Below are 117,056 nucleotides of genomic sequence, written 5' to 3'. Positions count from 1 at the left end.
GGCAGGAATACAATGTATTTTTATTGTAAATTGTGTGTGTGTGTGTGTGTGTGTGTGTGTGTGTGTGTGTGTGTGTGTGTGTGTGTGTGTGTGTGTGTGTGTGTGTGTGTGTGTGTGTGTGTGTGTGTGTGTGTGTGTGTGTGTGTGTGTGTGTGTGTGTATGTGTGTGTGTGTGTGTGTGTGTGTGTGTGTGTGTGTGAAAAAAGAGCCCTCCTCTCGGACAGCACACCAAATACACATAATCTGATTACATGTAAGTGTGAACTCATGTAATCTAATCGGTAAACTGATGCCATCGTGTTCACCTTGAATGCCCAATGCATTGAAGTTTACCTCAGTTTGTGATGTTATTTCAGGATGTAGGATCAGCAAATTTTACACAGACTCTTAAATTTGTAATCCCATAGAGGGGAGGTTAACATTTTTGATTACAGATTATAAGGGAATATAAATGTAAAATAAAAATAATAATAATAATAATAATAATGTGGATGGATGATAAATAATTCATAATAAACACTGCAACATTCTGTAAAAAAATAAGATTTTAATTTCATGGTGACTTTAGCACACTTGTCGTACTCGCTGAATTACGATTAGCATATTAGCATACTATTGCTATAGCTGCCATAAAACGCATTGAATGTTTAGAACAACAGCACTCTTTCTCTTGTGATGATGATTATTTTTATTTTTACTATCATAATAAAGTCAGTACAACAAATAACCACCATGATGTCCTTGTAATATATTGTTTTTGCATAAAGAAAATGTATACTACTTTCAGGACCATTAAGATTTTTGTTACAGTGATGTTAAATAAAAAAATAAAAATGGCAAAGTATTAATTTTTGTGATATTCTGCCAAATACATTAATCACAAATGATATTTTCAATCCTCTAACTCTATGTTCCAGTCAGTTGTCAGTGGACTGTCATCAGTCCGGCTCAGAAGTTCCTGTCCAGTTCACATCAGTCATCTGGACCACCTGGTGCTCACTGTTCGGGACCTGAACAAAACCACTCATTTTTACTCCAAGGTTTTGGGAATGGAGGTCGTCACTTTTAAGGTAGAACTTCACACAAAAACCACACAGCGAACAATACCACATGGTGGCAGCAAAGTATAGGAATTCCCACGAATCACTTCAAGACTGTCTGTGTTCCAGGGTGACCGTAAAGCTTTGAGCTTTGGAGAGCAGAAAATCAACCTGCATCAGGCCGGGAATGAGTTTGAGCCGAAAGCCAAAAGCCCAACACCAGGATCTGCTGACCTGTGCCTGATCACCAAGACCCCTCTGACAACTGTTTCTGCCCATCTCAAGGTATCAGTTGCAATTAAACTGACTAATAAAATCATTAGTCCAACACTAGTTTTGCTAAATAAATAAATAAATAAATAAATAAAACAATGACTATTAATTTGTACTTTTTATTCATATTCATTCATTTTGTCATACACAGAACGTCTGAGAATGAGGAGTTCTTCCACCATGCTTCATAATTAAGCAATACCACAGAGTGCTGTTGTTTTTAATATTAATTATAGGCATGGTCAAATTAATTACAACAACATGATTGTGAGTGTGATATTGCTTTTATACAGCAGTTCTATAAACAAGAAGTTACTACTGAATAACTTACATTTTAATTTAATAATATCATCCTATTTTTACGGACAAAACATTTTTCCAGACGAAGCCAAAGCAAAATCTCTGAGCAACACACCAGTGTTTATTTCCTGAATTAACTTTTCTTGTTTTAAAACTCAATCAGATTCAAGAGCCAAAACAAACTGTTCAATAAAGCGAACGTTAATGATTAATACATATTACATATATAATACATATTTCTATAATAGACATTTGAAACATTAATAATGTCAACCAACTGTTTCTAAAACACCCCCCCCCATCTTTGAGTCTTTCATGCTGAAAAAATAAAAAAATAAAACTACTCATACAGTATAAACTTGCTAGAATTTAATTCTTCTATAATTTTACATCCTTTAATTCAAATGTTAATTCTGCATTCTGTTTCCTACTTCAACTCAATTTCAATAATTGAACTGAAATTTAAAAGGCCTTCTAAACTCAGCTCTAAATGGTGCTCATCCCTGGTTTTAGAGGACAAAACACTGAAGTATAGCCGATTGTTTTATCATAGAATGATATATTCTCTGATTTTCTGATGTTGTGTTTCCAGGAGTGTGGCGTGACAATAGAGGAGGGCCCAGTTGACAGGACTGGCGCTGTGGGTCCCATCAGTTCCCTCTATTTTCGTGACCCTGACAACAACTTGATTGAAGTCTCCAATTACCAACAATAGACAGTTGTATCATTGCCTAAGGATGAATAGAAATCGCTCCATAAATGGATTGCTATTTAAAAGCAATAAAAACTCCCATCAAGGTTTTAAAAAGAAGGAAATATTTGCTCAGCCGAAACCACATTAGCTAATTGCTTTCATGGTGTTTTCAGCTGAGCTAATATTTCCTTCTTTTTAAAACTTCCTTATGTTTTAACCTCAAAACTAAACCATTTTGGGCCAAGCTCGAATCCTCACGTACTGAGACACTGAACATGATTTTAAATTGTAATTATGATATGATATGAAGCCATTAAGTTTTGTAAGATTCTGACTATATTCACTTAATCCTTAACCATTTTACTCATTCTATCTTCCTCTGTTCTTTGAAAATTTTTAAATAATATTAATTTAAAATGGTAATATGTCATGATATTATTGGTCTATTGCTATACATTAGTGATGATGATGATTTTTATTATTTCTATCATAATAAAGGCAGTACAACAAATAACAACCATGATGTCCTTTTTCTTATTTAAACTATTTTCAGGATCATTAAGATTCTTGTTACAGTAATGCTAAATAAATAAAAAATACAAAAAGTTGCAAAGTATTCATCTTTGTGATATTCTGCCAAACACATTCATCACAAATAATAATTTCAATATGTTTGTTTAAATGATTCTTGGCTTCACATCCAGTCAGTTGTCAGTGGACTGTCATCAGTCCGGTTCAAAAGTTCCTGTTCAGTTCACATCAGTCATCTGGACCACCTGGTGCTCACTGTTCGGGACCTGAACAAAACCACTCATTTTTACTCCAAGGTTTTGGGAATGGAGGTCGTCACTTTTTTGCTCCCCTACAACTTACTAAACGCACCTGTCTAACAATTGATGACTGCTCTGTCAAGTCTTTGTCATCAGTTAGGAACCTGGGTGTGCTCTTTGTCACCGAGCCATATCTGTAAAACCACATTTTTCCATCTTAAAAATATATCTAAATTACGACATATGCTCTCAATGACAAATGCAGAACAATTAGTTCATGCGTTCATGACCTCAAGGCTAGATTATTGTAATGCTCTACTGGGTGGTTGCCCTGCACGCTTAATAAACAAACTACAGCTGGTCCAAAACGCAGCAGCTCGAGTTCTTACCAGAACCAGGAAGTATGACCGTATTAGCCCAGTTCTGTCAACACTGCACTGGCTCCCTATTAAACACTGTATACATTTTAAAATATTGCTGATTACTTACAAAGCATTAAATGGTTTAGCTCCACAGTACTTGAGCGAGCTCTTAACGCATTATAGTCCTCACATCTACTACGATCTCAAAATTCCAGCAAGTTGATAATACCTAGAATATCAAAATCGACTGCTGGCGGTAGATCCTTCTCCTATTTAGCACCAAAACTCTGGAACAGTCTTCCTAACACTGTCCGGGAAGCAGACACACTCAGGAACAATCTACATTGTTAAAAGCGCTATATAAATGAAGGTGACTTGACTTGACTAAGGAAAGCCTCTCTGCAGAACCTCTGAAGTAGAAGAAAAGCATTGTCCATCTACACACGCACCATATCTGTATACAAGAGTTTCATCAGTTTCTGGGCTGTTTGTGGACATAGCCACGCATCAAAGGTTTGCTGTTAAAAAGTAAGAAGACTCATCATGTTTACAAGAACAATACCAGTTTTGGTGCTCCAGTCTGAACATGTGAAAACAACAACAACAACACACAAATAAATGAATGTTGTCTCATGATGCCATTTATAACACTATAACACTTTATTTTACAGTGTCCTTGTTACACGTTACATGTATTAACGGTAGTAATGACAGTACTCAACTTTAATTGTCCTGTAAAGCCCAAACTAAAACATAGAATGGTTATTTCTCTTCTCATTCTTCCGTCCCAGTCATGAATGATAAAATCATTTTCATGAGCACACTGACTGATTTCCTTTTCGCACGTTTTTGCTGGGCAAGAAGGGCAATGATGTGTCACTGATCAGTAGGCCTATTGTTTCCACAAACCACTTATGTAATATAGAATTCTTGTCAGGAAGCTATTTCCTTGTTCCATCACATGAACAGTTTCAGTGGAAAGTTTTCGTTTGTTTGTTTGTTTTATGTTTCACGAGTTCACACTTACATACAATTTGAGGGGGTAAAGTTTAATGCGTATTTGGCGTGCTGTCCGGAGGGAGTTCGGCCCGAACCCAGAGTACTCCCCCCGCATGTAAGTGTTTAGGACTAGAAGTGTGGAGAAGGGGTGGTGGGGGGATGCTGCAAAACTGTCAATGGATTGAGGTGAGACTGCTGAGTGTATATATACCTCTTACCATTGATTGCTGAGTGCTCTCCACTCATGTTAATTATCTGAACGTGCTCCTCCCGAACTTTGTTAATAAAACCTCATTTGTCGCCGATCATCCTCATACTGAAGATGACACTGACATTGCGCCATCACAAAGGACATGGGTTTGACAACAGCTTCCTCAAATGAAACTAATTTGATGAATTAAACTTACGTTTTTGCTATTCTTACTAAAGTAAATGAAGTTTCTGTTATATTGTAAACCATATCAATGAAGTGGTTCTGATTACACATTACTCGGTAACACTTTACAGTAAGGTTCATTAGTTAACATTAGTTAACTAACATGAACTAACAATGAGCAACATATTTGTTACAGTATTTAATACTCTTTGTTAATGTTAGTTAATAAAAATACAGCTGTTCATTGTTTGTTTTTTTCATGTTAGTTCACAGTGCATTGACCTATGTTAACAAATACAACCTTTGATTTTAATAATGTATTAGTAAATTTTGAAATGAATATGACCTAAAATTAATAAATGCTGTAGAAGTATTGTTCATTCTTAGTTTATGTTAACTATGGTAGTTAACTAATGAACCTTATTGTAAAGTGTTACCAATTACACAACACATTATGTATTGGAATCATAAGATAATTGGAGTTATGATTCCTAAACTTGAGTCACTTAGCTATGTCTTTGACTTCAAAATCCATCAAGTAAAGATTTTAACCAGTCGTCCAGATCCGTTCCTGGAGAGCCACTTGAACTTTCCTGCAAAGTTTATCTCCAACTCTAATCAAACACACCAGAACCAGCTAATCAAGCTCGTCTACTAGAAACTTCTGGGCAAGTGTGTTCCAGGCTGGAGCTGAACTCTGCAGGACACTGGCCCTCCTGGAGCAGGATTGGACTTCCCTAACTTTAGCCATTAATAACTCAAAATGATCAAGTAAAATACTGGGGCTGTGGAAAATACCCATAAGTCAAGTCAAGTCAAGTCAAGTTTATTTATATAGCGCTTTTCACAACATAGGTTGTATCAAAGCAGCTTCACAGTAATAAATTAAAACAATACATCAATGTTTGTTTCAAGTGGAACGTCCACGTTTGGTAATGCTGATCAATGGTATCGTTGATTGATTAATTCAATTAAATATCCCCAAATATCCCCAACTGAGCAAGCCAAAGGCAACAGTGGCAAGGAACCGAAAAACTCCATCAGGTGACCTAATGGAGAAAAAAAAACCTTGGGAGAACCCGGGCTCAGTCGGGGGCCAGTTCTCCTCTGGCGTTTATGAACTAAAGACCGGATTTAACTGTAAGATTAAAAGTATTATATAAATGCCTGGCTGAAGAGATGCGTCTTTAATCTAGTTTTAAACTGGGAGAGCGAGTCTGAGCAACGAACAGTATCCGGAAGACTATTCCAGAGTTTTGGTGCTAAATGTGAAAATGCTCTCCCTCCTTTGGTGGATCATAAGCCCTTGCAGTTGTACTGCGTGTGTATACACTCAAAAGTATTGAGCTGAATCAAGAGTGTTCAATCACTGACCCAGAGTCAGAATTCATCTTTTAGGGTCTATACATGTTATACTATTTTAAAATGTGTTCTATTTAAATTTGCCTCTATTTGCCACTGCTGACCTTTATTTAAAATTCACTATTTGAAGGGGAACACTTTATTTTACTGCCTTGTTCTCCGTGTAATTACTGTAAGTACATATAGAATGTACAACAACTTGGTAATAACCTGGTACACTAACCCAGAACTTAACCCTAAAGTATCCCGATATTCAAGCGGAAGGAACTGGATGAAATATTCTGAATAGTATCAATCCACAAATCTGATAGTAATAGTGTTAATGGGCAGGAATAAATATCGGAGCAACTTTGACTTATGGCATTGTACTCTGTACGTACGGGGCTTTGCAGCTGCAGACCCATGAAAGTGCCAATGATGACCCCTGTCCACTGTCGAAAGCTCCTGCAATGGGCACGCGAGTGTCAGAACTGGACTTTGGAGAAGTGTAAGGTCACGAGTCCCGTTTTCTTTCACATCACGCAGACGGCCGTGTACGAGTGCATCGTTTACCTGGGGAAGGGATGGTGCCAGGATTCGGGTGGAGAGAGTGTGATGCTCTGGACAATGTTCTGCTGGGCAACTCTGGGTCCGGCCATTCATGTGGACGTAAATTTGACACGTGCCAACTACCTAAACATTGATGTAGTGTCAGACCAGGTACACCCTTCATGACAATGTGTTGCCTGGTGGAAGTCTGCAGGATAATGCACTCTGACACACTGCACACATTGATCAGGAATGGTTTGAGGAACATGATGATGAGTTCTAGGTGTTGCCCTGGCCTCCAAATTGCCCAGATCTCAGTCCATTTGAGCGTCAGTGGGATGTGCTGGCTCATGTGACGGCTCCACCTCGCAACTTACAGGACCTGAAGGATCTGCTGCAAACGTCTTGGTGCCAGAAACTACAGGACATCTTCTGGGGTCTTGTAGAGTCCAGGCATCTGCGGGTCGGTGCTGTTTTGGCAGCACACGAAGGACCAACAGCATATTAGGAAGATGGTCATAATGCTTTGGATCATCGGTGTGTGTCATGAAGAGAACAGCAGCTGTTTCGAGGGAGAGGTGTAGGAAACTCAGAAGCAAAGACCAGGAGACTCTGATGTATCTTCAGCAGGATCTTCTTTATTGAGAACGTGCTGTTGGTTGATGCAGTCATCAAGTCTGACAAAGGCAGATATACAATGTATTTTTATTGTATTTTTTTTTTGTTTGTGTGTGTGTGTGAAAAAAGAGCCCTCCTCTCGGACAGCACGCCAAATACACATAATCTGATTACATGTAAGTTTGAACTCGTGAAATCTAATCGGTAAACTGATGCCATCGTGTTCACCTTGAATGCCCAATGCATTGAAGTTTACCTCAGTTTTTCATGTGATGTTATGTCAGGATGTAGGATCAGCAAATTTTAAACAGACTCTTAAATTTGTAATCCCATAGAGGGGAAGTTAACATTTGAGGGAATATAAATGTAAAATAAAATAATAATAATAATAATGTGGACGGATGATAAATCATTCATAATAAACACTGCAACATTCTGTAAAAAAATAAGATTTTAATTTCATGGTGACTTTAGCACACTTGTCGTACTCGCTGAATTACGATTAGCATATTAGCATACTATTGCTATAGCTGCCATAAAACGCATTGAATGTTTAGAACAACAGCACTCTTTCTCTTGTGATGATGATTATTTTTATTTTTACTATCATAATAAAGTCAGTACAACAAATAACCACCATGATGTCCTTGTTATATATTATGTTTTTGCATAAAGAAAATGTATACTACTTTCAGGACCATTAAGATTTTTGTTACAGTGATGTTAAATAAAAAAATAAAAATGGCAAAGTATTAATTTTTGTGATATTCTGCCAAATACATTAATCACAAATGATATTTTCAATCCTCTAACTCTATGTTCCAGTCAGTTGTCAGTGGACTGTCATCAGTCCGGTTCAGAAGTTCCTGTCCAGTTCACATCAGTCATCTGGACCACCTGGTGCTCACTGTTCGGGACCTGAACAAAACCACTCATTTTTACTCCAAGGTTTTGGGAATGGAGGTCGTCACTTTTAAGGTAGAACTTCACACAAAAACCACACAGCGAACAATACCACATGGTGGCAGCAAAGTATAGGAATTCCCACGAATCACTTCAAGACTGTCTGTGTTCCAGGGTGACCGTAAAGCTTTGAGCTTTGGAGAGCAGAAAATCAACCTGCATCAGGCCGGGAATGAGTTTGAGCCGAAAGCCAAAAGCCCAACACCAGGATCTGCTGACCTGTGCCTGATCACCAAGACCCCTCTGACAACTGTTTCTGCCCATCTCAAGGTATCAGTTGCAATTAAACTGACTAATAAAATCATTAGTCCAACACTAGTTTTGCTAAATAAATAAATAAATAAAACAATGACTATTAATTTGGACTTTTTATTCATATTCATTCATTTTGTCATACACAGAACGTCTGAGAATGAGGAGTTCTTCCACCATGCTTCATAATTAAGCAATACCACAGAGTGCTGTTGTTTTTAATATTAATTATAGGCATGGTCAAATTAATCACAACAACATGATTGTGAGTGTGATATTGCTTTTATACAGCAGTTCTATAAACAAGAAGTTACTACTGAATAACTTACATTTTAGACACAATATTGAAAAAATTACTCTAACATTATTCAATTTAATAATATCGTCCTATTTTTACGGACAAAACATTTTTCCAAACGAAGCCAAAGCAAAATCTCTGAGCAACACACCAGTGTTTATTTCCTGAATTAACTTTTCTTGTTTTAAAACTCAATCAGATTCAAGAGCCAAAACAAACTGTCCAATAAAGTGAACGTTAATGATTAATACATATTACATATATAATACATATTTCTATAATTGACATTTGAAACATTAATAATGTCAACCAACTGTTTCTAAAACACCCCCCCCCCATCTTTGAGTCTTTCATGCTGAAAAAATAAAAAAATAAAACTACTCATACAGTATAAACTTGCTAGAATTTAATTCTTCTATAATTTTACATTCTTTAATTCAAATGTTAATTCTGCATTCTGTTTCCTACTTCAACTCAATTTCAATAATTGAACTGAAATTTAAAAGGCCTTCTAAACTCAGCTCTAAATGGTGCTCATCCCTGGTTTTAGAGGACAAAACACTGAAGTATAGCCGATTGTTTTATCATAGAATGATATATTCTCTGATTTTCTGATGTTGTGTTTCCAGGAGTGTGGCGTGACAATAGAGGAGGGCCCAGTTGACAGGACTGGCGCTGTGGGTCCCATCAGTTCCCTCTATTTTCGTGACCCTGACAACAACTTGATTGAAGTCTCCAATTACCAACAATAGACAGTTGTGTCATTGCCTAAGGATGAATAGAAATCGCTCCATAAATGGATTGCTATTTAAAAGCAATAAAAACTCCCATCAAGGTTTTAAAAAGAAGGAAATATTTGCTCAGCCGAAACCACATTAGCTAATTGCTTTCATGGTGTTTTCAGGTAAACTAATATTTCTTTCTTTTTAAAACTTCCTTATGTTGTAACCTCAAAACTAAACCATTTTGGGCCAAGCTCGAATCCTCACGTACTGAGACACTGAACATGATTTTAAATTGTAATTATGATTTGAAGCCATTAAGTTTTGTAAGATTCTGACTATATTCACTTAATCCTAAACCATTTTACTCATTCTATCTTCCTCTGTTCTTTGAATTTTTTTAAATAATATTAATTTAAAATGGTAATATGTCATGATATTATTGGTCTATTGCTATACATTAGTGATGATGATGATTTTTATTATTTCTATCATAATAAAGGCAGTACAACAAATAACAACCATGATGTCCTTTTTCTTATTTAAACTATTTTCAGGACCATTACGATTCTTGTTACAGTAATGCTAAATAAATAAAAAATACCAAAAAATGCAAAGTATTCATCTTTGTGATATTCTGCCAAATACATTCATCACAAATAATAATTTCAATTTGTTTGTTTAAATGATTCTTGGCTTCACATCCAGTCAGTTGTCAGTGGACTGTCATCAGTCCGGTTCAAAAGTTCCTGTTCAGTTCACATCAGTCATCTGGACCACCTGGTGCTCACTGTTCGGGACCTGAACAAAACCACTCATTTTTACTCCAAGGTTTTGGGAATGGAGGTCATCACATTTTTGCTCCCCTACAACTTACTAAACGCACCTGTCTAACAATTGATGACTGCTCTGTCAAGTCTTCGTCATCAGTTAGGAACCTGGGTGTGCTCTTTGTCACGAGTCATATTCCTAGCATCTGTAAAACCACATTTTTCCATCTTAAACATATATCTAAATTACGAAATATGCTCTCAATGACAAATGCAGAACAATTAGTTGATGCATTCATGACCTCAAGGCTAGATTATTGTAATGCTCTACTGGGTGGTTGCCCTGCACGCTTAATAAACAAACTACAGCTGGTTCAAAACGCAGCAGCTCGAGTTCTTACCAGAACCAGGAAGTATGACCATATTAGCCCGGTTCTGTCAAAACTGCATTGGCTCCCTATTAAACATCGTCTAAAAATATTGCTGATTACTTACAAAGCATTAAATGGTTTAGCTCCACAGTACTTGAGCGAGCTCTTAACGCATTATAGTCCTCACATCTACTACGATCTCAAAATTCCAGCAAGTTGATAATACCTAGAATATCAAAATCGACTGCTGGCGGTAGATCCTTCTCCTATTTAGCACCAAAACTCTGGAACAGTCTTCCTAACACTGTCCGGGAAGCAGACACACTCAGGAACAATCTACATTGTTAAAAGCGCTATATAAATGAAGGTCACTTGACTTGACTAAGGAAAGCCTCTCTGCAGAACCTCTGAAGTAGAAGAAAAGCATTGTCCATCTACACACGCACCATATCTGTATATAAGAGTTTCATCAGTTTCTGGGCTGTTTGTGGACATAGCCACGCATCAAAGGTTTGCTGTTAAAAAGTAAGAAGACTCATCATGTTTACTAGAACAATACCAGTTTTGATGCTCCAGTCTGAACACGTGAAAACAACAACAACACACAAATAAATGAATGTTGTCTCATGATGCCATTTATAACACTATAACACTTTATTTTACAGTGTCCTTGTTACACGTTACATGTATTAACGGTCGTAATGACAGTACTCAACTTTAATTGTCCTGTAAAGCCCAAACTAAAACATAGAATGGTTATTTCTCTTCTCATTCTTCCGTCCCAGTCATGAATGATAAAATCATTTTCATGAGCACACTGACTGATTTCCTTTTCGCACGTTTTTGCTGGGCAAGAAGGGCAATGATGTGTCACTGATCAGTAGGCCTATTGTTTCCACAAACCACTTATGTAATATAGAATTCTTGTCAGGAAGCTATTTCCTTGTTCCATCACATGAACAGTTTCAGTGGAAAGTTTTCGTTTGTTTGTTTGTTTTATGTTTCACGAGTTCACACTTACATACAATTTGAGGGGGTAAAGTTTAATGCGTATTTGGCGTGCTGTCCGGAGGGAGTTCGGCCCGAACCCAGAGTACTCCCCCCGCATGTAAGTGTTTAGGACTAGAAGTGTGGAGAAGGGGTGGTGGGGGGATGCTGCAAAACTGTCAATGGATTGAGGTGAGACTGCTGAGTGTATATATACCTCTTACCATTGATTGCTGAGTGCTCTCCACTCATGTTAATTATCTGAACGTGCTCCTCCCGAACTTTGTTAATAAAACCTCATTTGTCGCCGATCATCCTCATACTGAAGATGACACTGACATTGCGCCATCACAAAGGACATGGGTTTGACAACAGCTTCCTCAAATGAAACTAATTTGATGAATTAAACTTACGTTTTTGCTATTCTTACTAAAGTAAATTAAGTTACTGTTATATTGTAAACCATATCAATGAAGTGGTTCTGATTACACATTACTCGGTAACACTTTACAGTAAGGTTCATTAGTTAACTAACATGAACTAACAATGAGCAACATATTTGTTACAGTATTTAAAGGTGCATTATGCAACTTTTCATGTTAAAAATACCTGTTTTTCTAACCCATACATGCTTAAACAATTGCCTGATGGGCTGAATGAGCCCTTCTCTGATCACTGCGATTGCCTCTATAATCCTGTACAGTAAAATAAATAAGAGGGATTCGGGCCGAATTTGAGACTGGGCGTGACGTCATGCGCGTTCAGTTGCAGTGTTGCAGTTTCATTTGTCGCCAGAGGGGGGCATAGTTCTGCAAAAACTCAGAGACTTGCGTTATGCACCTTTAATACTCTTTGTTAATGTTAGTTAATAAAAATACAGCAGTTCATTGTTTTTTTTTTCATGTTAGTTCACAGTGCATTGATTTATGTTAACAAATACAACCTTTGATTTTAATAATGTATTAGTAAATGTTGAAATTAATATGATCTAAGATTAATAAATGCTGTAGAAGTATTGTTCATTCTTAGTCCATGTTATGGTAGTTAACTAATGAATCTTATTGTGAAGTGTTACCAATTACTCAACACATTATGTTTTGGAATCATAAGATTATTGGAGTTATGATTCCTAAACTTGAGTCACTTAGCTATGTCTTTGACTTCAAAATCCATCAAGTAAATATTTTAACCAGGCGTCCAGACCCGTTCCTGGAGAGCCACTTGAACTTTTCTGCAAAGTTTATCTCCAACTCTGATCAAACACACCAGAACCAGCTAATCAAGCTCGTCTACTAGAAACTTCTGGGCAAGTGTGTTCCAGGCTGGAGCTGAACTCTGCAGGACACTGGCCCTCCTGGAGCAGGATTGGACTTCCCTAACTTTAGCCATTAATAACTCAAAATGATCAAGTAAAATACTGAGGCTGTGGAAAATACCCATAAGCCCTTGCAGTTGTACTGCGTATATATACACTCAAAAGTATTGAGCTGAATTAAGAGTGTTCAATCACTGACCCAGAGTCAGAATTTATCTTTTAGGGCCTATACATGTTATAATATTTTTAAAAATGTGTTCTATTTAAATTTGCTTCTATTTGCCACTGCTGACCTTTATTTAAAATTCACTCTTTGAAGGGACACACTTTATTTTACTGCCTTGTTCTCCGTGTACAGCGGGGGAAATAAGTATTGAGCACGTCATCATTTTTCTCAGTAAATATATTTCCAAAGGTGCTATTGAAATGAAATTTTCACCAGATGTTGGTAACAACCCAAGTAAGCCATACATACAAAGAAACAAACAAAAATAAGTTCAGAATTTAAGTTATGTGTAATAATGTGTTAATAACTCTTCTGATTATTCTTTTCACTCCTCTATCAGAAATCTTGCGAGGAGCACTGGTCGAGGCAAATTTATGGTGAAATTATTGTCTTTCCACTTCCGTATTATGGCCCCAAAAGTGCTCACTGGACCATTCAGAAGCTTAGAATGGCGCCTATAACCAATGCCATCATTATGTTTTGCAACAGTTAGGTTGCGAAGGTCATGAGACAGCTCTTTGCTTTTACCCATCATGAGATGTGTCTTGTGTGACACCTTGGCAATGAGACCTTTTTGTAGGCCATCATTTGGGACTGAACCAGCTGTTATTAATTTCCACTGACAGGGGGCTGGATTGCTTTTTAATTACTGTAAGTTTTCAGCAGTTGTCTTGGTTTTCCATGCCTTTTTGCGCCTCCCTTTCTTCATGTGTTCAATACTTTTTCCCTGTGTCATTTCACATTATTACACATAACTTAATTTCTGAACTTATTTTTGTTTGTTTCTTTGTATGTATGGCTTACTTGGGTTGTTACCAACATCTGGTGAAAATTTCATGTCAATAGCACCTTTGGAAATATACACTGCTCAAAAAATAAAGGGAACACTTGTTAATCAGAGAATAGCATCCAGTCAGTTAAACTCCTGGGATATTGATCTGGTCAGTTAAGTAACAGAGGGGGTTGGTAATCAGTTTCAGCTGCTTTAGTGTTAATGAAATTAACAGCAGGTGCACTAGATGGGCAACAGTAAGACAACCCCCAAAACAGGAATGGTTTTACAGGTGGAGGCCACTGACATTTTTTCCCTACTCATCTTTTCGGACTGTTTTTCACCAGTTTTGCATTTGGCTAGCGTCAGTGTCACTACTGGTAGCATGAGGCGATACCTGGACGCTACAGAGGTTGCGCAGGCAGTCCAGCTCCTTCAGGATGGCTCATCAATACGTGCCATTGCCAGAAGGTTTGCGGTGTCTCCCAGCACAGTCTCAAGAGCATGGAGGAGATTCCAGGAAGACAAACAGCTACTCTAGGAGAGCTGGACAGGGCCGTAGAAGGTCCTTAACCCATCAGCAGGACCGGTATCTGCTCCTTTGTGCGAGGAGGAACATGATCAGCACTGCCAGAGCCCTACAAAATGACCTTCAGCAGGCCACTGGTGTGAATGTCTCTGACCAAACAATCAGAAACAGACTTCATGAGGGTGGCCTGAGGGCCCGACGTCCTCTAGTGGGCCCTGTGCTCACTGCCCAGCACCAGGGAGCTCGATTGGCATTTCCCATTGAACACCAGAATTGACTGGTGCCCTGTGGTTTTCACAAATGAGAGCAGGTTCACCCTGAGCATGTGACAGACATGAAAGGGTCTGGAGAAGCCGTGGAGAATGTTATGCTGCCTGTAACATCGTTCAGCATGACCGGTTTGGTGGTGGGTCAGTGATGGTCAGGGGAGGCATATCCATGGAGGGACGCACAGACCTCTGCAGGCTAGACAATGGCACCCTGACTGCCATTAGGTATCGGGATGAAATCCTTGGATCCATTGTCAGACCCTATGCTGGTGCAGTGGGTCCTGGGTTCCTCCTGGTGCACAACAATGCCCGGCCTCATGTGGCGAGAGCATGCAGGCAGTTCCTGGAGGGTGAAGGAATGATACCATTGAAGGGCCACCACGCTCACCTGATCTACATCCAATAGAACACCTCTGGGACATTGTGTTTCGGTCCATCTGACATCACCTGGTTGCACCTCAGACTGTCCAGGAGCTCAGTGATGCGCTGGTCCAGATCTGGGAGGAAATACCCCAGGACACCATCCGTCGTCTCATTAGGAGCATGCCCCAACGTTGTTAGGCATGCATACAAGCACGTTGGGGCCATACAAACTACTAAGTACCATTTTGATTTGCTGCAATGAAATTTCAGCAAAATTGACAAGCCTGATGCATCATTTTTTCACTTAGATTTCTGGGGTGTTTTTGAATTCAGTCCTCTGTAGGTTGATCATTTTCATTTCCATCAAACGATGTGGCATCCTTTCGTTCATAACACATTACCCAGTCCATATTAGTATAGATATCCAGCATGATATTTTTCCCCATTGAGATCTGATGTGTTTTCAAAGTGTTCCTTTAATTTTTTTGAGCAGTGTATTTACTGAGAAAAATTATGACGTGTTCAATACTTATTTCCCCCGCTGTATATAGAATGTACAACAACTTGGTAATAACCTGGTACACTAACCCAGAACCTAACCCTAAAGTATCTCGATATTCAAGCGGAAGGAACTGGATGAAATATTCTGAATAGTATCAGTCCACAAATCTGACTTGTGCTGCTGTTCATGGGCAGGAATAAATATCGGAGCAACTTTGACTTATGGCATTGTACTCTGTTACGTATGGGGCTTTGCAGCTGCAGACCCATCAAAGTGCCAATGATGTCCACTGTCGAAAGCTCCTGTAATGGGCATGCGAGTGTCAGAACTGGACTTTGGAGAAGTGTAAGGTCACGAGTCCCGTTTTCTTTCACATCACGCGGACGGCCGTGTACGAGTGTGTCGTTTACCTGGGGAAGGGATGGTGTCAGGATTCGGTGGAGAGAGTGTGATGCTCTGGACAATGTTCTGCTGGGAAACCCTGGGTCCGGCCATTCATGTGGACGTAAATTTGACACGTGCCAACTACCTAAACATTGATGCAGACTCAGACCAGGTACACCCTTCATGACAATGTGTTGCCTGGTGGAAGTCTGCAGGATAATGCACTCTGACACACTGCACACATTGATCAGGAATGGTTTGAGGAACATGATGATGAGCTCTAGGTGTTGCCCTGGCCTCTAAATTCCCCAGATCTCAGTCCAGTTGAGCGTCTTTGGGATGTGCTGGACCAACAAGTTCGATTCACGGCTCCACCTCGCAACTTACAGGACTTGAAGGATCTGCTGCAAACGTCTTGAAGAGAACAGCAGCTGTTTCGAGGGAGAGGTGTAGGAAACTCAGAAGCAAAGACCAGGAGACTCTGATGTATCTTCAGCAGGATCTTCTTTATTGAGAACGTGCTGTTGGTTGATGCAGTCATCAAGTCTGACTAAGGCAGACATACAATGTATTTTTATTGTATATTTTCTTTTGTGTGTGAAAAAAGAGCCCTCCTCTCGGACAGCACGCCAAATACACATAATCTGATTACATGTAAGTGTGAACTCGTGTAATCTAATCGGTAAACTGATGCCATGGTGTTCACCTTGAATGCCCAATGCATTGAAGTTTACCTCAGTTTTTCATGTGATGTTATGTCAGGATGTAGGATCGGCAAATTTTACACAGACTCTTAAATTTGTAATCCCATAGAGAGGAGGTTAACATTTGAGGGAATATAAATGTAAAATAATAATAATAATAATGTGGACGGATGATAAATCATTCATAATAAACACTGCAACATTCTGTAAAAAAATAAGATTTTAATTTCATGGTGACTTTAGGACACTTGTCGTACTCGCTGTATTACGATTAGCATATTAGCATACTATTGCTATAGCTGCCATAAAACGCATTGATTGTTTAGAACAACAGCACTCTTTCTCTTGTGATGATGATTATTTTTATTTTTACTATCATAATAAAGTCAGTACAACAAATAACCACCATGATGTCCTTGTTATATATTATGTTTTTTTTTGCATAAAGAAAATGTATACTACTTTCAGGACCATTAAGATTCTTGTTACAATAATGTTAAAAAACAAAACAAAAACAAAAACAAAAAAACTTGCAAAGTATTAATTTTTGTGATATTCTGCCAAATACATTAATCACAAATGATATTTTCAATCCTCTAACTCTATGTTCCAGTCAGTTGTCAGTGGACTGTCATCAGTCCGGTTCAGAAGTTCCTGTCCAGTTCACATCAGTCATCTGGACCACCTGGTGCTCACTGTTCGGGACCTGAACAAAACCACTCATTTTTACTCCAAGGTTTTGGGAATGGAGGTCGTCACTTTTAAGGTAGAACTTCACACAAAAACCACACAGCGAACAATACCACATGGTGGCAGCAAAGTATAGGAATTCCCACGAATCACTTCAAGACTGTCTGTGTTCCAGGGTGACCGTAAAGCTTTGAGCTTTGGAGAGCAGAAAATCAACCTGCATCAGGCCGGGAATGAGTTTGAGCCGAAAGCCAAAAGCCCAACACCAGGATCTGCTGACCTGTGCCTGATCACCAAGACCCCTCTGACAACTGTTTCTGCCCATCTCAAGGTATCAGTTGCAATTAAACTGACTAATAAAATCATTAGTCCAACACTAGTTTTGCTAAATAAATAAAACAATGACTATTAATTTGGACTTTTTATTCATATTCATTCATTTTGTCATACACAGAACGTCTGAGAATGAGGAGTTCTTCCACCATGCTTCATAATTAAGCAATACCACAGAGTGCTGTTGTTTTTAATACTAATTATAGGCATGGTCAAATTAATTACAACAACATGATTGTGAGTGTGATATTGCTTTTATACAGCAGTTCTATAAACAAGAAGTTACTTCTGAATAACTTACATTTTAGACACAATATTGAAAAAATGACTCTAACATTATTCAGTTTAATAATATCGTTCTATTTTTACGGACAAAACATTTTTCCAAACGAAGCCAAAGCAAAATCTCTGAGCAACACACCAGTGTTTATTTCCTGAATTAACTTTTCTTGTTTTAAAACTCAATCAGATTCAAGAGCCAAAACAAACTGTTCAATAAAGTGAACGTTAATGATTAATACATATTACATATATAATACATATTTCTATAATTGACATTTGAAACATTAATAATGTCAACCAACTGTTTCTAAAACACCCCCCCCCCCATCTTTGAGTCTTTCATGCTGAATATGGCTTTTTGGAAAATATGGAATATGAATATGGCAATTTCCGTTGCGACGGAAGCGAATCAATCAAAACTAACTTTAGCTGGAATATAACTTTATTAAAGAACCGCTATAAAGCCAAAACAATCTCTGTTACCATAAATTATGCGTTTATCTCTGTAAAGCTGCTTTGAAACAATCTACATTGTTAAAAGCGCTATATAAATGAAGATGACTTGACTTGACTTGGCTGAAAAAAAATAAAACTACTCATACATTATAAACTTGCTAGAATTTAATTCTACTATAATTTTACATACTTTAATTCAGACGTTAATTCTGCATTCTGTTTCCTAATTCAACTCAATTTCAATAACTGAACTGAAATTTAAAAGGCCTTCTAAACTCAGCTCTAAATGGTGCTCATCCCTGGTTTTAGAGGACAAAACACTGAAGTATAGCCGATTGTTTTATCATAGAATGATATATTCTCTGATTTTCTGATGTTGTGTTTCCAGGAGTGTGGCGTGACAATAGAGGAGGGCCCAGTTGACAGGACTGGCGCTGTGGGTCCCATCAGTTCCCTCTATTTTCGTGATCCTGACAACAACTTGATTGAAGTCTCCAATTACCAACAATAGACAGTTGTATCATTGCCTAAGGATGAATAGAAATCGCTCCATAAATGGATTGCTATTTAAAAGCAATAAAAACTCCCATCAAGGTTTTAAAAAGAAGGAAATATTTGCTCAGCCGAAACCACATTAGCTAATTGCTTTCATGGTGTTTTCAGCTGAGCTAATATTTCTTTCTTTTTAAAACTTCCTTATGTTTTAACCTCAAAATTAATCCATTTTGGGCCAAGCTCGAATCCTCACGTACTGAGACACTGAACATGATTTTAAATTGTAATTATGATTTGAAGCCATTAAGTTTTGTAAGATTCTGACTATATTCACTTAATCCTAAACCATTTTACTCATTCTATCTTCCTCTGTTCTTTGGATAATGTTAAAAAGAATTCATTTAAATGATACTGATAATACTTTTAATATTAACAATATTAATTTAAAATGGGAATATGTCATGATATTATTGGTCTATTGCTATACATTAGTGATGATGATGATTATTTTTGTTGTTACTATCATAATAAAGGCAATACAACAAATAACAACCATGATGTCCTTGTTATGTTATGTTTTTGCATAAAAAAAAACTACTTTTAGGATCATTAAGATTCTTGTAACATCTAAATAAATAAAAAAATACCCAAAACTGCAAAGTATTCATCTTTGTGATATTCTGCCAAACACATTCATCACAAATAATAATTTCAATATGTTTGTTTAAATGATTCTTGGCTTCACATCCAGTCAGTTGTCAGTGGACTGTCATTAGTCCAGTTCAAAAGTTCCTGTCCAGTTCACATCAGTCATCTGGACCACCTGGTGCTCACTGTTCGGGACCTGAACAAAACCACTCATTTTTACTCCAAGGTTTTGGGAATGGAGGTCGTCACTTTTTTGCTCCCCTACAGCTTACTAAACAGCAAATGTCAGTGGCATCAAAAAAAAAAAAAAAAAAAAAAAAAAAATGTGTTAGTTTGTTGCACACATTTATGCTGAACTTTTATAGTAGACTATAGTCTCAGGGCTCACGGTGTCCTGGACAGTTTAATAATTTAGAAAAGACAAATCACTGTCTGGCCAACTGAGATTTAGGTATGAAGACAAAGGTTAGGATCATTAGGAAGTGTATTTTTGCAACATTTATCATTTGCTTTTATGATCTGATGGAGACACGTGATGTCAGACTTAGCAAACGAAAATGACTTATGAAATGAAACCATTGGAAATTCTCTGTAAATGAAACCTGAAGGGATTCTCGTGGAGATAAGAGTTTAATTGTTCCACAGAACAATCACATTCACATTTGGGGTGTAAGAATGCAAACCTGGGTGTGCTCTTTGATACCTTTCATGTGAAACTTTACTGAATGCATAGCTGATATAAACAATTGGATGATTAGTAATGGGTAACACTTTATAATAACTGCACACTATTAATCATTAGTTAAGCATTAGTAAACAGTTAATTCATCATTTATAAAGCATTAATAGACATTAATAAGCAGTTTATAAATACAGTTATAAATGCTGTATTCTTGATTTAAAAGCATATCTATAATGTGTTTAACAATTGTATTTTCATACTTTATTAATGATCAATTTATCATTTCTAAATGAAGTATTGCATTATTTACAAACCAGTTATTTAGGTTTTGTCAGTGGTTCATAAGATCAATTGGAAAGTGTAAGTAAATGATTAATAAACTATTTAAATGTACATTCATACATCTTTTTATTCAGACATAGAGTAATAGTTACTTAGTGTGTTAATAAATGCTTTATTAACATGTATTTCTACTGTAATTCATGGTTAATTCAGGGAGTTATAAAGCATTTAGTAGTGGTCAGTTAACTATTTTTGTGAGCTCATCTAAAGTGAGGACTATTTATGATTTGTAAAGCATTTACAAAGGAGATTTAAAGGCTGTTAAATATTTTTATGTTCTGTATCACTGTGTTGTGTTTCTTTCCTTTTTCTGTTTAGAAGATCAGTGAGCCTTTAAATCTCCTTTGTAAACGCTTTACAAAGCATAACTAGTCCTCACTTTAGATGAGCTCACACACATAGTGAACTGATCATTAATAAATGCTTTATAACTACCTGGATTTACTACATTTACTTACACTTTCTAAGTGATCTTATGAATCAATGACAACACCTAAATAACCAGTTTGTAAATAATGCAATACTTAATTTAAAAATGATAAAGTGATCATTAATAAATTATGAAAATACAATTATTAAACACATTATAGATATGCTTATAAATCAAGATTAAAGAATTTATAGCCGTATTTATAAACTGCTAATTAATGTCTATTAATGCTTTATAAATGATGAATGAACTGTTAACTAATGCTTAACTATTGATTAATAGTGTGCAGTTATTATAAAGTGTTACCGTAATTTCCTATTACTTAATACTGAAAAAAACAAAACAGAGATTCTAATTATTAGACCAAAACCCCCCCGCACGTAATAACCATTGATGAACGCACCTGTCTAACAATTGATGACTGCTCTGTCAAGTCTTCGTCATCAGTTAGGAACCTGGGTGTGCTCTTTGTCACCGAGTCATATTCCTAGCATCTGTAAAACTGCATTTTTCCATCTTAAACATATATCTAAATTACGCCATATGCTCTCAATGACAAATGCAGAACAATTAGTTCCTGCGTTCATGACCTCAAGGCTAGATTATTGTAATGCTCTACTGGGTGGTTGCCCTGCACGCTTAATAAACAAACTACAGCTGGTCCAAAACGCAGCAGCTCGAGTTCTTACCAGAACCAGGAAGTATGACCATATTAGCCCAGTTCTGTCAACACTGCATTGGCTCCCTATTAAACACTGTATACATTTTAAAATATTGCTGATTACTTACAAAGCACTAAATGGTTTAGCTCCGCACTACTTGAGCGAGCTCTTAACGCATTATAGTCCTTCACGTCTACTGCGATCTGAACATTCCGGCCAGTTGATAATACCTAGAATATCAAAATCGACTGCTGGCGGTAAATCCTTCTCCTATTTAGCACCAAAACTTTGGAACAGTCTTCCTACCATTGTCCAGGGAAGCAGACACACTCTGTCAGTTCAAATCTAGACTAAAAACACATCTCTTTGACCTAGCATACACATAACACATTATAGGCTTCTGTAATTCAATGTTAGGCTGTGTAGATTAGGTCAGATTCCAGTTCACATGGCTACGCGGAAACGATAAATTATTCTGTATTATAATTTCGTAAGGCCAGACAAGAAATTTGTTGAGGTCAATTTGTAAAGAAAGTCTACACGCCTGCGCACATATATATTCAAACGCTCATACCTATGGACTAAACACTTAATACGCATGTGCACACCATCAGCGTTTTCACAGGTATGCGTTTTTTAAGTTTGGCTTGCACCTTGGAACCTATTTCAAGGCTTGCGTTCTCGAGCCGCCAGGCACTGTTGTTGTGCGGATGAGCAGACTGGAGCGTGTTAGGGGTTTTCTGTTAGAGCGGGGTTGTGTAAGCGGCCCCTAAGTTAATAACTAATGATCGTTGCGATGGAAGTGAATCAATCAACACTAACTTTAGCTGGAAAATAACTTTATTTTAGAGTAGCTGTAAAGCCAAACAATCTATGTTACTTTAATTTCCTATTATCTCTGTAAAGCTGCTTTGGAACAATCTACATTGTTAAAAGCGCTATATAAATGAAGGTGACTTGACTTGACTAAGGAAAGCCTCTCTGCAGAACCTCTAAAGTAGAAGAAAGGCATTGTCCATCTACACACGCACCATATCTGTATATAAGAGTTTCATCAGTTTCTGGGCTGTTTGTGGACATAGCCACGCATCAAAGGTTTGCTGTTAAAAAGTAAGAAGACTCATCATGTTTACTAGAACAATACCAGTTTTGATGCTCCAGTCTGAACACGTGAAAACAACAACAACAACACACAAATAAATGAATGTTGTCTCATGATGCTATTTATAACACTATAACACTTTATTTTACAGTGTCCTTGTTACACGTTACATGTATTAACGGTAGTAATGACAGTACTCAACTTTAATTGTCCTGTGAAGCCCAAACTAAAACATAGAATGGTTATTTCTCTTCTCATTCTTCCGTCCCAGTCATGAATGATAAAATCATTTTCATGAGCACACTGACTGATTTCCTTTTCGCACGTTTTTGCTGGGCAAGAATGGCAGTGATGTGTCACTGATCACTATTGTTTCCTCAAACCACTTATGTAATATAGAATTCTTGTCAGGAAGCTATTTCCTTGTTCCATCACATGAACAGTTTCAGTGGAAAGTTTTCGTTTGTTTGTTTTATGTTTGTCGCCGATCATCCTCATACTGAAGATGACACTGACATTGCACCATCACAAAGGACATGGGTTTTACAACAGCTTCCTCAAATAAAACTAATTTTGTTTCTTGCTTACTGTTCTTACTAGAGTAAATGAAGTTACTGTTATATTGTAAACCATATCAATGAAGTGGTTCTGATAACAAATTACTCAGTAACACTTTACAGTAAGGTTCATTAGTTAACATTAGTTAACTAACATGAACTAACAATGAGCAATATATTTGTTACAGTATTTAATAATCTTTGTTAATGTTAGTTAATAAAAATACAGCTGTTCATTGTTTGTTTTTTTCATGTTAGTTCACAGTGCATTGACTTATGTTAACAAATACAACCTTTGATTTTAATAATGTATTAGTAAATGTTGAAATTAATATGATCTAAGATTAATAAATGCTGTAGAAGTATTGTTCATTCTTAGTTCATGTTAACTATGGTATTTAACTAATGAACCTTATTGTAAAGTGTTACCAATTACTCAACACATTATGTTTTGGAAATATAAGATTATTGGAGTTATGATTCCTAAACTTGAGTCACTTAGCTATGTCTTTGACTTCATAACCTAACGAGTAAAGATTTTAACCAGGCGTCCAGACCCGTTCCTAGAGAGCCACTTGAACTCTCCTGCAAAGTTTATCTCCAACTCTAATCAAACACAGCAGAACCAGCTAATCAAGCTCGTCTACTAGAAACTTCTGGGCAAGTGTGTTCCAGGCTGGAGCTGAACTCTGCAGGACACTGGCCCTCCTGGAGCAGGATTGGACTTCCCTAACTTTAGCCATTAATAACTCAAAATGATCAAGTAAAATACTGAGGCTGTGGAAAATACCCATATTGTAGTTGTACTGCGTGTGTATACACTATACTATTGAGCTGAATCAAGAGTGTTCAATCACTGACCCAGAGTCAGAATTTATCTTTTATCTTTTTAAAATGTGTTCTATTTAAATTTGCCTCTTTTTGCCACTGACCTTTATTTAAAATTCACTCTTTGAAGGGACACACAGAGGGAAATTCCAAGGGTAGCACTTTATTTTACTGCCTTGTTCTCCGTGTAATTACTGTAAGTACATATAGAATGTACAACAACTTGGTAATAACTTGGTACACTAACCCAGAACCTAACCCTAAAGATAAGGCCATGTAGACCCCTTTTATTACTCAGCTTTCTTGAGTACACCGTAGATAATGTGCAACCAAAGCCAAGTCCATTTTACTTGAACCAAGTAAGTTTACTTTGATTTTTTAAGACCAGTGGTTGGAATGCTCTTGTTTTGATAATTCCTTTGGCAACACTTTGCCATGACGTTTTAAAGACGTAATGATAAAATGTATACCTTGAATGTAATGAAAATAAGTGATTATAGGTCCATATGAATATGTATCTCCCCAGCCTTTTTACATCCTCAATGGTTTTACTGAAATTCCACATGATAACTGAACACTCACCCGGATTGCTTATGTTCATCTGATTGATCATTATGTTTCCATATTCCCAGCACTATTTCATCTTGTTTTATTATCTAACTGACAGCTTAGTGACTCCATCAGTTCTTTAAGAGTCTTATTATGTGAGGTTTGATCGATAGTAATTTGTTATTTGCTTTTTTTTTTTTTTTTATAAATGGAAAATACTGATGTCCACCTGCCTGACTTACAGTAGTACCAAGCAGTGTTCAAAGATTTCCTCGTGATAAAACAAAGACAGTAAAGCCCTTGCGATCAAAACAGATTAGAATACTATGGGTACTGAGTTCCTGTAAAGCCCAGGTTTTAAAAGTTAAATCTTTCTCTTCCTTCTTCTTGAAATAACAATGAATCATATGTGTTTAAGATATCGGAGCCTCTACTCCTCTAATCAGAGTTTCTTCTATTCATGCATAACTGTAAACTCTTTCGCAATCTTTTCAGTATTTGTTTTTACGATTTGTCCTTAATAAAAAGCAGTCACGAAGGCCCCTGCAGTGCTCCATCAGGCTTTGAAGAAACTGTAAAGCTTCAGTTTGTTGGACTCCCTTCCCACAAATGAATGAACTTCCTTCTTTTATTGTGTTTGTTCAATCTTAACGATTCAATTTCTCAAGTTATTTTCAAATGGTTTGCCAAAGATTATTTATTTAGTAACTACTCTTAAACCACTCTCGGTTGACACTGGATTGATGTTTTGTTTATAGACTATATTTTTTTCAAGATAATCTATTAAGTGCTTCCAGCTTCCTTATTCAGGAATCAGTGACATTCTCAGAAATTCCTACTGACTGTGTCACTTTCTCTCGGGTGACACTGTTATTGTGTGCATATTAAAAATAGTCCAGTAAAATGTAAATCATTAATCAAACTTTTGACAGCATTCGGAAATCACCTACTGTATATGTAGGTGTCTGTATATGACCAAAACACAGTTTTTCCCCCAGATCTTTTGTTTGGTCTACGAATGTAAGAAAAAGTCTCCTGATAATTAATCAGTAAAACAGACAAAGATATGATGTGACACATGACACAATGAAACCAAAAATATTTTCTATTTTTAGCGCAATTTTCCACCGGACAAAATTGCGATTGTTAACTCATGATTTCTGTTCTGTCTGTGCGCACCAATCTTGCACTTCTATCTACTCCTCAACCAGACCACCTAGAGACTTCGGGTTTTCGGCATTATGTTAATTATGTTATGTCTAATCTCGGGAACGCACAAAAAAAATCCAGGAAAAGATTTACTATCTCTTAGTGTTGTGATCCCATGACATGAGAAAATTGCGCTAAAACACTCACTGAGTTTTTATTACTTGTTTTGGTTTAATTTCAAGGAAGTTTTAAAATACAAAATCTTTCTTTCAATTCATAGTTAACAATTTGTATACATCAATAGACTATTGTAGGTGTCACATAACTGGAAGTATCTCTCACATAGCAATTGACATTGACGACACTCCTCACAATAGATGATGCATTGAACACAGATGCTGAAACCAATAAACAAATGCCATTTGTGGTGTAAGATGAGAACAATCATCTTATATTTCTTAATGAAAGCATACAAAAAGAAAAATGATCGCTATCATCTCACGGGACAGGAAAAACTAAACTGGTGAGTGTCCCTGGGGAGGACACTATTGCGTGTTCAACACTGTACAATACATGAATCACCAGGAACAATGTTGGAAATTCTGCAAGGTTCCAGATTATTTTTAGCTCTTCTGTCTTCACAACATGACATGTCATTGAGGGCGAGAAGTTTCTTCTACGTTCTGTGGCACAGTAATACACTGACTGGCAGGAAAGACACCTTTTGATCAGCTAACCTATATCCTGAACCACTTTGCTGGAAAGTAGTCATTTAGCGGACACTTGTAATAGTGTCCAAAGTACATTTATTACAGGAACAATATCCCTATAAAACAATAAACAATAAACCTGCCATTAAGTGGCTTAATTCTTCAAAGGCTCATGACTCCTTTCAAGGAATTAACCACAACAATGAACTTCAAACTCACCACACCTTTTATATTTATTTTAATGGCTGCAACACACTCCAAAAAAGTTGGGACAAAGGCCAAATAAAAGTGAAACAATTATATGATATCCAAGTTAAACTGTTTTTAAACAGTCCACAATGAGCAGGTGAATTGGTAATAGATGAGGGAATCGTGTTTGGGTGTGAAAGAGCTTCTCTGTCTTTGCGAGCAAAGATGGGTCATGGCTCACCAATCTGTGCCAAATATCATGAGAGAATTGTCAAACAATTAAAAAATCAAATCAAATCCGTCCTTCGGATGAGACGTTAAACCGAGGTCCTGACTCTCTGTGGTCATTAAAAATCCCAGGATGCCCTTCGAAAAAGAGTAGGGGTGTAACCCCGGCATCCTGGCCAAATTTGCCCCTTGGCCTCTATCCATCATGGCCTCCTAATCATCCCCATATACTGATTGGCTTCATCACTGTCTCCTTTCCACCAGTAAGCTGGTGTGTGGTGGGCGTTCTGGCGCAATATGGCTGCCGTCGCATCATCCAGGTGGATGCTGCACATCGGTGGTGGTTGAGGAGATTCCCCCCTTCTATGTAAAGCGCTTTGAGGTCTCAGATAAAGCGCTATATAAATGTAACGAATTATTATTATTTATTATTATTACATTTCTCAATGCAAGATTGCAAAGAATTGAGGTTTTTCACCATCTACCATAATACTGTGAAAAGATTCAGGGAATCCAGAGAAATCTCAGTCTGCGTAGGGCAAGGCAGGAGACCAACTGGAATCTCTGTTTACGCAAGGAGAAAGTATATTCAAAACACAGATTCCACCGAGTTCTCTGGGACCGAGCTCCCCAGACAGCAACATAGTGTCAGCCCAGATCCGGCACACACCATGTTGCTGTCTGGGTCATCTCAGATGGTCTAAAACACAGTGGAAATGTGTGCTGTGGTCAGATGAGTCCATGTTTCAGCTTGTTTTTGGAAAAAAATGGACAGTGAGTTCTCAGGCCCAAAAATGAAAGGGACCATCAGTTCTTTAAGAGTCTTATTATGTGTGGTTTGATCGATAGTAATTTGTAATTTTTTTTTGTTTTTGTTTTTTTATAAATGGAAAATACTGATGTCCACCTGCCTGACTTACAGTAGTACCAAGCAGTGTTCAAAGATTTCCTCATGATAAAACAAAGACAGTAAAGCCCTTGCGATCAAAACAGATTAGAATAATTATGGGTACTGAGTTCCTGTAAAGCCCAGGTTATAAAAGTTAAATCTTTCTCTTCCTTCTTCTTGATATAACAATGAATCAGATGTGTTTAAGATATCTGAGCCTCTAATCGAAGTTTCTTTTATTCATGCATTACTGCAAACTTTTTTTTTTCATCCAGATTTTCATCAGCGACAGGTGCAAAGGCAAACAATTATTATGGTATCATTCGTGCAAACAGTATGGGTTACTTGCAAATGTGTGAAGGTACCTTTGACATGGAGGCATATATTTGGATTATAAAGACACAAAAGCTGCCATCAAGATGACATCTTTCCTGAGAAGCAAGTCAATGCCAGGCTCATTCTGCACATGCTAAAACTGAGAGGTTTCTTAAACACTCTACACCATACAATGGATGTGCCTGACTGTCTGTCTACAGTACAGATCTGTCTCTTATTGAAAATGTTGAGAGAGCAGATGTATTTTATCTTTCTTGTTATCATCTCTTATATGTCTTTCTACTAGCAAAATGGCAATATTTAGTATCCTCGATTCCCCAAAAATTAAAAAGTGTAAAAAAATAAAATAAAATCCGATCCACATCTGGCACGTGTGGAATCCATATGTAGCAGATGTGGGCCGGATCAGGGGCGACACTATGTTGCTGTCTGGGAAACATGCCTCTGTCCCAACTTTTTTAGTTATCAAAATCAAAATTTGTTTATATTTACAAAATACAACAAAGTTGTTCAGTGAAAACATTGTAAATGTTTTCTTTGTACATTTGTCATTTAAATAAAGTTTAAGAGAATTAACAAATCACAGATTCTTGATCTTATTTCATTTTACAAAATGTCCCAACTTCTCTGGAAATGGGGTTTGTAATTTCAATGTCACTATATCACAAGTGGTGTTGTCGTTACATATAAGGCAATATACAGCATTATTATCACATATATACATCCTCAGGATATATGAAGATATAAGTTTATACCATATATGAAATATCCATAACTAAATTAGAATAACATATATGTAAAAAAAAAATTAATTATTTGATTATATTTACCTCATATTAGTGTGCAATGCAAATTCATTTTATTTTTAAATAGTTATGTTTCATTTGCCATACAAGCTCTTACCATGTCCCAAATCATTACATTTTGATGGGCCCCATAGACCTACATTTTTACTTTTACTGGAAAAACCTTTAATCTTTCTGGGAAAATGCTAAATTTGGCCCTCAATTTCTGTTCAATCCCATTACGCTGTGATATTCAAACATTATACTTGATATCATCATGTATTTTTTTACCTTAAATCCTGTGCAATTTTGCCCTAAATCATATTTCAATGTAAGTAGAAGAAATCTAATAGCTCAAACCTGCATGATCTCAGATGGACAAGATCCAACTAGCGGTCTATCTGGTTTGGACTTGCCAGAAATAACAAAGACCTGAAGTCGTGCCAGTACCTACTTTCAGTTTGTAGCCAAACATGTTTGATTGTTGTAATTCATCCCGTTGAGGTATAACATTGCAGCCCCACTACATTTACCATAAACATACAGTAATGTAGACTCCCAGACTATTTAAATTTTATGTGTGTTTATATGACAAAATGTACGGTGGACAAGAAATCATGTATAGTAATACATTTTGAAGTTTATTGAGTTTCATTCTAAACAAGATTTTACAAAAAGCAGAAGTCATCAAGAAGATTCTATTATATGATATTTATAAAGAGCTTTTAAATAGTAATTTTAAATAGTGTAAATAAATATTGTAAAAACATGAAAACAGACATCCACAGTAGGAAAATAAGAAGGTTTGTACTGCTAGTCTACGGTATGTACATCAAGAAAGAGTATAACATGTTTGAGTAGTACTTCTATTAAATAAATACAAGTAGCTGTTTCTCAAAAATTCTAAATTCATATTACACTACTGGTGTCATTTCGTAATAAAAGCACCAAGCTGTTTACTGCAGTTGAGTCAGCAGTGGTTTACAGTCATCTAGATGCTCCAGGCCTTCGACAGCTGCGATCAGCCTCTCCACCCTCTCATTGGACAGAACTGTGCCTGCATTGTTACAGAACTTATTCTGAAGGCTTTCTTGGCTTAGTGGGTTCCTCCAATGGCCGTAGAAGGTGTCACATCGCCCTTTTAGGACATCTCCAGTTACCAAAGTAACCTCCACCTCACCGTACATTATGTTGAAATTGGCCGGGTTGTCGTGGGGGTGCTCCAAACGGACACGGGAGAGGAGCGCATGAAGTTCGGGCCGTTGGATGGCTTCTGGGTGGAAGGACTGCACTGTGACTTCTCCATCCAACAGGGCAGTGCAGGCATTAAACTGGAAGGAGTGTCGCGCCTGGTGCTCTGTCTCCGGGAATGGACGGTTGATGTACTTGGAGAGTGGCACCCTAAGCAGGATATCCTGCACCAGGTTTGGAGAAACGCTGCCTCCTCTCAGGCCAACCAGGTTCTTGTGCACAACAGCGGCAGCATCAGCGATCCAGTGCATCCCAAGGTGTGCGGGAAAGCGCTTGAAAGCGATGTCTTGTTTCTCTAAGAGGAAGCTGTGCTCATCCCTCTCAGGGGACGGGATGGGGTGCGGGGCGTAGTCTTCATAGAAAGCGCTGAAGCCAGCTACGCCAGGCACTGCATCCAGGACCAGAGGACTTGCTTCCAACCCACGAGATGCCAGCAGGGCTGCTTCGAGCCCGAGGCGCGAGGCGTTTCCGATGTGAAGAGGTTTGGATTGTGTGGCGGCGTTAGCCATTGGCGCACCTGCCAAAGATGCAGCGATGGCCAGGGCATTACTGCACTGATTGAGGTCCAGAGAGAGTAGGCGAGCACAGGCAGCAGCACTACCCAGAGTTCCCACCACACTGGGAGGATGAAACCTAGCAGAGAAGACAGAGAAAGAGCACAGTCGTTAAGCTACACTTAAGGGGAAGTTCATGGCATCGGCGAGTGACTTTCCGGCAAGTTTTTATGGTGAGCCAGGAGTGCTTGGGCTCCTTGCCAATGGCATCAGTGCTTTCCTGGTCCTACTGCAGAACTTCCATGGGGCCAGGACTGGCATTCCTGCAGAGGGAGTGGAGAACATATTAGCAGGTCATTGTTTTGACATTGTTTTGAAAAATAATGCATTTTTTGCATTTTAGTTTGTGCAATACACCAGACAGCTTACTTCCTTGAACATCATGCATCCCTTTCTTTGCATCTTATGTCAATTTATACAGGTGTTCATCTCATTCTGATTGGTGGAGTGTGTCAGCTTGTGGCAGGTTTGCTGTCTTTCCGAAAATATGACCATCTGAGTGGAACGTCATTTGTAGGATACGCAGCTCTGTGGGGGAGCTATGGGGCCACAAGAATTTTTCTAGGTGCCAACCAACAAAGTCCAATGACTCAGTCTAATCAATCAACAATGATAAACAGCACAATTCAAAATCTGCTCACAAACACTAGTGTCAATAACACCGACATTCCAATGTACATCAAGGAGTCTGCCATAGCTGGGCTGGTACCTTACATCCTGCTCTCCTTTCTACTAGCCTTCTGTTCAGCAACAGTAAACTACATCATGCCCTTTGTGTTTGGGGCCATCACCCTCACACTGATATTTGAGGCTGTGGGTCTGGTAGGAGGGTGGGCTTTAGTGGTCTCTGGGATTCTGGAGCTCCTAATCCTGCTCTTTGCCATATATGGCTCATCAGCACTGCTAATCAAGGGATTGGCCCAACGCTACGTGCTGAAGGGTTTTGGAAACCCTCTCTTCAATGTGCTGCTCCTAGGAACCACCAATGCTAGCAGCTCCCAAAGCTTGGGCCAAGAGAAGAAGAAGAACACAAAATATGCCGAACCTATGGCCTTGGGATTCTTCTGCGACACAGTCTCACCATTTATATTCGCATTCTATGCCTTTGGCTACTTCCCCTCGATCCCAGTAGCTGCCATCTGGATAAGCATTAATTCTGCTGCTCAGCTTCTATCAAGCTATTATGCATATCTGCGTCAAGATTGCTACCACACAACCAAGTTTGGCCTGCACTGTGTGTTTTGGTTGGTGAAGACCTGGGAAGAGTATGTGGTTACAGAAACCATTGGCCGGACTGAAGCTGGTGAAGTAAGGCATGCCATGGTTGGCAACTGGTTCTTCCTGTCTGCTGCTTTGGTTTTCTGCGTTGCAAGTCTAAACAAAGACACTCTTGAGCTAGTTCACAATTCATTTTTTGTCCTGGTGACCATATCAACCATCTCCCAGATTCCCATCGACAGGTACTACATCTTTTTTGGAGTGACCTGCTCCCTATTCACTCTCTTATCCTTCTATGGCACTTTTGCACGCCTCATCAACACTATTGCTGAGAAGTCCTTGATTCCAGTTGGACCCCAGCCTGTCTCCACTGAATCCCTGCAGAAATATCTCAGTTACCTGAAGAGATCTAAACTGGATGAGCCTGAAGATAAAGGTGCACAGCTCCCCGATGCTTTATTCTACCTTTGCAATGGAGTGGCTGCACTCTCAGCCATTCACAGCAGTCAGTCCGGGCTGGCGTTTTTCGACCTAACTGTTCCCTGGGTACTCATCCCAGGAGCTATTATCCAGGCCTACGTCAGTCGACTACAAGTACTAGGTGGCCAGAGATTTGGCTCTGTCATTCCCTCGTTCTATGTGGCTATTTGGGCAACTTGGAGCTGGTTTAGGTTTGCAGGTATGAAAATGTAAGATAAAAAAAAAAAAAATACTTGGCTAAAAATTTGGGTAGAATTCTAAGATTCATATTTTTTCCTTCAGGACATCGCTTGCAAATATCCACAGAGTCAGCAAACGGATTTGCAGCTGGGGCAATCGCATTCCTGGTCATTAATGCTTTCTTGATTCTAGTTGGTAGGTTTGTTTACTAATACATTACATACATCCTCACTTCTGACTTTTGAAGGATTGTGAATTGGACCTTTTTTTTTTTACAGCAACCTATGGCAATCTAGTTCTCTTGGCATTGACCACTGTCATGGAGGTCATCATAGTTTGTTTTCTCCTCTCTACATTTAGAAGACTGCCCTATCAGTTAGAAGGTACAGAAATACATTTTGTTAAGAAAAGGATTGTAAAGAAATGAAACAATGTGTACAAGTTACCTCACATTTTCTTGAAACTCTTTCTTTAGTTGCTATGCTAGCAATTTTCGCCATAATATGTTTGTATGGCATGCTAGCATCCCTTGTGAACGCCATCTTCTCCAAGACTCTGATACCAGTTGGACCTTCCCTGATCAAGGTATTATATTTTAATAATGATGACAAAGTGCTTGTGAAGTTTAATTATGTTATTATGTACATTCATGGTTAGACAAAAAACTCCAACTGATTAGCATCTGCTTTTTTCGAAGGACAAGAAAAAGAAGGAATCTGAGACCACATATCCATGTTTCATTGCCAAGTCTCGGGAAACCAGCGGACTCCTCAAGATTGCAAAATTGTTGGAAAACAATGGAGTGTGTGGTATCCCTACAGATACAGTCTATGCATTGGCTGCTTCATGCAAGAACCCCAGTGCAATTGAGAAGATCTACAGTATCAAAGTACACGCCAACACAAACGCTTTGAAACATAATATTATTTTACAAATGATCAGCTGCCTGTGCGCTTTGTCAGCTGACCCACTGACCCATAAACCTTTCTCTTCTGTAGGACCGTCCTGCAGAAAAGCCAATTTGTATCTGTATCTCAAGTGTGGAGCAACTTGTGGCAGCCAAACCTCCCTTCAGTCCTTTGCTGTGGGAGTTCATGAGAAACGTCTACCCGGGAGGCATTAGTTGCATTGTCCCGAAAGGCGATTGGCTCCTCAAACTCGGTAAGGGTATAAACAGGCATTAACATTTTGTAATTACACCTAACCTAACCCCAACTCTAACTCTAATCAATCTTGTGAAAATCAACAAACCAAATTAAAACTTTACTGAGAGAACGTTTTCAGGAATCTGTGATGATTTTCTATTATCTCCAATCATTTTCAATGGTCCTATTGTTCACAGGTGTGGGTCCTGCATATGACCGTGTGGGGACCAGAGAAAGCATTATGATAAGAGTTCCTGACCACACTGCTACTGCTCACCTGTGTGAATTCACCGGTCCATTGGCCATTACATCAGCCAATCCCAGTGGAGAAGCTGACAGTACACATCATGACATGGTCATCAAGTAAGTTTAAAAAGCCCCAACAATAGTTAGAGGCTACTGTAAAGGAATACAAACTCCACAAATCAAATGCATTGTACACGGAATTGTATTAAATTAATAAATAATGTAGCCTATAAGGGAATATTATAGGGTTTTAAGGTTTGAGATTTTACATAATTCAGGCTGTTACCTTGAAACAACAAATCACAATACTCTAATGTTAGGCACGATTAGCAGTGTGTTCTACGATCAAAGGTTTACCTCTTATATTAAAGCATGCCTCTTCAGAAGCCAACTTTATTATTAGGAAGGATGTATTCACTGGTCATGACATTTTATATTAAAACAATAATTGCAATAGAAACACATGTTAGAATTGGCAGTGTTGCCTGATTGCTGGTCTCAAGGGTTAATTGGAACATTGTTTTCTTTTGTCCTGAAACAGACGACTTGGCCACAAGATTGAAGGAGTCCTGTGTGACGGAGACTCTAATGAGGTGGTGGCGTCAACTGTAGTGAACTGCCTCAAAATTGATGAAGGTAAACTGATATCCCAAAGAGTTTATATCATGTCCTAATATATATATATATATATTCCATTATTAATATTAACATGCATTTTGTTAATTTCCAGGAACTATCAGCATTCTCCGTGAAGGTTGTGTACCTGCTTTGAAAGTGAGGCAGATTTTTGATCGGGTAAAAAGCAACATGCTATAGGATTTCTACTAAAATCAGCTTCAACCTCTAATTATTGTCTTTAACATGAAGGATGTTTCATTTTGCACATGAAGAGAAAACTTTGACACATGTAAACAAGTCAATTTTGATGTCACTTGCTCAAATGCATTATCAGTTATTCTGAGCAAGAATCACCATTAATACATTACGTGAGCAATGTTACAGCTCATATTAAGTAAGCGTTATAGCTACATAAACCTGTTACTGTAGTGCTGTGTGAATTTACTGTATGTTTGCCAATGGCTTTGAAGGTTTAAATGTGTTGTAATACTGAACTGTTCTTTTAATTTATTGCTATTTATATATTCTTTCTATGTATCATTCCTTTGTTGATTAAGAGTAAACATCAACGAGCAATTCAACCAGAGTGAGTGAAAATGCATTTAAATATTATCTTTGTAAAGAATGCTTTGAGTATAGTGCGAAATGAGAAACTGTATGCATGAGATTACTGTTTAATAAAATATTGGTATATGAAGATTTGTTTTGTCAAGTTTTCATGCTGTTTGCAGTAGAACCAAACAAAATCAGTGAAGACAATAAAAACAGAACACACAAAACAAATGGAACAATATACAAAATACAAAGTAAAATGTAACACTTCAGAATACTGTCCCGTATAATATAATATTAACATTATAGTAACTACTATTAACTAACAATAAACTCTGATTAAGGAATTAGTAAGTAATAGTGCTTAGTCGAATGTGGTAGTTCATCATTAGATAATCAATAACAACTGTTTTTTCACACCTATAAGGTATACTATATAGGTTCATGATTAATAATGCATAATGTATAATTCATTCTAAAGTGAAGGTAATGGTAACCCACTAGTAACATCACGGTTGCTGTGTTGAACACTCTCGAAGATGAAGGAGTACAAATCCAAGAGTGTTTATTTTAAATCCAACAACTTAAATCCAAGAAATTGCAAGGGAAAACAATACCACACAACTAAAATATGACTAACGCCAGACAAAGAAACAAACCGAAACTGAGGGTATAAATAGAGAGCAAACACAAGGGCTAAAAAACAAGGAACACCTGAACTGAATGAATCAAACAATGTGTAACTATGTGAACAAACAGTCAGAGAACAGAAAGAACAGAACTACCGAATTGTTCCGAATATAAGATGTGCGAAATTAGATTAGTGCGCTGCTTGCCCTCCGACTTCAGGAAGAAACTGCTGTCTTTTCTGTGCTGTGTGATCCGCCTAAGGAAAAAACTTTCATATCCCCCCTGGACCAGTAATGCCGATCAAACACCAATGTCTTTGACATGCCAGCATCTGTCACTACATAAAAAAGGTGAGAAATCAGTCATGGTGAAATCTACTAAATGAGAGCTGCAGGCTATTTTATGGTAGCTATGCCATAAAGTGTTTATTTCCGAATGTGATTGTTGTTGATAACATTTTTCCAGTATTTCAAATACTTGTTTAAATACAAAAATAAAACATTTAAATACATATAAAAAATGCAATATGAAAATTATTTTCAAATAAAGAATTTTCTTTAAAAGAAAAGATTTTGACTTAAAAAGGCCTTCAAGGTACATCTTGAAAGAAGGGTTGTCTTATATTCTGAACAATTACCATACTAGAAAACTACGAAACTCAGGCATGAATGGAATAGAAGACATGGCAAAAACAAACTCATAATGTGGCAATAATGACTCAAGTATTACCAAATCCTTCAGAAAGAATGACTAATTATTTGGATCAGTATTCTAAAGTGAAAATCATGACAAATCCCTGGTAATGACTCATCATTGTCATTGTAAGTAATTGTAAGGTTTTGGATTGTAATTCCTTCTAATATTATTTGGTAACACTTGAGTCATTACTGGTGGGTTCCCATGATATTCACTTTAGAATTAATAACACATTATGCATTATTTACATTAATGTTGAACCTGATCCAAATAATTAGTAATTCCTTTAGAATTATCTAGAAACACTTGAGTCATTACTATCCAAATCCTTACAAAAAACTCAGAAGCTTACAATGACTTCAGTCAGTATTAGGGAGTTACCATGCTTTTCACTTTAGAATAACAATCCAAATAATTAGTAATTCCTTCTGAAGGATTTGGTAATATTTGATTCATTACAAGTGGATTACCATGATCTTCACTTTAGAATTAAATACACATCATGCATTATTTACATTAATGTTGAACCTGTATAGTAGTTCTTAGTAGTCCTCTGGAAGGTATGATAATATGATTGTTTTTTTAGAATTAAGTAATAGGAAACAGAGATTCTAATTATTAGACCAAACCCCCCCCCCCCCCCCCGCACGTAATAAGCTGTCTAACGACTTATGGCTGCTCTGTCAAGTCTTCTGTCAAGTCTTCGACACATTCCTATCATCTGTAAAAACACATTCTTTCATCTTAAATATATATCTAAATTATGACATATGCTCTCAATGACAAATGAGGAAATGTTAGTTCATGCGTTCATGACCTCAAGGCTAGATTATTGTAATGCTCTACTGGGTGGTTGCCCTGCACGCTTAATAAACAAACTACAGCGGGTCCAAAACGCAGCAGCTCGAGTTCAGCAGAGTGTGTGCATGTGACATATTAGTTATTAGTTAATAGTAATTACTAGAATGTTAATATTGCGTTACTCATTTGTTCCTGTGTAGTTATTCATTAATAACTGCAGATAACAGGTCTTTGTGGTTTCTCAAAAAAGCTGAAAATATGGTTAATGTTGAATCAGAATTGTGAACTTTTATAGATATTCTGGTATGGTGTTTTTTTTATTATTATTATTCTTGTGTTGTGTTTTGTATGTCCTTAACATCAACCTGCAAAAGGGACAACGGATGAAAATTAGCCAGTGTTGGCTAAATCTGGCGCATTTAATAAATTGTTATGTACTATTAATGTGTACTGTCCCCGATTAAATATATATAAATAAATAAATAAATAAAAATAAAATATAATGACAGAACAGTATTCTAAAGTTTTACCGGAAAAAATATATAACAATTGAAAACATTCATTGCACTACATAGTAAATACTGTATACAGTACATAAAAGTAATGTGTTCAGAAAACAATATACAAATTTTGAAGATGATATATGTGCAAATATGTATAATTCATATACTGTATATACAAAAAGTCTACACACCCCTGTTTTTTTGTGATGTAAAAATGAAACAAGGATGAATCATATCAGACCTTTTGCACATTTATGTAAAAATGACAACCTATGCAATGCCATTTAAAACCAAAATGACACATTTCAGAGAACAAATATAAAAATAAAAAACTTGGAATAACTAACTGCGTAAGTGTGCACAGCTTTGAACAAATATTTATTTGAAACACTTTGATTTTATTACAGCACTCAGTCTGTTTGGACATAAGTCTATCTGTTTGGCACATCTTGACTTGTTTTCCTATTCTGGCTGGGCCATTCCAAAACATTCATCTTGCTTTGCTGAAGCCTTTCTTTTGTTAAATTCAATTGTGTGTTTTGGAAATTTGCTGAAAGCTGTAGGTTCTCTTCATTCAGCTTTGTAGCAGATTCAAGGGATCTCATTTATAAAATGTGCGTACGTCCCATTTTTGATCTTACGATCATCTCTCAAAAGTGAGTATATGTCATTCAGAAAACAAAATCACAAAAATGTGCATATGCCACTCTTCCTGATGTGGTTGAATGGTTTCACATCTCTGCCTTTTAAACGCCACCTATTTAATGTCATTAACAAAAAAAAAAAACACCAGTCAACATCCAAATGCTTTACTTGAGAATGGCGAGTGGCAAGAATTGCTTAGATTTCCAAATACCTGCAGTTCTCTGACTCTCTGCCACAAGGAAAAGTGTGTACATCTGCTCAGACCCTGACGTGGGACTAAGCACTTTTCCATGTCAAAGACCGTTTTTATAAATATGAACGTTGGTGTGGTTTTAGTTTACAAACATGTTTTTGCACCCAACATACCTGACCAAAAGCTTCAATTTTGCTCTCAGACCGTAATACATATTTTTCACATGGTTTATGGAGACTTGATATATGTTTTTGCAAAGATTAGCCGGGCTTGGGTGTTTTTTTAGTCAGAAAAGGCTTGCATCTCAAAGTCCAGACCGATGAAGAATACAGGATAGTTTTCACATAGGGAGCAACCAGTTCTTGCTGGAAGGAGCTGTAACTCTTCTAATGTTGCTGTAGGCCTCTTGACAACCTGCCATGACCAGTTCACTCTTTGTCTTCTTATCAATTTTGGAGGGACGCCATGTTCTTAATAATGTCACTGTTTGCCATACTTCCTCCAATTGTTGATGAATATGTTCACTGCGTTCCTTGTAGCCTACATCTAATGACTTTTTTTGTAGGCCTTATCTGTGAAACATTTGAACAATAATATCCCCTTGAGGCTTCAAAAGCTCTTTATGGCCCAGCGCACTTGTAGTAGCATCCAACCAAGAAGATGTCAGAAAAATCTTTCAATCTTACTGCCACGAACTGCTCCGATACACGAAGGTTGAGATCCAAATGCAGCTTTAATTAAGGGGCAATCCAGACACGTAATCCAATATACAAGCAATAGGTCAAAACACAGGTAGGCCATCCAAACAAGCAAACAAACAAACAAACAAACAAACAAACAAACAAAACAGGCAGGGGTCAGAGGCAAAAGAATAATCCACAGAACAGACAAGAAATCCAAAAATCAAGAGACATGAAACCAGGGAAAACGCTCGGAAATGCAGTGCAACAACATACAAAACTTCGCCGTGAGTGAATGAGTGAACATGGTATAAATAGGCTGAGACTAACAGGGTAATGAGACACAGGTGAATGCAATCAGTGATGATGAGTCTGGGCAGTGAGTTATGGGAAATGTAGTTTGTGTGAGGGAGTGATAATAGTCCGGTGTGGAGTGCCCTCTGGTGGCTCTCAAGGGCACTCCAGCTGTTGACCGTTACACTTACTGAGATTTAAAGGTCCCATGACATGAAATTTTTTCATGAGGTTTTTTAACATTAATATGAGTTCCCCTAGCCTGTATATGGCCCCTAAGTTTCTAGAAATTTCAATCAATGTAAATCGAGCTTTTGCTATCTTTCTCTGCCTTTGAGAAAATGGAGGCTCAATCGGGCTGATCTTGAATCTCCTCTTTATGACGTCATAAGGAGGAAATGTTACCTCCCCTTTCTCTGCTTTGCCCGCCCAGAGAATATTTCCCGCCCATGAGAAAATGAGCTAGGAAGTAGGAACGCGCGCGCGCGATTTTAGTTTGTCCACGAGAGATATCATGGCTTTTGAGCGAGCAAAGCATAATAATTGCTCAATAATTGGATGTACAAATGAACACCGAAGCCTTTTTTTAGTTCCTTCATCCAAGCCCCAGAAAAACCAGTGGATTCATTTCATTTTCTCTGGAAATGCGCCGACACAACTTCCCAATGTTTTGCATGTCTGCGGCAAACATTTCACCGACGACTGTTTCCTTAAAGGAGAACTCCGGTCAATTTTAACATTGAGCTCATTTTTTTTGTACATTTGGAGTGCTGTCAATACAGAGAACAACGAAAAAAATCGGTGTTGCCTACACCGAGTTATTCTATTTTTAAAATTTGCACCCTGTTGACTTCAATGGGGCAAGTACTAAACCTGCTTTTAGCCTCTTAACATCCTTGATGTCTCATTACAAGTGCACAGGTCATGTGAGTGATTCCTTCTGAGTGAACACGAGTGGATCTGACTGCAGTAGATGTGAAATATATGTATAAAAATGATGTTATTTAAGCCAGCGCAAATACCTCTGTTTACATCCTGTTTTCGGTTGAAGTCCAAAGTAGTCGATTGCCGAGTTCACGCGCATAGGTTTAGTTACCTATGATCACGCGCGTGAACTCGGCAATTGATTACTTTTGACTTCAACCGAAAACAGGATGTAAACACAGGTATTTGCGCTGACTTAAATAACATCATTTTTATACATATCTTTCACATCTACTGCAGTCAGATTCACTTGTGTTCACTCAGAAGGAATCACTCACATTTTCTGTGTACTTGTAATGACACATCAAGGATGTTAAGAGGCTAAAAGCAGGTTTAGTACTTGCCCCATTGAAGTCAACAGGGTGCACATTTTAAAAATAGAATAACTCGGTGTAGGCAACACCGATTTTTGTCGTTGTTCTCTGTATTGACAGCACTCCAAATGTACAAAAAAATGAACTCAATGTTAAAATTGACCGGAGTTCTCCTTTAACTTGGGTTAATACAGAGCTTGGCTTGCTGAACGTCTGAAACTAAAGTCTGGATCAGTACCAACTCTCTTTGGCTCAGCTACACACCTCGGACAAGTAACGCTAAGTCAACTAATGATATATAAGTGTGTTGCTTTACTGTTTATGGTTACCTAGCTTGTTACACATAGAATGTGGCTGTAACATTAGCTATACAGCTACAGCATATACAGCATCAAGTATGTGTGTGAATACACACACTGTAACGCGAGTGTTGTACACTTCTTTGTTATTTGGATAACCGTTTTCCTGTTGGTTATATGGCGCGCGCGATATCCGCATTTCAAGATTGCAGAGCTTGATGTAATTGTAATAAGATAAATTACAGACGTTATAGATCTCTTGTGTACTAGAACATCTAGGCACAAAAAACGTTTTCGGATCGGATTCTGGTTCAAACTGAAATGCTTGAATGACTGCGTGTCTTCGTGCCATTGCAATAAATCCAATGTAAACATGTATGGTACCATTGCTGCAAGCTGGTCAAGGCCACACCCACCCTCCACCTTGCGTCGCCTTTCTCCTCCTCATTAGCATTTAAAGCTACAGACAGCTTTAAATGCGAAAACCGAAACGGCCCGTCTGAAGGAAGCTCATTCTGGGACTGGCTTGTAGTGGCTATAATTCTGCACCGAGGCTGAATTTTTGGAAAGAGATTTCAGAGACAGTACTAGGGACCACTAAGGCCTATATTAAAACCTACAAAAAGTAGCATTTCATGGGACCTTTAATTGGCGTTAATCAGAGTCACTTTTTTTTTTTTTTTAGCTTTTTGACATTTGCAGGGTTTAAACATTGTTGACACATCCCAGCTAATACAAATTGCCCAGGTACAAATATTCAAAATATACATTAACATAGATTATTACCAAATACATCATTACAGAATTTCATAAAAAAATAAAATAATAATAATGATAAATAAATAAATAAATAAATAAATAAATAAATAAATAAATAAATAAATTGCAGAGGTTGGAGAGTTTTGGGTTTACTTTATGTCTTTGGGCAGGGGTCACATGCAGATGATGAACAATTTTAAACTGCATTTCATCTCACATATTTTCACATATTTTGAATTGTTCAAAGGTCATTAACTGTTTATTCTCCATCAAATCTCCGATGACATGTATTTCTTTGTCTCTCAAATGTATTAGGCCGTCATTCATCCCCGGGGGGAAATCTGGGTTGTTATGTAAGGGTGTGAGAAGTGAAAGGTGGGAGTCAAGCTCTTCTATTTTGCGGACTAATCTCCATATTTTAATCATATTCTTGAGAATAAAATTATCTTTAATTAAATTCGCTGGTTTTTGGGGCGAAAGATATAGTAAGTTCGGTAGAGGAACTGGCCCGAGAGTTATTTCTAATTTTCTGCCAGCTGCTTTTTTTTTCTGGTTGGATACATAGGAGATAATTAATCCCCTAATTTAAGATTTAGCAGTGTCCCAAAGAAAATTGGGAGACACGTCTGGGGTTTTATTGTCCATAAGAAATAGTTTAACTTGCTCTTTAAGGAAAGATTCAAAATTTGGGTCATGAATGAGCCATAGAAACTGGATAAAATATTTGGTTGGATAGGCCTAACCTAAGAAACACAGGAGCGTGATCTGAGATTACAATGTTCCAAATATTGCAATCTATTACATTTTGAAGTGAGGTTTTGGGAGAAAAAAAATTGTCTATTCTGCTTCCAGTTTTATGGACTCCAGAAAAAAAATGTGTATTCTCTGTCTCTCGGATGAAGAGCACGCCAAACATCTACCAGGCCAATTTCTTCACATGTCTCATACAGAGCTCTTGCTCTATTGGAAGGCCTATCATTAGATGGTAAAGATTTATCTAACTTTGGTAGCAGTGTACAGTTAAAATCCCCAGCGATTATACTATGTTCACGTTGCCATTCAGCGAACTTAGAAAAAGTGTAATTAATTAATTCGATTGAATAGTGGGGATATAAACATTCATAAGGGAAATGGGTTGTCCCGCTAGTGTAGCTTTAAGCAGGATAAATCATCCAGGTTTGTCGGAGTATGTAGTAATATCTGATAGTGGTCTATTACAGTATGTATGCACCGGTTTCAGACATTCCTAAGGAGATAATTAGTCATTTTTGGCGAACAGGTGAAAATATGAGAAAGCAAGACTGCAGTATGCATTCGAGGGCTATATCCACGACATAATATGCAAACGATTAGAGAATAATTTCATCAAAATTTAAGCTAAAGCCTATAACGTTAGGTCCCAGCGCAAGCAGTAGCCGCCTCGTACACTGATCATTCAAATGGGAAACACACAAATTGAGGAACAGCTTTGTGCATGCACAGCAGCGTAAGTGAAATTTGAAAATATTCTAATATTTATAAATCAAACAGCTTATCCATAAGTATTGTGAAATAAACACAAGACATTAGCCTGACCACTTTGCAATGATAACATTCTCCTGCTTATATTTTTAGTGCACCACGCTACCGTCCACACGTTGTGGGTCACATAAGTGACTAACTTACTGTTATGAACTGATTAAGTTTGCATACCAACCTTTTCCTTCTCAGATCTCCGGCAAAGCCCCCTGATGTTCCCTCCTTTTACTAACTACCTTTTACTTTTACTAGACACCGGGAGAGTCGCGATCGGATTGGGGTAACGTTACTAGTTTGGCCGTTGATTAACAAAATGCTGAAATATATTTTTAAGTAACGTTAAATTATGTCTGTGAGCCTCCGTCTTGCCTTTAATCACACTGCTTGATCCACGAGCTGGACAATAACTTTATTCTAGAGCTGCTATAAAGCCAAAACACTTTACTTTAATTTCCTATTATCAAAGCTTCTTTGGAACAATCTACATTGTTAAAAGCGCTATATTTATAATGAAGATGACGCCCGGCATTTCTCCCCTTGGGTTTTAAGTTTCGGGAAGGGAACAAAATCCACCACCCCGTCCAAACTTTTATGATACCGGGTATCTGATTTGCACAATCCATACGCACAATGCTTCGGCATGTTTCCCTCGCTCGAAAGCTTGCCAGACCTCCCGTGCCTAGTTACGGTTGCTAAGCCACGATTGGCCTGTGGCGGTTTTCGGGCGTGGCTTAGCGAAGGGTCAATTGCATATGTTTAGTATTGATTTATTCATTGACTTACATTTGACTGACATTAGTCCGTTTAGATCTTGATATACATGAAAGGTATTCCCATATAAGATGAATGAACGGTGATGTCAAGTATAGCATTGAGAAAAAAAAAAAAAAAAAAGGTGTTGTCCTGCATGTCAAACAGAAAAACAGAACTATTTACAATTAACATCTTATGAACATATTTGAGAATAGGCAAGGGGAATAGGCAAAGTCTGACGCTGGTCAGTTTCACATTTGAGATCCACTCTGTCTCATTGGAAACATTACATGAAGCTTCGATACAATAATCAAAAAAAGCACAGTTTTCAAAAAGAGCACCACAAGGTCCGAAAGCTTTGATTTGATTCTCGGCACACTGCTGCGGCAACAGCCCTCTATACATTAACGTTATGATGGTTCACTCTTTAAGTCATACCATCGTTATATTCTCCTTACTACGTTTTCCCTTTAATTGTCTACCCCCTCAGACTCTGAACAATAACATTGCTTAGTTGTTGTGACCCAATAATTAAATCATTGAAATCCTTGAGATATGAATGAAGCATCAGTAGAAATATGTCACAAAAAACATGTGCAGTCTGTTACAATGTCCTTCAGTCTCTCCAGGGCAGTTTGCACCTGACGAAGTGGAGGTTGCTGGTTCGGGCAGCCTGTCCAGAAAAGGCTCCGCCTCTGCCGGTTGTTTGAAGAATTTTTCACCGCCGTTGTAAGTACACTGTAAGTGTTAGTGACAGTACAACTGATATAAGCTACATAAATGTAACCAGGCAAATAGGTGAGGGCCTAGCAGCAAATCACAGTGAAAATGATATCATCACAGGGGTCTTGAGCATCATTAAGCCAGGAAACTTTAAGGACATGTTAGTGAACAAGGAGTGGCGCTGACAATGCCAGAGTTAAAGAGTTTCCTTCAGTTGCATCTGAATGAGAGAGGTAACTCTGAGCTCTTCCAGGAGTTAATGTGTGGTAAACAGAATGGCATTGAGACTCCCAAATAATTACTCTATAGACTGACTGGACTGAAACAGAAACACATTTTTTTCTGTCCAAACAAGCAGTCACAGACCTGGAGTATAATGAACAAACGATTCAAAAAGTACAAGCAGTTTCACGTTGAAATCCCTGCTTATGAACTGGCTGGTGATCGATGAGGCACTCCTGTGCTAAGTAACCCAGATGGCCAGTAACGAGAGTGAAGCAACGTTGGTTGGGACAAGCTTCACGCCAGAGAGTGTTGAATGGCCTCAGTGCCCAGTGTGAGTCCAGCCAAGGTAAGGACGCAGATTGCAATTGACAAAATGACCAGACTGAGATTGTTCATCGGTTGAGTGCACAAAATGAAGCTCATATAAATACAGTTGAATCAATTGCAAAGGTGAGTACAACAGAAGGTCAGCGCATAGTCACCGATTCCCAGCTGCAGCTAAAGCAATGTAAATTAATGTGTCCCAAACGTAGTAGCAAGGATGTTATCTCTTGCAGTCATTGCTTTGCCGATTTGCAGAAGTCCCTGTGACCAAGTAGCCCAGCTCATTGAAAAGAAAGCTATCCTCAAGTGCCACATTCATAGTTTAGCATTAACCACTCTACTGGACACTGGAGCACAAGTTGTTATAATCAACTATAACTGGAAGAGTATGTACTGACAAGCTCTGAGACCACTGTAAGAGATAGTCGATGGGTGTGACTTTAATGTCTCAGCTGTTAATGGAGAACCCCTCCCATTCGAGGGATGGGTCGAATTGACAGTGATTCTGCCCAGGAATGATGATCCAAGTTTGGCTATTAAATTGCCTTTCCTTGTGGGGAAGATGGCATTAGAGCCGGCATTCCCGCCATTGCAAAAATAGGAGGATGACCACAGGGCAGACAGCTTGTAGCATCTGCCTAGTGATATAAGCCATCTGGAAGAAGAACAGCAGAAATTAGACAAAGAAATGCTTTATGAAGAATCCAAAGTGTTTGCACACGGGGAGGATGAAATTGGGTGTATCTCAAGCTTACAGATAACGATAAACCTGAATATTGATATCCCTGTTCATCGAGTATATGCCTCCATCACAAAACCCCTTTATAAAGAGGTGAAGGAATATGTCCAGGACTTACTAGCTCGGGGTTGGGTGGTTATTGCAAAGTCTCCATATGCAGCCCCAATGTTGTGCGACTGGAAGAAAGATGGCACCCTGAGACTGTTTAGACTACAGAGGTTTAAACCAGAAGGCAGTCCCAGACCGACATTCACTTTCCCGGATCCAGGACATCATCGAAGGCTACTTATGGTTTTCAATCCTAGACCAAGGAAAGGTCTAGGATTCAAGGCAGAGGGACCTCAACACCTTACTGCATTCACAACCCCTTGGGGACAATATGATTGGGTGCGCATACCCTCGAATTGGCTAATGCACCAGCTGCATAACAGGGGATACTGGACTCGCTAAGTGATGAATTATGTATACCATATCTTGACGACATACTTTGCTTTGGCAAGAGATCATGGAGTAAAGTTATGGCCAGCAAAATGTGAACTCTTCAAGAGAGAGGTCAGTTTTGAGGGAAGACTAGTTTCAGAGGATGGTGTCCGCATCGACCCAAAAGACCCAGAAGCAGTCCTCTCCCTTAAAGAGCAAATGCCTACCTCTGTTGGAGAGTTGTAACGATTGTTGATGTTCCTCAGCAACTACCGCACCTTCATTCAGGACTTTTCGTGGATCGCTGAGTCACTCTACGAGCTCCACCAGTCTCTGGGATCAGAAGCCACTAGGGAGCAGAATAAGTCTGGTAAAGCTGAAAAAACAGGGACCCAGTTACCATCCTGTGCGAAAGTAGAGTGGACTAGTGTGCACAAGGTGTGTTGGATAGACTTATTGGGGTTCTAACCACCCCCCGGTACTAGCTAACATGAACTTTGAACTTCCATTTGTGCTCAATACAGACGTGTCCACACAAGGGCTTGGGCTGTGCTGTACCAACAGCAAGAGGGCAGGCTCATAGTCATTGGCTAAAACTCCAGGACGATGACTCCAGCCGAGAGAATTTATAGACTCCACTCTGGAAAGCTGGAGGTCCTGGCGTTTAAATGGGCGGTCTGTTCTGTGATAACTCGCCCTATCCACCACACTTTACAGTCTTCACCGACAACAACCTGTTAAAGTATGTCCTCAGGATGGCCAAACTCAATGCAGTTTGACATAGAAAAAATGGAGGAGGGTGCGGTGGTATGTGCTAGAGGAGCTGCTTGCCCTCAAACTAAATCTGAGATTTTTATTTATAAAGCAGCTGATGGGAAAGTGATAGTGGAGGATATTCCCATCAAAATGAAAACACTGCCCCATGATGAAATTGTTTTGTCAGCCTTAAACTATTTTTGGATTGAGGATTCCAAGCAACTGTTGTTTGAAATGTGCATAACTACGACCTGCTTAAAGCACAAAGGCCCTCAGAAGGACATTAACAACATCAAGGACTGTCTAAAGGTGCTTAATGAGTGCAGTTAAAAACATTCCCAGGTTTGTATTGCACTACCTGGATTAACTTCCACCTGCTGCTTTTGGCAACATGGACTACTCAGCAGAGTGGAACAGCTGACCTGGGAAGTTTCTTCAACATTTTTAGTTTGTTTCATGTCACTGCTGAGTGAAATGAAGTAGCAGCCATGTATGACCCACAACTTTGACCAGCAGGGATCGTCCACCGTTATTTTGAGGCTCACAAGACCCAGAGTTAACAGTGACAGTTCGGCAGTTACAGTTTTTCTCGATTGTTTAAACACATTTCTTGAAACTATGCCTCGTATTCTCAAAATTGTAAACACAAATCCATAACGTCTCATCAAGTTCCCCAAACATCCTATTTTCAGTTAAAAGTGAAGCTCTAGACTCAAAATCATTCACTCTTGCTGAAAAAACAAACTTTGCCCTTAGACAGGACACACAAGCCCTCACAATCACACACACTACAACATAGTCTTACACACTGGTGCAATGAATTCAAAACAACATTTCCAAAACTGGTCAGTTATGTTGCTTGTGGTCCCCCCCTCACAAACCTTTTCACATGATGAACACAAAAGACACAACCAATGGATACACTGGCACATTTTATTCATTCATGTACTACACAGTACAACACACACACACATTTTTTTTCTTCCTGTTTTACTTTTTTTTTTTTTACTCTCTCCTCTAATTTTTTTTTTTATATTTACTTACAGTAAGATGTGTGTGACCATCATATGGCAGTAAAAGAGCACACACAAACCTTATTCTAATATGGAATTGTACTGGAATGGTAAAGAGTGTTGGTCGTGACAGGAGAGCCTCCACTCAAGGATAAAATATGATGGACACGTCTAAGAATGTTCCACATATGGTTGAAAATACCATCATTGGCCTAGAGAGATAACATTCTGGGAGTCAAGACTATAAAGGAGAAAGGATGCTTCACTGTCACACTCTGCAGCCACTCTGTGTGACTGTACGACTGCTGGCCTTTTCTTGCAAGAAAATAAACCTCATCAAAGACTATTGGAAATGTTTGTCTCTTATTCAGTGATATAATTTTCTTTGCCACCACACCTCCCTGAAGGTTCTCGAGGCGACGGTAAAGCGACTCAAATTTGGCCTTACTCGTAGCCCAGCCTCCCTCATAGTCATACCATTGACTAAGACATGGGCAACTAGAGTGGCTTGAATTTCATCTGAGACTGCTTGTCTTCTTGCCCTTGCCCTTCATCCTCCTCCTCCACCTTATCCCTCCTCGCTTTGTTCTAAAACTCAATAAACTGATTTGGACCCTTTTATATATCTATTGAAGGACCTGATTGATGTGTGTTAAATTTTGACTCTTAGTGTTTCCACTTGGGTAATTGTGTGCTAACCGAGCTGAAGCTGTGCTGACTTGAGTGAACAATATTGAATTCTAGTGCTTTCTAAATGACAACATGGTCTAAGCAATGAGAAATGAAGGTATTTGTCTGTAGAGTTTTTCAGTGAGTTCAACAAATCTGACTGTGTCAAAACAGGGAATAGTGTTTATAGTTTAGTAAAATGGGTGTGCTTTTTGATAAATGGCATTATGGTTTTGAAATTTTAGTTTAACTCCAAATAAATCTCAGCTGATTTTGTAACATTTTTCATACATCTTCTTGGTTGGATGCTACTACAAGAGCCATGGGCCACAAAGAACTTAGGAAGTATCAACCAGATCTCATTGTTAAAAGATTTCACACAGATAAGCACTATAAAACCATTTCCAAGGTATTAGATGTTCACGGAACACAGTCAAGATAGTCATCAACAAGTAGAGAAAGTATAGCACGTACTGATATTATCAAAAACACTATGAAATCTTTTCAGATTTCCACAGTAAAATAAACAATACTGAACATTTGACCTTAAATACACAAGGGCACAATCAAGGAAAAATAGAACAGGTGTGGTACTAATTGACAACCAGGGGAACAAACAAGAACCTAGAACACAGACTACAGCTGACATTATGCCAACCCCTTGTATATATAAGCTGTGTCCCAAAGTGAAGGCTGCGTCCTTCGAAGACCGTATTTGAAGGCCGGATGGCCGTATTTGAAGGCCGATTGGGTCACCGCGGCGCGACGAAGGACGTCCCGATTCAAAGGCTGCATCCTTGGAAGGTCGTATTTGAAGGCCGATTGCGTCACCGCGGCTCGATGAAGGCTGTCCCAATTCAATTCTCCATCCTTCGAAGGCCGCATTCGAAGGCCGGTTGCGTCATCGCGCTGCGACGAAGGCTTCCCTGATTCAAAAGCGACGCCAAATGCACCCTTCGTTTCCCCGTGAAAAGAAGGATACATAAATGGACACTTAGCGGCCTATTCTACCCCATAAGTCATTGCGCGCCGTTGACGACAGCATTTATTTATTTATTTTTAAAGGCGGCCGAGACTAGAGATCGGTGGTGGACAGCAAATTCACATTTAAATGTAAGTATTATGTTTTCATTTACTCAAATAGCTAGCAAAACCAGAGTTAAAGTTTCTTATAAACTTCTTCTTAACTCCTTCGTCACCATTGCGTGGCTACATTTATCAGGTAGTTTTAGGCAAAACTTGTGGTAATAACGTTATTAGTTTAACGACCTATTTGTAATATTTGCACTTGTGTATATCACTCACCCAATAAAGCCCAAAACAATAAGAAAAGCAGTAACGTTAGATAAGGCAATGGGGTTTCACTTTTATGTGTTTTTGTAGTGCTGTCATGCAAGCTATGTGATTTTAACCACATTTTAGTATATAGAAATATGATTTCTTAAGTATTTTGTATGCATGTCTTGATGTGTCATATTTTGCAGTGTTAACAATGCACTTAAGATTGCTCCTCTGTGTTAAGTACCCTTTTCTGCTTTTTTAGAACAATTCAGGAAAAAATGGGTCTATATAAATATATATAAAAAGAAAAGTAATAGAGCATCTTTGCTGAAATGTATTGTCCTGTTGTTGTTAACAAGCCATGGCTCATTTGCTCTGCCTTTAGGATTGCAAGTGTCCTGGGACAGGTGAGGGTGTGAGTGGGAAACCCACTGCTGAAACTTGGCCCTGGTTTGTCCTCATGGATGAGGTGTTGGGACAGAGGCATTGCACCAACCCCCCTGTCCTCATCGCCTCAATCCCTGAGGACACACCAGTACCGAGTTCAGTAGTGGGTGCCCACGGTGAGAAGGAGCCAGGGGCAGCAGCACCAGCAACACCAGTAGCAGCACCAGCACTAGCACCCACACCAGCAGAAGCACCACCACCAGCACCAGCACGAAGGCGCCGAGACAGGACTAGTTTTTGGACTTGATCAGAGAAGAAATGCAACTAGAGAGGGAGGCAGAGGCGAGGAGAGCACAGGAAAGAAGGGAGAGGATGGACAGGCTGTTTTCTCTTCTTGAGAGAATGATAGAAAAATATATTTCCTACATATTCTTGTTTAACTTTTTTCACTTTTATTTTTTAAAAGAAAAATTATGTACATTTATTTTTATGCAACTCTAATTGTGTAAATGAAAGAGAATTAATTGTTCTGGACATTGTTTATTTTTGTAATGACAGTAATACTTTCTGCATGAAACAAATTCTATACCTTTTTATTTTTTCAAATAAAATTGGTAAATGAAAATCATTTGTTCTATAGGCTACATTAAAGTACTTTTTCCAACTATTTACAAAATACGTTAAACATATCAAAATCAACATAAACATTTAATTTTACAATACATAAAATAAGAAAAAAATTATGTAGACTCTGTTGAGCTGAGCTGCTGGACTGGGATGGGCTGCCCCTGGTAAGGCCTCCTGCTGGTGGGACATCATCTGGGATGCTCTCCAGAGTGTTTGAGTGCATATTTCCACTATCCACTAAGTTGTCTACCAACAGGTTTGCAGGGCTGATTCAATCGACGGCTTTCTGAAAAAAGTACTTTTAATAACTGCTGCATTTATATTAGGCTACTACTGCATTACTGCGTAGGCTATGTTGCATTTTACTTCTGTATATTTTCAATATACAGTAATATCTTGTTGTTACATTATATACTTTTGTGTAGTGTAATGTAATCATATTGTGATGTGAGGGAAAAAAGTACTTCAGGTTACTTCACATTTGTAAGTGAATACTTAACGAAATATGCAGTTCCGAAAATTAAAGTAACAAAATGTAGGCTTATTGTCACAATATTAACAAATTGTTGCTAATTACAGCAGCATCCCATATCAAAGGGCGCATCTGACGCGCTCGGAACGGTCTAGCCTACGAAGGGTTGTTCTTGTCGCCTGGCAACCGTGACAGCTGCAGATGACGAGCGCGAGAAATACTGGACTTTTTTTATATTAAATTGGGTTTTGTATTCAAACAGGGCTAAACCGAAAATACATGATCCGGCAGCGCCGGGGCTCACCATGTCCTCCAGTAAAATATAAAACATAAAAATGACAATAGCCGATTCTGGCTCCATAGCTGTTTACTCAGTTATCAATATGAATGATCAGGATAGCAGCTGTCCTCTCGCACCGTTGCTTGATGCCAGGAGCGGTGATCGGGAACACCTGGTTGCACAATTAGGAAATCCTAGGAAGGCTACATGGTGCGTCCTTCAGAGGACGCATAGGCTGCATCCTTGAAGTCTGCTCCTTCGAAGGATGCAGCCTTCAACATTGGGACACAGCTATACAGAGCCGATCCGCCCTATACGCACACTACGCAAGCTGCGTAGGGCCCCGCAAATTACTCAAGGCCCCGCCTCCCCCTCGTGTCAAAGCGCGTCAATCAAAGTTTACAACATCGTTGAGAAATGAGAAAATGAAGCGGAACTATCCTTCTGGTCACGAAGAAAGAGGAAAAAACACCATGCGAGTGAATTGTGGGAACAGCAATCAGGTAGACTGAGTTTGCTTGTTTATAAACTGCAGCTGGGAAAAGATAACGCGTCGCACGTTAACATGATGCGTTCATATGCGCGTGCACGAAATAAAACGCGCACTTTCCAAAATAAACTACACTAGCGGGATGACAATCCTCATTATAGGCGTAGGCACACATACTTTTAAAACAAGACAATGATCATCTACTCTCCAAGTCAAGGTTAAGTTACAACTCTGCAATGCCAGATGGAAAACAATGTATTGGCTTTATAGTCTATTGCAATTAAGATGTTGATTGACTGGACATACTGGTCAATATGGATGCACATCCCTCAGTAAATAATAACCTTCAAGTATTAAGTATTGCTGTTATCATTTAAAACACAGTGACATGCTGTGGCAGTTTTAGCTAGTTTTATTCATTCACAGCACAGGATGCATTTGTGATTTCAAGAATTCAATTTGTTCTATTTGAAGTGTGAATACTTAATATTTTACTAGTAACACTGTCTATTTCTGATATCAGGAATTACCTTTATTATATTACCTTTATAATATTATTACTCAGCAAGTAAACAAAAGCTTAAATATCTACGTAATAAAATACAAATTCTGATAATTTGGGGCCAATCATGCAGTGAACCTTGATTAATTAACAAGGTTAATTCTTCACTGTTTTCCAGCTGTATATACAGTTTTATCATTGCTTTTGTTGTCAGGATTAGTAACTTGCCATTTTGTGACATTTGGAGTTCATTTTCTATCAAATGTTATTGGCATTGTGTATTGTCTACAAGTATTGAGGTCTCTGCATTCACATTATGCTTAACATCTGACATGTAGATATGGTGTCTCACAAAATATCTATAGTATAAAGTACATGGATTTCCCAAGTAAAGCACATACCATAAATGTGCGGTATGATTTAATATTATATTGTTTGAGTGAAATGTAATGCAAAGGAAATTTCAACTAAATTGATACCCAACCTTTTACAAGCCAAGTTAAAATTCTTTCACCTAACTTAGTTAAGTAACGTATACTTAATTCCATATGTGAAATTAACAATATGCGTGTGAAATAAAAAAAAAAGTAAATTTTACTTATTGTTTATTTAGTGTGAGTCAGGTAGGAGGGCCCCTTAATTTTTTTTCGCTTAGGGCCCCAGGGAGGTCAGGATCGGCTCTGCAGCTATAGTTTCCCAAAACCATGTAGAAAAAAAATAATAAAACGTGTTATGGTCTGATCAATTGAATTTTCTGACCAAAACGATATATATATATATATATATATATATAAAGAGTTCAGATGCAAAAGTCTCTAAGTGACATCTGAAATTTTCTTCTAGAATGATCATTTTTATCAAGCTTGTATATTTAAGTTCAGTAATTTCACTTAAATGACAATTCATAGGTAATTTTCATTGTCATTTAAGTGAAATTACTGAAATTAAATATATGAGCTTGATAAAAATGATCATTCTATAAGAAAATTTCAGATGGCACTTAGAGGCTTTTGCATCTGAACTCTTCATATATATTTGCTAAGATTAGTCAGGCCTGTTTTTTTTTTTTTTTTTTTTTTTTTTTTTGTCAGAAAAGGCTTTTGTCTCAAAGCCCAGACAAATGACAGCCTTCACAACCTCCCTGACCAGTTTTCTCTTTGTCTTCTCATCAATTTCAGAAGGAAACCCTGTTCTTGATAATGTTTCCAAATTTCCTCCTCTTGTTGATTACTATCTTTACTGGGTTCCATGTACATCTAATGCCTGGGAAATGTTTTTGTAGCACTTCTCTGAGTGAAATATTTGAACAATGAGATCCCATTGATAAGTCATAAGCTCTTAGTGGCCATGGCTCTTATAGTTGCATCCAACCAAAAAGATGTCAGAAAAATCTATTTTCTTTTTCCTCACTATATCACTCCAAAACTCACAGTAATAAAACATTAGCAATCCTGCTATTGTGTTGTGAAATGTGAAATATGCCCCATATACATCATTCATCCTCACTGTTTAAAAAACAACAACAACAAAACATTACACTTTCATGGTAGTCTTATTTGAAAATAAGTCGGAATTTAGCAATGTCATGATATGTAGGGTTACTATAGTTGCTAGTTTAGAACTGTATTGTTGTGCAACATAATTGATTGTCATCAATAGCTTTTGAGCTTTTTCCTGTAACTTCCGTCATTGTGGTGCAGTTTGCAGATGTTTAATTGTGAATAATTTAAAGGGCTGGAAAAAATATTTCTGTGATTAATATATGTTTTTGAATGTGTTAAAAAAAAATGTAATTAACGCACATAAAACAACATAGCTTTTTTTCACTTCCTGTAGTAGCTTTGGTGATGGGGTTTCCCCACATCCTTTAGTTGATATGGTCACGCTATCTATGTGCGGTGCGACACTGTATTGAGAGAATTGATGCTGCCATTAAAAAAAATAAAAATATTGCATTACACTTGATTTTAAGGTATCCCTGTTACACAGTGTAATTAAAAGTTGTTAGAATATTTGGTTTCACTTTATTTTAAGGTGCCACTGTTACAGTGTAATTATATATTTAAGTACTGAGTAATATTAATTGCCTACATGTACTTACTGTAGGGTTTGGGAAAGATTAGGATTTGGTTGAGAGTTAGTTGCATGTAATTATGCATAATTTACTGCTATTACCATGGTAAGTACATGCAACAAATGTAACAAGGACACTGTAAAATAAAGTGTTACCGAATATTTTTAATGTTCAGTAATTGTTAAAGAAAGATAAAAACAAATACAAAATTAAACCCTGGCTTTTGATCATAATGTAATGTCGAATGGCTATAATTACTAATTGTATCCACAGAAAAAAAAAAAAAAATGAATTTCATCAGATGCCACTAAACATATATGTCAAATTTTTTTTTTTTTTTTTTTTTACATTTGGAGAGTCGATGTGAAAATAATTTTAAGATTACAAATTTTAATGTTATGTGCTATTAATCACAATCAGTTACAGAAATTGATTAGATTACAGTTTTTCTCGATTGCTTAAACACATTTCTTGAAACTATGCCTCGTATTCTCAAAACTATAAACACAAATCCATAACGTCTCACCCAATTCTCCAAACATCCTATTTTCAGGTCAAAATGAAGCTCTACACTCAAAACCATTCACTCTTGCTGAAAAACCAAACTTTGCCCTCAGACAGGACACACAAGCCCTCACAAACACACACACTACAACATAGTCTAAGACACTGGTGCAATAAATTCAAAACAACATTTCCAAAACTGGTAAGTTATGTTGCTTGTGGTCCCCCCATCACAAACCTTTTCACATGATGATCACAAAAGACACAACCAGTGGATACATTGGCACATTTTTATTCATACACACAAAACACACACACACAATTTTTTAATACCATCATTTGCCTAGAAAGATAACATTCTGGGAGTCAAGACTATAAAGGAGAAAGGATGCCCTCCCTTCACTGTCACACTCTGCAGCCACACTGTCTGACTGTATGACTGCTGGCCTTTTCTTGCAAGAAAATAAACCTCATCAAAGACTATTGGAAATGTTTGTCTTTTATTCAGTGATAGAATTTTGTTTGCCACCACACCTCCCTGAAGGTTCTCGAGGCAACGGTAAAGTGACTCAAATTTGGCCTTACTCGTAGCCGAGCCTCCCTCATAGTCATACTATTGATAAAGACATGGGCAACTAGAGTGGCTTGAATTTCATCTGAGACTGCTTGTCTTCTTGTCCTTGCCCTTCCTCCTCCTTCTCATTCTTATCCCTCTTCCTTCATGTCTTTCTGGATCCATTGTTCCAAAACGCAATAAACTGATTTGGGCCCTTTTATATATCTATTGAAGGTTCTGATTGATGTGTGTTAAATTTTGACTCTTAGTGTTTCCACCTGGGTAATTGTGTGCTAACTGAGCTGAAGATGTGCTGACTTGAGTGAGCAATATTGAATTTTAGTGCTTTCTAAATGACAACATGGTCTAAGCAATGAGAAATGAAGGGATTTGTGTGTAGAGTTTTGCAGTGACAGTTCAACAAATATGACTCATGTGTCAAAACAGGGAATAGTGTTTATAGTTTAGTGAAATGGGTGTGCTTTTTGATAAATGGCGTTATGGTTTTGAAATTTTAGTTCAAAAGCCTGGTTATAGTGTTTAAGCAATCGAGAAAAACTGTAATTGATTAGCTTTATTATTATTATTATTATTTATCAACAGCCCTAATCATTTATGCTAGTTGATGTTGACTGTTTGTCATTTTTAGGATTATGTTAATGCTGTAGAACACAGCTCTCAAAAGCTAATACTCAAATAGACTGATTAGGGAGGACTGGTACAGTACAATTCATAAACAAATACCAGTGAGATCATATTGAAGTTTCCCATTTAGATTTTTCCATTTCATTTGACCTTACTAACAAGACAGTGCCTCCTATAATTTGAAAGAATGATGCATCAGGCTACGTGAAGTGTTAGGTATTTTTCCACAGAGGAGCGTGTGAGTGTTTTATCTTTATACTCAAATACTATACACTTTATACTTTTTGTACCATTTCCTCCTCCCAGAAAGTATTCTTCATTCAGTAATTTTAATAGAAACTTTACTTATTGTTAAAAATGTAAAAAATTTCCCTCAATCCATTCAGACTGAATAAAAGCAAGGTTTCAGTTTACATGCCGCTTTTGATGCCTCCTGTTACTATAAACACACCCTGTGCTTGTGTGGGGCTGGTTCACTCAGAACGCGTTTTTGCTGTGAAAAACACAAGATCCAGAGATGCTTTTTTTTTAAAGTTGAACTTAATTTTAACTTGAACGCCCCGATTTTAGAATGCGGTTCAAGACGTCCGTCTAGCGTGTGTTTACATAGAAAACCATTGGAAAAGTAGCGCATTGGAATGGAAACGTGTGTTCTGTGTGAACGGCTTCTTACACACCTGCCTCAGCGACTGTCAGACAGGGAAGCTTGGGTTACGTGTGCCTGCTTCTCTCAACCTTTACAACAAAAGTCATGAAGGAAATTTGTCAACTGAGAAAATGGCCATACTGTACAGCACACAATACTGAACTACAGGAATGTTCCATCCGAACTGCACTACGAAAACACTCTCAGATTCATGTGACTTTAAGCATGATGCTCTGGGATGTTTTTCCAGCTGCATCAGACATCATGACACAGTCTGAGAATTCAAGGAGCCATTATAGAATGGAGGCCATTCATAGGCAGGCAGGCTGGCAAATAAACTGACAGGGCAGGGTCATTGGCTCCGCTATCCACCCAAAAACAAACTCATCTGGCTCTGATATGCATCAGCGTCTTATTTTCGTTTCGATTTCCTGGAAAGAAACCTCTTCTTGTAAGAGATGCTGTTGGAGGTCATGCCCATAGTGACTAGTTCATGTATTAGTCCATTAGGAAACAATAAGTCTTTTAGTTGTCTTTTAAAATCCTTTTAATGTTTTACTTGAAAAAAATCCCCCTTATTGTACTTCCTTTAGGTGAAATCTGACCCAGGTTAATTTGTTCTTCCTGACAGAAAACCTTTAAATCAGAGCTAAACAAATCCCAAAACTAAAAGTCGACGAGGAAACTATTTGTTGTTACCGTTGTCTATAATTAAATTCAATGTTACTTCCTCATCTTAACTAAGCTGTTTGAGAATTATAAAAAAAGTACTAAAAAAAAATAATAAAAAAATGTTATGTACTGTAGTTTTTCTCTGATTGCCCATTGTTTCTTTGAAATATACTTGCTCTTATTTAGTAACAAGGAAGTAATTACTCAGCTCACCCAGGAAGACAATTCATGCATTCTTTCCATTGTGTGGCATGACCACATTCTTCTACAATCAAATTCATTTCTATCATATTTCTAACAGGGAAGAAAAAAAAAAAAAAAAAAAGAAAGGTAGAAATCCCAAGGAGCTGAAATAAACTACCTGCTTTGTATAACTTTAACATTATATAATGTGAAAGTAAGACGTGTCTAATGAAGCAAACCTGATCAAATATTCACTGGATTTACTTCAGTCATCACTGCCAAATTAATTCAGAGCACAGACTCTCATGATCTCTACACTGTAAAAAAATGATTACTGTGATTATTTATCACAACTTAAAATTCAACATTAGAATAAGAAATAATGTGTTGTTTCAACTTACATCAATGAAAAAGTATGTGTTTGTACTTAAAATATTAAGTGCAGTTAACTTCAGTCTAGTTGGTAACACTACTTGAAGGGGTACATAAGACTGACATGACACCTTCATAATCATGACATGACACATTTCATGAATATGAAGGAGGTTTTATGCATGTTTATGACAACTGTCATGAAGTGTCGTTCGCTCAATTATGACATTTTTTATGCAAATATGACATTGTTTGAGATATCTTTGTTATGACAGCTTGACATAAACCAATACATCAAAACCTGTCAGTGTCTTTTTCATGACAACTTGACATTACCAAGAAATATGTCATAAACATGACATGCAGATTAATCATCAAACTTAAGAAACTTGGCTTTATGGGTTAACATTACATTATATTTCTGACCACCTTTTTTTCCAGTGGTAAAAATTTTATTTGCCATTAAAATGTCATTAAGTGTTAATACTGTCAAATTATTTTATAACTAATACTGGAATACTGGGGAGAAAAAAAAAGTGGTCAGAAATATATTCATGACACAGTTATAATGGCCTCATGACAGCCAATGTCAAAACCAACCACATGACAGTTTAATGTAATGAACGTTTGTTAATTTATCTGCTATGTCATGACAAAGACACTTACAGTTTATGATGTATTGGTTTATGTCAAGTTGATTTTGTATGTCAACAAAGACATCTCAAACAATGTCATATTTGCATAAAACTGTCATAATTGAGCGAATGACTGTTGTCATAAACATGCATAAAACCTCCTTCATATTCATGACGTGTCATGTCATGATTATGAAGGTGTCATGTTGGTCTTATGCACCCCTTCAAGTAAAGTGTTACCGTTTAGGGTAATTAAATTGGATATTTCAGTTATTTCAACCAATTTTAAGTTGATATAAGTAATTGCAGCAACATTTTTTTACAGTATCAATCACTTGGGCAATTCTCAATTATTCTCAGTCACACATGGTCACGATATTATTCTTCTGTTTAAGGCATTTATAAAATCCAGAATCATTTCAGATGCTTGCATACGTTCATCAGAATAAAAGAATAACATATATGCTCAAACATTATTAGCATTCAATGACAAACATATTGTAAACATTTTTTATGGCAATACTTCAAAGGTTATGTGCAGAGGTTTTGACCAGTAAGTGACTTCTGTAAACGTTTATGGTACTCTCAGGGATGGTACTATGGTACTCTCAAGGTCAAGTTATTCATTTTAATATGCCAAAGCATGAACAAGCTACAACCTCACTTCCCGCCTGTGAAAGGATACAATTGAAAAGATACAATTAGTGGGTTTATTATTCAATAATACCATGAATTAGAAGTTCCACTTTATTTCGATAGTCCATTCTACTAACTACAAGTAACTTTGCAACTACATGTCAACTAACTCTCATTAGAGTATTAGTAGACTGTCAGTAGACTGTTAGGTTATGGTTAGGTGTTAGGGTTCGGGTTAGTAGAATAAGTTGACTTGTAGTTGTCAAGTTACTTATTGTCTTTTGGGGGAGCATCAAAATAAAATGGTTGACATGTAGTTGCAAAGTTACTTATAGTTAGTAGAATGTCTAAAGTGGACTATCGAAATAAAGTGTTACCCAATTAGATGCACTTTCAGACATCTACTCTATTCATTAAAACCTATAGGCTAACTTGAGTGAAATCATAACTTTTGAATTCATAGGGTTGCTATTATGAACAAACTTTAACCAAAATATGAGCAATTAAATATGTAAATATTCAAAATATATAAATATAATTTAGAAATATATGTAAATATGTCTGTATTGTATATAAGTCATAGAATAAATTTACAGTAAGGAAGTGTTGTATTCGGGCGTAATGTGTACGAGAAAGTGATGAGTAAACAAAATGGATGAAGTTCACTACTTCTGTCTTATGTGCTTCATTGCTTACTAACTCCGGACAGACACCGCATTTACCTTTCAGGTGAAATCTCCTTTTCTGGTACAGTATATGCTTGGTATGTCATCAGTTATTCAATTATTAAACCAAACTGTCAAAAAAACTTTGGTCACACTATATTAGGTGGCCTTACAAGACTGTTACTGTGTAACTACGGTTTTCGGAAAAATTCCCACATTTATTGCTAATGAGTTTGAGGCATGGTTGTGTTTAGGAGTAAGGGTGGGGTTCATTTCATATTTGTGACCTAAATGTTAAACAGATTTGCCAGATTAATCTTTGTGGCTGATATTGACTCATTGCCTCCAGTGCTTGACCCTAATTCTGTATTTACAAGAAGTTTTCAGAAGAATCCCACCTCATGCCTGCACTGCTCAAACACAGCCTAATACATTTACATCTAGTATATATCAGCTGGTCCTCATTGGTCTTTTACTGTTCTCTGCATTATTAGGGCCCAAGCCCTGAAAGGGCGGAGGCCCTATTGTTTTCGTAAGGATTATTATTTATTTATTATTTTTATTTTTTTTTTCCCTTTTTTTTTTTTTTTTTTGCCTTTTTGCCACTTTTGGGGCCCTTAACATGCTCAAAAACTCTTGAAACTTTGCACACAGGTCAGAACCCGCGGCCATCAGGGACAGGGACATCTCGACAGCGCCCCCTAGAATGGGGTCCGAAATCTTGGTCCATATATCAAACACGCTTGCATGTAATAATATGAAACTCAGTACACATATAGATCTCATCGGGCCGCGCAACTTTCGTGCTCTAAGTTTTACAAAAGCCCAACAGGAAGTCGGTTATTATACGTTGTTTGGAAAACGCATACAATGGAATGTGAAATACTCCTCCTAGGGAATTAATCCGATCGCCGCCAAACTCGGTGTGAATGAAGTCAAGACATTGAGGATGAATTCTTGCGAACAGATTTTTGATATCTCGAACGGTTTGGCCGTGGCGAGGAAACGAATTTATGGCGAATAATGGGACACAGGAAGTGTGTTATAACTTCTGCATACATTAACTGATCTTGATGAAACTTCAGCAGTGTGTTCGTGGTAAGAGGCCGATCAGATGGATGTAACTATTGTGAGTCAAAGTTATAGCGCCACCAACTGGCATATATATATATATATATATATATATATATATATATATATAAATATAGCTGCGGGCAGCGATGGAGGGCCCAAGCCGGTGACACCGCCACCCCGGTGGCTTTAGTGTAACTAAAGGCACCGGGGTGGCGGTGCCACCGGCTTGGGCCCGCAATCGCTGCTTGCAGCTATATTTGTGAATGTTTTTAGTCAGTTAGGACTCCATATTTACTCATGAAAATATGCGGTAAGATTATTTTTTTATACAATATATTGCAGAAATAAAACATCACATTGACAATGAATAAAATATACAATTTTACATTTTGGTATTTAGTACAAATAATAAATAAATTAATACCTTACAATACATTAAAGTTATCTACTTACAATAATGAGGCCTATTACTATCTATTTTATTAATCAATATAATTACCATAATTCTAAATATAATCCTTATGTAATGTCATTGTTTCCTGACCCATTTGTCCGAAGCATCTGATGTCATCACACTAAAAGGTTGTCCTGTACAACAATTCACACATTCAACAATTAAAATCCGTATCTATAGAGACTCGTCCTCTTCCTCCTCCCCCTCCTCCTGATGGTCATGTTGGCTGAGGTCCAGAGAGCTCTGTGAGTTGGCAGGGGTCACATGACCAAACCCAGAGTCTGTTTTAGTCTCTGACAAGTCTGTCTGAGAGACTGTGAGATCTCTGTGGAGGTCTGCGATATCCGTCTCGAAAGCTGCATTCAGTTCACCATGCACATGCTTCTTCTGAATCCCCTCAAAGATCTGAAGAACCTTCAGAAAATCACAACACACAGATTTTCTGTTAACTCCACACAGCTGCATAAGTCTGTGAACAGTAGGACATGAGTGCCGGAATGATCACTAGTTACCTTAGATTTAGGAATAAGACCGACACGGAAAAATCCAATCTGGCCACTCTCGATTTTGGTGCAGTCTACCACGGTGGAGGCGATATTCTCTGGTGACGGTCCATCGCACAGCACCCCATCTACCTGCAGGATTTGGGCCAATTACATTTTAGTCTCCTGATGGGTATATTTATGATTCTAAAAAAAAGAAAAAGAAAACCACCTTTGTACCTTGTCACCAAGTTTTGCATAAACTTGGTTATGATGTGTAGTATCTGCCTCACCAGTAGGATTAGCAGATGTGACCGCAATGGGACCCACCTAGTCAAATAGGAATGCACGGTTTATACTATGATAAAGTCCAACATTTCCATGAGAAAACAATTACAACACATACCGCATTTATGAGGTGTGTAGCAACAGCACAGTCTGGGTTTCTAATGGCTATGCTCTGTGGTGTACCAATATATTTTGATGATTCGCCCAATCCAAAGAACTCCATCCACGGAGCTAAGATTAAATGGTGAAGTTTGGATTTAATGTTACATCATTTGGTACACATGTCAGGTCCATTGCTAATATCACATCACCCACCTCTAGCTATAACCAGGCTAATGGAAGATGGCCAAGCAGCTTCCATAAAGTCCCAGAGAATAGGGCTGATCTGTTGTTTGACTGGCTCCAGCTGCTTTATGGATGAAATCCATAAGGACATGGGACGTTCTTTAGCCTGTTTCTTTACACTATAGAGGTGTGATTACATGGTTAGAGACACTAATGGAGCAACAGAAACCAGAAGTGGTTATTCTTACATTTAGGCTTACCTATATGCCTTTTCAACAGCCTGCGGGCGATTGCAAGCTGCCACAAGTACATAGACCGTGTCTGTGGGCATTCCACATATGCCCCCGTTCTTCATGATCTCTGTCATAAAAGAAAGGAAAGTCTTGGACACATACAAACTCATGTAAATGCAAACAGATTGGCCAATAGACTTTAGTCAGGGTAGTGCCATATTTAATTTTTGACAAGAATGAAAACGAGGCTGTGAGGGATAGAAGTAGAGTGTGTTCAATGGAGTGTACTGTTGTCAAACAACATACTGATTGTTAAGCTGATGAAACATCTTTGCCAAAGACTTTCTACAAACAAAAACTCCATAAAACAGTTTTGAAAATTAAATGTGATCTATATACTGTATGACGTTAAGAACAAGTATGGTAATCCACACTCATAATTTTTCCTCCGCATTTAGCCCATCCAGGTTAGTGAACACACATTAGGAGCAGTGAGTAGTGAACATATGTGTAGCAAACCGTGGACACACACACCCAGAGCAGTGGGGCGCCCGGGGAGCGATTGGGGGTTCGGTGCCTTACTCAAGGGCACCTCAGTCATTTCCTGCCGGTATTGAAAATCGAACCCACAACCTTCGGGTTACCAGTCTGACTCTCTAACCATTAGGCCACAACTGCTTGATTAGATGGCATGACATTGTAAAGAGTCTATCCCTCACAGATTTTCATTTGTGTACAATATGACATCTTCCCTGACTAAGGATATACATAGAAATGTTCTCACTTTTTCGATAGTGGCTCACCTGCAATCTGCTGAACAGATGTGGACCTCCTGGCTGTAAGATGAGGGCAACTGTCTTTGCCTCCCCCAAAGCCACTCAACTTGATGAACGGATCACCGAATGGCAGTTGTGGACTTTTAAAGGTGGAGTTGAAAATGCTGGCCAGGAAAATGTAGAAGCTGACCAGCCCAACAATGATGGTCACACCGATATCGTAGCCGTAGGGCAGCACGCCAACTGCATCCAGTAAGAAGCTAATGAGGATGAGTTGGAAGGTGAAGGTATAGATGAACCAAGCCTTGTTGAGAAACAGAGCCCCAGCAGTCACTAATACATTGAAGATCATGAAACTGATGATTCCCACAGCTAGGTGTAGGCCACGCACATCTCCATAGAGGCCGCCGAAGCGTGTCAGTCCCCACACGGTCCACATGATGCCATAAAGGATGAAAGTCGTACTCTCTAGAGTCTTTCCTCTAGCAAAGGCAACGAAACCACATATTAGGTGTAGCACACCACCTGAAACCACTGCCCAAGGTAGGATGAGAATGGCCAAGGGGTTTCCACTTGAAAGTGAGGCTGTAATTGAAAAGGCAGCCAGGACACTGCAACCATGGCCTAACACCTCAGCGTCTGCATACTTAGAGTAGCCCAGATAGGGAGCATGTAGATCTTTGTCATGGGTTTGTAAAACAAATGCATTACTGCGGCTCAACAGGTTCTTAAGGAACCCGGCACCTGTGGGTATCTTGTTTAAGGAAACCATGTTATAAAGGGTTATAAAGAGCACAAAAGCAGACGTAACAAAGATGGCAGCCTGTACACCTTGTGTTCCTCTCTGAAAGAAGCTCTGGGGTTCGGCTGCAATTGCTATACAGTATGCCACAAACAACAGTTGGTAGATCGTGTTCACAAATCCTCCCTGCAAGCTAAACAAAGCCAGGATGAAAAACAACACAGAGAATACAGCTGGAAAAGGCACTGGGGAATAGGGCACCTGGTTTGTTAAGTGCACAACTAGTGCAGTGTACCCTTCAGTGAAGCGTAGAATCGATGTGAAGCCATAGAAAGTGGCCGCCAGGGTGTCCATAGATCTATAGCTCTTAACACACACACCCAGCTGAAAGACACCAGCGGTCCACAGCCATGGCACATGGCCAGAGAAAAGCTTAGGCACAACACCAAGCAGAGGACAAGCTAGCACGCTAGCTGACAGCAGGTTCATGATTATACCAATGGTCACGACATCATTAGCTTCTTGATTCTGTAACAGTTTCAAGCTCTCTTTCTTAACTGTTCCGGGTAGCTGAATCTTTCTTTGTGTAATGTAAGACAACAAACGGCCACTGCCAAAGTAAGCGCCCACTACACAGACCATGAGGTAGCAGACAGCAGTGGCTGTCTGTCCGAAAGCTAAATCTGCCAAACCAGCAATCTGGTGGGCACACGCTAAACATATGGTCAGGGCAATGAATGAGAGGACAACCTCATGACATATAACAGCTACAATGCAAATAACGAGCAGTGCCAGAGTGAAAGCTGCAAGACCTGGCACCATAGCATCTCTCAGCTCATTTCTGCCATTTATTATCTTTTCACCTGAAAGTATGTGCACTAAACCTGAACCACTCCATAGGGCGGACACTGTCAAGCACAAACTACCAAAAATTGCATTGTGGGACCGGTTGCGCCGTACACCTATATAAAAGGACAGTGAGATGGGGAGAGAGAGAGAGAGAGAGAGAGAGAGAGAGAGAGAGAGAGAGAGAGAGAGAGAGAGAGAGAGAGAGAGAGAGAGAGAGAGAGATTTACATGGGCTCATGAAAAAATTTGATTTCCACAAAATGTATGTACACTCAAAAAATGTAAGCCTTTTTTTAAGATTTATGAATTTCAGTTGTATAGTAAAATTCCATCAATTTGAATGGTATACTCCTTACTTATTCTTATTACAAATCAACAACTTTAAAATTAGTAAAATAAATAAATAATTAGAGCTCAATAAAACATTTTGTATAAATTTTAATGGAACAAGGGAATGGACAATTTAGTTTATGTGATTATGTTTAGTTTATATTGTTCTTGATTCTGCTTTGTCTGTCATCGGTTATTCAATTATTCAACTAAATTGGCAACCTAAAATGTTAGGTTTACAAGGCATCTAATACGGTAAGATGTCATATGGGCATCTTACCCCTCTTTTTAAAGTTTACATTTTGTATATTTTGTGCTATTACAACTACATTAGCGAATTTATTAATTTCCTATAATAACACATTGGCTGGATACATCATCATCCTGCACATGTTAAACATCTAAATATTTGTCAAATAGAGACATTTGTAGTCCAGTTCTTAACTTTTGTTACTTAAAACATAAGCAATATATATATATATATATATATATATATATATATATATATATATATATATATATATATATATGTTGCTTATGTTTTAAGTAACAAAAGTTAAGAACTGCATTACAAATGTCTCCATTTGACAAAATAAAAGACAATAAACTAAGATGTGATTAACTTGCAGTTTGTAAGTAATTAGCTAAAGAAAAATGTCAATGTGATTTACATTTCTGTGAACAATAAATTACCTGAATAAGCCAGCAGAGCCGCAATCAAGAGGAGCAGAACTCCTAAAGCTGTGTCTGGGATCAGAGGTCTGTCTGGAGAACTCGCATAGTTGTTTACCAGAAGCAACAAAGAACCTGTTAATAAGACACTATTATTATTGGCATCACTATCATTTCAAGTCTAAAAAAAAAAAAGATTACCGTCAAGTGTTTCCATCAGCGTGTGGTTAACTAATTGCACAGCAGCCTACACTCGTTAGTTATGCCCTCTACTGGCGTTTTTTTAAACATAATAAAACAGCCTACAAATCATGAGGATATATATTGCTTATCATAAAACATTTAAAAATATTAAAAATGCAATTACATCGCAAATAAATGTTTAAATTCGAAATACATTTCTTTATCAGTTTATTTGATTAATAATAATAATTAAAAAAAATATCGTTCGAGATTAAAAACAGCGATACAAATCATTTAAATTCCTCGCTAATAAATCATTTGTAAGATCTAAAAGCTCACAAAACGTTTTTCTATTTTCTGCACATACCTCCAGATACTCCCAGAACTCCGATGGATAAGTGCAGCGATTCAGACTCCGCCATCCTTCTTCACAGTTCAAACACACACCCTCTCACACTCACTGAGCTTTATATACACACACCCGCGACGACGTACACGATGATGTCAGAAAAGCACTCGCACAAAAGGTTTATTTCCTTCTTTCCTGGAGTTTCCTCAACCTCATATAACACTGATGGGAATATAAAACAAAAGAATGCGTTTCAATTGTTTAACTTTTATTTAAGCCAGGCCTAGCCAAGGCTACTAATTATAAACTATAGCTATAAATACACTTGAATGTAGGCTACGTTTTTTGTCAAATGTGGATGTAGATAGAAAATATGCATTTATTTTAAAGAAAAATAGCACAAACACACATTTTTAGATTTCAAATGAATCATTCATTTCAAATGATTAGATATAGAGCTAATAATGAAGAAAAGCATTACGAAAAGGTAATGGAACATATTTGCATAATTAATGTGAAATACTACACATTACTCTGTTAGGACACCTGTGTGAATCTGAGGAGATCTGACTTCATACATCCAGGGAAAATGTCTGTGACAACATTCGATCATTTCTAGTCATTGCGAAAAAAAAAAAAATATATATATATATATATATAAACACCAGCGTTTATAGGCTATATAATATATGTAATAAACACATTTATAATAAACAAAATATTTATACAATATTTCTTTTTAAAAAATGGTATGTATTAGTAGCCTAATGTTTTATATCCTTATACTGTACAGTTCTCCAAATCACATCCTGTCAATTACATGAAACTTTCTTTGGCTTTGTTGCGCAGTTAAAATGGCACCATGTAAATACAGGTGAGCTCAGACAGAAAGGTTGGCATGACTAAGCATTGTCTGTATGGGCAAACAGACAAAAGCTTTCTTATTCCTTCCAGGAAGCTCTGACAGTGTGTGACCGTTTAACACGCCTCTGTGGGAGGGACCGCAGCCTTCAGTAATATAAGCAGTCAGCCTGTCTGTTCATCTGTGCGTTCAGCGAAACATTCAGAGAGACTACACACTTCACTGAAAAGACAACTCCTTTAACAAGGTAGGTTAAAGCAATGGCTTTACTGTAACAACTGCAATTCTGGATTTACTGAAACCTTTAAGTTGAACTCTGAAACATCATTATTTCCATATCAATTTTCTGATATTTTTTAAGGTTGTTGTTTAATGGTACTATTAATATTATTCTCACTATTACTCTTACTGTAACCAACATTTTGTATAGAGTAGGCTATGTGTATAATAAAACCAAGAAGAAATTGTTTTCAGCACTTGTTTACTTTAACTCCTTGGAAACTGACGTGTGTTACCTTGGCAAAACTCTCTAGGGGTGTTAGCCATATAAATAATTAATTCTGCAAGTGTGTATGTAACTGGCATTTGTTGTGTACTTCTGATATCTCCTCTCACTGTTATGAACCTTCACATTGTGTTCAAACGAGTACTTTCAGTTAAAGAGCAGCATTAAAAGTTGATTTCCTTGTTTGTGTTTAGTGTAACAGGCAAGATGGTAAAGCGTGTGGCGGTGATTTTGTCAGGATGTGGTGTGTATGATGGCACAGAAGTTCATGAGGCGTCTGCTGTAATGGTACACCTCAGTCGAGCAGGTGCCAAGGTAATGACACACACACACACACACACACACACACACACACACACACACACACACACACACACACACACACATAAGACAAGTTCTAGCGTGAAAATAAAACTTCAGTTGGACTTGGCTTTAATGCAGCTCACTTTGCGGTGTAGGTTCAGATGTTTGCCCCTGATATTGAGATGATGCATGTGGTGAATCACTGTGAAGGACAGCCAGGGACAGACACGAGGAACGTGCTACAGGAGAGCGCCCGCATCGCCCGGGGGGACATCACTGACCTGGCCAAGCTCGACGTCAGCGCTTTTGATGCTCTCGTCATCCCAGGTAATCGAAACGTCTGCACAAATTCAGTAGTACTATATAGATTACATATAACTATACTGTATATACAAAAAGGGGCTTTCACACTGGAGGAAACTTTTCATAGTTCCTAGAGCTATTGGCGGAAGTACCCGGATTTTGGCACGTTCGCACACCGCAGGAACTAGGAATGATTTGAGTTCTAGGAACTCTTTTGAAGGAACTAATTTATCTCCTACTTCAGAGTCGGTCTAAACCAGCACTATAGGAACTATCTGTGAAGTTAGTGTTCGCTGATTGGCCGAGCGCACGAAACACCAGCACCCGCCATTTTACATCACTTCGGCTTACGTCACTTCAGAGTTCATACTGGCAGTGCGAATGCAACCAGGAAAATTTTCCTAAGGGAACTATTAGTTATCTGGGAAACACCCTGGTGGCTAGTTCCTATAACTACCCGGTTCAAAAGCCCTTAAAGTGATAACACCCTGGTTAAGCAACTTCACAAAAAAACAAGCACAAATAGGTGTTTTAAATGCAGGCCAATGTTCTTAATGAAAGCCAAACCTCCAAATGAAACCGTGGACTGCATTTTTTAAATTTTGTTTCCTAAGGTGCAATTAAAACGTGAGTAGATTTATTTATTCATTTGGTAACAATAAATAAAGAGACATTACCAGTTGTCTTTTTTACTCTGAACATGTTTGTCAGTTAAAAATAATGGTCCAGATCACTAGTGGTTCCTGCAGAGTGACAAAGCAAAACTTGGGTGATTATTAATGCATTTTATGACCATATTCAGAGTAAAAAACAACAACTGATCACATCTCAGACACACGTTAATGTTGTGATTGGTAATTAATTGGTAATTCCTTATAATTTGTCATAGTTAGTTGATAGTTCTTAATGATACTAATCTCATTCAGTAATTATTGATTACTTAAGAAACGATCTTAGTCCTAAATGTGATTTTACTTACTGACTAGTTAAGCTTTTTTTTCTATATTAGTTAAAGCTGAAGTGTTAATGTAGTACTACTCATTTGTGCTGCATTAATTCCTGCATAGTTAATTTTGGACCATTACTCTAAAATATTACCTTTTTATTTTTATTTTTTAAAATAAAATGATAATTTAGAAATTCAATTATATTTTCTACCTCGATTTTAGCCCTCTGATTCAAAGGTTTTGTTTAAATGTGTCACAAGACTTCAATATAAACGGCCACTAATATTAACAAGAACTGAACAAACAAATAATGCTCTACTGAGAATTTTGCATAGTAAACAGACAATTTCCTGTTAGGATCCTTTGAAAGGTAAAGCTATTTATACTCCAGTCATCCCGTTGTAGAAGATCTTTTATCTGGCCATATAATGTGTGTGAGTATGGATCTGTGTCTGGCAGGCAGTCTTGTGCTGATGTATTAATCTCCATTGTCTAATAAAACTTGTTTCAATAAAAGCTTACAGTATAACTTACATTGACCTCCTATATTTCAAAGATCAAGGAAATTTGATTTCTCAATTCATGGTGAATGAACTCTTGATGTGCCATGCAGGTGGTTTTGGAGTGGCTAAAAACCTGAGCGACTGGGCCACCAAAGGCAAGGACTACTCAATCACTCCTGAGATTGAGAAGGTCATTAAAGGTTTCCATAAGGCAAAGAAACCCATGGGCATGTGCTGCATCTCCCCTGTGCTGGCAGCCAAAGCTATCCCAGGATGCGAGATCACCGTCGGACACGACTGCGAGTGTGAGAAGTGAGTTTGGGCAATATCTTCTAGCAGGGTTCATAGAGATGATGGTTTAAAGGTGCCGTGTGTAAACTTGAGCGGCATCTATTGGTGAGGTTGCGAATTGCAACCAACAGAAGTTACGGTGGCCGACAGGAAGTCCTGTCGTCGTCTGAGACAGCAGAGATTCTTTACAAAGATAAATGAATAAATTAGGTTTACTTAATTATTCAGTAAAACGATATGTTATTTCGAATATTATTGTTACTTGTTCATCATTGTTATTCACAGACTTTAGCTAGCTTCTTAACATGAAGAACAACACAGTGACGAAACGCGTTCTGTAGTAGTTTGTCCGTTTAGAGCCACTGTAGAAACATGGCGGCGCAAAATGGCTATTTTATTGTAAGGAGATCCGCGGTGTGTGTAGATAGAAATGGCCCATTCTAAGGTAATAAAAACATAATGGTTCATTATGTAAGGTCTTTATACACCACTGAAAACATAGTTATGTATATGATATTGCATTTCTGTAAACAGATCCTCCTAAATATTACACAATGCATCTTTAAGCAGTAGAGCTCTTAAAAGTGGGTTCTGGTGATACAACTGGTTGATATTGTCTTTCTTGCACCCGCAGGTGGCCGTACGCTCAGGTGGCCGTAACCATGGCAGAACTGGGAAGCAAACACTTGAATAAAAATGTCGGTGAGGTGCATGTGGATTCCAAGAACAAACTGGTGACTACAAGTGCGTTCATGTGCAACGCTCCCATCCATGAGATCTTCGATGGTCTGGGTGTCATGATTAAAGAAGTTCTCAAACTAGCCTAACTTTTAACAGAAGTCTATTTATTTATAAACAAATACATCACAAAACCGGTTTTTATATAGAAAAGGAGAAACAGAACAAACCATCTGTCAATGTTTTTGTTGTTGTGGTAACCCTTTATCAATAAAACTGAACTGAATTTAAACATTTCCTTGTTCGTATTGATATTTTACACTTAGTCAGTCTTTCATGAATGTGGAATATATTATATTGTACCAATGATAAAACTGTGGAAGCTGTAATGTTTTGTGAAGGAGGGCCACTGGTATGAAGCCTTTGAGCTGTGTTTATGATCACAACAATATAGTGGTTTTCAATTTGCATAACAGTGCAGTCACAAAACATACAGTATATTTATTTATTTTAGGTATGGGAATGGCTTATTTAAAGAATTTGATGTCTAGATTTTGGGCTGTTTTTGATTGGCTATTGGGGTAGTTTTGTTACGCAGACCTGGCAACCTCATACTGCACGATACAAGACGTATCATGATACCTACTCACAATACAATATGTATCAATAATGGTTATTAAAGCATTCCTTTCATTAAAAAATGTCATCATGTTCCTGTTTCCTGTATATATATAATCACTGACATAGCGGATCCATGGAAAAATACATTGGATTTAATCTTTTTTTTTTTTTTTGTCATGACTAATTTATTAATGACAACAGCATCATCTGTATTAAGGAGAAAATAATCACTTAATCCGATGATTTAAGATAGCCTTGACAGCCGACTTACTGGAGTTACACAACTACTGAAGAACTTGTTTCTCTCTTCCACCGGACTCAAACTGTTTCTGAACATAAATCTTTTGTATTGTTTTACTACATACAAATTTTTTTTAAAAAGTATATATTATTTACAATACACAGCATGGTATTTAATGCTATTTATAGTGGGGGACAACCCTCAGATGGGGTGGGTCCTGACCCCCAACCCCCCATGATTTCAGCCTAAGCCCGTATGCATAAAACTTCTCAGATATGCTCTTAAGAACAGTCTTAGGCTTTGACTTAAATGTTAAAAAAATTGTCGAGTAGGAGACTTTTATTAAGAGAAGCTAAAAGCAACTTTCATCAGAGTCTAAGACTGATTCATAAGTGCTGACTGAAGTGGCACTTAAGTGTTGTAAACTAAGGCCTACAATAATGTCAACCCAAAATGGCCGCCCTCAACCACTGAATCAGCCAATAGTGATCCAATAGTGAGGTCACAGCAGTATGACACCAATCATTTAATTGAGACACTGAAACTTTAATATTTAAATTTATTTTATTTTATTTAAATTCTTTATATTGTGCAAAATTATCATAAATTAGTATTGATGCTGTGGAATCCTCTCCTCATTTGCAGTTGGAGCGATGATGCAAACATGAGTTCCATCAGTGTCTCAAACAACTTGAGGAAGCTTGCAGTCCTCATAAACGTGGCTTGCTTTTGCCACATTGTTTGAAGATCAGTTGGAAAGTCAATGAACTGCCAAACAGTAGTGGCCAAAAGTGAGGCAAAGGAAAATGTACAGATTCACCCTTTATTCAAATAGTATTAAAAATGTGTTAAAGATTTTGTACGCATATTGGGTAGTTGTACTTGGAGTTAATTATTGTGTTTGTAATAATGCAATGAAACATGCCAAATCATGCAAAGAAATTAACACATGTAAAAACAAGATAGAACCAGAGAAATCTCTTGTTTTCACAAGGAACACACTGCCATTCAAATATGCACACTGACTCATCACATGGGCAAACACCCGTCACACAGTTTCGCAATTAGCAATCAGAGCTTTAGCATAAAAGGGCAACAGGTGGATGGAGCAATGGATGCCAGCATTGGATTTTTTTTATACTGTAACTGTATACAGTCAATTCTTCTGTTGTTTTGTATGTAGACCACTGTATGTACAACTTTGTGTTGGTTGGGATGTGCACTGTGTACATTGTTTTTGTGGGAAAAATAAAATATATTTGTTACCGTGTATTTGTGTGTTCTGAGTATAAAAACAATATTCTCAAATATTTTACAAAACACTTATGTATGTACTGTCTGTAGTAAGTGTAGCACTGAACAAAAAAAGGCCTAAATCATTATGATGAATGGAGAAGAAGTGTTTTCCATTCATCATAGTGTTTTACACTGAGCACATCAGTGTTCAACTGGTTCTTATAAATGTCTATTCATATGATGGTTTGTGTGTGTCATTTGAAAACAAAATACCATTTTGAGAAGAAATAACATTGTTTTGAATGTAAAGTTTAATTTTGCAGGAGAATTGAGGGGTTTTGCCCATTGTGTGTGTTTTTTTTTTTTGGATTTGTGTGTAGAGTTCTGAGAATATGAGGCATGCTTTCAGAAAATGTGTGTAAACAATCGAGAAAAACTGTAATAAGCGATATGTTGTTGTCTGTTTTCTTTTTCCTGTGAGCTTTTTATTATTATTATTATATTTTTTTTTTACCTATAGCTGTAGTTTGCCTTTTTTGCCAAATAATTTTGTCAGATAAATACCTTCACTAAGTTTAGTGTGTTGTTCTTCCTTCATATTTTTAAATGATTATCATAATTAACATAATTAAAACATTTAAAATATTTTCCTCATATTTTGATGGTTTAAGCAAACTTGTAAGGTCATTAAAAAAATTAAAAATAAAACTCTTTTGGCCACTACTGTATGTTTGGTGTGGTCAGTGCCACAATAGTGCTATTACAGTTTTTCTCGATTGCTTAAGCACTATAACCAGGCTTTTGAACTAAAATTTCAAAACCATAATGCCATTTATCAAAAAGCATACCCATTTCACTAAACTATAAACACTATTCCCTGTTTTGACACATGAGTCAGATTTGTTGAACTGTCACTGCAAAACTCTACACACAAATACCTTCATTTCTCATTGCTTAGACCATGTTGTCATTTAGAAAGCACTAGAATTCAATATTGTTCACTCAAGTCAGCACAGCTTCAGCTCAGTTAGCACACAATTACCCAAGTGGAAACACTAAGAGTCAAAATTTAACACACACCAATCAGAACTATATGAAAGGGCCCAAATCAGTTTATTGAGTTTTGGAACAATGGATCCAGAAAGACATGAAGGAAGAGATCGAGGAGGGATAAGGAGGATGAGGAGGAGGAGGAAGAAGACAAGCAGTCTCAGATGAAAGGGGGGCACAAGCAAAATAACTTACCAGTTTTGGAAATGTTGTTTTGTATTTATTGCACCAGTGTGTAAGACTATGTTGTAGTGTGTGTGATTTTGAGGGCTTGTGTGTCCTGTCTGAGGCCAAAGTTTGTTTTTCAGCAAGAGTGAATGATTTTGAGTGTAGAGCTTCATTTTGACCTGAAAATAGGATGTTTTGGGGAACTGGATGAGACGTTATGGATTTGTGTTTACTGTTTTGAGAACACGAGGCCTAGTTTCAAGAAATGTGTCTAAGCAATCGAGAAAAACTGTAAAACCCTGCTTACTGTGGACTGATGAGCTCAAGTCATCACCGGTGCACTGCTGCATTCTTCCAGTCGACAAAAAATGTCCTTATTACTTTCATTACTACAGTCAGAGCATTGATTTGTAGAGTGGGAGAAGTTATTACATTTAAGGTCAGTTACAAAAACAAGACCTTTACGATCAAAATGTTATCGTTTCATCAACGCCCTGTCATCATTTAACTCCAATACATTATATATTTGATGGAAAGAATGTCCTCCTCCTCTCTGCTGTCATTTTGTTACTCCTAACTAGGTTAGGATACCTCTCCAGCACTATTAAATAATTTAGAGCTGAGACCTAGTATTACAGTAACTTGTCATTCTTATAATTTTGACACACGTAAGACATAATTTTTACTCCGAGAGTCTTTATACATGCTTTATACATATGGAATTGTGATTTTGCATTGGCAAGAAACGGAAACCGCAGTTTCATTGTGTTCTATTGCTTCATGATCACGTGAAGCAGTCAGTATTTCCTGAGTGTTGTAACACGGAGCAGTCAGAAAATAGCTGTGGTAATGTCATCACTATCATACACTCCCATCACCTTTCACTTTGGTTTCACTTTATTTTGAGGTGTCATTGTTACAGTGTAATTACATATTTAAGCACTGAGTAATATTAAGCAACTACATGTACTTACTATAGGGTTTGGGTAGTATTAGGATTTGGTTAAGGGTTAGTTGCATGTAATTATGCATAATTTACTGTGGTAAGTACATGTAACATGCATATGTAACAACGGCACTGTAAAATAAAGTGTTACCACTGACTTTCAGGAAAGATAGTAAACAAAAACAAAAAATGATCAAGATAATTTTTTGCCTATAGCAATCTTTGAAATGTAGCCATAGATACAATTATTTAACTTACATAACCTAAAGTAGCCAGGTTGCTTTTATCAGTGTGCATATTTGAATGGCAGTGTGTTCCTTGTGAAAACAAGAGATTTTCTGCATGAAAATTGTGCCAAAAGCAGAGAATTGTGTGTAGTGTTTTGAAAAAAGTGTGTTTTAGAAGTACAATTTGAGTGTAAATCAGGAATTGTGCTTGTAGTTTAGCAGAATTGGTTCAGGGGGTTGGTGAATGAGTTACATGTTGTGGTCATTGTGTCTCAAGTACCAGAAAATGTGTGTAAACAATCGAGAAAAACTGTAATATTTCTCTGGTTCTATCTTGTTTTTACATGTGTTAATTTCTTTGCATGATTTGGCATGTTTCATTGCATTATTACAAACACAATAATTAACTCCAAGTACAACTACCCAATATGCGTACAAAATCTTTAACACATTTTTAATACTATTTGAATAAAGGGTGAATCTGTACATTTTCCTTTGCCTCACTTTTGGCCACTACTGTTTGGCAGTTCATTGACTTTCCAACTGATCTTCAAACAATGTGGCAAAAGCAAGCCACGTTTATGAGGACTGCAAGCTTCCTCAAGTTGTTTGAGACACTGATGGAACTCATGTTTGCATCATCGCTCCAACTGCAAATGAGGAGAGGATTCCACAGCATCAATACTAATTTATGATAATTTTGCACAATATAAAGAATTTAAATAAAATAAAATAAATTTAAATATTAAAGTTTCAGTGTCTCAATTAAATGATTGGTGTCATACTGCTGTGACCTCACTATTGGATCACTATTGGCTGATTCAGTGGTTGAGGGCGGCCATTTTGGGTTGACATTATTGTAGGCCTTAGTTTACAACACTTAAGTGCCACTTCAGTCAGCACTTATGAATCAGTCTTAGACTCTGATGAAAGTTGCTTTTAGCTTCTCTTAATAAAAGTCTCCTACTCGACAATTTTTTTTAACATTTAAGTCAAAGCCTAAGACTGTTCTTAAGAGCATATCTGAGAAGTTTTATGCATACGGGCTTAGGCTGAAATCATGGGGGGTTGGGGGTCAGGACCCACCCCATCTGAGGGTTGTCCCCCTCTAAAAATAGCATTAAAAACCATGCTGTGTATTGTAAATAATGTATACTTAAAAAAAATGTGTATGTAGTAAAACAATACAAAAGATTTATGTTCAGAAACAGTTTGAGTCTGGTGGAAGAGAGAAACAAGTTCTTCAGTAGTTGTGTAACTCCAGTAAGTCGGCTGTCAAGGCTATCTTAAATCATCGGATTAAGTGATTCTTTTCTTCTTAATACAGATGATGCTGTTGTCATTAATAAATTAGTCATGACAAAAAAAAAAAGAAGAAGATTAAATCCAATGTATTTTTCCATGGATCCGCTATGTCAGTGATTATAATGTTACCTAGCTTGTTTGGTAGCTTGTTTAATACAATAGCTTGTTGGATAGAAAGTCATCCACTACAACTACAGTAACACAGCAATAAGCCTACAGTATGTGTGAACAGATATTAGGTTAATATTGTAGATCTACCGTTGTGTTGGGATTTGCTCAATATGATGTTAAGTGGCAGATCAGTGGGCTAGTCTGTCCCAGACGAAACCCAAAAATACTATGTGGAGGACACAAGATAATTTAAAGGTCCCGTTGCATGCGATTCCATGTTTCAAACTTTAGTTAGTGTGTAATGTTGCTGTTAGAGCATAAATAATATCTGTAAAATTATAAAGCTCAAAGTTCAATGCCAAGCGAGATATTTTATTTAACAGAAGTTGACTACAAAAAACGGCTCGATTGGACTACACCCCTCTACATCCTGCATTAGTGACATCACCAGAACCGTTTCTTGACTAACCTCCGCCCACAGGAATGCTCCCTCAACTCTACTGGCTACTTGCGCACTTCTTATAACTTAGCCTACTGTGTTTACTCAGCTCTTACGGTGATTTTCTGAAGTAAAACTGACGCTTCATCTTTTGTGTGATGTACAATAAACTTTATTAAACTCATCAGTACATGTTTGATCATCATTCAGACAGCAGACTTGTAGGCTATTAATAAATAATGGATACATAGCCTACAAGCAGATGACAAATACGTTATAATAACCGTAATTAAACTACTAAACTATACCTGTTTCATCTCTATACAGCAATCTGACTCTGTAGGCATTATTGTCCGACTCGAAATGAACGCCGTTACTGAGAGTTTCTGATATTATCATCATTCCGTGAGATGAATTTTTCCTGACAGACTGAGCACGAGCTCATGAAGCTCCGCCCCCTGTGTCGTCCAGCAGCAGCTCATTTGCATTTAAAGGGGACACACTGAAACGGCTCGTTTTTCTGAGCCCCAAAAAATGTCAATTTAAACATGCTGTAAAAAATGATCTGTTGGGTATTTTGAGCTCAAACTTCACATACACACTCTGGGGACATCAGAGACTTATTTTACATCTTGTGAAAAGGGGCATAGAACGGGACCTTTAATAATTATAATGTGACTGCGTGGTGAACCTATGAATCTAACTCATATTTAAACATTTTGATGAGCCTTTGTGTTAGTAGTACAATTTTGGCTGTATTATTAGTGTCCCCTTAGAGTTTTTTTTCTTTATTTCCCCCCCTGTTAGATGAAATGTATGCCCATGCAGGCCCATGTCTCGATGTGTCAAGACCAAGACTATAACAAGATCATGACTGCATATATGTGACCCTGGACCACAAAACCAGTCTTACGGGTACATTTTTTAAATTGAGATTTATACATAATCTGAAAGCTGAATAAATAAGCTTTTCATTTATGTATGGTTTGTTAGGATATGACAATATTTGGTCGAGATACAACTATTTGAAAATCTGGAATCTGACGGTGCAAAAAAATCTAAATATTGAGAAAATTGCCTTTAAAGTTGTCCATTTCTTTTGGCGATTGTGCTGCATTCACTCACAAAAATACATTTGTGATATATTTAAGGTAGAAAATTTACAAAATGTCTTCATGGATCATGATCTTTACTTAATATCCTAATGATTTTTGGCATAAAAGAAAAATCGAAAGTTTTGACCCATACAATGTATTGTTGGCTATTGCCACAAATATACCCGTGCGACTTATAACTGGTTTTGTTGCTGCTCTTTCCTTTCTCTTCTTTATTTTATATATTCTCTAGTCTTTATTTTGTATCGGACTTACTAAACCCAGACCAAGGTTCAAATGACATATTGGATCAACAGCCAAAACAACACTGCCACTGGACACAGACCATGTATATATATGGTCAGACCATGTTTGTATATATAATACAGCCTGAACCAACATTAGCATGCCACATGTGATTAGTATTGGTAAAAACATTACGCTGTATGATTTTAATCATATTTTACTGAGCGAGGCATCTGCTGGTCTGATACCACATGTGGAATACTTAAGTTAATGTGTTGTGATTTTTGACAAAGATTTGTTGAATATGTTGCAAATGACTTAAAACATCCAAAGGTAGTATTGAACAGTTTATTGAGCATTTCAGATCAGGTCAGTGTTCAGAATTTGACAGTTCAGTTACAGGAGACATAAAATCATAGTTTAAAATGACACATGATTTCCGGAAAAGCCTGAAAGATACCAAAGTTTGAATAATTGTAGTGCTATAACAAAGTAATTATTGCATAGAGAAATATTTCACTTTATACATTGATTGTCAACTATTGTTAATATTATAAATAATGATAAATAAGAGCTAAAAATTCTATGTTTCATTCGAGGGGACACACACTGTTAGAGATGAATTAGTTATAGCCAAAGCACCAATGCCTTAAATAAAGAGTTCAGTATAAGCTGGTTACAGTTTGGAGGCGAAATGTTTGTATTTGTCAAATCCGCTGACCAGCACTGTGTCAGGAAAACTCCTGGGCCGCTCAGGGTCCTGTCAGGAAAGCACACATATTTATGATCTTTACTGCTAAATATCTACATGATTTTGTAAACTGAGAGAGATTTTTACCTGGATTGGATAAGCACATGTAGGGACATATCGGATGACATAGCCACAACGCCTCCTATTAGATGTGTTGGGATCGCTGGCATGAACCAGAAGTCCATCATGGACCTGTGTGGGAACAGAATTCAGACAATGAATGCTTGGAACATGCTTAAATTAAACTCAGACATATTGACTGTGTCTGGGTTCTGGTCTCATCTGCTTATATATATTTTTTTGCTGTTCAAAACAGCTCATTTTTCTGCTTGATGTTGCAAACTGGTATATCTTACGATGTTATTTTCAAAGTATTGTTGTAATTATAAACACACTGGTTTGGAGCGCAAACAGTTTTACCATTTACTGCATTACTGCTATTCTTCTAAACTGTCTAAAGTGGGCTATCGAAATAAAGTGTAACCTTGACGGGTAGTGCACCTGCATTCTGTCACTGCATATTGTTTTTTCAGACATTAAAGAAATGCCAGGGAAACATATAAATACATATTCACACTCACAGACATCTGACCAGCTTTAAGTGGGCATAAGAGGGCATTCTCTGACTGCACCAGCTCCTCTGGGATCTCCTGATTGACACTCAGCATGTTCCCAGCTCGTTTTGATTGGTGATGGGGCAGAAGACCGGAGTGGTGACTACCTGTTGGATAAATAAGGACAATTTAGACACTTCCCATTACAAACCAGACACAGAGGCGCATAGAGCAGTGTTTGTACCTGGAATAACTTGCAGTGCTCCATTGTCCTCAAGCGAGTCATCAAGGGCAAGCCACACAGACAGAACGGGACCTCCATCAAAACCCCAGTACCTAAAGACCAAAACATGATGAAACTGAGCCAATAGAACCCCCCCCCCCAAAAAAAAAAAAAAAAAAAACACCATTAGATTATGTGAAATGGTGCTTACGTCATGTCCTGGTGCCAGGCCACAAACGGCAATCCTTCCATCTTATCACTGCTCTGTTGGATGACACCATTGCTTTCTGGCTTTTGCACTGGATATTTACAAATGAATCTGGAGTCAAGCAGGATGACGTCGGGCCCCAGAGCTGCAGTGACCACCTCAAGAAGCCGAGGGTGCTTGGCGAGCGCCATCACCCAGTCATGGTCCTTGTGGATGTTATGAAGGCTGTAAGCAGTGTAATCTTCACCTGTAAAATAATACCTGGGTTATTTCAATTCCAAACCTCGAGTCCAAGCCTACAACAGGAATGCAGCAGATCCACTGAAGTCAAGTAAAGTCAAGTCACCTTTATTTATAAAGCGCTTTATAAATACAGATTGTTTCAAAGCAGCTTTACTGAGATAACAGGAAAATAATGCAACAAAGTTTGTTTCCAGAAGAAAATAGCTTCACAGTCCAGTTTAAGTAAGTTCAGTGATGGTTCATTTTTGTTGTTAAAAAGTTATTCATTTAGTTCATTTATATATCTGGAGAAAACCGTGATGTCATCGTCCAGCTCAGTTCATTTCTCATATAATGTTGTCAATGCAGGCAGATCAATAATACCGAACCTCACCATGCTTTCTCTCCAGCTCAGCGAAGGCATCCCGGGCCTGCTGGAGCTCTTCTGGACTCAGGATGGGAAGAGCCGACAGATACCCCTGCTTCTCGTACTGGGCCCGAATCTCAGCTGCGTCTCTGTTCATGTCTGAAACTTCCGCTTGTCTGCTTCGTCTCAAGAGCTTGGCTTAATCTCAGCTGTGCAAACTCCACGGGGAGAGAGAACCTGTTTTTATAACCTGTGGTACAGAGAGAGAAAGATGGAAATTAAACGTTGGGTCCACGCGCAGTCTGGCATTTCCTTTTTTGACCTCTGAAAACCTCCTTGTCTTGGCCTTACACCACCTCATTTATTCATGGCAAATTTATTCAGGGTTATTTACGCAGGGACAGAGAGTCCTATGGTGCCTGGAAGCAATGGTCCATGAGCAATTAAATGGGGAGAACAACTTACTCTTAAACATATAAGGGTGGAGGTGAGCCACAGTTAGCAGTTAAAATCTATTTAGCCATCTGTCTAGTGCACTCATTTTCAGTGCTAAAGTTCACTGAGTTGGCAACAACAAGAAACACGCACCTGAGTCTGGAAGCTGTTGGTGTCTTTCTGCTGAGTCTTGGTGTAAGCTGCAAAGATGGAAATAATAATAATAATAATAATAAAAATGACAAAAAAGCAAACAAACACACACTCAAACGTATTAAACAATTGAAAAAGTACAGAACATTTTATAACAGCCATACATGAAATAAAGCTCCGCAATACCTGCTGCTTTTCTGCTGTTCAGGCTGTTTCTCCCTGAGGTGTTTGTGCTCTTTACCTTAAAACTGTGAATATTTATAATCATTTGAGAATTAGGCTCCTCCTGCATTACAACATCATACATACCTGTTAAGATTCCAGGGAAGAAAAGAGGGCATGTTTTTAACATACTTCTTTTTTTAAATATCATAGGGTGTGTAAACATTGTATACAATATATGTTGCAATTATGTTCTACTGATGATGCTGGGAATTTCAAGGCACTCCAAAAAGAGCATTTCCTTTTGTGAGTAATTCTTTGTGTGTATCTGTCACTGGATATTACTTACTCATCAAAACACAATGGGAAACTGACATTTCTCAGCGCGTGCTGAACGTGAGCTTGTCACCTATTGGTCGACATTGTGGTAAAGTGAAATCATTTATTCCAAAACACTTAGAGACTATACATCCCATACCCATAGTTATTTACTAAATATTGTACTATGTATGAAACTAAGTACATAGGTTTTATCCATTAAATTCATCCTTACATCCCCTGACCTTGTCTAAAGATGAACAAAATAGTGGCTTAATTTTTATTAAAATAAAAAATATTTCTACTTCTAAAGACTTATAATAAAACAATGTCCATTTTATTCCATGTGTGACATTCATAGTATTTTTTGTTGTGTTTTTTCTCTCTAAAAATTATGTGCAACTTATTTCAGTTTTTAAATAAATTGCTGTTTACAAAGGAAACAATAGAACAAACTATCTAGCAATAATGACATGGTCATTATTTTTTTTATATTCCTTATATATACTGTATATATATATATATATATATATATATATATATATATATATATATATATATATATATATATATATATAAGAATTTGGGGAGTACAATCATCTATATTGTTAATGTGTATTTTATTGAACAACGTAGTTGAACATTTCAAAGCAATTCTAAGGGACACATTTAATTGGTTATAATCTTAAAAAACACAAACAAACGAACAATAACAATGCCTGACCTATATAACAGGTGTAAGAGCAGGGATGGGCTTTATTGAGAGACAACCACATTTAATTTAAATAAATTATCATTCATATCCTGGTTTCTTTTTCATTATAGATTTACTATTCTACACTTTTAACTTTTTATTTTCATCGTTATCATCATTTTTATCCTAGTGTCAATTGCTCTTGAACTGCATTGATTTGTTTGGGAAACATGCTCTCTAAGTAAAGTTTTATTGATTGACACAACTGAGCAAATATCCTGGAAAAAATCTGTTGTCATTAAGAATGAGGTCATTACTCATTGAAATTCCAATGGCCTCGGGTTTCCGTAATGCCAAAGTGCAAAAACATCTGAAGTTGTTTCCTGTTAGTAATGTATTAAGAAAAGGTCCATTTGCTGACATATTAACTGAAAAAAAAAAAACCAAACAAATATGCTTATAAAGATTACAGTGTTTACTGTCTGACATGGATTGTTTGAGTTTCATGTGTTCAGCCATTGAACTGGTTCAGATTGTCTCATATTAAAACTATAACTATTTCCATACAGTCATTGTACAAACACAATCCTTTCAAAAATATAAAAGAATAATACAATAAAGAATAATAATAATAATAATAAAAAAAACTCAAATATATATAGCATTTAAAAGGGACCTAAAAGATAGAAAATAGCTTGTTTTCCCTTTCTTTAATCTGATGAATGAAAGCGTGTCAGCGTTCAGGGGAAGTCCAGCTGGCCGTGATGTTCACAGTGTTTGGGACAAACGTATCCCCCCCGCTGATCTTCTCGGTTCTTCCTCCTGTCGGTCCTGGGCCGGTCCTGCTCGTTGTTGCAGCGATGCACCAGAACCGGATCTTTCTCGGCTGGAGATTTCTTCATCAGCAGTCTCTGGAGAATCTGTTTGTCTGAGCGTTCCTTGTGAAAATCATCCTCATACACCTTTAGCTAAGGAAAAAAGAAAAAAACATTAGATTGTGCCTTTCACATTGTAAATGTGCAGTTGTTAGTTGCCGTTTCTGTAATGGCATTACAGACTATAATGACAGCATTGTAGTTCACATGCAGAAAGTAAATGGTAAACAATGGTTCAACTCATATTAATGTTCACATCAATCCATTAAAACCTGATAAGATTATTATCAGCATTCATGTTAAGTAAAACTCTCATGTTTTATGACATATTCAACGTCAGGACACCATGACGTCATAATTAGCTTCACTGGAAACTACTGATCGTTTCCTTTTGCATAAGATTACTTCAAAATCACAATGGAAATCTTTGATGGAAGTCTGATGAACTTGATCTACAGGTGACAACATCATGATAAAGGTCCATTGTCTTGTAGAAACACTTCCTTACTTCCTAGTCCTTACTGTCTAACAAAAACGACTTAAATAGAACATATTCATTTATATTTTTGTCATCAGCTAAGTGAATTGAGTGTCTAATATTCTGCTAATGTGTCCAATGGGTAAATGTGATTTCACTAAGAAATTGATCCAACATGTTAATCCTGCAAAAACATTCCAATCAACCAATCAGATTTGAGAGATGGGTTTACAGTTCATGTCAAGTTTAGTCTTACAGGGGTAGGGACAGGTTTAGGACTTGTAATGCTGAGTCAGGATCAGATCAAAATCATAAATTGAATAATCCATTGCATAAGGCAAAAGACGCAGGCAAGTGTAACACAAGCAAATTGCTATCTGCCATTGGTCAGTCAAACATTCTACAATAAGGTCTCATTAGTTAATGTGAACTAACAATGAGCAAAACATCTGATACAGTATTTATTAGGGGTGTAACAATATATTGTGTCACAATATATCGTAATACAAAAATTCAACAATTTGTATTGTGTATAGTTCGCCCAAAATAAAAAATCAAGTTTACAGTGTTTTAGTTTTAGTGTCAGCACTACATTATACTATACATAATTTTGAATACGATAATAATGCAATGGGGGAATATTTGTGGGTCCTGATAATGCCAAATGTCTAATGTTACCTACATTATTTTAAATATTTCCACTATAGTCAGAGTGAAAGCATGTTCGTTCTAAAACAATTCTGTTTTTTCAGCTTCAGAATCATAATTATTTTTATTCTGGTGTCTCTCTTGTCCTGTGTATTGGGTTTCCAGCACAAAGATCAAGCCTGTTCATTTACAACCACAATGTAATGTAAAAAATAAATAAATAAATAAATAATAATTCTTGGAGTATCGCAATAATATCATATTGTGAGTTCAGAATCATGATATGTATCGAATCGTGACATGAGGGTATCGTTACAGCCCTAGTATTTATTAACCTTTGTCAATGTTAGTCATGTTCATTGTTGGATCATTAAATAATATTAACAGACACAATTTTTGATTTTAATAATGTATTAGTAAATGTTGAAATTAACAGGAACTAAGATTAATAAATGCTATAGAAGTTCTTTCATTGTTAGGTAAGTTCACTAATGGAGTTGGTAAATAAATGACACTTTACTGTAAAATGATTCAGTAAGCTGACGTGTCAGACTGCTAAAACTGTTTGTAGGCTGGAGGAATCAGCCAACAAACAGAGGAAGATCAGTGTGTGCCACAGGAGATCGTGATTAGCTGGTAACATCTGCCCCCCAGTGGTGGACATCTGCATGACAGACGGTTGAACTGGCGGGGTTGATGTCCAGTCCTGTGCTCACCTGCTCCTGCAACAGCGCCATCTGCTGACGCATGTCCCCTTCTCTGCGCCGCAGTCTCTTGTTCTCCTGCAGCATGCGCTCATGGTCCTTCTGCTCCGTCTTATATTCAGCCTCATAGATTTTAGTCTGTGGATGGGAATCATTATTGAGATTTGACCGTGCTTAGTCACATTTGACTGTGAAACCTGTAACACTTTATTCTCCACCTTTTTGTTTAAAATGTAAACTCTGTTTTTATAAAAAGCATCTAAGAAACAAACATTTTAAATAACGATAAGCAGTTCATATTTCACCCCAAATTTAAAGTTTTATTTTTTTTTAAATTGTATTTTTAATTTTAGGACCATTATAGGTTCTTTTTTTATCATTTGCTTTACTGTAATGCAAAAAAAAAATAAAAAAATAAAAAATAAAATTAATATTCAACATTGTTAAAAATCATGTTCAAATATGAGTATCAAATATGATCTATCAGGCTTTTGAAGAACGTTTTTTTGTGCATGTCTTATTTATCATTTTATTGCACTGCATTGTATGTTTTGCACGCCAGAATTAAATATATATTATTGAGAGACAGAGTTAAAACGTATATATTTATATGCATTTTATGTAAGTATACTGCTATACTGTTATGAAGATGAGAATTTCATCTTTCTTTTTGAAAATATAAAGATCAGCAACCGCACCAAATTGCACATTTTCGCTCAGTTTGGGCATCCGAATAAAACTGAGATGTCCATATTCTCCTACATCGTTTGTCATAAAACGACAGGCCCATTTAAGACTGTATTGGTTGTTTTTGGATGTAATGATCACATGCGAACTCACCTGACACCGCAGCACCTCCAGCTGTTCTTTCAGATCCTGAACCTCTCTCACCGGGTCAGACCGGATCTCCACTCCCATAGCAGCCAGTCTGAGGCTCGACTTTGTGCCTGGTGACACAGTAGACCGTACATCCAGCGACGGTTTAGAGGACCGCTGGAGTAGCTGAGAGTCTGAGGTGCCACTCATATCTGAGGTCTTCTAACAGAGGAAAAAGTCAATCAAAATGTATTATAGCTACTGTAAATCTCTGATCTGACTGATTCTGGAAGCTGACCTGTGTCCCTCTAGTCCACTGATGAAGATCTGTTTGGTGCAGTCGGCTCTCCAGCAGTCGGATATACTCCTGGAGATGCTGGTTTTTCTTCAGTTCCTGCATCAGTGTTTGTTCATAATATTCCCCCTTATTCTACACACACATAACAGAAAAAAAGCGTCAGTGTCTGCTCATGTATCTACTTCTGAATTACAGCAAAACATCAATCACACCATAGCATTCCATGAAAATGTAAATAAAATAAAAAACAAAGGTTTTAAGCTAAGAGGATGAGCTGCAAAAATTAATGAACCTTTTTTTTTTTTTTTTTGGATTATGTGATATGTAATCACTCCTCAGGCAGCCAAGATCTCAGGTTACTTGTAATTGACAAGTCTTCTCAATATGGCTTACAATTACCAACACTTGGCTGACCACCAGTGCAACCAAACAACCCTCTTCAGATTACAGCTGTTCACTGGTAGACCACGGGGAGCTCGAGTTCATCCAGCTGTTCATAAATCTACACTTGAATGTCTTCATCAGTGTGTTATAGGGCATTAGTGTGCTGGAGTATGGGAGATTCATACGGGATCAGAGTGAGTCTGCAAGATCCTCATATTCCTGGCTCTCGACCATGCCGAGCGATCAAATGAACTAATTACTCCAAACAACATATTATGACCTGAGGCCATCCTTTGGCTTTCTTCAAATATAAAGCGCTCCAGATGTAATAAATCGGGTGAGAGATGACTCGCCACACATATTGCTTTTCCAATCACTCAAAGAAGCAGGGTTTGTGGAGCAGGTTATGGACTTGCATAGGTGTGCTCCAGACTCAACATCAACTGTGCAATCTGATTGGCTAATAGGAATGCTGTTCAGGGATGAAGGATGCTGATCCAAGAACACATGGGAAAAAGTCACAGTGCTGAATTTCTCATAATTCCTTCTTTTCGTGTTATTTTGCTTTATCTGTGTTTCTCTTTGACGATCCTGTTTAGCAGGTCACTATTTTATTTGTTCCTCTTGCATTTTACAATTACAATGTGTTTTTTGAGACCGAACAACAAAATGTGTTAGCAGCCTAATTTTATTTTTTTAAATTTCGCATATGAAAGTGCTCACTAGGAATTGTACTAGAACTGATGCAAGTGCTCATTGACATCCTGAATGATTCAGTTTTGCAGCTCAATATATAATTGTGATTTGAGATGTCCAAAAAAATCTACAATGTTATCACAGTGTAAACATGTTAAAAATCTTTTTGAAGAAAAACAATTCAAATTGTAATATGACTGAATCAACCCGACTAGCTAAGAGTCATTTTTATTGGCAGTCACCATGAAATCGAAAGTGATATTTTTTTGTGTGAAATATTGCAGTATTTATCATAAATGATTTATCCGTGCACATATATATTTTTTAATTCATGTGCCTCATGATCTTTAATTTAAACAACCCTTTCTAATTCTTGCAGAGACATCTATTCTCTTGATAACGTGTTTACTGGCGTGAGGGCCGGGGCAACCTGTCACTCACATGAGATCCACCAATAGCAATCCACCACCATCCAATCAGTTCCCATTGGACAAAATCGATTCCTATCCTACAATCTTTGAGAAGATGATTGCAACTTCTGTTTCATGCTGACTTTGAGAGCCAGGAAATGTAAAAATAGCTTCACAAGATAACATACTCATTGGTAATGTGGTATAACGGGATGTTAATAGGTAAACTCTAAAAATATTTACTTTTCTGTTTAGTGACAACAATGATGCTAAAATTACACACTTAGCTTCACACTACACCTCTGCTATAAGAATGTGTAATAAGAAGAGTGTGTGTGTGTGTCTGCCCACGTACCTGTTCATGCTCTACTTTGAACAGCAGTCTGCGGTTGACCTGTTTGAGGGCAGTGTTTTCCTCCCCGAGAGTCGCCACACGCTGCTGGAGGTCCACACTTGTTCTGTGGTAGATATGATCCCACTCCTCGTTCAGTTTCATCAGCTGACGCACACACACACACACACACACACACACACACACACACACACACACACACACACACACACACACACACACACACACACACATTGACTTTCATATCATTGTGGGGAGTTTATCTTGACTTCTATTGTTAATTTGCTTTGTAATTGTATTTGCTGTATCCTAACCCTATGCTAACCCTAAACCCCTGCAGAAACCATAGGAGCCATTGTCTACCTGTTTTTACTATCATTGTAATGACATTTGATCCCCTCAAACACAGCAAAATCTGACTCACCTACACCCAAAACACTTGTATAGAGCTAAAATTATGAGTCCCATTAAGTGTCTTCACTATGTACTAAAATTTTTATGAATCATTTGATACAATGCACTTATTGCATAAATGCATGTTTTTACTTATGTTTTAATATACCTGCATGTAATTACAGCTGTATTTAATTTCTGTAATTACATCTAGAATTACACTGTTGCCTTTCCCTTACACCTTAACCCACCCTTAAACCTACCCATACCACCAAACCTGTCCTAACCTTCCCCGTATCCCGCCTTAATAGCACAATTGTTTTACAATACAATATCAACACAATAAAAACACTGCACCAAACATTCATTCGTTTATTCATTTATTTATGCTGCTTGTTTCCACCACAGAATAAAACAAATTGAAAGATAATTCAGACTTTTCATCTCACAATTCTGGCTTTTTTTTCCTCACAATTGCGAGTCACAAAGTCAGAATTGCTTGATATAAACTCGCAATTCTAAAATAAAAAAGGAAATTGCGACTGTGGCTGAAACAAGCTTCATATATTTTTATGTAAGTACCTAGTAGTTAAAGACACCGAATATAAAGTGGGACCACACTGGATCCGCAAAAAGGAAAGGCACCTTACTTCTTGACTTAAAAAAAGTTTAAAAATAATATCATAATAGGAATTCAATATATAGGACACTTCATACAAAATAAAAAGTTTAACATGCAAATGTAAAAAAGTATTTAAATGAAATACAAATTAATGTTCTGAGCTTTCATAATTGAAAGAAAATCTTTTCTTTTCTTTTTATGATGAATTTCAGATAATTATACATCAGGTACACTATATACTAGTGGATTATGAAAATTGGGTTATAGGGTCATGGTGTTTTATTCTACCTCTTTGTTGAGTCTCCGCAGTTCAGTGTTTTTGTTGAGGAGCTGAAGCTTCTCTTCATCAGAGGAGGTGATTGACATGCTCTCTGTGATGAGGGTTACCTGCTCCTCCCCGGAGAGAAGAGACTGTTCCTGTGCCACATCCTCCACCTGCCTACAACGCATGCAAACACCCACATCTCACATTATTATTATTATTATTATTATAAAATAATATATAAATATATTATCATGGCGAGCAAACAGCAATTTAGATCTTGTGTTCTTCCCTGCCCACGCAACATCACAGGTAGGGATACACATGATTTATGTGTTGTTTGTCTGGTAGGGGATGTTGTTTGTCATGGGGATCGCAAATGGATCTAACAAAGGGGTTAGAGACGGACCTGGCCTTTTCTCTGCCCTCATCTAGATCCAGTGCCTTTTCTCAGGGTTCAGAAGCACGTGCTGTGTTTTTTCCGGCCTGAGTGAGGCAGCGTGCTACAGCTATCCAGCTCTGAGGAGTTGGATGCTGTAAGCATTGAGGCAGGAGATGTTAAGGACCCGCCACCTCACTCTCCAGCCTATGAGGAGTTCCAGAAGCTCCTCCCCCGCCGCTCTCAGGGCCTGCTGAGAGGGAGCAGCCCCAAACATCTAAATCCAGCTCCTCACACCGTGCCAAACAAAAGCAGAGCGTCGCTACCAAAACATCCCCTCCAGACAGAAGGGGGATTGGTGAGGCGCTGTAAACCCCAGCCTTCGCAGGGTAAGATGGATCTGAGGACCGTCATCATCACCAAGAAGGGTGCGGGAAAGAGGTCCTGACGCCAGACCTCTGAGGGTAGTCACCTCTGGGGAGAAGGGGTCAATGCCTCATTATAGTTTAGTTTAGTTTATTGATTTATATAGCACAATAAATCAATTGTCAGTCTCTCAAATGAGGTTGTTGAGACCATTCTTCACTCCAAAGCTCCTTCCACAAGGGAACTGTATGCCCTAAAGTGGAGAGTGTTCACTTCTTGGTGCAGTGGTCGTCAGTTGGACCTAGTTAAGTCCCCGCTGTTGGTACAGCGCTGGAGTTCCTGCAAGAGCAATTTACTGCAGGGTTATCTCTGTCCACTTCAAAAGTTTATGTGGGGGCCATAGCTGTTTTCCACATTCCTTTGTGTGGACTGTCTTTAGGGAGAGACTCTTTGGAAACACGTTTCCTCTGTGGCACATTGAGGCTGAAGCCTGCAGTACTCACTGGGGAACTGGCTGGGGATCTGGCCATGGTGCTCCAAGGCCGGTCCCTTGCTCCCTTCGAGCCGATTGAAGAGGTTCCAGTCAAGTTCCTGACTCTTAAAGCATTGATCCTCCTTGCCATTACATCTCTTAAAAGAATAGGAGATCTGCAAGCCCTGTGGTTTGCCCCTTCGTGCTTGGAATTTGCACCTGGCATGATGACCTTCGGCCAGGTTACATCCCTAAGGTGCCCACTAATATGGCTAGATCTATTTTGCCGCAGGCCTTCAGTCGTCCTTTCTTCTGGGATCCAGACCAGGAAAAGAGAAATCTGCTAGTCAAGTTCGGGCGTTGTCCACAGAGCTGCCCTGTCGCGACTTTTCGTCTGCTTTGGGACTCCTAGCAAGGGGTTTCTAGTATCTAAGCAGAGGATGAGCAAGTGGATAGTTGAGGCTATCGCTCTTGCATATGAGTCGGCCAGACCACCTTCCCCTACGGCAGTCCCAGCTCACTCGACCAGGAGTATGGCTGCTTTACTTCAAGATGTTTGTGATGTGGCAGGCTGGTCCTCACCACAGACATTCGTGAGGTTTTACAACCTGGACATGAGCTCTACACCAGGGGTCCAGGTGCTCTCCTCTTAGTGCTTTTCTTCAACGATTTCACACTTGACAGATACTTGTCATTATTGCAGTGTGGGTATAAATGTTCCCACAGCGTCAACTGACGCAGCACAAGTTCCCTTGAAAGGGAACACCTCGGTTACGACCGTAATCTTGGATCCCTGAAGAGGGAATGAGACGCTGCGTAGCCTTACCATACCTCCTGCGTGCCTATCAGCGACTTACTTCAGCCTCTTAGAAGCTAGCTTTGCACTGTATGGGCATGCTTTATAGTTCATGACGTCACCTGCCTCTGAAGTCACGTCACACCATTGGACTGATTTCAATCAGAGCATTCCCACAGCGTCAATCGATGCAGCATCTCGTTCCCTCTTCAGGGAACCAAGGTTACAGTCGTAACCAAGGCGTTTCCTCTACAAGATTCCTTTAATGTAGTTTTTTTTTTTCTAGACTAACTCTAACCTTGCTGTTGATATGTTTATTCTAAGAAATAAAACATTATTTAAACCCTTTATGAAGTTAATTTCCTCATGGGGATATTTGTACTGTACATCGAAAGCTTGTCAGATTTTTCTATTCTCCACAATTTATTTATAAATTAAAATGCATTTTAATAGATAATGAGAAGTTAAATAGACAACGTATTAAAGCTACTTTTTTTCCTTGAAATATTATTATTATTATTATTATTTTTTTACAGCCTTAGGGATTAACACTGCTGTTATTGCTGCTGTGGTGAAACAGTAATGGGCAGATGGACTCTGAGAATCTGAACCAGCTCAAATAAAGTCATGGGTGTTATGCAAATCTCCCCATATTTCATTTCAGTCTCATGATGAATGACTCATGCTAAACTTTGACAAAGTATGAACTAATAAAAGTTAGACAAACACATCACCAATACCCATAAAAAGAAAATGACTAAAAGCTTTGGGAAATTTGAGCTAGGATGGGTTTCTGTTTCAATTCTCCCTTTGTGTGAGACTGGGTTTTTATTTTCTCTCAGGATATCAAACAAATATATCAAAATTAAAGTTAACACTTACGCTAATGCTAAGTCAGTTCATTATATTAACATTCATGTGCGGTGTGGCCCTTGTCATGTAAAGTGACTATTTAAACTAAAGGTCAACATGTCCACCCTTGTGATGCTGTATTGGTGAAACTGTCACTAAAACCCTGTTTGGACGAGATTAGTTTAACATGGAGAGATGGGTAAAGTAACTATTATCAGAGCTTCTCAGTGATTTTAGTCTCGTCCGAATGTGCCATCTCAGTAATCATTACGGGCAATGTCAGAAAAGATTACGGTGATCACTTTTACCTTCTGTAAGAATGTCCAGAAAAATTACCTCAGGTAATACTAATCACGTGCGAATAGACCCGCTGTAAATATGTTTGTAAATATTCTGTCATTTTCTGTTTAAAAGTAGTTTTCCGTGTTTTTTCAAGTATGTAGGTGCATGAAAAAGCATTCAGTGCTATGTAAGTTTAAGTGCCTATTACTAACATAATCCAATCTGAATTTAATTGATACATCGTCTGACGGGACTTATCATTTTTATATATATAAACATAGGTTATATGTGTTTGCGCATATGATATCAGGAAGCAACGTAATACGCACATGACGACAGGAAGGTGACGGCGGTGCGTAAATCTAGTTACCCTTAAGTTTTACTGAGATATCTTATCCTGTGCGAATTGGCCTGTGCCATTATTATTATAGATGCCCTGTGGTAAAATTACATTACTCCATATACCCTTGTAAACTAATACCGTCCGAATAGGGCTTAAGACGTCATTTATATGTGATTACAGTGCAGAGAATTATTGTGTCTCCTGAGAGATTGCAAAATCAGGGAAATTATCACAGGAGGTTATGTACACTAACAAAAAACACCCACATTTGAGTATCAGATACATGAATATCTCACCTAAACATATCATTCTTTATAATATTCCAAGGATCACATACCGTACTATCATACAAAATAACCCATTTTACACTCTTAAAATTATAGGTTCCAATAGGAAATTTTCACAGCGATGCCATAGAAGAACCATTTTTACATACCCAAGGAACCATTCAGTGAACAGTTCTTGAAAAAAAAAAAAAAAAAATGTCTTTCTTACTGTGAAGATAATCTGAAGAGTTCAGATGCAAAAGCCTCTAAGTGCCATCTGGAATTTTCTTCTAGAATGATCATTTTTATCAAGCTCGTATATTTAAATTCAGTAATTTCACTTAAATGGCAATGACAATTACCTATTAATTGTCATTTAAGTGAAATTACTCGACTTAAATGTACGATCTTGATAAAAAATTATCATTCTAGAAGAAAATTTCAGATGGCACTTAGAGGCTTTTGCATCTGAACTCTTCAAATATAGATAATTCTATAGATAATCAATAATCTATCCCATTGATGTTAAAGGTTCTTCATAGAACCATCAATGCCAATAAAGAACCCCCATTTTTATGAGTGTAATGGCAAAGAGTCCCTACTTCCTGTTTACGGTTTACTTCTATGACAAACTGATTGCACTTTATCCGATTTCAGAGGCCTGTACACACACACATACACCTTATAACACCCCTGATGAAGTCCATTTAATCTGCCAATTTAGATGCTGAAAGTCAGTAAAATAATACCCACTCAGACTGAAGATCATTCTCCTCCTCAGGTAAAGAGCGCTCTTTGCTTGAAGAGTCCTCTTCTGACAGTGAAGACTGTGAACTTCCTTCCATGACCCTTTAAAATCTGAATCCAAATGATTATTAGCTGTAGTTCTAATCCTCTTGTCGTCTTTGACTCCTAAATCCAAGTGATGTAAAGTGTACAGCCTAAATGCAGTGTGGTAGCGTAATGTTATTCACTGGAGGGGAAGTTCAAATTTAAACCCCCTCATTGACATGCAAGACATCACAGAATAGGAAGTAATGCTCAGCATGACACAATAATAAACAACCATATGTCAAAACTGAACGTTCTTTACAAACTAATAACAATATAATGGTAATAATTAATTTAGCCAAATATGTAGCACTATTGTGTGATTTATTATTTGAAAGGGTGATTTTATGTCTTTGTAATGGTTACTAGATTGAGATACAAAATAAGGAAGTGATTTGCTGGTAGGCTGCAGGGAATTTCCACTTCAGTATCATCTGTTTTCTGTGGGCTTTCTGAAAAAAAGACAGCTAAAAGCAGCACGGTTAAAAGCCAAACCACAATGTCTCCCTGTTAACAAATGAGTGAAAGGACATTGGGGGGTTATTTTCAACTCCCAGGATGTCTGTTTATTGTTGCCTACTGTAAACAAATGTACCATGGTAACCATATTTTCCATCAAATTTCCAGTTACAAGAGTTGTTCTTACTACTGCAATAGATAGTTGTACATTTATATGGATTTAATATTATTACTTTTCATGAAAGTACTGGGAAATATTAAGTTCAATGGTGGATGATGTTCCCTGTGACAATTTACAGTTTCATTGTACTAACCGGAACTGTAGTATATATTTAGTAGAAGAAAAAATTCTTGTGAATATACAGTGACTTAAAACAAAACAAAGGAACAAAAAGAACAATATATACAACAATAATCAACTGAAATCAAAGGATGAGTGTAAATCAGTAATTTTGCAGGTCAGTGCAGACTTTTTACAGCTGGAACACCCCATTTGCACTGACACCATGTTTACACGTTGAGTGATGCGACTACATTGTAAACTAAATGTGTGTTGTACTTTTTTTTTACAAATTGTAGGTACAGTATAAACAGTAGGAAGTATGCTAGTGTTTCATTCTGAACATTGCAGGTGTGATACCAGAGATGGATTACCACAATGGCCACATTACCCTTCCAACGGTCATGATTACTCCATTCGTATATGACGACTTGCCAATCAGTGTATTGCTGAGTCTAGCATTAGTTAGAGCATTAACTGTAGTCAGCTATGGCTGAAGAGAGTGATTTAGCAATGGCTTTATTGACCCAATACACTATCAGGATCAAGGACAAAATGTGCTCTGAAATGGAATGTCCTCCCTTCGCTTTGAAACAGAACATACGTGAAGGACAAGGATGATTAACTACTGTATGACCTGGTGCTACATCAGCATAAAATAAAAATCATTCAGAAAAATCAGAAGGCACTGTAGGTTTGATGATAAATGCAAAGAAATAGAACAAACAAATTTAAAATAATAAAATTCACAATCTTGGACAGCAAAACGTAGTGTCATCCATGTGAAAATAATGTCCTTGCATTTAATTTTTTATCAATTAATTTCAATTGGGTTCTTGGATATGTGGGTCAATTTGGTTGCTTCATAACTTTCATGAATAATAATATAGAAAGTAGATTTTTACATGTTCTAAACAGCATGTGAGTGTCACAGATCTGTAATGAGGACCCAAAAGCAGAAAGATACAGAATCCAATCAAGATGGTCCACAGCCACTCGGGCTGTGTCCTCAGCAGATGGGAGTTTGAGAAGGGGAATGAAGTGAACTGCCTTGCACTTGAACGGGCATATTCAAACAAAATTATGTCCAAAAATGTCTCAGTGAGTATGCTAGTAGACAAACTCGGTTATGTCTTGAGTGAACATTTAGGCTAGTAGTTTTAGCTGTTTTATAAAATTTGAAATAGAGCAGTGTGAATTTTCACTGGTCTCTAAAATGTTGGTGTCATAACTGATTGCTTTTTTGCTAAAACAGTTTAATGGCCAGTAAAAAAATATTTATGACCAATACATTTTCTTAAGCCACCCTGGCAATATATGACCAGGGATGGGATGGACCGGGAAGAGGGGGTAGTAGACCAACAGGAGGCCTTGGGATTGGAGGTCTTGTTTTGAGCAATGATCAAGTATGCGCCCATGAACTGACAGATGTCCTCCACTATGGCCGCCCAACAAAAGCGCTGACAGATGCCAACCAATTACCTCCACACTCCTGGATGGCAAGCCAGCTTGAATGAATGACCCCACTGGGGTACCATAGAGGGAACCGACTACAGAAAGTATAGAAGATCTGCCGGAGTGTCCCTCAGTACCTTGACTCCATCCAAGGCCTGCCTAACACGGTCTTCATGACAGCCCCCATCATGCCGCCTGAAGGCAAGACAGTATTGAGGTGAGAACACTGGAGACGAAGCACCACAACATGACATCCTGCTTACCTGTTACGACCCATGCAATAAGGACGGACTTGACGTGAACTTTTGCAGTTGGTAAAAAGGAAACCAGCCCCAGCCGACAGATCACCAAAGACACAATTCTAAGTTCCACAAAAAGTATAATTTATTTAAGGTGGAAAAACTTCCCTAACTCCCTACAAATAAACAAATCATGTCATATAATACAAAATAAGTGGAGCAGTGTGATTGATTGGTTAACCTTACTTTATTTTGGAAATTGTTATTGATTGATATAGTAATTTCTGCCTTAACTTTCATATTTTGTTTGTTGTGGATTAATTTATTATATTGTTTGTGGTGGATTCACTTTTATATTGTTTGCTGTGGTTTTTTCTTGTTTGCTGTGATTTTGCTGGACCATTGATGGTACTGTTTTTCCTCCTTCACAAACTGCAACAACAACAAACACTAACTGACACACCTGTAGAACCCCAATCACATCAGCGATCTAATTTGCCAGCTGATCAGATCACTCCCAATAAAAAGGACGCTAGATCTCTTACCGGCAGAGAGAACGCTCTGGACAGATGAACGAGCCGTGTGCTGAAGCGGACTTTTGCTGATCTTCTTTTCCCTCTGTGTTGTTGCTGGCTGGATTTCCTGTGCCTGGTGGAGCCGAATCCCAGACTCTGCAGTGTCAACGCTCACAAAACTCCGACTAAAGGGAAGTGGTTCTTTTTTTCCCACGCTGATGCGCGTGTGTGTTTTTAACATCTGAGTTAAAGGAGGCGTTCTTAGATGTCCATTTCTGCTAAGGTGACAGATCCAGGAGCCGACGGCAGAGCAGCAGACACGATAGCATTGTTGATGAGCCCACTTGAATTAGGAAAGGAAAGTTGTCATTTTAGTCATCTAAGATTTTGTCTGAAGTTTAAAATCATTGGTTACCCGTAAGCCAATCACATAACGTTTGGTTATGACATGTGTTATGCGCAGGCTCAGCCGCATCTAACTTCCACTGTAAACACATGTATGATGCGAAAACAAAACCATCGAGCGAAATACCGCAGTGAACATGGCTGTGAACGACTTTTTCAGATTATGTGAAGTAAATCTACGCATCCACGGTACAATCAGCGTCTACGTCACGGCTCTCAGCCCGCCCTCTGTTCGTTGATTGGCCGGCTGTTTTGAGGCCGGAGGAAAACAGAAAGATAGGTTGCTATCTCAGACTGAATACAGAAGTGAACTGAAATTGAGCGGAAGTACGAAGTCTGACGTAGTCAGGCTAGAGATGACCCCACACATGAGTAAAATAGGTAGAACACTAGCCCCTGATTTGCCTGATGCAATAAGACTCACCAGCTCTGTAATGCTCACCAGCTTTGTAATGCTGGATATGGTGGGCAACTGCAAATGTCCAAAGACCCTTCCAGAGACAATGTGCCGTTTTGTGTTGTTTGTTTGTCAAAACAACTGGTGGGTGAAAGCATTGATAGTGTCGGTTCATTGCAGACCAAAGAGATGATTGATTGTAGTTTTAAGCCCTTCTTAATGAAAGGCTTAATTTCACTTATTGGTAAACCCGAAGATCAGAAAGAGATTAAAATATTACGAGACACGGGAACTGCTCAGTCCTTTATTGTTTCTGAAGTGTTGCCCTCAGGTGATCAGTCATATTGTGGAACTTGCGTATTAGTACAAGGCATTGAAATGGGTGTTATACCAGTTCCACTACATCGGGTACATTTACAATGCGATTTAGTTAGTGGATGTGTGAAGGTAGGGATGCGCTCTAGCTTGCCTGTTCAGGGGGTTGACTTTATTTTCGGGAATGACCTTGCTGGACAAAAAGTTATGCCTATACTGGAGGTACTGGATGTGCCCGAAGTGTGTTATAGCACTGACAAGCTGAAAAAAAATTCCCCGAAATATTTTCGGCATGCGCGGTTACGCGAGCCCAGGCACGTAAGTTTGGAGATTAAATTGATTTGTCAGACTCTTTTATTGTTCCTGTTTTTACCAGGGAGACATCTGGCACAGGTCGGGGGGGTCAAGCCAGACTGCACCCACCCCTAAAACCCAGGACCACCTCGAGGAGCGTACCAAAGACCAAACAGACAGGTGGATAAAAGTTGAACAAGTTTTATTGAATTAAAATTAATTTAAAAGTCCTAATGAAGCTTCTGGGTCCCCCAACAGGTGCAGGGTCCAAACCTCTGACCCCAGGGAAGGTGTGAATTCTTCGAGGCAACTCGTGCCAGAACGTAACGACCAAGGGAGGAGGAGATCGGCCACCGGCCCGACGAACAGGTAAGTATCCAAGTAAGCAAGACTTCTTGAGATGTAGAGCGGGACGGGGTCTCGTAATTGAGGAGAGTCTTTCCTTGAACAGGCAGGTGAGTATCCAGAACGTATACCTTCTTAAGACGCGGAGCGGGACAGAGTCTCGTGATCGAGGAGGACCTTCCGCTGGGCAGACAGGTAAGTGTCCAGGTAAGCAAACCTTCTCGAACCGTCAAACTATCAGGGCGTGGCCAGAGCGGGAACTGATGACCAGGAAAATAATCTTTAACCAGGCAGGTGAATATCCAAGTACGTATACCTTCTTAGGACGCAGAGCGGGACAGAGTCTCGTGGTTGAGGAGGACCTTTCGCTGGGCAGACAGGTAAGTGTCCAGGTAAGCAAACCTTCTCGGACCGTCGAACTATCAGGGCGTGGCCAGGGCGGGAACTGATGACCAGGAAGGGAATCTTCAACCAGGCAGGTGAATATCCAAGTACGTATACCTTCTTAGGACGCAGAGCGGGACAAGGTCTCGTGGTCGAGGAGGATCTTTCCGTGGGCAGACAGATAAGTATCCAGGTAAGCCACTTCCTCGAACCGTTGAACAATCAGGATGTGGCCGATACAGGAGCTGATGACCAGAAAGAGAATCTTCCACCAGTCAGGTGAGTATCCAGGTACGTATACCTTCTTGAGGCGTGGAACAGGACAAGGTCTCGTGGTCGAGGAAGATCTTTCCTTAAGCAGACAGGTGAGTATCCCGGTAAGCAGAACCCCTCGAACCATTGAACAGTCAAGACGTGGCCGGTACAGGAGCTGATGACCCGAAAGAGAATCCTCCACCCAACAGGTGAATATCCAGGTACGTATACCTTCTGGAGGCGTGGAACGGGACAGGATCTCGTGGTCACGGAAGATCTTTCTTTGGGCAGACAGGTGAGTATCCAGGTAAGCGGACTTCCTTGAACCGTTTAACAATCAGGGCGTGGCCAGTACGGGCGCTGAGGACCAGAGGGGGGAATCTTCTTACCAGGCAGGTAAATGTCCAGATGCGTATACCTTCTCAAGGCGCGGAGCGAGACAGGGGAAAAGGGAGTCTTCTGCTAAACAGACAGATAAGCAACTCAAGTATGTACGTGCTTCTCTTCAGTGCGGAGACGGAAGCTTACCGCTGGATGTGAGCTTCAGTAAAGCAAACGAAGGTCTGTTCCAATGTGTGTCTCTCCTTCAGGCGGGCATCGCATAAGGGGACATTGGCAGAGGAATTCTCTAGTTGAATAGGCAGAGTGAGTTATGCACGTACATGCGTGCTGATCCTCAATACAGAGACAAGACTTACGGCTGGAGTATATTGCTGTATAACAGACAGACGAGGGAATCTTCTTACTGTGAGTCACTCCTTCCAGCAGACATCACATAAGGAAATATGCACAGGAGGCTTCTCTATTGAACAGACAGAGTGAATTATACACGTACGTGCATGCTGTTCCTCAATACAGAGACAAAGGCTTACGGCTGGAGTGTATTGCTGTATAACAGACAGACGAGGGAATCTTCTTACTGTGAATCACCCCTTCCAGCAGACATCACATAAGGAAATATGCACAGGAGGCTTCTCTATTGAACAGACAGAGTGAATTATACACGTACGTGCATGCTGTTCCTCAATACAGAGACAAAGGCTTACGGCTGGAGTGTATTGCTGTATAACAGACAGACGAGGGAATCTTCTTACTGTGAATCACCCCTTCCAGCAGACATCACATAAGGGAATATGCACAGGAGGCTTCTCTATTGAACAGACAGAGTGAATTATACGAGCACGCACATTCTTCCAACATGCAAGGGGTAAAATGTTTAAATTCAGCACCCGAAGTCCCTCTTCAATAATAGCGGATGAGTATAAAAGAACGGGGAGTGCACGGCAGCCAATATATATAATCCCCACACACCGCAACCTCACTTCAACCCGCGCTGTGTGACACATCAATTCAAACACTGCATATCCACTTCCTCTCTCAGTGCAATAAGTCCAGCACTCACCCGATGATCAGACCCTCCACTGTCGTACTGAATCAGTTCTCATCAACTAGCAAGGGGATTCGGATGCCTCCTTACTGGCACGGTGGACAAAACTTCCTCAGCACTCAACTCACACTCAAACGGATAGAAACAAGAATTCAATGATCGCTCAGTCCAACCACTCTCAGTGACAATTACACTCGTGATCAATACACTTCATGACTTCGTATTCAGCTCAGTGCAGGTGCATACATTCCATAAGATACAATATCATACTACTTATCTCCCTTCCTATGATGATGGCCTTCTCCAGTCTTCACTCACTCTCCATAACTCACTCGTTTTCCAGCCTTTGACATCCTCAACTCATGTTCGCACAATCGCCGTTGCACTCTTAATACAGCCGAGCCCTCGTAACACTCTCCAAAAGCCTCCGTGAATCAGCAACACCACTACAAAATAAACGACTTCTCACGGGGGAGAACCACCCTAAACTGTTCCTTTCTGTTTCTTTTATACACTCCATTTGTCTATCCAGCCTCAGCATAAATCCCCCACACCTGATGTGCATCGATCATTATTCCCATCGTCATGGTGACTGAACGCATAACCGGAACCGTCCTGGTGTTACCATGCCACGGTCCCGGGGGGAACACAACTTCCGCGGAACTTAGTTCCGCCTCCATTTGGTCACCTTGTGACACATCTCTTAGTCCATCGGAAGTATCTGATACTTTGCGGACTATATCTACAACATCTAATGAGGAAAAGGTTGTCACATTTACTCCTGAAAATTCATCAATAGCACTGAATAGAAAGCAAATAAATGCTGCACAACAGTCTGACCCATTGCCCCGTGAAGGAAGAAAAGACGGCCTATTTTGTTGATGATGGTCTCCTGATGCGTAAGTGGTGTTCTAACGATGCTACTGACGGAGATTGGAGTTCTGTGTTTCAGATTGTGGTTCCTGTTGTATATCGGGCCCAAGTTTTGCGACTAGCCCATGATCACGAATCATGAAGACATATGATCGCATATTGTGACATTTCTTTTGGCAGGGCTTAAAGAAAGATATGGCTGAGTATTGTCGAACGTGTGCGGTGTCAACAAACTGGTAAACCGAATCAGGTTATTCCACCTGCACCTCTTGTGCCTTTTTCTGCAATTGGGGAACCTTTTGAGCACGTAATTGTTGATTGCGTTGGGCCGTTACCAAAAACAAAAGCTGATAACCAGTTCTTGGTGACGATTATGTGCGTGGCTACGCGGTTTCCCGAGGCCATTCCCCTTCGTAAAATAACAGCTTCAGTTATAGTTAAACATCTTATTAAATTCTTCTCTACATTCGGACTCCCTAAAATCATTCAAACGGATCAAGGAACTAATTTTCTGTCTAAGTTGTTTGTTAAGGTGTTGAAATCGCTGTCTATAGTTCATCGACCCTCTAGCGTTACCATCCTGAGAGCCAGGGAGCACTAGAGCGGTTTCATCAGACCTTAAAGTCGATGCTGAGGAAGTATTGTATGGACAGAGATAGAGACTAGGATGAAGGAATTCCACTCGTTTTATTTGCAGCTCGAGAAACGGTATAAGAGTCGCTGGGTTTCAGTCCAGCTGAGCTGGTTTTTGGTCATACAGTCAGGGGTCTTCTGAAAGTATTAAAATATGTGACAGGCAAGAGCTGTCGTTCCAACCTCACAACTTTGCGATGCTGTTTGCGAATGCTCGTTGGAACGATGGTTTCGGGATACACTGACTCCTTGAACTGATAACAATGCTGATAACAGCGAAACTTGCAAACATAGTTGGCTAACGATGCTTTTGGCAAACACACCCCAGAAAAACTTTTCAGGAACATATCGCGCTATAGTTTCAACTTCATGTAAAAATGAATTACACAAACAAAATCTTTTTTTTTTTTTTTTTTACATCGTTACACTGTACAATGTAGTTCTATATTATACCATGTGGCAATATGTATATCAAAAGTAGCACGGTATTGCCATCTCATACATCATGGGAAGATCTGGATGTACAGCTCATTATCTAACTCAATTAAACTTCTTTATTTTTGTGCATTAAACAGTAGCTAGCAGAATAGCATTTATCTTCATATCAGCAGCACGAGCAGAAATGCATTGACACACAGATGAATGACATTCAGTTATCATTTTTGCTGAACACAAGGCAGCCGTCTCGTCTCCTCCCCGCTCTTCGAGGTTCATTTATCTCAATAGCTCACTGTCGTCCAGGCCTAATGCTTCTCTGTTAGGAAGATTCTAATGGGTCAGCCTTGATTCAGTTTGATAGCGCCTTTATTAATTCTTGGAGTTAATCACAAAGTACTTACAATTCCCCATTAATTGGGCTTTTTAATGCCCCTATGACCAATTAATATGACTGTGTGTTATTATTCAACATGAAAAGATTTATTACAAGAAATGTGATTGTTGCAAACATCCTGTAATGACATAGAAACACAAATGGAAAAGTAAAGACCTTTCATTTTCATTGGGAAAAGGTTCATGGTAAGATTATTTTATCACGTCCACAAAGCTCTGGGTAGTTGCTGGGTGTTCAGCCATTTTTATTTGCTGTTTTATTGTTTTATTGTCTGAAAGTACGGTTTCCCAAACTTTTTGTCTGCAGAACCACTTTTACATGATGGTGGTTCTCTGATGTTGATTGATGGTCATGCAAACAAATTCAATATTTATGTTTTGCTTTGAATGTTTTTTAAATAATATATACTGCTGTGCTTGTCATTTTGACAGGGGTACATTAGGGGTGTTCAATTTTGAAAAAACAAACAAACAAACAATATCTAGATATTTTCAAAGTTTGTTTATAACAATTCAATGATATTTTGCTGAGTGTGTTTTTGTGCTAGTACCATGGCTGGTTTAGGCCTGTTGTTGACAGCTGACTCACACAGATATTCATATTATTCATATTCTATGCAGTTGTCAGATCACAACAGTGACAGAAATTTACATTTTTATTAAGAGGCAATATTTTCCACCTTAAATTGATTTCCAGGGGCATTTTTTCAGAACTTATTAGATGTATGCATCACCTTTTATGTCAAATTCTAACTTTAAAATTCAATTATTTTAAAAACACGCTTCTTGCGCAAGACTGAACAAGTGGCTATGTGTGTGTTCTGCCGGGAGGACGCGAGTGTTAGTGTCCCTCGAACTGTTGTTCTAAAGTTGTTTAGAAGTGAAGCGTCCTAGTACTCAACTTTATCCCTTTATCTTTTCTTTTGTTATGTTATTTTTGCTAGTGTTGTTACTATTGTGCTCGTATTAATGGGTAATCTGTAAATAGAGAAACTGTACTATTTTGGGTTAAAAATGATCCAAAATAAATTTTTGAGCAAGTACATAACCAGCCGGAGATCAAAACTATCTGCTTGCCTGAGCTCGATTCAAAACGGTAAGCTTGTAAAAAATATTTTTAATTCCAGTGGTACTGGTGGATTTCCGCGGGAAATTCGACCATGTCTTTGCGTCATTATGTCACATCTGTACATATAAAGAAGGAGTCTCGGCCAGTAGGCTATATTGCATGTGAGGATGATGGAAGTGGAGATTTATAGCCTTTTCTCACAGCACTTGATAAAATTAAACGTATCAATTTGATGCCGGATCCAGAAAGGTTCAAACGACAATCACCAGTGACAACAGGAGATTCACTCGTTGTACAATCCAAAAGACTTTGGAGTGGCTACAGAAAAAAAGAGACCGCAACCGGGCCCATGCGAAAACAAGGATACATATCGGAAGGGTATTGAATGTAGTCACGCAATGCTGATGTTGTTAACATTAACAATTTGAGAACAAAGTATAATTTGCACGGTTTAATGTGATAAGATAAGCGATTATTAGATTTAATCAGCGGGATTTACTGCAATGCTTTTTTTACCTTAGTTGGTCAGAACAAAATTGGATGTTACTTACACTGACATGGGCTGGGCTGGTGTGGTTACACATGGTCTGCGGTTGTGAGGTCGGTTGGATGTACTGCCAAATTCTCTGAAATGCCTTTGGAGATGGCTTATGGTAGAGAAATGAACATTCAATTCACGGGCAACAGCTCTGGTGGACATTCCTGCAGTCAGCATGCCAATTGCACGCTCCCTCAAAACTTGCGTCATCTGTGGCATTATGCTGTGTAATAAAATGTCACATTTTAGAGTGGCCTTTTATTGTGGCCAGCCTAAGGCACACCTGTGCAATAATCATACTGTCTAATCAGCATCTTGATATGCCACACCTGTGAGGTGGATGGATTATCTTTGCAAAGGAGAAGTGCTCACTTACACAGATTTAGACAGACTTGTAGAGAAATAGGCCGTTTGTGTACATAGAAAAAGTCTTAGATCTTTGAGTTCAGCTCATAAAAATTGGGGGCAAAAACAAAAGTGTGGCGTTTATAATTTTGTTCAGTGTACTTGTTCAGATTAAATTTTCCGGTGAAAATTCTTACGTTGGTCATACTTCCAAAAAGTAGAATCTGTGATTCAGAATGACAGTATCTACACCGGCACGGCGACTTACAGCCGCACATTCTCCACAAAACATTAATTCATCCGTGCTGTGCCGTGCCGAGGCACTACCCACGTAAAGTTGATAATTTCGTGAATAACTGCAATTGCAGATTTCGACCAGAGATGGTGACAAAGAGGAAAAACTACGGTCTGCAGCTTTAAAGTAAAGTTTGTTTGTTTGTTTTGTCTGAAAGATTTAGCATATGAAGCTTAATGAAACATTTGGTGTGGCAATGCGGGGCATACAAATGAGATTTCAGTGACAATGTTTCCCCTGCCCACAGGCTACTTTTTAGTCTCTTTATTTATTGTATTCATAAACATTGTAATATGTGACAGAGGAAGAGGACACAATTGGCAAGGTTTGATTTCAGACTCCCACAGTGGGCTGCTGGACTGCAGTGAGTCACGGCTCTGCCTTCGGCTACAGACAGCTCTTATAGATCAAGACTTTCAAATGAGCACTGCCACAGATTTCATTCATGGCCTTTAATTGGAAAAGTGGTTCTCAGCTCTCTCTTTTCCAAAGGAGCGGCTTTCCTCTGAGGGCTTGTAATATTAGAGTGCACTGCTTTTGGAAAAAAAAGTTTAATTTGCTTTATTCCCCTACTCTTGATTAGAAAGAAAACCACTTTAAAAGCATGCAGGGAGTCAGGTACAAGACCACCTGTCAGATATTCAGAGATGTTAACTACAGTACATGGTCAGTCTAACATACAGGTGGCCAGATTGGTCAAGGTTCAAGCTGGTCTCCCTGACTGACCAGCTAAATAAGTGGTCAAAACTTCTCTAAAACCAGCCTTTATCAGTGGGGAGTTGGATTTAAATCTGGTACAAATTAGTAGTTGCAGTTTATTGTCATTCCAAATCATTAGGTGCATGAAAGGTAAGAAATGTTGTACTCAGGTCCCAGGAATAACAATAGATAACAACATTCATAATAGTATTAATAGAATAAAATCAGCTAAATAAAAGCATTACAAATAACGATACAAATTAAATAGAAAAATAATACATAAGTTAATAAATAAATAATACCCTCCACTTAAACGCTAAACTAATCTATGAATCAATTAATTAGTGTAACAACGTGCAACATTTATAACATTTATTTATAACATTTATCGCTAATAAAGTCATCACACAATGGGGTACAGTTTAATGCAGCACTTTGATGCAGAGTTCATGTAGAGCTTATTTTTTAGGCTGGTAGTTCTGGCCCAAATGCTGCGCAACCCCCTTCCTGAAGGGAAAATGGAAAATAGATCATTTTCTAGGTGGGCAAGGTCCCTCAGTCATAATACAAGTTGCCTTCCTTCAGCATCTGGTGATGTAAATATCACTTACAGATGGCAAACTGTGATTTTCTGGGCAGACTTAACTATTCCGCTGTAGTGCCCTCCTGTCAGCAACGGAACAATATCCCCAGCACACAGGGGATACAGGAGGTGAGGACAATCACCTATAGCTAGGTAATCTGTAGAAGGATGTGAGGATTGAAATACCAATGCCAGCATGCTTCAATTTCCTCAAGAAATATAGGCGTTGATGGGCTTTCTTTATCAGGCTATTGTTACTCCACATGAGCTCATTACTAATATGGACTCACAAGTGTTTGAACCTGGAGACCACCTCAACAGCCACTCCTCCAATGTCTAGAGAAGGAGGGATGTTGCCACCTTTCCTAAAGTCCACAATCATCTCTTGTTTTTTTTTTCATATTAATGCTGAGGTTATTTGCTCTGCACCAATCCTCAATTAGATCCACCTCCTGTCTGTACTTTGACTCATCATTGTTGGAAATTAGACCTATCACTACAGTATTGTCTGCAAATTTAACAATATAAGAGCCACTATAAGGATAATGGTGGAGGGTGAGAGGTTGTGAATTCTAACTCAATGTGGCCTGTTTTATAAAATCCATTATCCAATTACTTAGAGATGGACTACCAAGATGGACAACCAAGCATTGCCAGTTTATTCACCAGAGTTTGTGGAATAATAGTATTAAAAGCTGAGCTAAAATCCAATAATTAAAGTTTAACATATGAATATCTGTTCTCCAAATGAACATGGGCTAAATTAACCACACTGAGATGGCATCTGCAGTAGAGGGGTTTTCCACAATGGCCCCTATATTATCCTTTGGGCCAGATATACTAACAGCTTGCACCAGTGCAAAACCTCTTTTGGAGTTAAAAAACTACTGTCAGGATTTGCTAAAGTCAAGTCATCCTCATTTATATAGCGCTTTTAACAATGTAGATTGTTTCAAAGCAGCTTTACAGAGATAAACGTATAATTTAAGGTAATAGAGATTGTTTTGTCTTTAATCAAGTTATTTTCCAGCTAAAGTTAGCTTTGATTGATTCGCTTCTGTCGCAACGATCATTTGTTATTAAATTAGGGGCTGCTAAGACGACACCATTCTCTCTACACAGACTTTAAACGCGAACCTGTGATAAACGCTGATGGCGTTCACATGCGCATTAAGAATTGGTTCTATAGTTATGTGCGGAGGTTTGGAATTCTCTACAGACCAAGCCTAAACAAAGTACTAGTCTTTCCTTATAAATTTTGATACAGAATTTTATTTTATTTTGTCACTTCGGGGTAGGTACGCAAAACGAATTTTCCCGACAACACTTTATCTGTAGAGTGGTAAAGGGATCCTACATAGGGAGAGACTAGTTGGCACTTCAGCACTGCGTTGACATCGGGTCCAGGCGAAGGTCCTTCATCAGATCTGGATACGGCCTGGATCCGGCAGGCTGCGGGAAAACCTCGGGATAAACAAAGACACTAAAATTAGCGTAGATGCCATTCTTCTTATGATGTAACGAGCACATCAGGATTTATGGGAAGTGTTCCCGGTTCCAGCTGACCTAATCTATGCAGCCTAACTTTGAATTATAGAAGTCTATAATGTGTTATGTGTATGCTAGGTCAAAGAGATGTGTTTTTAGTCTAGCTTTGAACTGACAGAGTGTGTCTGCTTCCCGGACAATGTTAAGAAGATTGTTTTAAAGTTTTGGTGCTAAATAGGAGAAGGATCTACCGCCAGCAGTCGATTTTGAAATTTTAGGTATTATTAACTGGCCGGAATTTTGAGATCGCAATAGACGTGAAGGACTATAATGGGTTAAGAGCTCACTTAAGTACTGCGGAGCTAAACCATTTAGTGCTTTGTAAGTAATCAGCAATATTTTAAAATTGATGTGATGTTTAATAGGGAGCCAATGCAGTGTTGACAGAACTGGGCTAATACGGTCATACTTCCTGGTTCTGGTAAGAACTCGAGCTGCTGCGTTTTGAACTAGCTGTAGTTTGTTTATTAAGCGTGCAGGACAACCACCCAGTAGAGCATTACAATAATCTACACTGTTAGAAAAATCTGTAGAAATTACAGTATTACTGGCAGCTACTTGCCAGTAACTTACTGTAGATTTAAATTGATGTTATTTACTGGCAACAATTTGTTCAAAATTAAATGAACATTAAACATTAACAAGTCTTTATCTTTACAGAATAAAACTAAAATAACATCCTCATGCAAAGCATTCTGGGAACCAAAATCTGAAGGAAAAAAACAGAAAAAGGTTGTTGAAGATTTCTGGTTCCCAGAATGCTTTGCATTAGATTGTTATTTTATAATTTTATTCTTTAAAGACAAAGACTTGTTAATGTTTAATGTTCATTTAACTTTGAACAAACTGTTGCCAGTAAATAACATAAATTTAAATCTACAGTAAGTTACTGGCAAACAGCTGCAAAACTACAGCAATTTTTTTACAGTGTAGCCTTGAGGTCATGAACGCATGAACTAATTGTTCCGCATTTGTCATTGAGAGCATATGGCGTAATTTAGATACATTTTTAGGATGGAAAAATGCGGTTTTACAGATACTAGACACGTGACTTTCAAATGAAAGATTGGTATCAAAGAGCACACCCAGGTTCCTAACCGACGACGAAGACTTAACAGAGCAGCCATCAAGTGTTAGACAGTATTCTGTCTAGAGTAGGGCCTGAGTGTGCTCGTTGTACCACGGCGTTGGACTATTGTCTTTAATCTTCTTTGAGCGCAAAGGAGCAACTGTGTCTAAAGTGCTGGAAAAGAGAGAGTTAAGAGTTTCTGTCACAATATCGAGTTCTTCTAAGCTATCTGGGATGCTGAGATGATGAAACTGATCAGGAAGATTATTGATAAAGCAATCTTTAGTGGCAGAAGTGATAGGTCTCACATATTTGTAGCACGGAGTCGACTTTGCAGCCTTGGCTAAATGTAGTTTACACAAGACTAAATAATGATCTGAGATGTCATCGCTCTGCTGCAGAATTTCAACGGCATCAACATCTATTCCATGTGATAATATTAGATCTAGAGTATGATTTCGAGAATGAGTAGGTCCTGACACGAGTTGTCTAACTCCAATAGAGTTCAGAAAGTCTTTAAATGCCAATCGCAATGCATCTTTTTCGTTATCTACATGTATATTAAAATCACCAACAATTAGTACTTTATCTGCAGCCAGAACTAACTCTGATAGAAAATCAGCAAATTCTTTGATAAAGTCTGTATGGTGCCCTGGTGGCCTGTATACATAGCCAGCACAAATGTTAAACGTGATTTATCATTTACACTAGATAGTGTTAAATTTAGCAACAACACTTCAAAAGAATTATATTTAAAACAAGACTTCTCAGTAATTCAGAAGATATTACTATAAATTACAGCAACTCCTCCCCCTTTGCCTTTCAGACGAGGTTCATGTTTATAACAGTAATCTTGCGGGGTGGACTCATTTAAAGTAATATAATTGTCTGGTTTTAGCCAGGTTTCTGTCAAACACAGCACATCTAGGTTATAGTCTGTAATCATATCATTAACAATGAGTGCTTTTGAAGTAAGGGATCGAATATTCAGCAACCCGAGCTTTATCATTTGTTCATCCGTATTATATCTGTTTTTTATTTGTTGAACATCAATAAAAATGTTACCCTTGAATGGGTTTAGGAGTTTTTTGTATGTCCTAATTCGGGGAACAGACACAGTCTCTATATGATGATAGCTAGGTGAAAGAGGCTCTATGTGATGGGATTTATCTGACCTTGGTGACGCGAGGCCGCTAGAAGACAGTCGGTTAAGCCAGTCTGTCTGCTTCCTGACCTGAGCTCCAGATTGTCATGTTTGAGCTCTAAGACTATGTGCCATATTACTAGAGAGAAGAGCAGCACCATCCCAGGAAGGATGAATACCATCTCTTTTCAACAGGTCAGGTCTGCCCCAAAAACTTTTCCAATTGTCTATGAATTCTATGTTATTACGTGGAAACCTATTAGACTGCCAGCCATTAAGTGAATACAATCTACTAACTATCTCATCACTCCTACGAACAGGAAGGGGGCCAGAGCAAATTACAGTGCCTGACATTGTACTTGCAAGTTCACACACCTCTTTACTGTTAATTTTTGTGATCTCCGACTGGCTAAATTTTGAATCTCTAAATTTTTGTGATCTCCTAAACTGTAGCAACAGCAGAAAAGGCAAACGCCACAACCGATTATAGCGCCAGCAGGAAAAACAAATCGCCCGGATGAGAGGGAAAATCCTAAGCCAATGAAAAAAAACATCACTAAGATTTATGCCTCAATTGTTAAATTTTCAGCTCGTAACTGCAGTTATATGCACAATAACACTTACCGGAAGGGGATGATGCGTTCACACAATGTGCTTGTCCTTTCGCAGATTTCTCAGATTTCTTGGGCCAGCTTTTGGGTGTGGACGGACGGACACAGGGCCATTGCTGGTAAAGGAAGGATGGATTTTTTTCCGGGGGAAGATGAACATTGGTGGGATGGAATTCCCCAAGGCATTCACTGCACAGGCAAGTGTAATTAGTGTTCCCCGTTCTGCAGAGGTAACTGCACCTACTTGCTTGACTCCCTTTCTGGACACAATTTTTTCAGGATTTTGCACTGTGGTGATTCCTGTATAGAAAAAATATTGTTATTTAGCACCTTTATTCTGTAATGCTTTTATTTTGTAAGGCTGTGAGCCTCTGGAAGGTGTTTCTGAGGGAGATATAGATCATTTCCACCACACCTGTTTCATCCATGTTCCAGATGTCCTGTGCAGAAAATCTTTGTTTGTCCAGGACAGAAAACAAGTTGTCAAAAAACGTATTGACGTTTGTCTCATTGAAACTCGTAGCCCGTGAGAGGCTTGTAGCCTGAGAGCTTCTTATGGAGAGAGTGGGGTGCCTCTTCAAAAACAATGTGAACCAGTCGGCTCCAGCCATCCCGTTCTCTGCCCAGGTTTCGGGGTACCTGCAATTGTAGGTCTTTGCCAAATCATAGGCAAACTTCCGGACCTAAATGATATAATTTGTTTAATACACAACAAATTTACATAGCATAGCAGCCTACTGTAGCTTAATACATAGCCTATCTACCTCCTTTGGGCTCAACCCATAATATAAATCAGCTGCCTGCATCAGGTAGTCTTTTAAGAGGAGCTCCTGCTCTAGTGTGAAAACCCTTTTCAGAGTCCAGTATCCAACTCTGGGAAGTGTCTTTGATCCCTGGCTCCTCTTCTTGTAGAATCGGTGCAGGGTCACATGGCAAATGCCATATGTTTTGGCCACTCCCCTGACTGACTTTCCCTGTTTTATTTAATCGAAAGCCCTTTCCAGCATAGGAAATGGGACTCCCCTGTCTGTCTTCCTCTTCCTGATATTAGGCATGCTGTAAGCAATCACGTTTCCACTGACTATCTTTATATAAAAACAGATAATTACATTTTACATTTAATTTGCAGTGTTAAAATGCACAGTGCACATTTTACTTTTAATTTGCACATTAAAGCTAAACTATGCAATTTTTTTTAGCTTGATTAGTTTTTACAATATAAATGAAACTTGGTTGGTGATACTGGGACGGTTGTAACGGGGTGTTACAACCGTCCCAGTATCACCAACCATGTTTTCATCTCATGTGAGCTAGCTTGACTGCTAGTTTGACACTTGTTAGCCATTTCTATTTGTAGCTTACAAAACAGTGATTCTAATAATACTTGTTTGAATTCATAGACGTTTGATCCAATAACAGCATCCAAAAAAGTACATCAGGAAAAATATTTTTTTATAACTCCGTCCAGAAGTTTCAGATGTGGCTCCCTTTTAGCAAAAATGGCAGCAAACTAACGGAGCATGAGTACAGTGAGTGACATCACTGTAAGTTGTTTCTGATTGGTGGAATTCAAAGTGTTACAATCGTCCTGTGTTACAACTGTCCCTGGTCTCCCCTACTCAAAAATCATACAATCCGCTGTTCAGCTGGACTACAGGGACACTGCACATAACTCAAAACAATCAGCCAATCCTAAACCCCCGAACTAAAATAAACAATACGCTTTCCACAAACAGTTCACACATACCTGAAAGGCGAGCAGCCAGCGAATGCACCCACCACGACAAGCCGAGGGAAACCGGAGAGGAAAGACAGGCTAAACACAACACTAATCGTCAGTCCCATACATACAAGAAACTAAAAACAAAAATTACTATATGCTAACGCACGTACCTACAACCACTGTCAACAACAGAAGAAGGAGGAGTCGGACGTGACGCATCCCACACTCTCCGAAAAAAAGGTACAAAAGCTGTCACTGGGACAGTACCCTTCAAAAGGGTTCTAATATGTACCATTTAGGTACTAATATGTACATGTTTGGTACCAATATGTACCTTTGAGGGACTTAAATGCACTCTTTAGGTACAAAGGTGTACCTTTTGAAAAGGTACTGCCACAGTGAAAGCTTTTGTACCTTTTTTTCTGAGAGTGCAGGCCATAGCCAACCAGCTCTTAAATAGGAGGGATTCCCTGCTGATAGGTGCTCACTAATGTCAATCATCTCATTCATTCTTTCGGTTACATCAGCATCCCAGATAGCTTAGAAGAACTTGATATCGCAACAGAAACTTTTAACTCTCTCTTTTCCAGCACTTTAGACACAGTTGCTCCGTTGCGCTTAAAGAAGATTAAAGAGCCGCTATAAAGCCAAAACAATCTCTGTTACCTTAAATTATACGTTTATCTCTGTAAAGCTGCTTTGAAACAATCTACATTGTTAAAAGCGCTATATAAATGAAGGTGACTTGACTTGACTTGACTAGTGAAATAAGTGCTACTGAATTGTAGTCATTTAGGTTTGACACTTTGGGAAATGGATAATTGTAGCAGACTTAAAACATGTTGGAACTATTGTCTTTGGAAAGCAAGATATTAAAAATATCCATCAGAACCTATAAATTACAAATTACAATTTAGTGTTCACTCAAATCTCCTGGAGACATTTCTATTTACATGTTCAGAATCATAATTATGTTGTGAAGTTATTTTAGTTGGAATAAAATGAGATGTGTCCATCCACCTATTTTACATCCACAAATTGCACAAATGCGCATAAAAAACGTATGCGCTCAATTAAGGTGGAAATATTTTTTATACGATTTGGAGACATCCACATACACTGCGCTGGAAACACATTAACTGGATAAATCCCTAGATGTGCAACAATAAACTCTTTTTCTGACTTTTCCTCAACAGTAGGTGTGATTGGAAAACTGGACTAACCAGAAGAATAATTTCATCACACAGCTTCTCAAATGTTGGCTGGATCATTCTGAAATGCCTGAGCCAAAGTCTGTCATCAGCATGATTTGGTTTAATTCCTTCCCAAAAGTGTCTCACATGATTGCATTCACCAGGCACCCGAGCCCAAGAAAACATGACAGCGTTTATTGCTTTTTGTCGGCACACCTGAGCTGCATGTCATTTATGATGGAGGAAAAAAGATCGACAGTGGCCCCAATTGCAGCAACTTCCATTTTTATGACATTTATTTTGCGCCAATTTCCCATGAAGAGACAATTTTGTTCTCTTGCAGACTGATCTCATGAAATGGCGTATGTATGACACGCCAATTCGTATTTCCATTTTTGGCGTGTTATCAACACGCATAATCGCTTTTCAGCGTGTTTATCAACGCCGTTGATTTACGTTACATTACTGTATATAAATATATATGACCTACCCCAACCGCGTCCCTAAACCTACCCATCACTCGGGTTAATACCATTTATGAGTGTTCCCCTACCATCCTAGAAAAAAAATATTGCTCCCCAGATGTAGATATACATTTTCCTCCGTTTCGCTCGGACATTTAACGGCGTACACATACACGCGGAATCACTCGGACGTTTAACGGCGTACACATACACGCGGAATCACTCGGACGTTTAACGCCGTACACATACACGCGCGTGGACATACACGCGAAAAGCTCAAAATGCGTATAAATAACACGCCACTTGATTTGAAAGTGGCGTGTATGTTTACGCAAAGTCATGATGTCATGTTGTCTCTTGAACGCACGGCATGGAAACAGTGCTTTATTCACAAATGTTTTATGCAATATTCCAATTTTGCACACAAGTTGGCTTTCAGACTGAATGTGCAATCACATTCACCTTTGCTTGGCTAAATTTGAAGCTCAAAATATAGTAATTTCAATAGGAATTGGCATGATCTGGAATTTCGCATGAGGGTGGAAAATTTCCCCACATGGGCTTCACCTCAGGTTTAAGATGGTCATTCAAAATCTCTGTGTTGACCATCAGAAAGCTGCTTGGTTTAAAAGTGACCTCTGTGTGAGCAGAATTCTGTGTGCATTGCTGTATTATTTAATGGACCTTTGTTTGTGCTTATTTAATTGCACATTTACATCTACCTTTTTTGCTTACTGAAAAAACAAGAAGCTTTTAAGAAAGCAATATGGTCAGAAGTCAGACCCAGATCTGACTTTGAACAGAACATAGCAAACATTTGCAAACAGGACTCTAGTCAGATATGCATATCACAGTCCATGTTATAAAATCTGCAGTCTGTGGGTGTGCCGACTGGTGGACCTCTTGTGAAGAGCAGGTAACACATTTCACTCATTCTACAACCTTATGTATATAAATATAGTGGTATGCAATCCTGTGTCTGTGTGCTGGCTTTTATGAGGATGAATCTCTTCAACTTCTGGCACTAGAATGTTCTGTTGCTTCATGCATTGGGAGATTGAATATTGACATGTGTGGACAAATGATGAATCACACAGTCATGAGGTGTGATAAACACTAACACTCTGTGGCATCTGTGAGTTGCCATACTAAATTAAAATCTAGCTGAGTCAGTCATGGCATCTATCATGTAGTTCATTTTCTTTTATTCTTAATGGAAAAGTGTGGAGAAAATTTAAAGGGTTTAAATCATCTCAACGGTATAAATAATAATAAAAATTGTCCATATGACTTTTGCTATTTTGTAAGTCTTCTAAAGCCATACAATGGCTTTGAGTAAGAAAAAGCCATAAGTCCTCAAAAATCATTTATTCCAACTAATCAGCAGGTTTATGAGAGTTCATG

General features: G+C 38.2%; 6 protein-coding genes across 8 annotated transcripts; 2 read left to right on the top strand and 4 right to left on the bottom strand.

Annotated features, from left to right (window-relative positions):
* Positions 1-16,082: 16,082 nt before the first annotated feature.
* On the top strand, positions 16,083-19,021 carry LOC308700494 (glyoxalase domain-containing protein 5-like; the record flags this gene model as incomplete). Its single annotated transcript, XM_081382127.1, has 4 exons — positions 16,083-16,217; positions 17,363-17,515; positions 17,615-17,770; positions 18,899-19,021. 4 exons carry the CDS (start codon positions 16,083-16,085, stop codon positions 19,019-19,021), a joined length of 567 nt encoding a protein of 188 aa, XP_081238253.1.
* Positions 19,022-30,047: 11,026 nt separating this feature from the next.
* Positions 30,048-31,140, bottom strand: irg1l (immunoresponsive gene 1, like; the record flags this gene model as incomplete). The annotated part of the gene is made up of 2 exons (XM_081382126.1): positions 30,048-30,975; positions 31,127-31,140. 2 exons carry the CDS (start codon positions 31,138-31,140, stop codon positions 30,048-30,050), a joined length of 942 nt encoding a protein of 313 aa, XP_081238252.1.
* A 31,363-nt stretch (positions 31,141-62,503) lies between these two features.
* On the bottom strand, positions 62,504-67,695 carry LOC308700448 (uncharacterized protein). Its single transcript, XM_081382088.1, has 9 exons — positions 67,635-67,695; positions 67,106-67,219; positions 64,520-66,196; positions 63,744-63,843; positions 63,514-63,662; positions 63,317-63,429; positions 63,151-63,240; positions 62,941-63,063; positions 62,504-62,842 (listed from the first exon to the last, which is right to left on the bottom strand). The coding sequence occupies exons 1-9, from the start codon at positions 67,687-67,689 to the stop codon at positions 62,603-62,605; spliced, it is 2,661 nt and encodes an 886-aa protein (XP_081238214.1). The 5' UTR covers positions 67,690-67,695; the 3' UTR covers positions 62,504-62,602.
* A 972-nt stretch (positions 67,696-68,667) lies between these two features.
* Positions 68,668-72,304, top strand: LOC308700548 (glutamine amidotransferase-like class 1 domain-containing protein 3, mitochondrial). The gene is made up of 5 exons (XM_081382178.1): positions 68,668-68,725; positions 69,178-69,298; positions 69,442-69,613; positions 71,150-71,351; positions 71,965-72,304. Exons 2-5 carry the CDS (start codon positions 69,191-69,193, stop codon positions 72,155-72,157), a joined length of 675 nt encoding a protein of 224 aa, XP_081238304.1. The 5' UTR covers positions 68,668-68,725; positions 69,178-69,190; the 3' UTR covers positions 72,158-72,304.
* Positions 72,305-80,027: 7,723 nt separating this feature from the next.
* On the bottom strand, positions 80,028-82,174 carry LOC308700491 (L-threonyl-[L-threonyl-carrier protein] 4-chlorinase; the record flags this gene model as incomplete). The annotated part of the gene is made up of 6 exons (XM_081382123.1): positions 80,028-80,452; positions 80,531-80,635; positions 81,025-81,164; positions 81,242-81,333; positions 81,432-81,675; positions 82,045-82,174. 6 exons carry the CDS (start codon positions 82,172-82,174, stop codon positions 80,369-80,371), a joined length of 795 nt encoding a protein of 264 aa, XP_081238249.1. The 3' UTR covers positions 80,028-80,368.
* A 1,584-nt stretch (positions 82,175-83,758) lies between these two features.
* Positions 83,759-95,400, bottom strand: LOC308700639 (uncharacterized protein). 3 transcript variants are annotated; one of them, XM_081382342.1, is made up of 7 exons: positions 95,227-95,400; positions 90,744-90,894; positions 89,444-89,587; positions 87,599-87,730; positions 87,325-87,522; positions 86,497-86,622; positions 83,759-84,747 (listed from the first exon to the last, which is right to left on the bottom strand). In XM_081382342.1, the coding sequence occupies exons 1-7, from the start codon at positions 95,316-95,318 to the stop codon at positions 84,520-84,522; spliced, it is 1,071 nt and encodes a 356-aa protein (XP_081238468.1). In that variant the 5' UTR covers positions 95,319-95,400; the 3' UTR covers positions 83,759-84,519. The 3 variants fall into 3 exon arrangements, with proteins under 3 accessions (XP_081238468.1, XP_081238470.1, XP_081238469.1); XM_081382344.1 differs by having other exon boundaries at positions 83,759-84,741; XM_081382343.1 differs by having other exon boundaries at positions 87,325-87,519.
* Positions 95,401-117,056: the final 21,656 nt, after the last annotated feature.

This window comes from Scardinius erythrophthalmus (assembly GCF_964197995.2).
Source record: "Scardinius erythrophthalmus genome assembly, chromosome: 13".
Classification (NCBI taxonomy): Eukaryota; Metazoa; Chordata; class Actinopteri; order Cypriniformes; family Leuciscidae; genus Scardinius; species Scardinius erythrophthalmus.
The sequence above is the reverse complement of the archived record's forward strand: the minus strand, read 5'-3'. Positions and strand labels throughout refer to the sequence as shown.

Bases quoted from the DNA above. Each gene is read 5' to 3' on its own strand.
- LOC308700639 (XM_081382342.1), bottom strand. From the start codon at position 95,318: ATGGAAGGAAGTTCACAGTCTTCACTGTCAGAAGAGGACTCTTCAAGC. The intron at 90,895-95,226 runs GTGGGTATTATT...CATGCGTTGTAG, and splicing joins GAGAATGATCTTCAGTCTGA to GCAGGTGGAGGATGTGGCAC. The intron at 87,731-89,443 runs GTACGTGGGCAG...ATGTGTGTGTAG, and splicing joins TCAAAGTAGAGCATGAACAG to AATAAGGGGGAATATTATGA.
- LOC308700448 (XM_081382088.1), bottom strand. From the start codon at position 67,689: ATGGCGGAGTCTGAATCGCTGCACTTATCCATCGGAGTTCTGGGAGTA. The intron at 66,197-67,105 runs GTAATTTATTGT...CCTTTTATATAG, and splicing joins GGCTCTGCTGGCTTATTCAG to GTGTACGGCGCAACCGGTCC. The intron at 62,843-62,940 runs GTAACTAGTGAT...GATTTTCTGAAG, and splicing joins GTCTTATTCCTAAATCTAAG to GTTCTTCAGATCTTTGAGGG.
- LOC308700548 (XM_081382178.1), top strand. From the start codon at position 69,191: ATGGTAAAGCGTGTGGCGGTGATTTTGTCAGGATGTGGTGTGTATGAT. The intron at 69,614-71,149 runs GTAATCGAAACG...TGTGCCATGCAG, and splicing joins TGATGCTCTCGTCATCCCAG to GTGGTTTTGGAGTGGCTAAA. The intron at 71,352-71,964 runs GTGAGTTTGGGC...TTGCACCCGCAG, and splicing joins CACGACTGCGAGTGTGAGAA to GTGGCCGTACGCTCAGGTGG.